General features: G+C 42.0%; 13 protein-coding genes across 39 annotated transcripts; all 13 read right to left on the bottom strand.

Moving 5' to 3' along the window:
* Positions 1 to 32881: 32881 nt before the first annotated feature.
* LOC309692417 (serine/threonine-protein kinase pim-2-like) lies at positions 32882 to 39715 on the bottom strand. Its single transcript, XM_082510868.1, has 10 exons — positions 38932 to 39715; positions 36681 to 36789; positions 36400 to 36579; positions 35967 to 36155; positions 35607 to 35701; positions 35474 to 35521; positions 34283 to 34504; positions 34021 to 34201; positions 33755 to 33931; positions 32882 to 33665 (listed from the first exon to the last, which is right to left on the bottom strand). The coding sequence occupies exons 2-10, from the start codon at positions 36751 to 36753 to the stop codon at positions 33574 to 33576; spliced, it is 1257 nt and encodes a 418-aa protein (XP_082366994.1). The 5' UTR covers positions 36754 to 36789; positions 38932 to 39715; the 3' UTR covers positions 32882 to 33573.
* A 400-nt stretch (positions 39716 to 40115) lies between these two features.
* On the bottom strand, positions 40116 to 46299 carry LOC309692405 (serine/threonine-protein kinase pim-2-like). 4 transcript variants are annotated; one of them, XR_014272303.1, is made up of 11 exons: positions 45801 to 46299; positions 43548 to 43656; positions 43267 to 43446; positions 42834 to 43022; positions 42474 to 42568; positions 42341 to 42388; positions 41811 to 42032; positions 41549 to 41729; positions 41283 to 41459; positions 40756 to 41193; positions 40116 to 40246 (listed from the first exon to the last, which is right to left on the bottom strand). XR_014272303.1 is itself a non-coding variant. In XM_082510837.1 (10 exons), exons 2-10 carry the CDS (start codon positions 43618 to 43620, stop codon positions 41102 to 41104), a joined length of 1257 nt encoding a protein of 418 aa, XP_082366963.1. In that variant the 5' UTR covers positions 43621 to 43656; positions 45234 to 45742; the 3' UTR covers positions 41098 to 41101. The 4 variants fall into 4 exon arrangements, 3 of the variants coding, with proteins under 3 accessions (XP_082366963.1, XP_082366964.1, XP_082366962.1); XM_082510837.1 differs by lacking the exons at positions 40116 to 40246; positions 45801 to 46299 and adding an exon at positions 45234 to 45742 and having other exon boundaries at positions 41098 to 41193; XM_082510838.1 differs by lacking the exons at positions 40116 to 40246; positions 45801 to 46299 and adding an exon at positions 45520 to 45742 and having other exon boundaries at positions 41098 to 41193.
* Positions 46300 to 46413: 114 nt separating this feature from the next.
* On the bottom strand, positions 46414 to 53163 carry LOC309692404 (serine/threonine-protein kinase pim-2-like). Of its 5 annotated transcripts, XR_014272302.1 has the most exons (11): positions 52671 to 53163; positions 50418 to 50526; positions 50137 to 50316; positions 49704 to 49892; positions 49344 to 49438; positions 49211 to 49258; positions 48681 to 48902; positions 48419 to 48599; positions 48153 to 48329; positions 47626 to 48063; positions 46414 to 47116 (listed from the first exon to the last, which is right to left on the bottom strand). XR_014272302.1 is itself a non-coding variant. In XM_082510832.1 (10 exons), the coding sequence occupies exons 2-10, from the start codon at positions 50488 to 50490 to the stop codon at positions 47972 to 47974; spliced, it is 1257 nt and encodes a 418-aa protein (XP_082366958.1). In that variant the 5' UTR covers positions 50491 to 50526; positions 52671 to 53163; the 3' UTR covers positions 47280 to 47971. The 5 variants fall into 5 exon arrangements, 4 of the variants coding, with proteins under 4 accessions (XP_082366958.1, XP_082366960.1, XP_082366961.1 ...); XM_082510832.1 differs by lacking the exon at positions 46414 to 47116 and having other exon boundaries at positions 47280 to 48063; XM_082510834.1 differs by lacking the exons at positions 46414 to 47116; positions 52671 to 53163 and adding an exon at positions 52104 to 52612 and having other exon boundaries at positions 47280 to 48063.
* A 986-nt stretch (positions 53164 to 54149) lies between these two features.
* Positions 54150 to 61975, bottom strand: LOC309692406 (serine/threonine-protein kinase pim-2-like). Of its 7 annotated transcripts, XM_082510840.1 has the most exons (13): positions 61894 to 61975; positions 60214 to 60415; positions 59541 to 59574; positions 59260 to 59331; positions 57288 to 57396; positions 57007 to 57186; positions 56574 to 56762; positions 56214 to 56308; positions 56081 to 56128; positions 55551 to 55772; positions 55289 to 55469; positions 55023 to 55199; positions 54150 to 54933 (listed from the first exon to the last, which is right to left on the bottom strand). In XM_082510840.1, exons 5-13 carry the CDS (start codon positions 57358 to 57360, stop codon positions 54842 to 54844), a joined length of 1257 nt encoding a protein of 418 aa, XP_082366966.1. In that variant the 5' UTR covers positions 57361 to 57396; positions 59260 to 59331; positions 59541 to 59574; positions 60214 to 60415; positions 61894 to 61975; the 3' UTR covers positions 54150 to 54841. The 7 variants fall into 7 exon arrangements, with proteins under 7 accessions (XP_082366966.1, XP_082366965.1, XP_082366968.1 ...); XM_082510839.1 differs by lacking the exon at positions 59260 to 59331; XM_082510842.1 differs by lacking the exons at positions 59260 to 59331; positions 59541 to 59574.
* LOC309692416 (serine/threonine-protein kinase pim-2-like) lies at positions 60759 to 66132 on the bottom strand. Its single transcript, XM_082510867.1, has 9 exons — positions 65712 to 66132; positions 65431 to 65610; positions 64998 to 65186; positions 64638 to 64732; positions 64505 to 64552; positions 62949 to 63170; positions 62687 to 62867; positions 62421 to 62597; positions 60759 to 62331 (listed from the first exon to the last, which is right to left on the bottom strand). Exons 1-9 carry the CDS (start codon positions 65782 to 65784, stop codon positions 62240 to 62242), a joined length of 1257 nt encoding a protein of 418 aa, XP_082366993.1. The 5' UTR covers positions 65785 to 66132; the 3' UTR covers positions 60759 to 62239.
* A 2912-nt stretch (positions 66133 to 69044) lies between these two features.
* Positions 69045 to 77275, bottom strand: LOC309692409 (serine/threonine-protein kinase pim-2-like). Of its 8 annotated transcripts, none has more exons than XR_014272304.1 (13): positions 77194 to 77275; positions 75514 to 75715; positions 74841 to 74874; positions 72588 to 72696; positions 72307 to 72486; positions 71874 to 72062; positions 71514 to 71608; positions 71381 to 71428; positions 70851 to 71072; positions 70589 to 70769; positions 70323 to 70499; positions 69796 to 70233; positions 69045 to 69286 (listed from the first exon to the last, which is right to left on the bottom strand). XR_014272304.1 is itself a non-coding variant. In XM_082510854.1 (13 exons), the coding sequence occupies exons 5-13, from the start codon at positions 72658 to 72660 to the stop codon at positions 70142 to 70144; spliced, it is 1257 nt and encodes a 418-aa protein (XP_082366980.1). In that variant the 5' UTR covers positions 72661 to 72696; positions 74560 to 74631; positions 74841 to 74874; positions 75514 to 75715; positions 77194 to 77275; the 3' UTR covers positions 69450 to 70141. The 8 variants fall into 8 exon arrangements, 7 of the variants coding, with proteins under 7 accessions (XP_082366980.1, XP_082366979.1, XP_082366982.1 ...); XM_082510854.1 differs by lacking the exon at positions 69045 to 69286 and adding an exon at positions 74560 to 74631 and having other exon boundaries at positions 69450 to 70233; XM_082510853.1 differs by lacking the exon at positions 69045 to 69286 and having other exon boundaries at positions 69450 to 70233.
* Positions 76059 to 84629, bottom strand: LOC309692415 (serine/threonine-protein kinase pim-2-like). The gene is made up of 10 exons (XM_082510866.1): positions 83265 to 84629; positions 81012 to 81120; positions 80731 to 80910; positions 80298 to 80486; positions 79938 to 80032; positions 79805 to 79852; positions 78249 to 78470; positions 77987 to 78167; positions 77721 to 77897; positions 76059 to 77631 (listed from the first exon to the last, which is right to left on the bottom strand). Exons 2-10 carry the CDS (start codon positions 81082 to 81084, stop codon positions 77540 to 77542), a joined length of 1257 nt encoding a protein of 418 aa, XP_082366992.1. The 5' UTR covers positions 81085 to 81120; positions 83265 to 84629; the 3' UTR covers positions 76059 to 77539.
* A 120-nt stretch (positions 84630 to 84749) lies between these two features.
* On the bottom strand, positions 84750 to 90656 carry LOC309692408 (serine/threonine-protein kinase pim-2-like). Of its 5 annotated transcripts, none has more exons than XM_082510848.1 (10): positions 90143 to 90656; positions 87890 to 87998; positions 87609 to 87788; positions 87174 to 87362; positions 86814 to 86908; positions 86681 to 86728; positions 86151 to 86372; positions 85889 to 86069; positions 85623 to 85799; positions 84750 to 85533 (listed from the first exon to the last, which is right to left on the bottom strand). In XM_082510848.1, the coding sequence occupies exons 2-10, from the start codon at positions 87960 to 87962 to the stop codon at positions 85442 to 85444; spliced, it is 1257 nt and encodes a 418-aa protein (XP_082366974.1). In that variant the 5' UTR covers positions 87963 to 87998; positions 90143 to 90656; the 3' UTR covers positions 84750 to 85441. The 5 variants fall into 5 exon arrangements, with proteins under 5 accessions (XP_082366974.1, XP_082366976.1, XP_082366977.1 ...); XM_082510850.1 differs by lacking the exon at positions 90143 to 90656 and adding an exon at positions 89576 to 90108; XM_082510851.1 differs by lacking the exon at positions 90143 to 90656 and adding an exon at positions 89862 to 90108.
* Positions 90657 to 91622: 966 nt separating this feature from the next.
* LOC309692410 (serine/threonine-protein kinase pim-2-like) lies at positions 91623 to 99455 on the bottom strand. Of its 3 annotated transcripts, XM_082510860.1 has the most exons (12): positions 99371 to 99455; positions 97686 to 97887; positions 97014 to 97047; positions 94761 to 94869; positions 94480 to 94659; positions 94047 to 94235; positions 93687 to 93781; positions 93554 to 93601; positions 93024 to 93245; positions 92762 to 92942; positions 92496 to 92672; positions 91623 to 92406 (listed from the first exon to the last, which is right to left on the bottom strand). In XM_082510860.1, the coding sequence occupies exons 4-12, from the start codon at positions 94831 to 94833 to the stop codon at positions 92315 to 92317; spliced, it is 1257 nt and encodes a 418-aa protein (XP_082366986.1). In that variant the 5' UTR covers positions 94834 to 94869; positions 97014 to 97047; positions 97686 to 97887; positions 99371 to 99455; the 3' UTR covers positions 91623 to 92314. The 3 variants fall into 3 exon arrangements, with proteins under 3 accessions (XP_082366986.1, XP_082366988.1, XP_082366987.1); XM_082510862.1 differs by lacking the exons at positions 97686 to 97887; positions 99371 to 99455 and having other exon boundaries at positions 94761 to 96804; positions 97014 to 97529; XM_082510861.1 differs by lacking the exons at positions 97014 to 97047; positions 97686 to 97887; positions 99371 to 99455 and having other exon boundaries at positions 94761 to 96967.
* On the bottom strand, positions 99025 to 107549 carry LOC309692413 (serine/threonine-protein kinase pim-2-like). The gene is made up of 11 exons (XM_082510865.1): positions 107259 to 107549; positions 105437 to 106749; positions 103184 to 103292; positions 102903 to 103082; positions 102470 to 102658; positions 102110 to 102204; positions 101977 to 102024; positions 100426 to 100647; positions 100164 to 100344; positions 99898 to 100074; positions 99025 to 99808 (listed from the first exon to the last, which is right to left on the bottom strand). The coding sequence occupies exons 3-11, from the start codon at positions 103254 to 103256 to the stop codon at positions 99717 to 99719; spliced, it is 1257 nt and encodes a 418-aa protein (XP_082366991.1). The 5' UTR covers positions 103257 to 103292; positions 105437 to 106749; positions 107259 to 107549; the 3' UTR covers positions 99025 to 99716.
* LOC309692418 (serine/threonine-protein kinase pim-2-like) lies at positions 106913 to 115186 on the bottom strand. Its single transcript, XM_082510869.1, has 11 exons — positions 115102 to 115186; positions 113271 to 114592; positions 110048 to 110156; positions 109772 to 109951; positions 109337 to 109525; positions 108977 to 109071; positions 108844 to 108891; positions 108314 to 108535; positions 108052 to 108232; positions 107786 to 107962; positions 106913 to 107696 (listed from the first exon to the last, which is right to left on the bottom strand). The coding sequence occupies exons 3-11, from the start codon at positions 110118 to 110120 to the stop codon at positions 107605 to 107607; spliced, it is 1257 nt and encodes a 418-aa protein (XP_082366995.1). The 5' UTR covers positions 110121 to 110156; positions 113271 to 114592; positions 115102 to 115186; the 3' UTR covers positions 106913 to 107604.
* Positions 114756 to 118848, bottom strand: LOC309692411 (serine/threonine-protein kinase pim-2-like). Its single transcript, XM_082510863.1, has 9 exons — positions 117894 to 118848; positions 117613 to 117792; positions 117180 to 117368; positions 116820 to 116914; positions 116687 to 116734; positions 116157 to 116378; positions 115895 to 116075; positions 115629 to 115805; positions 114756 to 115539 (listed from the first exon to the last, which is right to left on the bottom strand). Exons 1-9 carry the CDS (start codon positions 117964 to 117966, stop codon positions 115448 to 115450), a joined length of 1257 nt encoding a protein of 418 aa, XP_082366989.1. The 5' UTR covers positions 117967 to 118848; the 3' UTR covers positions 114756 to 115447.
* Positions 118849 to 121629: 2781 nt separating this feature from the next.
* Positions 121630 to 125399, bottom strand: LOC309692412 (serine/threonine-protein kinase pim-2-like). The gene is made up of 9 exons (XM_082510864.1): positions 124770 to 125399; positions 124489 to 124668; positions 124054 to 124242; positions 123694 to 123788; positions 123561 to 123608; positions 123031 to 123252; positions 122769 to 122949; positions 122503 to 122679; positions 121630 to 122413 (listed from the first exon to the last, which is right to left on the bottom strand). The coding sequence occupies exons 1-9, from the start codon at positions 124840 to 124842 to the stop codon at positions 122322 to 122324; spliced, it is 1257 nt and encodes a 418-aa protein (XP_082366990.1). The 5' UTR covers positions 124843 to 125399; the 3' UTR covers positions 121630 to 122321.
* Between the last annotated feature and the right edge of the window lie 12156 nt (positions 125400 to 137555).

The following is a 137555-nucleotide window of genomic DNA, read 5'->3' as shown; positions in this document are numbered from 1 at the left end:
GAATCCATATTCCTTAAAATTGTGTCTTCCTTTCTTTTAAATCTGGAAAACAACATCTTCTGCTTCGTCTTGTTCTGCTAATACTACTTCACCACAGTTAGTTTTATTTTCCATCCCATTCAGCAGTCTTTACCTTACCTCTCTCTCTCTCTGTCACTCACTCACTCACTCACTCACTCACTCACTCACTCACTCACTCACATCTTTATCTATCTGTTAATGAAGTTTTCTCACATTTTTTCTTCTTCTTGGGAACTACAGCAGCTGTACCTTTTGTATACCTCCTTTTACACGTACCTTGCTAGCTAGATGCTGTTGCACCTGCACCAAAAACTCCATTGCAGTTCATGCTGGCCCACTTTAACCCCTAAGTAGAGTGCTGTAATATATGTAACTTATATATGTATAAATGATATGGTTATACCCTCATATAAAGTCTTTGAACTGTATTTGAGAAAACCTTGCAAAACTATTTTTGTTATCAGCATCCTTTGTTTTATATTTTGTTACAAATGTTTATTTGCATTTGTTAACTAACCTGGAGGCACAATACATTTTAGATAAATAATACAGTCAGATTTAAACAGGGGAACATCATACACCACTGCAGTGGATTAGAAAACGCATTAACCAACAGCCGGTTGTTATTTTATTTTTCTTCTTTCCTTAAAAGCAAAGATATATTGGACGTGGATGAAACAGCCACCTTGTCATTTTTTATATGTTTTCTCACATAAATCAGTTTTTACAGTAGAGAACTGGAAGAAGTTTCTATGTGCTGTAGGAAGAGAAGTTGCGCTCATTTGTCAAAATTACTCTGAATACTTTTTCTTTGAGATGTGTGAGATATGAGATATGTGGAAAATGAACCAAGAAAGGCTTCACACATGCAAGCAGAGCTCCAGGATCAAAGTGCAGCTGTGTCTCCCATACCTACACTGCTTCCTGAATGAAAGTGGGCTCCATAGAAGAAAACTCAACAGAAGCCCATAAAAGCGAGATGCCAATTGGAAGTCACCGTGCTTCTGGGAGAATGATCTCTGGACACATGGAGAAATAAAGGCAAGTAAGTTACATCTACTTTATGTTCATAGAAGCAACAGCTTAAAAAATAGCAACAGCTTAAAAAAAAGGACACCATGACTACGATGAAACATCCCATGTAGCAAGCAGGTCTGGCCTGGATCTGGTATCAAGCCGGCACTGCTGGCTGAATTCTGGCACGATAAGATGTATGTCATCCAGATATGGGCCAGGCCTGGCGTAGATGGGACTGTTTATGTGATGGTGTGCCACATCTGGCTGGATTGTGGTTTGGTTTATGTGGCCCAGGCCCATAGAAAACAGGTCTTCCCTGGCTCCGGCATCAAGCTGGCACTTCTGACTGACTGGTGTCATGGCAGGGTGTATGTCAACCAGATGTGGGCCAGGTCTGGCAATGATGGCACTATTTATGTTCCTATTTTCCTATTTTAGTTAGAAGACCCAAATGCCATGTTTCAATACTATACAGCTATGGTAGCCAATGTTTCAAATGCAGGTTTGCAGGTTTGTGAGTGTACACTTTATCCAAAACCTAGTGACGGGTTACTCACTGGGTGGCTGTAGCTCAGGAGGTAGAGCAGGTCACTTTTCAGTTCTCAAAAACTTAAGCGAGTATGCTCATTTTAAATGCTTTGGTGCACCAATACAGCACAAGCCACGGTCGGATAAGCTAGACTCGAGACTTGACTTGGACTCGCAAAAAATGACTTGTAAACATCTCTGAAATACTCAGATGATGGTGATGACACATCTTGTAGCATAAAAAACATCAATATGTTTAACAAAAGGAGGCTTTAATACTCATCAGGCACAGCAGTAAAAATAATAACATTATTTGAAATTGGCTCCACATCGAAAGGAGTCAGCTGAGGTGGTTCGGGCATCTGACAGGGATGCCTCCTGGGCGCCTCCTGGGTGAGGTGTTCCAGGCATGTCCCACTGGGAGGAGGCCCCGGGGCAGACCCAGGACACGCTGGAGAGATTATAACTCTCGGCTGGCCTGGGAACGGGAGAGGGAGGTCTGGGCCTCTCTGCTTAGGCTGCTGCCCCCGCGACCCAGCCTCGGATAAAGTGGATGCAGATGGATGGATGGATATTTGAAATTAATAACACCACTGATCATGGCATTTATGTAGATGTTACAATAAACTGATATTTTTTAAGTTACTGTTTATGTGAAGTGGTGTATAAATGGAACCTCTCAGTCACAGACCATAAGTTAGCTTTGCATATCGCATATCCAGTCTTGATACATTACTTCCCAGCAAAGAATACTTAAAGGGTGAGCCTCTTTTGTCCTATAGTTGTCACGGTTTGAGAGGCAAACCATGTGGAGATGAGAGAGCGTAGACCCAAGTGCAGACAAACGGAGGTGTAGGCGGAGATTAAACGAGTGTTTATTTATTAGGCAGAACAAAAACACTACAAAGCAACAACAACGGGGGAACTGAAAACACTAACAAAACCTAGACTAGGAGAAACTAAACTAAAGAACACGAGGAGCGTAGAAAACATTACAAAAACCTGAAACAGGGAATGAGGAACCTGAGACGTAGAAACATCGACAGAGGAAACGTGAAGACAAGCAGAGTTACACAGATGAAACACCGGGGATGACAAACAGACAACGAGGGACAGAGGGAAACACACACTATATACACACACACACACACACACACACACACACACACACACACACACACACACAGGGTAATGAGGACATTTTTGACAGGGAGTGGCCTTTTTGTGATTTCTCATTGAATGCCTTTCATTTGCATAAAGTAACTGCGTTTCATGGGTGACTAGAAAACCAATAAATGGGAAGCATGGAAATTTTTTTATATGATCATTGTGTGTTGCATGATGAGCTTATTTGCACGAGATGCTGGACAGTCAAAAAGCATGTGATATTGCACGTGCTAGGGCGGCATGGTGATGGGGTGATTAGTTCTGCTTCACCAGAAAAAGGTTCTGACTTTGAATTTGCTGGTCATCTGAAGAGTTCATAGAGGTGCTGAGGAAGAAACTCATTCTGACTGAAATCATGATACTTGGACCCACTGCCATGTGTGGCTGGCAGTTAGAGGACCCAAACAGAGACTCAGAGACAGATTCTAAACTCACAAAGCTTTATTGCTGGAGCTCAGAAACCTAAACACAAAACAACAGAACATGCTGTCTAAACCTAGAATTTAAAATTTACTAGTTACATGACTGAGCACACACATGAGGAGGGAATGCTTAAATACACAGGATAACAAGAGGATGGGAAGCAGGTGGAAACAGCACAGAAACGAGCTTTCGACGAGCTGGTTTTGTGATCCCGCAAATGTAGTACGCATGATGTAAACGCCTGTCGAATGCTGACTGGTTGACAAGTGTGTGTGTATGTATAGAATATACCAAAAATATAGCAGGGGTCGATAGCAGAGCTCACCGGTAATGGGAGAACAGTGAAAGAATGCTCAAAGATAAAAAACAAAACAAAAAACCAAACATATACTTTCACTGTTTCTTTAAATCAGCTCTTAGGTGTATCATATACCTTCAGTCCTCTCTCTGGCTGGTTACCTGATCAACAACAGCACAAACAAGAAAAGCCCACAGACTGGATGTACCAAAATGTTTGCTGCCACACTAAAGAAACTGTTCATTTATAGGTTGAGAAACAAAAAAACAGGACCAGATCCAATCCATGGAGCCCCTCTCTGAAACCCAACATCCTGGTTCCAGTCATCACATCACTAAGTTCAATGTCATTCCCCCATCAGAGCTTTAGCTTACCCGTACGTATAACAGTGGAGGCCTCTTTTGAAAGTTTCAGCTGCTTTAGAGAAAAGCTGTTAGAAAAAAAATCCCAGGCAGAGACACAACAATAAGAAAGTGTGCCAAGTGCTGGTATAGTAATTTATTAATATATTCATTAAAAGATTTATCCTTCCGAGGACTGAACCACTTTTGACTTGCAGAAAGGCAAACAGAAAGACGTGAACCTTTTAGTACTCTAGCTCTGTGATGTGATGTCTGAACTTGACTGAGTTAGAACTGCACATGGAAATTTAATTTAACTGTCATAAAGGAGGCTAAAGGTTATTAATGTGATTAAACTCATATTCCAAACAGATATCTCTAAATGTTGCCGAGCACATTTGTCACCCACTTTTCTGTGTAATGCATGAAGGATGAGTCCTTGCTTTCCACACTTGATACTGTCTGTGTTGTGACAGCAGCCTTGTATTTACTGAAGCACGACACACGCCTGATTGCTCAAGCAGACAGAAGAACAGCTCAATACTGAAAGTTGGAGGGAGCTTTTTTTCTGACCTTTCCTAACAGCTATCGCCTGTTAAACTCAACTACACATAGCTAAAGAACATCCCAAAGGATAACACGCTTCAGATAATCATTAATCATTCTCACTTTGTTCCACACACTGTGCATGCTGTACATAAAATGAGAAAATAAAGGTCTGTTCAAATGATCAGGGAAACCTAATGTGGGGGGATTTATTGAGGATTTTTTCATCTATTGTTTTTTATATTTTTTTCTTACATATAGTCATAATAAAGCTGTCTATTTTTCCATGTTGATGGACAAATTGTTATGATCACCAAAGAATCATTGTATCATTGTAAGGATGTATTTCAATATCGACTTTATTTCCTGTCAGAAGCACACATTTAGAGAAAACTGGGAGGTATCACCGTGGAAACCATGAAAAGAACGTTTTAAAAGATATGGCTGTTATGTCCAGCCGGCTCGGAGGCACGTGGACTCCAGCGCTAAACCCAAGCCAGAGCATCAGGAGAGTGGAATAGTCTTAAACTGTCTTTATTTGAGTATTGTGGCAAATAAAGGATTGTGGCAGCGAGGGGACATCTGGGGACAGTACAGGTCTAAGGAGGACATGCTCTGAGGAGGGAGAGAGAAAGGTTAGTCCGGCCAGAGTTTTCCAGAAGTTTTCACAAAGAATTTTTCCATAAGTGATCGGTGAACAGAGGTAGGATGCCTACTCGTGAACTCTGTGTTATCCCGTCACTGAGCATGGTTGGTCACCACTGGTCTGTGTTCACGGGAGACAAGGAGCCATTGGAGGATGAGCAGTGAACAGTATTGCAATCTTTGCACTCATGTAAATAACCGAAACAGACAATAACGTCTGCATTTTACTTGCTGTCATAATGAAGGAAATGTTTGTATGGATTCCTGTTTTTTTTATAGCTTTTTTAAACTGTTATTTTTAAAGTTCCTTTTATTGCTCCTGTGCTTTTGTCTTTATTTTAAATCTATTTCTATCACTTATCATTGGTTGAAAGAAAGTGCATCCATCCATCCATCTTCTTCCACTTATCCGGGGCGAGGTCGTGGGGGCAGCAGCCTAAGCAGAGAAGCCCAGACCTTCCTCTCCCCAGCCACCTCCTCCAGCTTGTCCAGGGGAACTCCAAGGTGTTCCCAGGCCAGCCGAGAGATATAATCTTTCCAATGTGTCCTGGATCTGCCCAGGGGCCTTCCCCAAGAGAGTCACCAAACACAATTTTGTGGTCTGTTTCTACAAGGACAAATAAAGAATCTTAATCCTAATCTAATGTGGATTTTGTTCTGAGATGTGAATCATGCATTGATAGAGCATGCCATTTTCAAGCCTGAAGGTATTGTTTTAGGCTATGAGCATCCTGCATGTTTTAATTCATAGTACATAGCATCCATAGTACATTTATAGTAAATGCTATTATGTGCCTGCTCAGCACATTAAATCTACGGGCCACACAAACCTATGAGCAGGTGTGAGCTCTGCCTACCCAAACATGTATGTTGCCCATCAAATCAAAAGTTTAAAAACTTCTGAATATCGTCTGTAGCTTCTGTTTAAGGTGGCAGTCTCTTTACCACTATTCATGCCCTCCTCTTGCTGTATCACGAAATTCACAGCTGCATGTGACACTATCCACTCTGCCATAGCTCGGCTACAGACTCAGCACCCGAGTGCCTTTATTGTGATCTCGGGTGACTTCAACCATGTATCACTGGACAATACACTACCAACATTCAAACAATATGTGGACTGTCCCACCAGGGGAGAGAAAACTTTAGACTTACTGTATGCTAACGTCAAGGATGCATACAGCTCCTCCTCCCTCCCCCCACTTGGTAGGTCAGATCATAACCTGATTCACCTCACCCCCCGCTATGTGCCAATTGTGAGGAGGGAACCTGTGACCACCAGGACTGTTAGGAGGTGGTCAGAGGAGGCAATAGCGGAACTACAGGGCTGTTTCGAGGTGACCGACTGGGAAACACTCTGTGAGCCTCACGCCGAGGACATCAATGGGCTTACTGAGTGTATCACAGACTACATAACTTTCTGCACCGACTCCATTGTTCCAGCTCAGACTGTTCATTGTTACCCAAATAACAAGCCGTGGGTGACTAAGGACATCAAAGCCCTCCTCAACAACAAGAAGAGGGCTTTCAGAGGGGGCAACAAAGAGGAGGTGAGGAAGGTCCAGGTGTTACTAAAGGACAAGATCAGAGAGGCTAAGGACAATTACAGGAGGAAGCTGGAGTGGAAACTCCAGCAGAACAGCATGAGAGAGGTGTGGAGGGGCATGAAGACCATCACTGGATTCAGGCCAACCAACAGCAGGGGAGCTGAGGGAGGTGAGAATAGAGCCAACGAGTTGAATCTGTTTTTCAATAGATTCGACACCACAGTGTCTGCTCCCACCCCCACAACCTCACCTGCAGTCAGCCTGGAATCCAGAGCCACACCACTGTGCCAGCCTCTCTCTTCACATGTTGCCTCCTGTGAGATTCCTGACACCCCTCCCCCACCCATCACCTTCACTCAATACCAGGTTGAGATGCAAATGAGGAGACTTCACTCAGGCAAGGCTGCTGGACCAGACGGAGTGAGTCCCCTTGTCCTCAAGGCCTGTGCCCCCCAGCTGTGTGGAGTCTTTCATAAACTGTTTATGCTGAGTCTGAGTCTGCAGAGGGTCCCGGTGATGTGGAAGACATCATGCCTCGTCCCTGTACCAAAGACGCCTCGTCCCAGTGGCCCCCAGGATTACAGGCCCGTGGCACTGACCTCCCACATCATGAAGACCCTGGAAAGGCTCATCCTGGACCAGCTGCGACCCATAGTAAGACCACATCTGGATCCCCTTCAGTTCGCTTATCAGCCTCGTCTCGGAACAGAGGACGCCATCATCTACCTGCTCAATCGTGTCTACACCCATCTGGACCAGCCGGCGAGCACTGTGAGGGTCATGTTTTTTGACTTTTCCAGTGCTTTCAACACCATCAGGCCGACCCTCCTGGGTGATAAGTTAGCAGCGATGCAGGTGGATGCTTCTCTGGTGTCCTGGATTGTTGATTACCTGACAGGAAGACCACAATATGTACGTCTCCCACAGTGTGTGTCTGACAAGGTGATTAGCAACACAGGGGCACCACAGGGGACTGTCCTCTCCCCCTTCCTCTTCACCCTCTACACCACAGACTTCAGCCACTGCACAGAGACCTGCCATCTTCAGAAGTTTTCTGATGACTCTGCGGTGGTTGGATGCATCAGCAGGGATGATGAGACAGAGTACCGGGCTGTGGTCGACTCCTTTGTCACGTGGTGTGAGCAGAATCATCTGCAGCTCAACGTGGCAAAGACCAAGGAACTGATCGTGGACTTCAGGAAGACCAGGAAACACTTGACCCCTGTTTCAATCCAGGGGGTCAGTGTTGACATTGTGGAGGACTATAAATACCTTGGAGTACACATTGACAATAAACTGGACTGGGCTAAAAACACCACAGCACTTTACAGGAAGGGCCAGAGTCGTCTCTATTTTTTGAGGCGACTGAGGTCCTTCAACATCTGCCAGAAAATGCTGAGGATTTTCTATGAGTCTGTGGTGGCCAGTGCGATCCTCTATGCTGTTGCATGCTGGGGGAGCAGGCTGAGGGTCGCAGATGCCAACAGACTTAATAAACTGATCCGTAAGGCCAGCAATGTTGTGGGGATGGAGCTGGACTCCCTCAAGGTGGTGTCGGAGAGGCGGATGCTGTCCAAGATAAAGACAATGTTGGATAACACCTCCCACCCACTCCATGACATGCTGGTCAGTTACAGGAGCTCGTTCAGTGAGAGACTGAGATTACCGAAAAGCACCACTGAACGACACAGGAAATCATTCCTGCCTGTGGCCATCTCCCTGTACAACGCATCCACTTAACACACTGTTTGCTGCTACAACTACACATGTTTCTTTTCCAACTATTTATTTATGAGTGACTTATGTATGTATGTATGTATATATATGTATATATTGTACTATTCTTAGTTAGTGTATTGTCTGTCTTGTCTTAATGTTGGTTTAAAATGGAGCACTGTAACAAAAAATAATTTCCCCCAGGGATCAATAAAGTATTCTGATTCTGATTCTGATTCTGATTCTGATAAGCAGCTCTAAAATGGGCAGAACTAATGAAACCTGACAGCTCACACTGAGCACACACTCCTGCTGCACATTAAAAATCACACTCAAATGAGTAACCTGTTCCAACTTCTATAAGAAATGGGACAAATCAGGCTTCTAATTATTTTTTGATTTAATCTTATGCATATTTCTGGATTTATTGGACAAACTGAAACCAGTGACATTCAAACTACAACTTCGCTGTCCAGACCTCTCATCTGCAATTACACCTACCCCTCAGTTTTCTCACCTATTTTTTGTACAAGCGCAGGCTATTACAGCTGGCTAAAATTGGCCCTGAAATGATTTCCATGCAAGATTCTGCTGGGTTGCTATGGGAATGAGAGGTGAAAAATTCATGGTGCGGCCACCATCATCCCCTGACCTCAACAATGCGAGAGCCAGTGGAGGCTCATTATAAGGAATATCAATGAAGGTGGGCGGCAGCGTTTTTCTCAAATTGTCATTAACCTTCAGCTAATTGTTTGTGAAAAAGGAAACAATAATGGCATCTGATGGGATAACAGTTTAGTATACAGCACACAGAGCTTGTTGGTTATGAGGAAGCAAATACAGAATATAGTCTTGGCCTTTATCATCTCAGAAGTGCATCTGTGTTTAAAGAGACCTGATGCTTTATGACCGATAAAAGGATTTGTGCTTTTTGTAGTTTAGACATAAGCAGAAGAGGATAAATGGTAAACAGACTGGTTCTTGTACAGCGCTTCTCTACCTGAGCACTTAAAGCGCTCTATACAACATGCCTCATTCATCTAAACACTGTCTTCTGTATACAAATACTTTTATCTAACATCAATGTTCTCATGATTGCATCAGGGTTCAGTATCAATTCAATGCACCTTTATATAATAAATAAGCAAACAAAGATTCTAAGCTGTGATTTTTTGGTGGGGTTTTTGCTCTTAATGAGAGGTTTTGTGATTGGTTTCTGGGTCAGGGTAACTTGCCCTTTGCATGCTAAACATACACAGCTGCTATGTCTGCAAGGACACACTAAATGACTGGCCACTGCAAACACCCATATGTGACCACTGTATTTATATAGATGAAAGCACAGGCAAGCTGGTATCCATGGGTTAGAGGTGAAAATATCATGCAAAAAAGTAAATACCCCTTTGGGCTTCAGAGAAGGCCAGTGTGGAAGGCGATCCATTGCTATGCACAAAGCGCCTCTTGGTTTTTAATTAACTGAAACTGCACTGGAACGCGCTGTGCATTAAAACCCTGGCCTAACCTCCCCCCTCGCCTCCCCCACCATCATCAGGGAAGAATGATGCAATTCCTGCAATTTTATGATCCACTGAATGCAATTACTGGACCTGTCAGTGTTTTGGGAGGGTTTTTCCTGTGATGTATGCACCACGCAGACTCAGCCTCTGATAGGCTGTCTCTCTGCCACAGATTGCCACCCTGCCTATGGTAAATGTCAGCAAAATGTGGAAATGCATAATGAGCACTATGTGTGCTTATGTGTGAATCAATACACCTTTTTGTACGGTAGCTCCAGATTGTATTTCTGTGCTAGTGATGTTAGCAGGAAACACTGATGTGAAAAAATCCTTTTTTGTAGTGACTCTCAATTCTCTTGAGACATAATTCACCCGGGAGGGTGTGATGGACTAGCTGACTCGTATGGTATCGGTACTGGACTGGATTGTTTTGATTAATCAAACCAACCTCCAGTTCAACCATTGTCTAAGGTTATGAGCTTTTGGTAAAGTCTGGAAGAATGAAGCAGCTGAAATAAATACGTTTTCTCTGTAGGGTGGCAGAGATCAGCGATAGGGTGAAGAGGATTTTTTAAACCATTTTACAAGACTGCTACTGTACATTCAGTGGTGTGAAAAGGTGTTTGGTCTTTTCCTGGTTTCCTATTTTTGTATGTTTTTCATACTTAAATGTTTCAGATCATTAAACAAATGTGAATATTAGGCAAAGATAACCATCAGCCCTTCCTTGTTTGTCAGTGTTAGCGAGTGATAACTTGAATCAAATGATTTAGGTACAACATCGGTCACCAATCACAAAACTGCCTTTTCAAAATCAGGACAGGCACCAAACCATGAGATGTAAACAAAGGGCTGTTATTCAAGTGCCCAGAAATTTTTATTGAGCTCACTCAAATAAGAAAGATTGAAGAAGTGTAATACATTTACATGGATTCCCATTGTCTACCACAGAGGAAAACAATGTTAACTTCATGTAAGACAATTTGCCTGTAGTTGACACAGCGGTCTAACAATTTTTTATATAAATGTTTTAAAATACATTTTTAAGAATTTTAATTTGAAGTTCTCTGGTAGAGTTGGACTTCCACATGTCCTACAAAATAAAACATTTTTTTTTTAGGTTTGTTAGAATTCTATTATGAAAGAAAACAAGATTCTCTGCTAAATGGATGACACATCCTACATGCAGTTTATTATTTAACATTACATTTGCCGTTTAAAGATCAAAGGGAACAGCAGCAGCAAATCCTTCTAGCATTGGGATGCCAGGTTCTTCTATATTTGTCATTCACAAAATGCAGCAGCAAGCTTCTTCAATCACGTTGCCAGTTTCTCTCCGTTCATCACTGCAAAAGCAGCAACAAATCCCACTAGCAGTGGGATGGCAGGTTCTTTGGCCGTCAGTATAAAAGAAAAAAACCCAAAAAACAAAAATCAGTACTAAACCATTCTGGCACCGAGATGCCAGGTTCTCTCTTTATCCCTGACGCAAATGCAGCAGCAAGCTTCTATCAACAAGTTGCCAGTTTCTCTACATTTGCATCACAAAAGCAGCAGTGATTCTTAGCACTGGGACGCTAGGTTCCCTATTTCCATCATTTGCAATTGCAAATTGGGTTCCTGTTTCTGGCACAAAGTGGGCGATAAACAAACAAGAGAGACGGAACTTGCGTCAGAAAAGCTTATCAGCTGATCATTGATCAGTTTCATGATTTAAGTAGCAACAGGAGAGGGAGGGAGAGAGAATGAGAGAAGAAGAAGCAGCTGTGCAGCGTAAACACACAGAATAAATCCAGCTTTGTGTCTTTTTCCATTCTAGCTGAAGTACGGGACAAACTGTGTTCCTCACCAAACTGACCTCTCCAAAGGTTCCTTTTCAGTGGGACTCGCCTGTGCAGGAGGCCTTTTCCCTGATGAAGGAGAAGTTTGCCACAGCTCCCATCCTCCGTCAGCCTAACCTCAAGCAGCATTTCGTGGTGGAAGTGGACACATCAGACACGGGGGCGGGAGCGGTACTATCCCAGCAATTTGAAGATAAACTTCACCCGTGTGCCTTTTTTTCTCGTCGCCTCTTGACAGGGGATTTCTAAAAATCACCCCGCAGTTCTTCAGCTGAGACACCTGAGTTATAAAACACAAACACTGCAGTTGTCTTTTACTTGCAAGGACGGTCATAGAGCACTCGTACTCCAGACTCGCGCTGTATCACTGTCTGCGTTCTTTATTTATACAAGCTTATGTCTGTGTGTACAAAGATAACAGACTCTCGGCCTGGTGAACTGGGAGGGCTACAGGCCAGAGGAACGTTCCTGGGTGCCCCGGTCAGCTGTTCTGGCTGCAGGACTGGTCCGTGACTTACACCGTCTGCATCCAGGTAAGCCAGGTGGGTTGCCGGGAGGCTCCCGTTGAAGGGGGGGGGGGGGGGGGGGTACTGTCATGGTCCCTGTGCCCGTTCGGTTGACTCAGAATGGCTACAAGTGTTTTTGTTTATTTTGTCCCTTCTCGCTCCCCTCTCGTGCCCTGCGCTCTACCAGGGCGGAGTTCATTGTGACTCCCGCCACTGGCTCCCGCACCTGCAAACAATCATCTGATCAACACTCTCACGGGCTCACTACTTAAGTCAGATGCTGGGAATGCCTCGTCGCTGGATTATTGTGTAACCCTCGTCAGTGTTTCCTGTAGTCATTAGCTTTCTTCAAGTTTCTCTTTGAAGCGCTACTCTAATACCCATCTCCTCTTTTCGTGCCAGACTCTGCATGCCCTGCCTGAGGACCTGCTGCTGACCTGTTGTGAGTGTATTGTGTTGGTGCGGTGTGAGCGCGAAGAGGAATCCCCGGGGGGAGAAGTCCTGTGTGTGACTTACCCGTGCGTGTTTTCCCCTCACTGCCCTTGTGACCCCTGGAGACCCCAAATCCCATTCCATCACCTGTACATAGTGGCACTCGGTGTGAAGAAAATAAACTAACTGATTTCTGTGATTCTAGTCTGCGTCTGAGTCCCTCCTGTGCTTGTGACAATAGCTTTATTTTGTTTTCTGGGCCAACTTTGCTAGCGAGAGACAGAGAGAGGCGTTGAAAGGCTGCTCCAACGGAACTTATTGTTTTTGGAGGAAAACACGAACACGGTGTACAGTCGAGTTTTAATAGCTTACTTACAGCTGGGCTCGTCAGGCACTCTTTTTGGCTGCAGTGGTTATTATTATATTTACATGCTTCCATCTCCTGTTTCTGCTCGGTGACAACTCGCACTTTTCGACTCTTTTTCTCCCTCCCTCAAGCTCACAGACACGTAACGGGTATGGCAGTCCATTCTGCAGCACGCACTACACTGCCCATCAGGCTACATTCTTTAGGGCTATGCCTGTAACACTCTGCCTATTGCCTTCTTATTAAATCATTTTTGAATAATAATCTTTACAAATATTTCTTCACGTCATTATGCGAGCCGCACATAGGGGTGACATGGGCCGCGAGACTGAGACACAGGCATTAGAGCCTCTTAATGCATGTTTTGTTTGAGTTTCCACCGACGTGGAATTACCATAAATAGAGAGGGCATAGCTTAACACAGACCTTCCCAAAGTGTGGAGCCCGCAGAGCCATTGCAGGGGGGGGGGGGGCGGTATGAAAAGGGGGGGGGGGAAAACAACAACACTTGGACAAACGCAAAGCAGGAGATGAAGCATGACTGAATATGTGTTATGGTCCTGGGTCCTTTTGACCCAGCGTTTTGTGTTTTTATTAGTGTGATTGTTGGTTCTGTTCTTCCTCTGTTTAGTGTTTACTCTGTTCTGCCCGTGTGTTCCTGTATCAAGTCTGCGTTTCTTAGTCTGTGTCCTTGCATGTGTAAGTTCCTGTTTTATTGTAAAGGTCTGCGTCTTATGTGAGTGTTTTCAGTTCGCCTCCCTAGTCTCGTCACGTTAATCACTCCCAGCTGTGTCCCCCACCTGTGTGTAATCTCCCTGTGTTCTCTGAGTGTTTTTAAGTCGTGTCTTCTGTCTTAGTCGTGGCTGGTTCATCTGTGTTATTTACCTCGGTCTCCCTGCATCTCTCCATCCGTCCTCCCTGCATCTACGTTTCTGGTTTGTTTTGTTAGCTCTGCCCAGTTTAGGTTCCAGTTTCATGTTCCCGCGCCATTGCTGTTTGTATTTTCTTTTGTTTAATAAATACTCACCTGCACCAGAGCTGCCGCATTTTGGGTCCTATCTTCAACCCCACACGTCTGCCACACCGGACGTGACAGTACGAACCAGCCAACATGGACCCTGCGGCATTTAATCAGTCCGAGGAGCTCCAAGACGACATCGGTTATAATGTGGAGATCCTCCTCGGGCTGTGGCTAGAGAACCCTTCAGGGGAGCTTTGCCGCGCCGTTGAAAGTTGATTACAACGGCTCTTTTCTGGCCTGCCATGGCTTCTGAAATCAATTCCTCTGACCATGCAGGCGTTTCTCCCGCACACCCTTCACCTTCTCTCAGCCACTCCTGCCTCGCTGCCCGACTCGCCGGTTGTGATCTTGCCCGGCCTGTCGGAGCCGTCTGCGGGGAGGAAACGTCGATCGCGTCACCGGCGCGCCACCCCACAGCCGGACGTTTGGACTTCTAAATCGCCGGCTGTGGTGAGTGAGGACTCTGTTTCTTTTTTGGACTTTGTGACTGTTCATTCAGGGGCTGTGTTTTGTGTGGCAGACACTAAAATGAACAGCTATTCACCTCCGGCTTCCACGCCGCCGCCTGCAGCACCTCCGTCTCCGGCTTTCACGCCGTTGCCTCCTGCAGCCTCCGAGTCTTCAGCCTCGCCTGCAGCAGCCTCCGTGCCTTCACCCTCGCCTGGTCCAGCTTCTGCCTCTGCGTCGCCTGGTCCAGCCTCTATGTCTGGGTCTGCAGTTAACCGGCCACGTTCCAGGCTATTGGTCGGGCGCCATGGCCATCGTGGGCAGCCCCCAGACCCCCTTCGCCTGAGTCGCCGCCATTGCGGTCGGCTCCCTGAACTGCTTCCACATCACCACCGTTGCCGCCCGCACGGTTGGCCCCCTGAACTGTCTGTCCTTCGCCACTGTTGCCGTCCGCACGGTCGGCACCCTGAACTGTCTGCTCGTCGCCGCCGTTGCCGTCCGCACAGTCGGCCCCCTGAGCTGTTCTGTTTTGGACTTTGTTTTCTTGAGCTCTGGTGTGTTTCTTTGTTGTCTTTTTCTGGTTTTGGACTCATGTTTTGTTTATTGCCTTCTAGTGCGTCTGTTTTGTTTTGCTCCACCACCAAACCTGCAGCGGCATCGCAGAACACGCCCTGCCACATACCCCCCATCGCCCACTTCACCCCACCCCGCGAGCAGGCGAGGGAATCGGCCTGGACCATCGGCGCCCCATGCCCCGGCCCAGCGACGGGGAAGTGTCCACTCTGGCGGTTGCCCGCGCCTCCAGCGGAAGCCCGGGAGCTGGCCTGATGGCCACCCATATGGCAAGCAGCGGCGGCGCAGCAGGAGTGGAAGTGAGGAAGGGCTCAGAGGCAGCTGGGCAGACAGCCGGCACGCAGGACCATGCAGCCTGCATGCCGAAGCGGACAGCATGCCGCCCTCAGGCAGGACCCCCGCGCACCTCGACCTCCATCTACGGCTTGGCAGGTCCTGCTGATGCGCCAGCCTCGAGCCGCGCTGTCCACCCTTATGTGGCGAGACGAGGATGGGATATAAAGTAATTACTCTTCACAGTTTTAAAGAATGACAACGCCACCCTGGGAATTTCACCCAGAGAATACTGTAAGTAACACTAAATCACCGAAAAGGCACTTAAGTTCGCTATACTCAGTCCAGAGACGAGGTTCAATGATCAACAAATTGACAATTTATTAATAATTATTTAAAATACCATATAAAAGCACAATCATAAATATTCAAGTACAAATATGCTTAAAAAGGTATCCAGAGCTGAGGCTTACCAGTGGAGGGGCAGGGATGCCACACACAAACTAAAGAAAGAAAACACACCAACACACAGGTGCAACACACTATCATACTAATAAACTAAACAAGGCAGGTGTGTACACTCAAGGGATCCCACCACCAAGGCACCCTAGTCTCCTCCACGTCGGCACTCCGCATCTGAATAAAAGAAACAAAGAAAATTTTAATATATTACAACAAACTAATGTGTAGCACCGGGGGATAACCCAACTGCAAGACCACACTGGTGATCTACAGCTAGAAAAAGGGCCTCCCACCAGTGGTGTAACAGAAAATCCAAACTACAAATCAAAAGCAATAAAACAACATACAATCTGGATAAAACTCTAAAATCTGGAGCAAACGGAATCGCCGTACTGCTCCAACTTGCCGTCACACGACGACAAGTTAACAGTCAATCAATATGCACGCCAGCTGACTCCGATAACCGGCATGCATATGGCCGTTGTCCACGCCGACGTCCACTGTAAAAGCTGACAGCAGCAGGGAAAGAAATCTCACAACGGGAACAGACGATAAAAGCACAGCAAGGCAAAACAGCAGCACTTCAGTTCACGTAGCTTGGCACAAAAGGCCCACACTTCCTGCGAAACATAATAAATAATTACTATAAAAGAACAGTAGAAGGCAGAGAGCGTAACAAAAGTTGATTACGTACCAAGTAAGCCGTGTCATAGAACATAAGCAGAATAGCTCAGAGGAGGCTTCTATAGCTACGACCAGCCGCGATGGAGGCTTCAGAAGAGTAACCCGCAAATTATCTCTACCACAGCGAGAGGAAGTCAGGTGACCAAAAAGGAGATCACAGGCAAGCGACGCAGAGACACTCAAATGACCACTATTTATACCAGCGCCCCCTAATGGGCCAGGCTGAAAGTGGGTTGGACCGAGGGATAACATTCATCCTGCCACACTTACAGTGATCACCCGGTTGCTGTAACAGTAGCCTACATTCAACAGCTGCAGCCCTCCTGCTGCCAGCTGTACACATCACCACCAAAAACAACAACAGCACAAGCAGCGCACTATTAAGATTTCCGTTGTTCACAATTTTGATCTCTTCTCCTGCCATTCCTTCCTAATTATCCGAGCTCATCCACTCCACACTATGGAATCCTCGACCACCTTATTGAGCGCTGTTCATCTTCGCTAGTCTGCCACCAGTTATTTTCCTCTCCTTTGGGTGGCGATGTCATCTGGCATTTGCTCTCTCTGCTCTTGTCTTTGTCCTGTTCTCCTTCTCTCGCCCCAACTGGTCGCGGCAGATGGCCCCACCCCTCCCTGAGCCTGGTTCTGCTGGAGGTTTCTTCCTGTTATAAGGGAGTTTTTCCTTCCCACTGTCGCCAAAGTGATTGCTCACAGGGGGTCATATGATTGTTGGGTTTTTCCTCTAGACATTATTGTAGGGTCTTGAGATGTCTGTCACTGTGATTTGGTCCTGTATGAATAAGTTTAAATGATAATTGAATTGTTACCGTTGAGGTCTTGGACTTTCGTAAATCACAGTTAATACTGCTTCTAGGGGATGTCTTCTTTGGGGATCTGCCAGGCCCGGGAGCCGTTGCCAGTCCCCTTCAAGGCCTTCCCCAAACTGCAGCCCAGTTCATGTCCAAGCATTCACCTTTACCTACTAAAACACTGTCAAACCTAAAATGAGGACGTGGGCCCAGCTAGTGAATGTTTTGTCCTGCTCACTTTATTTGGTTGAAATGAAAGATACTATATGTAGTTATTTATTAAGGCCTTCAGTAAATACATTTTTGTATTATTTTGTTGCTGGAAAACTGTAGTTCAAAAAATAGGGAGTGATGTCACAGTGTCCATGTCCATCTTTTATATATGTCACACTAAAACGGGGCCCCTCGACATGAAATACATGCGTTTCATTAATGTAATAACTGTTTTATAAAATCAAACATAAAATTTCAGTTGTAACCTGTGCACGTGCTCTCTACTTTACACTCCAAATGTTTCTGAAATTATCCCAGGCTTAAACATTATTTAAAATATATGAGAGCCTTTTTTATCCATCCTTCCTGTCTGCCACTCATCTAACATTGCAGTGTGTCAATTGCTTTCCCTGAAAGCCATTCTGCTAGCACACCATGACAGTCCTCCATTAAACCTCCACCTGTCTCATTAAAGTCACCCAGCTTTGGACAGTTTACTCTGGGGTCAAGGGGTGATGACTCCTCTGAGCTTTAAGTGTCCTTGTGCCTAAACTTTTCTTAGAGGTTGCTATGGAAACTGTTTGATAGGCATGAGTGTTGGAGGCTGCCCTTCTGACACACACACACACACACACACAATCCCAGCAGGGGAGAATCAGAAGAAAACTTTCTGTACTGAATTCAATATCTTCAGGCAGAGAGGATGGAGGAGGGGCAGAAGGGTGGGAGGAGTGGGTGCTTTTTCTGTCTTTTTTCTTTCTCTCATTTTCACACAATCTGAAGTGTGAACACACTTGGAAGCAGAGCAGACTGGAGCAGCTGCCAAAGCTGCCCGTCACATCAACGCTTCCTTCTCGTTCTTCCTCTCTGTTGGGAAAGTGGAAATAGACCAGTGTGACAGAGTTAAGGGGATAAGGAGGAGGTGGGAAGTGGAAATAACTTGTTACTATCCATTCGGAAAACTGCAACAGAGTGACATTAATATTACACACAATGCTTTTTGTTGAGTTTATCCTCTTCAGCATGCCGTCTTACTTCCTCTCTGTTTCTGACACTTCATCTCTGCCAAGTATGTCACTATCTTGTCTGTCTCTTTGATTTGTATGTTTCCTTGTACTCTGCAAATGGAAACCTGACAAATCACTTTGCAGCTGCTGAGCCTTTGCTGAGATAGAGCTGTGCTGCCCGCCTCATCTGCCGTAACTGTGGCACAGAGATTTTTCAACAGTCACTAAATACACCAAAGGGTTTTATTGTTGTGCAGTTTCCTCCCTCCTCTTAATGGTTTCCCACCAGTATAAAATTTCAGTCCCCAGCTACATGTGTGGGGGTGGAGGTATTAAGTAACAAGGTAATGGATTGTGTGGTGGATACAGAAGCATAGGTGACTTCACCTGCAATCATTATTGTCTATCACTGTGTACATGCAGATGACACAGCTGTTTGGAGCACTTTGTAGGACTGACCTCAGAGTCAGGATTTACAATTTAGAAAAGTAAAGGCCTTCTACCATCATCTGGGCAATCAGGGCAGCCGCTCCCAGCTGTGAGGATCACGCCACCAAATGGCTTTTAGCTCTTTAGAGGGAAAAAAAAACCAATAGATGCAAATTCTTTGAAATCATTGAAATTTCAAAATGCCTCTCAGGCACATCTTATAGAATCAAGAAATTGTGTTAAACTGCAGCAAAAACATGAATGAAGGTCATCATTATAATATCCCATTTGGGTATTTGTGTTAAAGAAGAGAAGGGAATGAATAACCAGTAAAGGATGGCTGCTGAAGAACTTTAAAATAAGGGGCTATCAGGTAGCAGGTTGTAAAAGACTGTGGTCTGCAGCTGTCAGCTTTCTGCCCCCCCCCCCCCCCCCCCCCCCGGGAACCTTGTGTGAAGGAGGAGACAAAGAAAGGCTGTTGTTCACAGGAAAGCCACTTGGTTGCAGAAGGAAACATAATAATGTCTGCTGCTGTTTCTTGACTTTGAATGAACTTGGCTCATTTACATCAACACTTGAATTACCAATGTTTACTGTGGACATATGAACCTCCTGTGTTAAACAACTGCTCAGGGATCCTCAGCATCTCATCAGTAGCTCTTCAGTAAAGAGATAACAAGCACAGAAACAAACTGTAACACGACAATATTGTGTATGTTGTTAACCACGTTCACCTAGCATGTTCATATGCAAACAATATTAATTTAGCACTCATTCTAAAATTCTGTTGAGCTGATGAAATAACATTGGGTCATTTGTCATGAAGTGTGAACTGCTGCTTTATTACAAATTGCTCCCATGAAGGTCTCCACAAATTTTCATTCGATCCCTCTTTGCTGTATCTGAAGGTGGAACTATCACAGCCTATCCATCTGTTTGTCGTATGTGATATCTCGGGAATGTTTCAAGGGAATGTCATTTAGATCAAATGTTCACTTACACTTTGGGATAATCAGGTTAGATTTTTGTGGTTGAAAGTGATAGATGACATTTCATGGTATTATGGAAAAAATCTTCCCTAAATGTGACATAATCTCACACATACGTTGTTATATATAGGATCAAATCTAAATCTGTAACAATTTCTAACTGTCATAGTCAGCTGATTTAGAAAATAAAATATCTTCGGTATATTTAATGAGGGCATGCACTGGGGCAGGCTGACAGAAGCGAGGCTGCCATATTGCGCCATCGGCCCCTCTGGCCAACACCAGTAGGCGGTAGGTGAAGTGTCTTGCCCAAGGACACAACGACCAAGACTGTCCGGTCATTTTGACCCAGCATTTTGAGTTTCTTATGTTTTGGTATTCTTTTGTATTATGATTTATGTTCTGATTCTTTAGTTACCCTGTTTTGAATATTAGGGTTTTGTTCTCAGGTTTTGTGTTCTTGTGTTTAACGTAGTGTAGCGTCCCTCCGGCACAAGACAGAGACGATCGGTGCTCCGGTTACCGGTGTTTATTAAGAATAGTAATACAGGCTACTGTGGGCCGTAGTCAACGCCAAAACAACAAGGAAAAGCGCACTCTCTTTTTTTCACACACACCCACAACAACATTCTCTAACACCCGCCCCCCCAAACACTCTCAGCCAACCACACACATGCTCTCCTCCAGACTCTCTGTCATTGGTTGTTGATCTGATTGACAGGCCTCTAGACTACTACACATTCAAGGACAATCACCATGCTGCCAGTGTGGTCCAACTATGCCATAAGTGAGTGGCAATTCTGAACAGAAAACACTGATAACCAGTGATGGGAATAATGGCGTTACAGGTAACGGCGTTACAGGTAACGGCGTTACAACTAATTACTATTCCTATCGTTACAACGCCGTTACTGTTACTAACAAGAAAATGCGGTGCGGTCGCGTTACTATTTTTCAACAAACAGACGGTTGAAGCTGTGTTCAGGTTACCACAGCTTATATCAGTTGCACGGAAGTAACTGTAAGTAATCTGGACACTACAGCTTTAAGCAGCTGCGCGCTCCTGCGGACGGCAGTCACTTTCTGGTAGACAAATCACTTTTTGGCACAACCCCCTTGAGCTAGAGGGAAAACAATTGCATGAGTGCTGCTGTTTGACTGAGGAAGAATAAAGTAGTCGTGGTAAGCGAATCACATGACCACTTCAAAATGACAAAGCAACAAGGTGATATATATCAGTTTTTAAATTGTGTTGATAGGCCACGTAAAACCAGAGTCATGATAAACAATATATACGCCTGTTTTTTCCTCAATAGTTTCGTCACGTTTACTGTCTAAGGACAGTGCTAGCAAGCACTCTCTGCTTATGACCAAAAAGTAAAAAAAACAAAAACAAAAAAACGCCCGTTCGTGTTGGTGGAAAAATGCACCATGTCGACCAATCAAAAAATGATATGGCGACATGACATTTGGTTGTTTAGGGAAGAGGGGGAAGTTTTAGGAGTTACGGAGAGAGAGAGAGAGAGAGAGACAGCAGAAAATGAGAGAGAGCGAGTTTTGAGATGTTGAGAGATTTGTGACGTTTAGCGTCTTTTGAGTGTGTAGTTCATGTGTTGTCTTGTGTAGTTAGTGTGTAGTGTTGTGGATAGTTTTGTGTTGTGTGTCAGAACAATGAGGTGATGGCTGTCTCCAGGTAGAAACAGGAGTGATACACCTGCTGCTGTCAGACCTGCAGGTATCAGGCTGTGATGTTCTCCTTTATAGTGGACAGAAATTATTGTTTTGGAGTGGCACAAATAATTTGTGGCATCTTATTGAATGCAGAACACCTGATTGTTGTGTAAATAGTGTGAAATGGTTATAATAAAAAAAAAGAGTAAAAGGTAAATGGCTGCAAATAACTTGTTTGCAACACTTGTGCATATTATTTTAAAATTCACAATTTATATTTGCATTTAAGGTTATGAAATATGATTCAATGAACATGTTTGTGGTTGTTACAGTGAAAATATCACTTTTTCTACTCGGATTTGATGTTTTTTGTCTGATTTTAGATCAATTGTGTTAATACAGTACAGGGTGGGCCATTTACAGTGGGGCAAAAAAGTATTTAGTCAGCCACCGATTGTGCAAGTTCCCCCACCTAAAATGATGACAGAGGTCAGTAATTTGCACCAGAGGTACACTTCAACTGTGAGAGACAGAATGTGAAAAAAAAATCCATGAATCCACATGGTAGGATTTGTAAAGAATTTATTCGTAAATCAGGGTGGAAAATAAGTATTTGGTCAATAACAAAAATACAACTCAATACTTTGTAACATAACCTTTGTTGGCAATAACAGAGGTCAAACGTTTACTATAGGTCTTTACCAGGGGCCCGTTCTTCGTACCTCGCTACGTAAGTTAGCCGGATTTGACTGTTGACGATTTCGCGTGATCCTGGATCGTTCGGTTCTTCGAAGCCCATCCGGGACTTGCTGTCATAGCAACAGAGCCGTAAGCGTAAACCTGCTCAGGAGCAGGCTTACTTTATGTAAACAGGATTAGATCGCGGCCACTCAGGTATGTCCGCTTCATTTATACGAAAGCAACAGCGATATTCCATCACTGTTTCACCATAAATAAATAACATCAATGTAACTAAAGACAATGCAGCACTTGATCCATTTATTGATGTCACACAGATACATACAGGTCATTTCCTAAAAAAGGGAAATGTACTATTAACATTCTATTACATGTATGTGATTATTACAGATGTAATTCATATTTCAGAGTAGTAATTGCAAATTACTTCGTGTAATCAAGATGGAAGACCACGGCTATAAAAGCGAAGGTGGATTTGGGAAGCCTGTCGCAGCCATGTCCTGTCCGTATACGCGAGCCACCCATTGCGGAAGGTGCAAGATTGATAAGGAGAGTCCTCAGAATTCAGCGTATATTGCGGGACAGACAGGATCCTTTAGCTCAGCGCGACAGTGTGCTCATAGAGAGATATCGATTTTCCCGTGAGGATATTATTTACTTAACCAACTTGTTAAGTAGCGCCATCGGCCCCAGAGGGGCCGATGGCGCAATATGGCAGCCTGGCTTCTGTCAGTCTGCCCCAGGGCAGCTGTGGCTAAAACCGTAGCTGCCTCCACCAGTGTGTGAATGTGAGAGTGAATGAATAGTGGCATTGTAAAACGCTTTGGGTGCCTTGAAAAGCGCTATATAGATCCACTCCATTATTATTATTATTATTAAATTACTTACGAGTTTAATTTGTCAGCAACTTTCTGCCAGCCCTCTCTCCTTGCTTTTGCAGCCTTTGCAGTGTTCCCTTGCGTTTTAATTAGACTCTGAAACTCCTAAAATCCCTCACTCAAAAGAGTTCTTGCTCTGCTGCCGAAAAATACCGAGCGCGCTCCTTCGACATTTTCGCCGACCAATCAAAGGGTTGCCGATCAATGTTTCTACTATCGATGTGTAGCCCCTGTTGGGCCACCCAGTGATCTCACATTACTTCATCTAGCTATACTAATCGTCAACAACAGGTGTGTTCGGGGAACCGGAATAGCGAGCTCAGAGTTAGCGCGATGATTTGATCTTGGATGTGTCATTTGATCTTGGATGTAGTAAGCGAGGTACGAAGAACGGGCCCCAGGTTTGCACACACAGTAGCTGGTATTTTGGCCCATTCCTCCATGCAGATCTTCTCGAGAGCAGTGATGTTTTGGGGCTGTCGCCGAGCAACACGGACTTTCAACTCCCGCCACAGATTTTCTATGGGGTTGAGGTCTGGAGACTGGCTAGGCCACTCCAGGACTTTCAAATGCTTCTTACGGAGCCACTCCTTTGTTGCCCGGGCGGTGTGTTTTGGATCATTGTCATGTTGGAAGACCCAGCCTCGTTTCATCTTCAAAGTTCTCACTGATGGAAGGAGGTTTTGGCTCAAAATCTCACGATACATGGCTCCATTCATTCTGTCCTTAACACGGATCAGTCGTCCTGTCCCCTTGGCAGAAAAACAGCTCCATAGCATGATGTTTCCACCCCCATGCTTCACAGTGGGTATGGTGTTCTTGGGATGCAACTCAGTATTCTTCTTCCTCCAAACACGACGAGTTGAGTTTATACCAAAAAGTTCTACTTTGGTTTCATCTGACCACATGACATTCTCCCAATCCTCTGCTGTATCATCCATGTGCTCTCTGGCAAACTTCAGACGGGCCTGGACATGCACTGGCTTCAGCAGCGGAACACGTCTGGCACTGCGGGATTTGATTCCCTGCCGTTGTAGTGTGTTACTGATGGTGACCTTTGTTACTTTGGTCCCAGCTCTCTGCAGGTCATTCACCAGGTCCCCCCGTGTGGTTCTGGGATCTTTGCTCACCGTTCTCATGATCATTTTGACCCCACGGGATGAGATCTTGCGTGGAGCCCCAGATCGAGGGAGATTATCAGTGGTCTTGTATGTCTTCCATTTTCTGATGATTGCTCCCACAGTTGATTTTTTCACACCAAGCTGCTTGCCTATTGTAGATTCACTCTTCCCAGTCTGGTGCAGGTCTACAATACTTTTCCTGGTGTCCTTCGAAAGCTCTTTGGTCTTGGCCATGGCGGAGTTTGGAGTCTGACTGTTTGAGGCTGTGGACAGGTGTCTTTTATACAGATGATGAGTTCAAACAGGTGCCATTCATACAGGTAACGAGTGGGGGACAGAAAAGCTTCTTACAGAAGACGTTACAGGTCTCTGAGAGCCAGAGATTTTCCTTGTTTGAGGTGACCAAATACTTATTTTCCACCCTGATTTACGAATAAATTCTTTACAAAAATCCTACCATGTGGATTCATGGATTTTTTTTTCACATTCTGTCTCTCACAGTTGAAGTGTACCTCTGGTGCAAATTACTGACTTCTGTCATCATTTTAAGTGGGGGAACTTGCACAATCGGTGGCTGACTAAATACTTTTTTGCCCCACTGTATATGGATACAACGTAATAACATGGGAATGGTTGGTGATATTAAAGTCCTGTTTGTGGCACAAACCAAACCAGCACAAACATAGCACAACTGATTGACACCAATTTTGTTTGATTCCATTAATATGGGGGGGCTGGTTGACCTCTGATGACCTCTTGAAATTTCTATTAATATCTTTAAAATGATAGTAGCACAAACGAAAATTTTTGCAGCACAAACGTAGCACAAACGTTTGACATCAATTTTGTTGGATTTGAAGAAGGTGGGGGGGCCAACTTCCCTCACATTGGACAAACTTATTTTTTACTGGCACACATCATTTGTGGGGCATCTTATTGTGACACGTGATTGTTCTCTCATTTTAGTTTTAGCAATATTTTTTAATTCTTATACAAATGAAAAAAAGACGGCAGGTGTATTGTCTGCATTTTTAGATAAATAGTTGTATATGTTTACAAAATGTACATTTTATATTTGCATTTCAAGTTGTAAAAATTTACCCAACATGTCTGGGTTTTTTACAGTAAAAAAATACTACTACGATTTTAAGTTATTTGCGTGATTTCAGGTCAGTAATACTAATGCAGTATGTCAGTCAAAACAACTAAATTCAGTTAAGCTGAAAGGATACCAAAAAAGGCAAGAGGGGGGGGGGGGGGGGGGGGATTAAACAATTTGAGGGTGAAATACAAACGTAAACTCAAAAGGAGTCAAAAATGACCAGTTGTATTTCAGACCTCAGTGGGTTAATCCAACAAATCATGAAAAATTAGGTTTAAATTTTTGTTCATGACAGTGCAGATTTCTGACATTTTGTGTAATTTAAGTTGTAACAATGTGACTGTTTTCTGACAAAAAACAGTGAAACATGTTGTGTAGCTTTCTGGATTTTATACTTATTGGGCTACATATTTATTTATTATACAGGCTGTACAGTACATAACATCAAAACTCACATGTTTTATGTAACTAAAGTGTTTAATTATGTGGGCTACAGACAATAATTTAGTTATAGACTTTATCTATATGAAAAACGTGTATACTTACTGCATTTGAACTATTTTAACCGTATATAACCACCTGCATATGTGTATGAAAAAAAGGGCTTCGATTTTGCCACCCCATTTGATTTCTTTGCCACCCTCATGCCACCCTAAGGAAATTTCTCTAGATCTGCCCTGCACACACATACAGTGACACTCGTGATTTCCATGGTAAGGGCACTGCAACAAACAGCATCAGACTCCAGAGCGAGCATTGACACAGGCAAATGTAATGTGTTTTGATAGAAGCTCAGGGCTAAACAGGAAGGAAGGGCGAGCAGTGTGTGAAAAACACTGCAGCCACACTCACATAGTTGGCTAGTTTCGGAGAACAGTCATCTGTTTGGCTTTCTGTCAAGTGAGTGAGCTTACATGTGCCCCAGCTGCCCATTTTCAGGGAGCAGAGAACTAAATGACACCATAACTAAGTTATATACTGACCCGTAATATACTGCATATGCAGTAGGGTGACAGGATTAATAATAATAATTAAGAGTGTGATAATGAATGGTTTCTGCTGCCTACCTTCAAAGTCCAATGCTTTGAAAAGAAAAACAAATTTATATCCTTTCACAGTACAGTGGTCCCTCACTATATCGCGGTTCACCTTTCGCAATCTTGCAGATTTTTGTTTTTTTGTGTGTGTGTGTGTAATTTTGCATGCTTTTTTTTTTTTTTTTTTTTACACAGCGTATTTTGCTCTGCGTCCTGATTGGCTGCAGACCACTGTCAGTCTTGTGCCGTGTCTCCTGTACAGTACAGAACGCGTTCAGCTTGTCTAATTTACATAAATCTTCAATCCTAGCAGTGTGACTCTGAAGTGCTGTACTGTATGTTTGTAAGTTTTCTCCCAAACAAACGTCAGTGTCGACGAAACGTCGTCACCTGCGGGTTCCTTTGGTTTCTTTCCATAATACTGAACTTATTTTTCTAACAGGATCTGGCCTCTTTAACTGACTCATTATATAAGTGAAGAAGTTCTTTGAAGTGTTCCCGATGGACAACCAGCCCAGTGGACTTTTTTGTATTGTATTGTATTGTATTGTATCTTTATTTGTTTCAGACATATAAAACAAAAAACAATATATACACACTACATATATTTTCATTTACAGATACGAATATATATGTAGATATACACACTAGGGCTGCCACAAACGATTATTTTGATAGTCGACTAGTCACCGATTATTTTTGCGATTAGTCGACTAATCAGATCATCATCCATTGGACGTACAGCGTACAGCTTATTGCACCAGCAGCATCTGGTCTTATATAACTATCATTAGCTTACAGCTTGAAGTGTTTGTGCTAACTAAAAATAAAGACAAGATGGTAGTTTATTAATTTTTAATGAAATTTGCAGATTGTTTCGGTGAAGTTTAATAAACTCCTTGCTTTCTAAAATATAACAGGACACCGGAGTATATTCTCCAGCGTCTCACACTTCTGATAATCAGCTGTCTGCTTGACGTTTATTCAGCTGTGTAAAAACTATAACTTTAATCTCAGCCAAACCGATTTACTCAGGAACAAATAAAATACTAAAGAAAGCCAAACAATAACATTTTTAAGTTATCTAAGTGACTTATATATATGTTTAACCTGACTAACGAAAGACGGCGGTGGGTTTGAAAACGATTTGCCGGGAGTCCGGTGTTCTCACCGTGCTAGTGACCTAGCCCCCGGCTAGCTATCGAGCTAGTGGGTAACAGACGTCTCTGAAAACGTCGGAGCACTTTTGAAAATATGTGGTGTCCTGATAAACTGAGCAGATATTTGAGGTTTACACAGCTACATTCTCGCCTGAAAATATGTTAAAGGTTTATTTTGTGACCCAGAAAGAATAATAAGAGTAAAGTTAAAACTAACTAGCTGCCGCCATTGTTGACAACTGCGCTGGGCTGCGCTATGAATTCTGGGACACAGCTTCTTCTTCTTCGGGGTTTAACGGCAGCTGGCATCCTTGTACATGCAGTGCTGCCATCTTCTGTTTCAGTCCGTTATTACACTCTTAAATCCTACTACGCATTCCTGCGTCCTTTGTGATCTTACAAAGCTTCAAACGATGCGTCGACTATTAAATTAGTCGTCGACGATTTTAATAGTCGACATAATCGTGACTAGTCGACTAATCGTGGCAGCCCTAATACACACACACACGTATGTGTTCAGATAAACAAAAAATATATAATGAAATAAAACAAAATCGTCTGACATAATGTAACAATGTTTGGTCTGAAAAGGAGTAGGAAGAAGTATGAACATACTTATTAATTCCTACCCCTGCTCAACATCTTATTGATCCCACATAATTCACCTAATTCCCATCATCACATACTCCACACGATACACGAGGAGAACCTATATAAACTTGGCTACCGTGATTGATATAATTTGGATATAATTTGATATTTTTATACATACAATGGGTGATCATCTTTATCGGTATCATATTCTTCCAAAATCAGTTTTCGAAGTATTTTCATGAACTTACTAATTCCTGAGCATTGCTGTAGATCTATAGTAAAACTATTCCACAGTTTTACCCCATAAATAGTGACACAAAAGGTTTTAACCTTTGACCGTGCTTTAAGAATCCTTAGATTCAATTTCCCCCTCAATTCATAGTCTCCTTCTCTGTCATAGAACATCCTCTGTATATTTCCTGGTAACATATTGTATCTGGCCTTGTACACAATTTTTGCAGTTTTATATTTTATAAGATCCATAAACTTCAGTATTTTTAATTTCAAAAACATGATGTTAGTATGGTCTCTAAATCCTGCTTTATTAATCATCCTGATTGCTTTTTTTTAAATTTTACATATTGGTTGAAGTGCAGTTTTATATGTGTTTCCCCAAATTTCCACACAGTATTCCAAATATGGCAATATAAGTGAACAATAAAGTACCCGGAGTGATTTGGAAGGCAAAAAATATTTAACTTTACTTAGTACGGAGATGCTTCTTGACAGTTTGGCTTGTATATGCTTTATGTGAGGTTTCCAGCAGATTTTGTTATCTATTATCACACCCAGAAATTTTGTATCCGAAACTTGCTCTATTTCAACATTGTTTACTAATAATTTTGCTCCTGCATCTTTTTTACAATTTCCGAATAACATAAATGTAGTTTTTTCCAAATTTAATGATAGCTTATTTCTATCAAACCATGTTTTCAGTTTAATCATTTCTTGTGTGACAATTTCCAAAAGCTGCTGTAAGTTCTCTCCAGTACAAAAAATATTTGTATCATCTGCAAATAGAATAAACTGTAGTATATCTGATGTTCTGCATATATCATTGATATAGAGGATAAACAGCTTTGGTCCCAATACTGACCCCTGCGGAACTCCACAAACAATGTCCACACACTCTGATTGATATTCCCCAATTTTCACAAATTGCTGCCTGTCTCTCAAATAACTCTTTACCCATTCTAACACCACTCCTCTAATGCCGTAGTACTCCAGTTTATCAAGTAATATGTCATGATTAATTGTGTCAAAAGCTTTTTTTAGGTCAATGAATACACTAACTATACATTGTCTTTTATCTATATTGTTGGTGATATTTTCGATCAGTTCCATTAATGCCAATGATGTTGATCTATTTGATCTGAAACCATACTGACTATCCATTATTATTTTGTGTTTATCTATAAATTTGTCAAGTCTATTACTAAAGACTTTTTCCAGTATTTTTGAAAATTGAGAAAGTAGAGAGACAGGCCTATAATTTGTGAATTGGTGTCTGTCACCATTTTTAAACAGTGGTGTTACTTTAGCTGTTTTCATTTGTTTTGGGAATGTACCAGTTTGTAAGGACAAATTGCAAATGTGTGTTAAGGGTTTGGAAATGCCCTCTATCACTCTCTTAACGATTTCCATATCAATGTCGTCAGAGTCTGTAGAGTTTTTTGTTTGTGATTTCCCAACAATATCAATGATTTCCATTTCTTCCACCACCTTTAAGAACATTGAATGAGGATTGCGGTCAATGAGTCTAGTTTCTTTCTCTACAGAATCTGTTATATCAGGAATTGTTTCAGCCAAGTCTGGCCCAACACTTACAAAGAATTTATTGAACTCATTTACCACATCTCTCATATTAGTAATATTTCTATCATTATTTGCGAAATACGAAGGATAGTCTGCCTGCCCCGAGCCCTTTTTGATGATGGTATTTAATGTTTTCCAGATCCCTTTAATATTATTTTTATTCATAATCAGTAATTTTTCATAGTATTCCTTTTTACATGACCTTAAAATACTCGTTAATTTATTTTTATATTTCTTGTATTTATTTTCAGCTTCTGTACTTCTGTTCATTATAAATTCTCTGTATAAGGTATTTTTCTTCTTACATGCATTTTGCAATCCTTTTGTAATCCATGGGCACTCTGCATATTTTTGTTTTTTACTATATTTCTTTACTGGGCAATGACTATTATATAACAGTTTAAATTTTCCTAAAAAAATCTCATAAGCTTTATCAATATTTTTTTCCTTATACAGCATCTCCCATTCTTGCTTGAGTAAATCACTTTTGAATGCGTTTATTGACTCTTCTGTTCTCACTCGTTTGTATTTTATTGTGTTTTGCTGTTTAACCTTCCTGTAATTGCTGTTATACACTATAAAAACAGGTAGATGATCACTGATGTCATTAATTAGGAGACCACTTATGGTTCTATTTTCTATTTCATTAGTAAATATATTGTCTATTAGGGTTGCCGACTGTGCTGTAATCCTGCTGGGCTTAGTGATCACTGGAAAAAGTCCCAAGCTATACATTGTATTAATAAATTCCTCTGTCGCTCTCTGCTTGTTTGGATTTAGTAGATCTATGTTAAAATCCCCACAAATGAACATGACTTTTTGATTTGTCCTAATGAATGTTTTATCTACCCACTCCTTAAAAATTTCAATATTAGAACCTGGTGTTCTATATATACAGCTTACAATGACAGTGAGTAGGACTTCCAGAGACGCTCTGCTTTTCGACAGGAGCGTCGAAGACCACGGGTTTGATTATTTAACCATGGTGTGCAGGAACTAACAGTGCAATGACTAGTTTTGAAAGGAGCAACCTGATTAAGAATGTCAAGACAGTGTTCATTAAAAGAATTAATAAGGATGTCAACCTCGTCAGAAGAAGGTTTAAAATTAAAAAGAGAAGAAAACTTTAAAATGACAGAGTCATCAATAATGCGCCTGCGCCTAATAAAACTTTGGGGAAGAGACTCTGAATTGAACAATACATTAAAAAAGACTGACTTATGATCGCTAAAAGAAACATCATTTAAGTTCATGTGGTCAAGGGAAACACCACAGGTGTAGACAAAGTCCAGAGTATGCCCAGCTGTGTGAGTAGGACCTGATACATGTTGAACAAAATTAAAAGAGTCCATAATGCTCAGGAACTCCTTAGTGGTACTATTTGATGAGTCCTCTGCATGAATGTTGAAGTCACCAACAATGATGACCTCGCCCAGTTTAATCGTGGAAGTTAAAAATTCTTGTAGGTCTGACAGAAAAGCTGCAGCAGACCCAGGTGAACGATAAATTAAAATGCCGTATATGGGCTGTTCTCGTCCAATTTTTATCATAATCATCTCAAAAGAGTTGTAACAGCTTGAGGAGATCATCTGGCATAAGAATGTCTTTTTGAAAATTACCGCTGTTCCACCCCCTCGTCCAGATATCCGAGGCACACAGAGAAATGAACAGTCAGTGGGACACAGCTCTAAAAGATGTGAGACTTCATTCTCACGCTGCCACGTCTCAAAGATAAACATAAAATCAAGCTTCTCCGCACAGAGCAAGTCATTTAAGATATAAGACTTGTTGGCAATTGAGCGCGCATTAATTAACATCCATTTAACGCTGCGACCCACCGGGACAGGGGTAAAGTTTCCAGGAACAGAGTTCGTACTATGCGGTAAGCTGCGCAGCAAAACAGGGTTCCTGCCGCGATGAGGCATTGCTTTCCATAATTTTAGGTGGAAGCTTGGGTGGTAAACACAGTGGGTTGTGGGGATTAATCCAGCTCCGACAAGTCTCAGGCGGATCTTACCGCTAGCAGCCCAGGAATAAAGCCCCTCGAAGATCTGCCTCTTTCTGAAGACGACGGAGCAGGACAACAAAGCCGGCTCTCTTCCCCCGCTTCCTCCGACGAGGCCTCTGAAGCAAAATTGACCAAGAGTGGAGGTGAACCGGGTGCTGCGTCGCGCTCAAGCGGCGGTGGGAAAACAACGTCGTATCGTTGACTCTGAAAGTTATCCATAGCAGATTTGATCGGCAGTAACGCATGGCGATCATAAATCCGAAGGGAGATGACATCGGACAAAGCTGTAGCAAGAACACTTGCATAACATATAAAGTAAACAAACACACGGACGGAGGCAGCGGCACAGCCAAACACAGGCGCCATCTTGCTTCTTGGGACAACAACAGTAATGAAAAAATCACACAAAATATGACTCTTTTTTTTTTGTTTTTAATAGTTGTTAACTTAAAATGGCACCAAATAGTATACCCCCAAAGCAAACCTTTCGGTATGCCAACTTTTCTTCAGCTATTTTCAGGGCAGGGTCGGATGATGATGAGCTACAATAAAATGCATCATGGCCTCAATTCAATTCAATTCAATTGTATTTATATAGCGCCAAATCACAACAAAAGTCGCCTCAAGGCGCTTCATAGATACAGAGAAAAACCCAACAATCATATGACCCCCTTTGAGCAAGCACTTTGGCGACAGTGGGAAGGAAAAACTCCCTTTTAACAGGAAGAAACCTCCGGCAGAACCAGGCTCAGGGAGGGGCGGCCATCTGCTGCGACCGGTTGGGGTGAGAGAAGGAAGACAGGATAAAGACATGCTGTGGAAGAGAGACAGAGGTTAATAACAGATATACACTACATTTTCATCAATGACATTTTTCATAAAGCAAGCCTACAAAAGCCTATATGTCATGGTCCTGGGTCATTTTGACCCAGTGTTCTTAGTTTTCCTGTAGTTTTGTATTTTGTTCCTTATGTCCATTGGATTGGTTGGTTTGGTATTTGGATTCCCCCTGTGTCCATGTTTTTATTGTGGTGTTTGTTCTGGTACCGTGTTCCCATCCTTTGTGTTCTGTGTTCTCCTCATCCCCCCATATTCATCCTTCTTCTCTGCCTCTCTCTCTCTGTGCTCATCTCTGTGTACTGTGTTGTGTTTAAGGTCCACATCTTGGTGTCAGTATTTTCAGTTTCGTGTCCTCCCTGCTCGCTAATTGTCTTCAGCTGTGTTCCCCGTGTGTTCCCACTTCTCTCATTACCTTCTGTGTATTTATGTCAGAGTGTCCCTTTGTTCTGTGTTGCGTCGTCCCTCTAGGTTGTGTGCATTTACCGTGTCTTCCCAGCGCCTCAGCTTTAGTTGCTCCCAGGTTAGTTATTGTATGGCTTCTTACGTTCCTGTTAATAAAGACCTGCCTTTGAGGTCATCACCGTGTGTCTAGAGCTGTGCATTTGGGTCCTCTCTTGCCTTCACACAGCCGCCGCTTGACACTATATTTAGATGAAGGTCAGATGGAGGTCTCAGACTGCTTGCTGCTGGATTGGAAAAGAAAACACCAAAAAAGAGCCACGTGACAGCAACTGCAACATTGCTACTAAATTTGAAAAGTGACTTGTTGATGACTTGTGATGTGTTGGAGCTTTTGCTCCATAACCTTTTAGTTCATGGTGCGCAGAAATCATTTGAGCCACATGTGATTCCGAAGATCCTCCAGGGTGAAGCGGTCCTTGTAGTGCTTCCTCAGACACCCCGTCAAAAAATCCCTGCATTCTTTACAGAAATGAAATACTCTTGTTAAAGTTATCCACAAAGTTATTTCACCTTTCTTATATCAACAGCCCTTTTGGCAGAAATCTTACTGTTTGAAATGTCAGCTAAAATCGGTGGGTTTTGGTTGATGATCTTGTAGTCGCAGTCAAATGGTAACTTGTTGTGTAACAGCTGGTACATCACAACACCCAGCTGCCAGGCTGTAGTATATTCTGCAGAGCAGAAGCCGTACATGAACCACTCTGGACTATAGTAGATCCTGGTTCCTAAAACACAAAGATAAGAAGAATTAATGGGGAGGGAACATGATGTGGAGACAGTTCATGACAGCACAACGCTGTGGCTGAAAACATACCTGCGTTCCTCCTGAACCTTTGTCCCGGAGTAAATGTGACTCCACAGCCAAAATCGATGTATCGCACTCGGGGTTCCTCCGAAGATGTTTCAATTAGAATGTTGTGTGGTTTAATATCTCGGTGGAAAACCCCCTTGTTATCCATCGTAATGGCTGCGTCAACTAGTTGCTTCATTATGACCTAAAAGAAAGGAAGCCATATTTGGAGCACAGGACATTCTCTATGAAAAACTGCTGTAAGCTCCAAATGCTCGTCACTTACCTTAACATGTGTCTCTGACAGAGGTTTATCTGTAGTTTTGAGGTAATTGTCTAAGTCCATGCAATTTTCTGGTTTCTCAAAAACCATAATAAGCTCATCTTCCAGATCAAACCAGTCAAGTAGAAGTGGGGTTATACTGCTTTCCGTATCGTGTGGTCCAGCCCCAACTTGTATCAGTAGCGCCACCTCCAGGGGAACATCAGTACTTTTCCCATTCCAATCCTTCAGAAGGAAAGTTACTTCAGGTCAGTATTCAGAATTTCAACAAAAGTAGCTATCAGCGTACAGACAGTTTTGAAATAGTCACAAAATGACCTGATCTTTAAAAAGCATTCTTTCCACTGAAACATGTCAGTTTAAACAATAAGGTGACCCACTGTTCATAGAATTCGACCATATTTCCTGACGATTTCACACACAACTGTGAGACCAGTCTGGTTCATGCACGGAGGAAATACGTGCCTTATGCTTGATGCCTGAGAAGGCCTGAAATAATATAAATACTAGGGCTGCCACAAACGATCATTTTGATAGTCGACTAGTCACCGATTATTTTTGCCAAACAATAACATTTTAAGTTATCTAAGTGACTCATATATATTTAACCTGAGTAGCGAAAGACGGCGGTGGGTTTGAAAACGATTTGCGGGGAGTCCGGTGTTCTCACGGCGCTAGTGAGCCTAGCCCCCGGCTCGCTAACGAGCTAGTGGGTAACAGATGTCTCCGAAAACGTCGGAGCGCTTTTGAAAATATGTGGTGTCCTGATAAACTGAGCAGATATTTGAGGTTTACACAGCTACATTCCTGCCTGAAAATATGTTAAACGTTTATTTTGTGACCCAGAAAGAATAATAAGAGTAACATTAAAACTAACTAGCTGCCGCCATTGTTGGAAACTGCGCTGGGCCGCGCTATGAATTCTGGGACACAGCTGCTTCTTCTTCTTCTTCGGGGTTTAACGGTAGCTGACATCCTTGTACATGCAATGCTGCCATCTTCTGTTTCAGTCCGTTATTACACTCTTAAATCCTGCCACTTACTCCTGCGTCTTTTGTGATCTTACAAAGCTTCAAACGACGCGTTGACTATTAAATCAGTCGTCGACGATTTTGATAGTCGACGTAATCGTGACTAGTCGACAAATCGTGGCAGCCCTAATAAATACCTGCTGGAATAAGAAAAGACGCTTACCATTGTTGTGCGCGCAAGTCTGCGCTGTTGAACATGTTTGATTGCCACCTGCATTAAAGACATTTTCTGGGTTAGAGAAGTACAAACAGGAATAAACTGAAGATCTGTGAAATGCAAATGTAAGAAGCCATACTGGAAAACTGTCTTTTATGCGTATTCCAGAAAACACGGTGGCAAAGCCTCCATGACCCAGCACCTCCAGCTCTTGATATTTTTCCAGGAAGTCTTCTGCAGACACACAGGAAAAACATACAGGTTATGACTTGTTACACAGAAAACAGCTGGCACAGTCCTATAGAGCTTTGTTATAACATTTCTATTAATTGGTAAATAGCAGCTACATTTTAGCAGATTAGTAGGTAGGTAACGTCACTACTGCCCAGAGTGTCTCTTATTGTCGATTGGTCCCACAGGAATCAAACCCAATCTCAAACCCCAGGACAAATTCTAAAGGATCTTGTGATCCAGCTCAGAAATATTGCCATTATCTTACCTTTTCTGTCAGTGCCGGATATCCTCGGTGAGTCACATGTTTCAGAGGGTTCCTGGGTGGGACTCTCCTCTGGGCTTGTTGTCCTGCTTTTTTTGCTGGATGGTCCCTCAGATTCGTCACTAGTGCTCTTCCGTTTGTTGCTCCTCTTAATTATACTAGAGTCGCTTGAAGGCACTATGAGAAGGCCAACTAAAATGGAAAAAGTAGTTTGACTTTAAGCATTTTCAGTCCAACTCTGTGTCAACTGCTTTCTACTGACTTTATAAGGTCTGGCAATCGTGCATTAAAGCAATAACTGCACACTGAAAATCAACACAAAGAAGGCTAAATGAACCAATTACAAAGTTAAAGACCGTTAAGTACACAGTTAAAGTCACAAAATAAACTACATAGCCAAGATAATGTCACAGCTAAAACAGGTCTTATCACTTACATTTCAAACTGGATTCCCCAGAAACAAAGTGGCTGGGACCCGGTTTTGGACCTCCACTGCTTTTGCTTTTTTTGGGGGATTTGTCCAGTCTTTCAGGTAAGTCCCTTCTCTTTCTTCCCTCTATTCTTCCATCTGGAGTCATCTTCACCAGTGTGGAGATGCAAGGCTCTGTTTGGTGTCCTGAAATCAACAAAAGATGATTTTGTTTAAGTCAAATTCAGTTGCCTCAAATAAAAACCCAGAAGCATGCATAATTACCATATGAATCCCATTTGACTTACCTAGAGGGTTATTCAGATCCACAGGACGTGGTGCAGTATAAGTTGGCCAAGACTTTGACATTGTGTGATTCATTTAGGTTAATTTAGTTTCAGGATTTCACTCTTCACTCTGCAAAGATGCAATGAGCTGTGTGTGAGAACTATGATCTTTAGTGTCTTATAACAATGTCTTATAACAACGAGGTGATGACATCACAAGATTTTGGAATTCTTGGTTTCCATAGCTACAGAACATCAGCCTGGGCTAGGCAGTAGTTTCTGGTGAAGGCAAAGTTCTGTAAAGATTTATTTAGGGGTGCAATATTGCAAAAACTGTAGCGCAGCTGCATAAATGCATGTTTATAGAGGGCTGCTTCAAGGTGGGAACTGTGCTTCTACAACAAAGGCCATAAAACTAGTTAGGAACAAGCAATGGATATTATAGATAATATTGTAGCTATTATACCAACAAGAAGGACTCTCTTTGGGCAGCATTTACTTGTAAGGCAGTAGTGAAGGCTAATGGATAGCTTTGCAGGCTAAAAGCTAGCAGCACAGGTTAAGTCAAAATTCACTTGATTTCAGTTTTATTTACAGCACCAAATCACAAAAACAGTTGCCTAAAGGTGCTGGAATGTGTTGACTGATCTATAAATCGTATCTGTGCGCATTATTGTGACTAGTTACTCACTAAATGTATGAGCAGTATTGGATGTAATGCATAATAAAATTATGCGTTACTGTGATGAGGTTATATTTTTCAAGGTTCAAAGGCTATAGAAAGAAAGCACGTGTAGCCCAGTGAATTTGAACTTCCACAGTTATTCTTTTTCCTTTCCTGCCTAATGTATTTTCTTATAATTTCTCAATAATTTATTTGCTCTGTTTTACCTAACCTCCGACTGTCTTGGTGAGTGTTGTGGAAGTTAGTATTGTTAGCTGATGTAACAAGCATGGTACCTGCTTCCCAACTCTATCGGTGTGGGGTTTTTTCTTTTTTTCTTTAACCGCTGGTTGTTCATATTTATGTTCCACTTGTATACCTCATCTGTTTGTATGTTGTATACTCACTGATTGTTCAATAAAGTTCTTGTTAAAATTACACACATATATATATATATTAGGGGTGCAACAATACACAAAATTCACGGTTCGGTTCGATACTTTGGTGTCACGGTTCGATATTTTTTCGATACAAAAAAAATGTTCATGCCTTTTTAATTTGTCATTTATTAAAATTATAAATATATATTTTAACTCAAAAGTACAGTTTTTAAATTTAACCCTAACCCTTGTGCGTGTTTTTTATTTTGACAGCGAATGCGCACCTGCGGACCACTTATGTGCAGCCCTGGTTATTTAGCTCATCATATCGCAGCCACAGAAATTCTTTTGTCCATGAAACCATAAAGCTGCACTTTCTTTTTGCCTTATAGTCTGATTTGTCATAACTTCTCCGTTTTGTGGTAAGCTTTTCTTTGGCTGTCACTTCTTCACCCTGACCTGTCTTATTTGGCTCAGCAGAACTAAAATATATATCCTGCTGCTTTTACACACGCACTCACATAACGCTCAGCGATTCTCTGCGCGATCAACCTCTCACATGTTTAAGCTGCAGGAGATTTCACTTGTCATGTTTGCGTAGTAAGCTAACGATTGATAAGACGATGTCAGAGGAATTGGTGCACAAATTATCATCACTCACCAATCAGTGCTGTCGCTCTCTATACACAGTTCGTGCGATTGCAAAGTGAAAGCAAAAAACAAGCGCAAATTCAAACGCGATTTCAATATGTCACATATTGACAGTATATAAGTATTGTCTTGAGCACTGTTAGTGCCAACATATATAAATGGCAAAATAAAATAAAAATACTTCATGAATATCTCATAATTGTATATATTTGTGCATTTGAGCTGAGCATTGAGCGGGGACTTTTCACTATCGATCGATTATGATCAATGACAGTGAACCTGAGCACCTCCCCTACCTTTGGTGTGCGCTCACGCAGCTTGTAGAAAAAGTTTAGTGTGGAAGAAGTGGAGAAGGTGGAGCTGAAAAGCTGACATAAAACAATTAAAACTAAAAATGGGTGCAGCAAAATGTGTCGATTTAACCGCCATGTTAGCTGTCAGTGCTGCTGCACCAGCAGCAAGCGGTAACAACTAGTGACAACCAGTGAGAACCAGCAACAACCGGTAACCAAGCCTCACAGTCAAATATTGTTTGAAACAGATACTTGGATTTCAAATAATTTAGAACTGATACTACCATTTATGTGATGCTCCTCTTCTATCCAAATCACCTGAAAGGCAACAAAAAAGATTCTCTATCCCTGGTGATTGCTGCAACCAGCAGCACAGCAGTGAAAAAAAAGCAGTGATCATTTGTATGTAAACAACACATGAGTTATTGGATGTGATCGCTACAGGTTATCACATCCAATATGGCAACAGCTCTTGAGCAATGTGTGCATGACATGACAAAGGTTAATAAGAGGCCTAACATTGTAGAGGGAAGCCAAAGTGTTTGAGGAGAACTCGGAAAGACACAGGCCATCACCATGGACTCAACCAAAAAGGATGAATGCATGTTGTGTGCATGCTGCATACCTATGTGTTCAAAGTAAAACGTGTGTACTGAACAGAGCATTTGCCATCCAGAAGCATTTATTGTATTTGTAATCATGCTTTTGTATCATATTTTATGAAGAAGACTAGTCAGTTGGCAATATGGCGCCACCTGTTGTCATCTTCTCTCTGCTCTGATTCCCAAATGTGGTCAAACATTAATATAGTATATACAACAGTAATGAAAAAATCACACAAAATATGACTCTTTTTTTTTTTTTTTAATAGTTGTTAACTTAAAATGGCACCAAATAGTACCCCCAAAGCAAACCTTTCGGTATGCCAACATTTCTTCAGCTACTTTCAGGGCAGGGTCGGATGATGATGAGCTACAATAAAATGCATCATGGCCTCAATTCAATTCAAGGGTCGCGGGGGGCGCTGGAGCCTATCCCAGCTGTCATAGGGCGAGAGGCGGGGTACACCCTGGACAGGTCGCCAGTCTGTCGCAGGGCCAACACAGGGACAGACAACCATTCACACTCACGTTCACACCTAATGGCAATTTGGATTATCCAATTAACCTATCCCCACAAGCTGCATGTCTTTGGACGGTGGGAGGAAGCCGGAGTACCCGGAGGGAACCCACGCAAACACGGGGAGAACATGCAAACTCCACACAGAAAGACCCCGGCCTGATGTTGGAATTGAACTCAGGACCTTCTTGCTGTGCGGCAACAGTGCTAACCACCGTGCCACCGTGCTGCCCAATTCAATTCAATTCAATTGTATTTATATAGCGCCAAATCACAACAAAAGTCACCTCAAGGCACTTCATAGATACAGAGAAAAACCCAACAATCATATGACCCCCTATGAGCAAGCACTTTGGCGACAGTGGGAAGGAAAAACTCCCTTTTAACAGGAAGAAACCTCCGGCAGAACCAGGCTCAGGGAGGGGCGGCCATCTGCTGCGACCGGTTGGGGTGAGAGAAGGAAGACAGGATAAAGACATGCTGTGGAAGAGAGACAGAGGTTAATAACAGATATACACTACATTTTCATCAATGACATTTTTCATAAAGCAAGCCTACAAAAGCCTATATGTCATGGTCCTGGGTCATTTTGACCCAGTGTTCTTAGTTTTCCTGTAGTTTTGTATTTTGTTCCTTATGTCCATTGGATTGGTTGGTTTGGTATTTGGATTCCCCCTGTGTCCATGTTTTTATTGTGGTGTTTGTTCTGGTACCGTGTTCCCATCCTTTGTGTTCTGTGTTCTCCTCATCCCCCCATATTCATCCTTCTTCTCTGCCTCTCTCTCTCTGTGCTCATCTCTGTGTACTGTGTTGTGTTTAAGGTCCACATCTTGGTGTCAGTATTTTCAGTTTCGTGTCCTCCCTGCTCGCTAATTGTCTTCAGCTGTGTTCCCCGTGTGTTCCCACTTCTCTCATTACCTTCTGTGTATTTATGTCAGAGTGTCCCTTTGTTCTGTGTTGCGTCGTCCCTCTAGGTTGTGTGCATTTACCGTGTCTTCCCAGCGCCTCAGCTTTAGTTGCTCCCAGGTTAGTTATTGTATGGCTTCTTACGTTCCTGTTAATAAAGACCTGCCTTTGAGGTCATCACCGTGTGTCTAGAGCTGTGCATTTGGGTCCTCTCTTGCCTTCACACAGCCGCCGCTTGACACTATATTTAGATGAAGGTCAGATGGAGGTCTCAGACTGCTTGCTGCTGGATTGGAAAAGAAAACACCAAAAAAGAGCCACGTGACAGCAACTGCAACATTGCTACTAAATTTGAAAAGTGACTTGTTGATGACTTGTGATGTGTTGGAGCTTTTGCTCCATAACCTTTTAGTTCATGGTGCGCAGAAATCATTTGAGCCACATGTGATTCCGAAGATCCTCCAGGGTGAAGCGGTCCTTGTAGTGCTTCCTCAGACACCCCGTCAAAAAATCCCTGCATTCTTTACAGAAATGAAATACTCTTGTTAAAGTTATCCACAAAGTTATTTCACCTTTCTTATATCAACAGCCCTTTTGGCAGAAATCTTACTGTTTGAAATGTCAGCTAAAATCGGTGGGTTTTGGTTGATGATCTTGTAGTCGCAGTCAAATGGTAACTTGTTGTGTAACAGCTGGTACATCACAACACCCAGCTGCCAGGCTGTAGTATATTCTGCAGAGCAGAAGCCGTACATGAACCACTCTGGACTATTGTAGATCCTGGTTCCTAAAACACAAAGATAAGAAGAATTAATGGGGAGGGAACATGATGTGGAGACAGTTCATGACAGCACAACGCTGTGGCTGAAAACATACCTGCGTTCCTCCTGAACCTTTGTCCCGGAGTAAACGTGACTCCACAGCCAAAATCGATGTATCGCACTCGGGGTTCCTCCGAAGATGTTTCAATTAGAATGTTGTGTGGTTTAATATCTCGGTGGAAAACCCCCTTGTTATCCATCGTAATGGCTGCGTCAACTAGTTGCTTCATTATGACCTAAAAGAAAGGAAGCCATATTTGGAGCACAGGACATTCTCTATGAAAAACTGCTGTAAGCTCCAAATGCTCGTCACTTACCTTAACATGTGTCTCTGACAGAGGTTTATCTGTAGTTTTGAGGTAATTGTCTAAGTCCATGCAATTTTCTGGTTTCTCAAAAACCATAATAAGCTCATCTTCCAGATCAAACCAGTCAAGTAGAAGTGGGGTTATACTGCTTTCCGTATCGTGTGGTCCAGCCCCAACTTGTATCAGTAGCGCCACCTCCAGGGGAACATCAGTACTTTTCCCATTCCAATCCTTCAGAAGGAAAGTTACTTCAGGTCAGTATTCAGAATTTCAACAAAAGTAGCTATCAGCGTACAGACAGTTTTGAAATAGTCACAAAATGACCTGATCTTTAAAAAGCATTCTTTCCACTGAAACATGTCAGTTTAAACAATAAGGTGACCCACTGTTCATAGAATTCGACCATATTTCCTGACGATTTCACACACAACTGTGAGACCAGTCTGGTTCATGCACGGAGGAAATACGTGCCTTATGCTTGATGCCTGAGAAGGCCTGAAATAATATAAATACCTGCTGGAATAAGAAAAGACGCTTACCATTGTTGTGCGCGCAAGTCTGCGCTGTTGAACATGTTTGATTGCCACCTGCATTAAAGACATTTTCTGGGTTAGAGAAGTACAAACAGGAATAAACTGAAGATCTGTGAAATGCAAATGTAAGAAGCCATACTGGAAAACTGTCTTTTATGCGTATTCCAGAAAACACGGTGGCAAAGCCTCCATGACCCAGCACCTCCAGCTCTTGATATTTTTCCAGGAAGTCTTCTGCAGACACACAGGAAAAACATACAGGTTATGACTTGTTACACAGAAAACAGCTGGCACAGTCCTATAGAGCTTTGCTATAACATTTCTATTAATTGGTAAATAGCAGCTACATTTTAGCAGATTAGTAGGTAGGTAACGTCACTACTGCCCAGAGTGTCTCTTATTGTCGATTGGTCCCACAGGAATCAAACCCAATCTCAAACCCCAGGACAAATTCTAAAGGATCTTGTGATCCAGCTCAGAAATATTGCCATTATCTTACCTTTTCTGTCAGTGCCGGATATCCTCGGTGAGTCACATGTTTCAGAGGGTTCCTGGGTGGGACTCTCCTCTGGGCTCGTTGTCCTGCTTTTTTTGCTGGATGGTCCCTCAGATTCGTCACTAGTGCTCTTCCGTTTGTTGCTCCTCTTAATTATACTAGAGTCGCTTGAAGGCACTATGAGAAGGCCAACTAAAATGGAAAAAGTAGTTTGACTTTAAGCATTTTCAGTCCAACTCTGTGTCAACTGCTTTCTACTGACTTTCTAAGGTCTGGCAATCGTGCATTAAAGCAATAACTGCACACTGAAAATCAACACAAAGAAGGCTAAATGAACCAACTACAAAGTTAAAGACCGTTAAGTACACAGTTAAAGTCACAAAATAAACTACATAGCCAAGATAATGTCACAGCTAAAACAGGTCTTATCACTTACATTTCAAACTGGATTCCCCAGAAACAAAGTGGCTGGGACCCGGTTTTGGACCTCCACTGCTTTTGCTTTTTTTGGGGGATTTGTCCAGTCTTTCAGGTAAGTCCCTTCTCTTTCTTCCCTCTATTCTTCCATCTGGAGTCATCTTCACCAGTGTGGAGATGCAAGGCTCTGTTTGGTGTCCTGAAATCAACAAAAGATGATTTTGTTTAAGTCAAATTCAGTTGCCTCAAATAAAAACCCAGAAGCATGCATAATTACCATATGAATCCCATTTGACTTACCTAGAGGGTTATTCAGATCCACAGGACGTGGTGCAGTATAAGTTGGCCAAGACTTTGACATTGTGTGATTCATTTAGGTTAATTTAGTTTCAGGATTTCACTCTTCACTCTGCAAAGATGCAATGAGCTGTGTGTGAGAACTATGATCTTTAGTGTCTTATAACAATGTCTTATAACAACGAGGTGATGACATCACAAGATTTTGGAATTCTTGGTTTCCATAGCTACAGAACATCAGCCTGGGCTAGGCAGTAGTTTCTGGTGAAGGCAAAGTTCTGTAAAGATTTATTTAGGGGTGCAATATTGCAAAAACTGTAGCGCAGCTGCATAAATGCATGTTTATAGAGGGCTGCTTCAAGGTGGGAACTGTGCTTCTACAACAAAGGCCATAAACCTAGTTAGGAACAAGCAATGGATATTATAGATAATATTGTAGCTATTATACCAACAAGAAGGACTCTCTTTGGGCAGCATTTACTTGTAAGGCAGTAGTGAAGGCTAATGGATAGCTTTGCAGGCTAAAAGCTAGCAGCACAGGTTAAGTCAAAATTCACTTGATTTCAGTTTTATTTACAGCACCAAATCACAAAAACAGTTGCCTAAAGGTGCTGGAATGTGTTGACTGATCTATAAATCGTATCTGTGCGCATTATTGTGACTAGTTACTCACTAAATGTATGAGCAGTATTGGATGTAATGCATAATAAAATTATGCGTTACTGTGATGAGGTTATATTTTTCAAGGTTCAAAGGCTATAGAAAGAAAGCACGTGTAGCCCAGTGAATTTGAACTTCCACAGTTATTCTTTTTCCTTTCCTGCCTAATGTATTTTCTTATAATTTCTCAATAATTTATTTGCTCTGTTTTACCTAACCTCCGACTGTCTTGGTGAGTGTTGTGGAAGTTAGTATTGTTAGCTGATGTAACAAGCATGGTACCTGCTTCCCAACTCTATCGGTGTGGGTTTTTTTTTCTTTTTTTCTTTAACCGCTGGTTGTTCATATTTATGTTCCACTTGTATACCTCATCTGTTTGTATGTTGTATACTCACTGATTGTTCAATAAAGTTCTTGTTAAAATTACACACATATATATATATATTAGGGGTGCAACAATACACAAAATTCACGGTTCGGTTCGATACTTTGGTGTCACGGTTCGATATTTTTTCGATACAAAAAAAATGTTCATGCCTTTTTAATTTGTCATTTATTAAAATTATGAATATATATTTTAACTCAAAAGTACAGTTTTTAAATTTAACCCTAACCCTTGTGCGTGTTTTTTATTTTGACAGCGAATGCGCACCTGCGGACCACTTATGTGCAGCCCTGGTTATTTAGCTCATCATATCGCAGCCACAGAAATTCTTTTGTCCATGAAACCATAAAGCTGCACTTTCTTTTTGCCTTATAGTCTGATTTGTCATAACTTCTCCGTTTTGTGGTAAGCTTTTCTTTGGCTGTCACTTCTTCACCCTGACCGGTCTTATTTGGCTCAGCAGAACTAAAATATATATCCTGCTGCTTTTACACACGCACTCACATAACGCTCAGCGATTCTCTGCGCGATCAACCTCTCACATGTTTAAGCTGCAGGAGATTTCACTTGTCATGTTTGCATAGTAAGCTAACGATTGATAAGACGATGTCAGAGGAATTGGTGCACAAATTATCATCACTCACCAATCAGTGCTGTCGCTCTCTATACACAGTTCGTGCGATTGCAAAGTGAAAGCAAAAAACAAGCGCAAATTCAAACGCGATTTCAATATGTCACATATTGACAGTATATAAGTATTGTCTTGAGCACTGTTAGTGCCAACATATATAAATGGCAAAATAAAATAAAAATACTTCATGAATATCTCATAATTGTATATATTTGTGCATTTGAGCTGAGCATTGAGCGGGGACTTTTCACTATCGATCGATTATGATCAATGACAGTGAACCTGAGCACCTCCCCTACCTTTGGTGTGCGCTCACGCAGCTTGTAGAAAAAGTTTAGTGTGGAAGAAGTGGAGAAGGTGGAGCTGAAAAGCTGACATAAAACAATTAAAACTAAAAATGGGTGCAGCAAAATGTGTCGATTTAACCGCCATGTTAGCTGTCAGTGCTGCTGCACCAGCAGCAAGCGGTAACAACTAGTGACAACCAGTGAGAACCAGCAACAACCGGTAACCAAGCCTCACAGTCAAATATTGTTTGAAACAGATACTTGGATTTCAAATAATTTAGAACTGATACTACCATTTATGTGATGCTCCTCTTCTATCCAAATCACCTGAAAGGCAACAAAAAAGATTCTCTATCCCTGGTGATTGCTGCAACCAGCAGCACAGCAGTGAAAAAAAAGCAGTGATCATTTGTATGTAAACAACACATGAGTTATTGGATGTGATCGCTACAGGTTATCACATCCAATATGGCAACAGCTCTTGAGCAATGTGTGCATGACATGACAAAGGTTAATAAGAGGCCTAACATTGTAGAGGGAAGCCAAAGTGTTTGAGGAGAACTCGGAAAGACACAGGCCATCACCATGGACTCAACCAAAAAGGATGAATGCATGTTGTGTGCATGCTGCATACCTATGTGTTCAAAGTAAAACGTGTGTACTGAACAGAGCATTTGCCATCCAGAAGCATTTATTGTATTTGTAATCATGCTTTTGTATCATATTTTATGAAGAAGACTAGTCAGTTGGCAATATGGCGCCACCTGTTGTCATCTTCTCTCTGCTCTGATTCCCAAATGTGGTCAAACATTAATATAGTATATACAACAGTAATGAAAAAATCACACAAAATATGACTCTTTTTTTTTTTTTTAATAGTTGTTAACTTAAAATGGCACCAAATAGTACCCCCAAAGCAAACCTTTCGGTATGCCAACATTTCTTCAGCTACTTTCAGGGCAGGGTCGGATGATGATGAGCTACAATAAAATGCATCATGGCCTCAATTCAATTCAAGGGTCGCGGGGGGCGCTGGAGCCTATCCCAGCTGTCATAGGGCGAGAGGCAGGGTACACCCTGGACAGGTCGCCAGTCTGTCGCAGGGCCAACACACAGGGACAGACAACCATTCACACTCACGTTCACACCTAATGGCAATTTGGATTATCCAATTAACCTATCCCCACAAGCTGCATGTCTTTGGACGGTGGGAGGAAGCCGGAGTACCCGGAGGGAACCCACGCAAACACGGGGAGAACATGCAAACTCCACACAGAAAGACCCCAGCCTGATGTTGGAATTGAACTCAGGACCTTCTTGCTGTGCGGCAACAGTGCTAACCACCGTGCCACCGTGCTGCCCAATTCAATTCAATTCAATTGTATTTATATAGCGCCAAATCACAACAAAAGTCGCCTCAAGGCGCTTCATAGATACAGAGAAAAACCCAACAATCATATGACCCCCTTTGAGCAAGCACTTTGGCGACAGTGGGAAGGAAAAACTCCCTTTTAACAGGAAGAAACCTCCGGCAGAACCAGGCTCAGGGAGGGGCGGCCATCTGCTGCGACCGGTTGGGGTGAGAGAAGGAAGACAGGATAAAGACATGCTGTGGAAGAGAGACAGAGGTTAATAACAGATATACACTACATTTTCATCAATGACATTTTTCATAAAGCAAGCCTACAAAAGCCTATATGTCATGGTCCTGGGTCATTTTGACCCAGTGTTCTTAGTTTTCCTGTAGTTTTGTATTTTGTTCCTTATGTCCATTGGATTGGTTGGTTTGGTATTTGGATTCCCCCTGTGTCCATGTTTTTATTGTGGTGTTTGTTCTGGTACCGTGTTCCCATCCTTTGTGTTCTGTGTTCTCCTCATCCCCCCATATTCATCCTTCTTCTCTGCCTCTCTCTCTCTGTGCTCATCTCTGTGTACTGTGTTGTGTTTAAGGTCCACATCTTGGTGTCAGTATTTTCAGTTTCGTGTCCTCCCTGCTCGCTAATTGTCTTCAGCTGTGTTCCCCGTGTGTTCCCACTTCTCTCATTACCTTCTGTGTATTTATGTCAGAGTGTCCCTTTGTTCTGTGTTGCGTCGTCCCTCTAGGTTGTGTGCATTTACCGTGTCTTCCCAGCGCCTCAGCTTTAGTTGCTCCCAGGTTAGTTATTGTATGGCTTCTTACGTTCCTGTTAATAAAGACCTGCCTTTGAGGTCATCACCGTGTGTCTAGAGCTGTGCATTTGGGTCCTCTCTTGCCTTCACACAGCCGCCGCTTGACACTATATTTAGATGAAGGTCAGATGGAGGTCTCAGACTGCTTGCTGCTGGATTGGAAAAGAAAACACCAAAAAAGAGCCACGTGACAGCAACTGCAACATTGCTACTAAATTTGAAAAGTGACTTGTTGATGACTTGTGATGTGTTGGAGCTTTTGCTCCATAACCTTTTAGTTCATGGTGCGCAGAAATCATTTGAGCCACATGTGATTCCGAAGATCCTCCAGGGTGAAGCGGTCCTTGTAGTGCTTCCTCAGACACCCCGTCAAAAAATCCCTGCATTCTTTACAGAAATGAAATACTCTTGTTAAAGTTATCCACAAAGTTATTTCACCTTTCTTATATCAACAGCCCTTTTGGCAGAAATCTTACTGTTTGAAATGTCAGCTAAAATCGGTGGGTTTTGGTTGATGATCTTGTAGTCGCAGTCAAATGGTAACTTGTTGTGTAACAGCTGGTACATCACAACACCCAGCTGCCAGGCTGTAGTATATTCTGCAGAGCAGAAGCCGTACATGAACCACTCTGGACTATTGTAGATCCTGGTTCCTAAAACACAAAGATAAGAAGAATTAATGGGGAGGGAACATGATGTGGAGACAGTTCATGACAGCACAACGCTGTGGCTGAAAACATACCTGCGTTCCTCCTGAACCTTTGTCCCGGAGTAAACGTGACTCCACAGCCAAAATCGATGTATCGCACTCGGGGTTCCTCCGAAGATGTTTCAATTAGAATGTTGTGTGGTTTAATATCTCGGTGGAAAACCCCCTTGTTATCCATCGTAATGGCTGCGTCAACTAGTTGCTTCATTATGACCTAAAAGAAAGGAAGCCATATTTGGAGCACAGGACATTCTCTATGAAAAACTGCTGTAAGCTCCAAATGCTCGTCACTTACCTTAACATGTGTCTCTGACAGAGGTTTATCTGTAGTTTTGAGGTAATTGTCTAAGTCCATGCAATTTTCTGGTTTCTCAAAAACCATAATAAGCTCATCTTCCAGATCAAACCAGTCAAGTAGAAGTGGGGTTATACTGCTTTCCGTATCGTGTGGTCCAGCCCCAACTTGTATCAGTAGCGCCACCTCCAGGGGAACATCAGTACTTTTCCCATTCCAATCCTTCAGAAGGAAAGTTACTTCAGGTCAGTATTCAGAATTTCAACAAAAGTAGCTATCAGCGTACAGACAGTTTTGAAATAGTCACAAAATGACCTGATCTTTAAAAAGCATTCTTTCCACTGAAACATGTCAGTTTAAACAATAAGGTGACCCACTGTTCATAGAATTCGACCATATTTCCTGACGATTTCACACACAACTGTGAGACCAGTCTGGTTCATGCACGGAGGAAATACGTGCCTTATGCTTGATGCCTGAGAAGGCCTGAAATAATATAAATACCTGCTGGAATAAGAAAAGACGCTTACCATTGTTGTGCGCGCAAGTCTGCGCTGTTGAACATGTTTGATTGCCACCTGCATTAAAGACATTTTCTGGGTTAGAGAAGTACAAACAGGAATAAACTGAAGATCTGTGAAATGCAAATGTAAGAAGCCATACTGGAAAACTGTCTTTTATGCGTATTCCAGAAAACACGGTGGCAAAGCCTCCATGACCCAGCACCTCCAGCTCTTGATATTTTTCCAGGAAGTCTTCTGCAGACACACAGGAAAAACATACAGGTTATGACTTGTTACACAGAAAACAGCTGGCACAGTCCTATAGAGCTTTGCTATAACATTTCTATTAATTGGTAAATAGCAGCTACATTTTAGCAGATTAGTAGGTAGGTAACGTCACTACTGCCCAGAGTGTCTCTTATTGTCGATTGGTCCCACAGGAATCAAACCCAATCTCAAACCCCAGGACAAATTCTAAAGGATCTTGTGATCCAGCTCAGAAATATTGCCATTATCTTACCTTTTCTGTCAGTGCCGGATATCCTCGGTGAGTCACATGTTTCAGAGGGTTCCTGGGTGGGACTCTCCTCTGGGCTCGTTGTCCTGCTTTTTTTGCTGGATGGTCCCTCAGATTCGTCACTAGTGCTCTTCCGTTTGTTGCTCCTCTTAATTATACTAGAGTCGCTTGAAGGCACTATGAGAAGGCCAACTAAAATGGAAAAAGTAGTTTGACTTTAAGCATTTTCAGTCCAACTCTGTGTCAACTGCTTTCTACTGACTTTCTAAGGTCTGGCAATCGTGCATTAAAGCAATAACTGCACACTGAAAATCAACACAAAGAAGGCTAAATGAACCAACTACAAAGTTAAAGACCGTTAAGTACACAGTTAAAGTCACAAAATAAACTACATAGCCAAGATAATGTCACAGCTAAAACAGGTCTTATCACTTACATTTCAAACTGGATTCCCCAGAAACAAAGTGGCTGGGACCCGGTTTTGGACCTCCACTGCTTTTGCTTTTTTTGGGGGATTTGTCCAGTCTTTCAGGTAAGTCCCTTCTCTTTCTTCCCTCTATTCTTCCATCTGGAGTCATCTTCACCAGTGTGGAGATGCAAGGCTCTGTTTGGTGTCCTGAAATCAACAAAAGATGATTTTGTTTAAGTCAAATTCAGTTGCCTCAAATAAAAACCCAGAAGCATGCATAATTACCATATGAATCCCATTTGACTTACCTAGAGGGTTATTCAGATCCACAGGACGTGGTGCAGTATAAGTTGGCCAAGACTTTGACATTGTGTGATTCATTTAGGTTAATTTAGTTTCAGGATTTCACTCTTCACTCTGCAAAGATGCAATGAGCTGTGTGTGAGAACTATGATCTTTAGTGTCTTATAACAATGTCTTATAACAACGAGGTGATGACATCACAAGATTTTGGAATTCTTGGTTTCCATAGCTACAGAACATCAGCCTGGGCTAGGCAGTAGTTTCTGGTGAAGGCAAAGTTCTGTAAAGATTTATTTAGGGGTGCAATATTGCAAAAACTGTAGCGCAGCTGCATAAATGCATGTTTATAGAGGGCTGCTTCAAGGTGGGAACTGTGCTTCTACAACAAAGGCCATAAACCTAGTTAGGAACAAGCAATGGATATTATAGATAATATTGTAGCTATTATACCAACAAGAAGGACTCTCTTTGGGCAGCATTTACTTGTAAGGCAGTAGTGAAGGCTAATGGATAGCTTTGCAGGCTAAAAGCTAGCAGCACAGGTTAAGTCAAAATTCACTTGATTTCAGTTTTATTTACAGCACCAAATCACAAAAACAGTTGCCTAAAGGTGCTGGAATGTGTTGACTGATCTATAAATCGTATCTGTGCGCATTATTGTGACTAGTTACTCACTAAATGTATGAGCAGTATTGGATGTAATGCATAATAAAATTATGCGTTACTGTGATGAGGTTATATTTTTCAAGGTTCAAAGGCTATAGAAAGAAAGCACGTGTAGCCCAGTGAATTTGAACTTCCACAGTTATTCTTTTTCCTTTCCTGCCTAATGTATTTTCTTATAATTTCTCAATAATTTATTTGCTCTGTTTTACCTAACCTCCGACTGTCTTGGTGAGTGTTGTGGAAGTTAGTATTGTTAGCTGATGTAACAAGCATGGTACCTGCTTCCCAACTCTATCGGTGTGGGTTTTTTTTTCTTTTTTTCTTTAACCGCTGGTTGTTCATATTTATGTTCCACTTGTATACCTCATCTGTTTGTATGTTGTATACTCACTGATTGTTCAATAAAGTTCTTGTTAAAATTACACACATATATATATATATTAGGGGTGCAACAATACACAAAATTCACGGTTCGGTTCGATACTTTGGTGTCACGGTTCGATATTTTTTCGATACAAAAAAAATGTTCATGCCTTTTTAATTTGTCATTTATTAAAATTATGAATATATATTTTAACTCAAAAGTACAGTTTTTAAATTTAACCCTAACCCTTGTGCGTGTTTTTTATTTTGACAGCGAATGCGCACCTGCGGACCACTTATGTGCAGCCCTGGTTATTTAGCTCATCATATCGCAGCCACAGAAATTCTTTTGTCCATGAAACCATAAAGCTGCACTTTCTTTTTGCCTTATAGTCTGATTTGTCATAACTTCTCCGTTTTGTGGTAAGCTTTTCTTTGGCTGTCACTTCTTCACCCTGACCGGTCTTATTTGGCTCAGCAGAACTAAAATATATATCCTGCTGCTTTTACACACGCACTCACATAACGCTCAGCGATTCTCTGCGCGATCAACCTCTCACATGTTTAAGCTGCAGGAGATTTCACTTGTCATGTTTGCATAGTAAGCTAACGATTGATAAGACGATGTCAGAGGAATTGGTGCACAAATTATCATCACTCACCAATCAGTGCTGTCGCTCTCTATACACAGTTCGTGCGATTGCAAAGTGAAAGCAAAAAACAAGCGCAAATTCAAACGCGATTTCAATATGTCACATATTGACAGTATATAAGTATTGTCTTGAGCACTGTTAGTGCCAACATATATAAATGGCAAAATAAAATAAAAATACTTCATGAATATCTCATAATTGTATATATTTGTGCATTTGAGCTGAGCATTGAGCGGGGACTTTTCACTATCGATCGATTATGATCAATGACAGTGAACCTGAGCACCTCCCCTACCTTTGGTGTGCGCTCACGCAGCTTGTAGAAAAAGTTTAGTGTGGAAGAAGTGGAGAAGGTGGAGCTGAAAAGCTGACATAAAACAATTAAAACTAAAAATGGGTGCAGCAAAATGTGTCGATTTAACCGCCATGTTAGCTGTCAGTGCTGCTGCACCAGCAGCAAGCGGTAACAACTAGTGACAACCAGTGAGAACCAGCAACAACCGGTAACCAAGCCTCACAGTCAAATATTGTTTGAAACAGATACTTGGATTTCAAATAATTTAGAACTGATACTACCATTTATGTGATGCTCCTCTTCTATCCAAATCACCTGAAAGGCAACAAAAAAGATTCTCTATCCCTGGTGATTGCTGCAACCAGCAGCACAGCAGTGAAAAAAAAGCAGTGATCATTTGTATGTAAACAACACATGAGTTATTGGATGTGATCGCTACAGGTTATCACATCCAATATGGCAACAGCTCTTGAGCAATGTGTGCATGACATGACAAAGGTTAATAAGAGGCCTAACATTGTAGAGGGAAGCCAAAGTGTTTGAGGAGAACTCGGAAAGACACAGGCCATCACCATGGACTCAACCAAAAAGGATGAATGCATGTTGTGTGCATGCTGCATACCTATGTGTTCAAAGTAAAACGTGTGTACTGAACAGAGCATTTGCCATCCAGAAGCATTTATTGTATTTGTAATCATGCTTTTGTATCATATTTTATGAAGAAGACTAGTCAGTTGGCAATATGGCGCCACCTGTTGTCATCTTCTCTCTGCTCTGATTCCCAAATGTGGTCAAACATTAATATAGTATATACAACAGTAATGAAAAAATCACACAAAATATGACTCTTTTTTTTTTTTTTAATAGTTGTTAACTTAAAATGGCACCAAATAGTACCCCCAAAGCAAACCTTTCGGTATGCCAACATTTCTTCAGCTACTTTCAGGGCAGGGTCGGATGATGATGAGCTACAATAAAATGCATCATGGCCTCAATTCAATTCAAGGGTCGCGGGGGGCGCTGGAGCCTATCCCAGCTGTCATAGGGCGAGAGGCAGGGTACACCCTGGACAGGTCGCCAGTCTGTCGCAGGGCCAACACACAGGGACAGACAACCATTCACACTCACGTTCACACCTAATGGCAATTTGGATTATCCAATTAACCTATCCCCACAAGCTGCATGTCTTTGGACGGTGGGAGGAAGCCGGAGTACCCGGAGGGAACCCACGCAAACACGGGGAGAACATGCAAACTCCACACAGAAAGACCCCAGCCTGATGTTGGAATTGAACTCAGGACCTTCTTGCTGTGCGGCAACAGTGCTAACCACCGTGCCACCGTGCTGCCCAATTCAATTCAATTCAATTGTATTTATATAGCGCCAAATCACAACAAAAGTCGCCTCAAGGCGCTTCATAGATACAGAGAAAAACCCAACAATCATATGACCCCCTTTGAGCAAGCACTTTGGCGACAGTGGGAAGGAAAAACTCCCTTTTAACAGGAAGAAACCTCCGGCAGAACCAGGCTCAGGGAGGGGCGGCCATCTGCTGCGACCGGTTGGGGTGAGAGAAGGAAGACAGGATAAAGACATGCTGTGGAAGAGAGACAGAGGTTAATAACAGATATACACTACATTTTCATCAATGACATTTTTCATAAAGCAAGCCTACAAAAGCCTATATGTCATGGTCCTGGGTCATTTTGACCCAGTGTTCTTAGTTTTCCTGTAGTTTTGTATTTTGTTCCTTATGTCCATTGGATTGGTTGGTTTGGTATTTGGATTCCCCCTGTGTCCATGTTTTTATTGTGGTGTTTGTTCTGGTACCGTGTTCCCATCCTTTGTGTTCTGTGTTCTCCTCATCCCCCCATATTCATCCTTCTTCTCTGCCTCTCTCTCTCTGTGCTCATCTCTGTGTACTGTGTTGTGTTTAAGGTCCACATCTTGGTGTCAGTATTTTCAGTTTCGTGTCCTCCCTGCTCGCTAATTGTCTTCAGCTGTGTTCCCCGTGTGTTCCCACTTCTCTCATTACCTTCTGTGTATTTATGTCAGAGTGTCCCTTTGTTCTGTGTTGCGTCGTCCCTCTAGGTTGTGTGCATTTACCGTGTCTTCCCAGCGCCTCAGCTTTAGTTGCTCCCAGGTTAGTTATTGTATGGCTTCTTACGTTCCTGTTAATAAAGACCTGCCTTTGAGGTCATCACCGTGTGTCTAGAGCTGTGCATTTGGGTCCTCTCTTGCCTTCACACAGCCGCCGCTTGACACTATATTTAGATGAAGGTCAGATGGAGGTCTCAGACTGCTTGCTGCTGGATTGGAAAAGAAAACACCAAAAAAGAGCCACGTGACAGCAACTGCAACATTGCTACTAAATTTGAAAAGTGACTTGTTGATGACTTGTGATGTGTTGGAGCTTTTGCTCCATAACCTTTTAGTTCATGGTGCGCAGAAATCATTTGAGCCACATGTGATTCCGAAGATCCTCCAGGGTGAAGCGGTCCTTGTAGTGCTTCCTCAGACACCCCGTCAAAAAATCCCTGCATTCTTTACAGAAATGAAATACTCTTGTTAAAGTTATCCACAAAGTTATTTCACCTTTCTTATATCAACAGCCCTTTTGGCAGAAATCTTACTGTTTGAAATGTCAGCTAAAATCGGTGGGTTTTGGTTGATGATCTTGTAGTCGCAGTCAAATGGTAACTTGTTGTGTAACAGCTGGTACATCACAACACCCAGCTGCCAGGCTGTAGTATATTCTGCAGAGCAGAAGCCGTACATGAACCACTCTGGACTATTGTAGATCCTGGTTCCTAAAACACAAAGATAAGAAGAATTAATGGGGAGGGAACATGATGTGGAGACAGTTCATGACAGCACAACGCTGTGGCTGAAAACATACCTGCGTTCCTCCTGAACCTTTGTCCCGGAGTAAACGTGACTCCACAGCCAAAATCGATGTATCGCACTCGGGGTTCCTCCGAAGATGTTTCAATTAGAATGTTGTGTGGTTTAATATCTCGGTGGAAAACCCCCTTGTTATCCATCGTAATGGCTGCGTCAACTAGTTGCTTCATTATGACCTAAAAGAAAGGAAGCCATATTTGGAGCACAGGACATTCTCTATGAAAAACTGCTGTAAGCTCCAAATGCTCGTCACTTACCTTAACATGTGTCTCTGACAGAGGTTTATCTGTAGTTTTGAGGTAATTGTCTAAGTCCATGCAATTTTCTGGTTTCTCAAAAACCATAATAAGCTCATCTTCCAGATCAAACCAGTCAAGTAGAAGTGGGGTTATACTGCTTTCCGTATCGTGTGGTCCAGCCCCAACTTGTATCAGTAGCGCCACCTCCAGGGGAACATCAGTACTTTTCCCATTCCAATCCTTCAGAAGGAAAGTTACTTCAGGTCAGTATTCAGAATTTCAACAAAAGTAGCTATCAGCGTACAGACAGTTTTGAAATAGTCACAAAATGACCTGATCTTTAAAAAGCATTCTTTCCACTGAAACATGTCAGTTTAAACAATAAGGTGACCCACTGTTCATAGAATTCGACCATATTTCCTGACGATTTCACACACAACTGTGAGACCAGTCTGGTTCATGCACGGAGGAAATACGTGCCTTATGCTTGATGCCTGAGAAGGCCTGAAATAATATAAATACCTGCTGGAATAAGAAAAGACGCTTACCATTGTTGTGCGCGCAAGTCTGCGCTGTTGAACATGTTTGATTGCCACCTGCATTAAAGACATTTTCTGGGTTAGAGAAGTACAAACAGGAATAAACTGAAGATCTGTGAAATGCAAATGTAAGAAGCCATACTGGAAAACTGTCTTTTATGCGTATTCCAGAAAACACGGTGGCAAAGCCTCCATGACCCAGCACCTCCAGCTCTTGATATTTTTCCAGGAAGTCTTCTGCAGACACACAGGAAAAACATACAGGTTATGACTTGTTACACAGAAAACAGCTGGCACAGTCCTATAGAGCTTTGCTATAACATTTCTATTAATTGGTAAATAGCAGCTACATTTTAGCAGATTAGTAGGTAGGTAACGTCACTACTGCCCAGAGTGTCTCTTATTGTCGATTGGTCCCACAGGAATCAAACCCAATCTCAAACCCCAGGACAAATTCTAAAGGATCTTGTGATCCAGCTCAGAAATATTGCCATTATCTTACCTTTTCTGTCAGTGCCGGATATCCTCGGTGAGTCACATGTTTCAGAGGGTTCCTGGGTGGGACTCTCCTCTGGGCTCGTTGTCCTGCTTTTTTTGCTGGATGGTCCCTCAGATTTGTCACTAGTGCTCTTCCGTTTGTTGCTCCTCTTAATTATACTAGAGTCGCTTGAAGGCACTATGAGAAGGCCAACTAAAATGGAAAAAGTAGTTTGACTTTAAGCATTTTCAGTCCAACTCTGTGTCACCTGCTTTCTACTGACTTTCTAAGGTCTGGCAATCGTGCATTAAAGCAATAACTGCACACTGAAAATCAACACAAAGAAGGCTAAATGAACCAACTACAAAGTTAAAGACCGTTAAGTACACAGTTAAAGTCACAAAATAAACTACATAGCCAAGATAATGTCACAGCTAAAACAGGTCTTATCACTTACATTTCAAACTGGATTCCCCAGAAACAAAGTGGCTGGGACCCGGTTTTGGACCTCCACTGCTTTTGCTTTTTTTGGGGGATTTGTCCAGTCTTTCAGGTAAGTCCCTTCTCTTTCTTCCCTCTATTCTTCCATCTGGAGTCATCTTCACCAGTGTGGAGATGCAAGGCTCTGTTTGGTGTCCTGAAATCAACAAAAGATGATTTTGTTTAAGTCAAATTCAGTTGCCTCAAATAAAAACCCAGAAGCATGCATAATTACCATATGAATCCCATTTGACTTACCTAGAGGGTTATTCAGATCCACAGGACGTGGTGCAGTATAAGTTGGCCAAGACTTTGACATTGTGTGATTCATTTAGGTTAATTTAGTTTCAGGATTTCACTCTTCACTCTGCAAAGATGCAATGAGCTGTGTGTGAGAACTATGATCTTTAGTGTCTTATAACAATGTCTTATAACAACGAGGTGATGACATCACAAGATTTTGGAATTCTTGGTTTCCATAGCTACAGAACATCAGCCTGGGCTAGGCAGTAGTTTCTGGTGAAGGCAAAGTTCTGTAAAGATTTATTTAGGGGTGCAATATTGCAAAAACTGTAGCGCAGCTGCATAAATGCATGTTTATAGAGGGCTGCTTCAAGGTGGGAACTGTGCTTCTACAACAAAGGCCATAAACCTAGTTAGGAACAAGCAATGGATATTATAGATAATATTGTAGCTATTATACCAACAAGAAGGACTCTCTTTGGGCAGCATTTACTTGTAAGGCAGTAGTGAAGGCTAATGGATAGCTTTGCAGGCTAAAAGCTAGCAGCACAGGTTAAGTCAAAATTCACTTGATTTCAGTTTTATTTACAGCACCAAATCACAAAAACAGTTGCCTAAAGGTGCTGGAATGTGTTGACTGATCTATAAATCGTATCTGTGCGCATTATTGTGACTAGTTACTCACTAAATGTATGAGCAGTATTGGATGTAATGCATAATAAAATTATGCGTTACTGTGATGAGGTTATATTTTTCAAGGTTCAAAGGCTATAGAAAGAAAGCACGTGTAGCCCAGTGAATTTGAACTTCCACAGTTATTCTTTTTCCTTTCCTGCCTAATGTATTTTCTTATAATTTCTCAATAATTTATTTGCTCTGTTTTACCTAACCTCCGACTGTCTTGGTGAGTGTTGTGGAAGTTAGTATTGTTAGCTGATGTAACAAGCATGGTACCTGCTTCCCAACTCTATCGGTGTGGGTTTTTTTTTCTTTTTTTCTTTAACCGCTGGTTGTTCATATTTATGTTCCACTTGTATACCTCATCTGTTTGTATGTTGTATACTCACTGATTGTTCAATAAAGTTCTTGTTAAAATTACACACATATATATATATATTAGGGGTGCAACAATACACAAAATTCACGGTTCGGTTCGATACTTTGGTGTCACGGTTCGATATTTTTTCGATACAAAAAAAATGTTCATGCCTTTTTAATTTGTCATTTATTAAAATTATGAATATATATTTTAACTCAAAAGTACAGTTTTTAAATTTAACCCTAACCCTTGTGCGTGTTTTTTATTTTGACAGCGAATGCGCACCTGCGGACCACTTATGTGCAGCCCTGGTTATTTAGCTCATCATATCGCAGCCACAGAAATTCTTTTGTCCATGAAACCATAAAGCTGCACTTTCTTTTTGCCTTATAGTCTGATTTGTCATAACTTCTCCGTTTTGTGGTAAGCTTTTCTTTGGCTGTCACTTCTTCACCCTGACCGGTCTTATTTGGCTCAGCAGAACTAAAATATATATCCTGCTGCTTTTACACACGCACTCACATAACGCTCAGCGATTCTCTGCGCGATCAACCTCTCACATGTTTAAGCTGCAGGAGATTTCACTTGTCATGTTTGCATAGTAAGCTAACGATTGATAAGACGATGTCAGAGGAATTGGTGCACAAATTATCATCACTCACCAATCAGTGCTGTCGCTCTCTATACACAGTTCGTGCGATTGCAAAGTGAAAGCAAAAAACAAGCGCAAATTCAAACGCGATTTCAATATGTCACATATTGACAGTATATAAGTATTGTCTTGAGCACTGTTAGTGCCAACATATATAAATGGCAAAATAAAATAAAAATACTTCATGAATATCTCATAATTGTATATATTTGTGCATTTGAGCTGAGCATTGAGCGGGGACTTTTCACTATCGATCGATTATGATCAATGACAGTGAACCTGAGCACCTCCCCTACCTTTGGTGTGCGCTCACGCAGCTTGTAGAAAAAGTTTAGTGTGGAAGAAGTGGAGAAGGTGGAGCTGAAAAGCTGACATAAAACAATTAAAACTAAAAATGGGTGCAGCAAAATGTGTCGATTTAACCGCCATGTTAGCTGTCAGTGCTGCTGCACCAGCAGCAAGCGGTAACAACTAGTGACAACCAGTGAGAACCAGCAACAACCGGTAACCAAGCCTCACAGTCAAATATTGTTTGAAACAGATACTTGGATTTCAAATAATTTAGAACTGATACTACCTTTTATGTGATGCTCCTCTTCTATCCAAATCACCTGAAAGGCAACAAAAAAGATTCTCTATCCCTGGTGATTGCTGCAACCAGCAGCACAGCAGTGAAAAAAAAAGCAGTGATCATTTGTATGTAAACAACACATGAGTTATTGGATGTGATCGCTACAGGTTATCACATCCAATATGGCAACAGCTCTTGAGCAATGTGTGCATGACATGACAAAGGTTAATAAGAGGCCTAACATTGTAGAGGGAAGCCAAAGTGTTTGAGGAGAACTCGGAAAGACACAGGCCATCACCATGGACTCAACCAAAAAGGATGAATGCATGTTGTGTGCATGCTGCATACCTATGTGTTCAAAGTAAAACGTGTGTACTGAACAGAGCATTTGCCATCCAGAAGCATTTATTGTATTTGTAATCATGCTTTTGTATCATATTTTATGAAGAAGACTAGTCAGTTGGCAATATGGCGCCACCTGTTGTCATCTTCTCTCTGCTCTGATTCCCAAATGTGGTCAAACATTAATATATAGTTTTTTATACACAAGTACTTGGAGAAACAAAGGTTTCTGGGGCAATGTGCTCATTTAAAGGCACATATAGGGCTAAGGGCTCAGTTCAAACACAGTGGGTTGTGGGGATTAATCCAGCTCTGACAAGTCTCAGGCGGATCTTACCGCTAGCAGCCCAGGAATAAAGCCCCCGAAGATCTGCCTCTTTCCGAAGACGACGGAGCAGGACAACAAAGCCGGCTCTCTTCCCCCGCTTCCTCCGACGAGGCCTCTGAAGCAAAATTGAGCTGACCGGCAAGAGTGGAGGTGAACCGGGTGCTGCGTCGCGCTCAAGCGGCGGTGGGAAAACAACGTCGTATCGTTGACTCTGAAAGTTATCCATAGCAGATTTGATCGCCAGTAACGCATGGCGATCATAAATCCGAAGGGAGATGACATCGGACAAAGCTGTAGCAAGAACACTTGCATAACATATAAAGTAAACAAACACACGGACGGAGGCAGCGGCACAGCCAAACACAGGCGCCATCTTGCTTCTTGGGACAACAACAGTAATGAAAAAATCACACAAAATATGACTCTTTTTTTTTTTTTTTAATAGTTTTTAACTTAAAATGGCACCAAATAGTACCCCCAAAGCAAACCTTTCGGTATGCCAACATTTCTTCAGCTATTTTCAGGGCAGGGTCGGATGATGATGAGCTACAATAAAATGCATCATGGCCTCACTTCAATTCAATTCAAGGGTCGCGGGGGGCGCTGGAGCCTATCCCAGCTGTCATAGGGCGAGAGGCAGGGTACACCCTGGACAGGTCGCCAGTCTGTCGCAGGGCCAACACACAGGGACAGACAACCATTCACACTCACATTCACACCTAATGGCAATTTGGATTATCCAATTAACCTATCCCCACAAGCTGCATGTCTTTGGACGGTGGGAGGAAGCCGGAGTACCCGGAGGGAACCCACGCAAACACGGGGAGAACATGCAAACTCCACACAGAAAGACCCCGGCCTGATGTTGGAATTGAACTCAGGACCTTCTTGCTGTGCGGCAACAGTGCTAACCACTGTGCCACCGTGCTGCCCAATTCAATTCAATTCAATTGTATTTATATAGCGCCAAATCACAACAAAAGTCGCCTCAAGGCGCTTCATAGATACAGAGAAAAACCCAACAATCATATGACCCCCTTTGAGCAAGCACTTTGGCGACAGTGGGAAGGAAAAACTCCCTTTTAACAGGAAGAAACCTCCGGCAGAACCAGGCTCAGGGAGGGGCGGCCATCTGCTGCGACCGGTTGGGGTGAGAGAAGGAAGACAGGATAAAGACATGCTGTGGAAGAGAGACAGAGGTTAATAACAGATATACACTACATTTTCATCAATGACATTTTTCATAAAGCAAGCCTACAAAAGCCTATATGTCATGGTCCTGGGTCATTTTGACCCAGTGTTCTTAGTTTTCCTGTAGTTTTGTATTTTGTTCCTTATGTCCATTGGATTGGTTGGTTTGGTATTTGGATTCCCCCTGTGTCCATGTTTTTATTGTGGTGTTTGTTCTGGTACCGTGTTCCCATCCTTTGTGTTCTGTGTTCTCCTCATCCCCCCATATTCATCCTTCTTCTCTGCCTCTCTCTCTCTGTGCTCATCTCTGTGTACTGTGTTGTGTTTAAGGTCCACATCTTGGTGTCAGTATTTTCAGTTTCGTGTCCTCCCTGCTCGCTAATTGTCTTCAGCTGTGTTCCCCGTGTGTTCCCACTTCTCTCATTACCTTCTGTGTATTTATGTCAGAGTGTCCCTTTGTTCTGTGTTGCGTCGTCCCTCTAGGTTGTGTGCATTTACCGTGTCTTCCCAGCGCCTCAGCTTTAGTTGCTCCCAGGTTAGTTATTGTATGGCTTCTTACGTTCCTGTTAATAAAGACCTGCCTTTGAGGTCATCACCGTGTGTCTAGAGCTGTGCATTTGGGTCCTCTCTTGCCTTTACACAGCCGCCGCTTGACACTATATTTAGATGAAGGTCAGATGGAGGTCTCAGACTGCTTGCTGCTGGATTGGAAAAGAAAACACCAAAAAAGAGCCACGTGACAGCAACTGCAACATTGCTACTAAATTTGAAAAGTGACTTGTTGATGACTTGTGATGTGTTGGAGCTTTTGCTCCATAACCTTTTAGTTCATGGTGCGCAGAAATCATTTGAGCCACATGTGATTCCGAAGATCCTCCAGGGTGAAGCGGTCCTTGTAGTGCTTCCTCAGACACCCCGTCAAAAAATCCCTGCATTCTTTACAGAAATGAAATACTCTTGTTAAAGTTATCCACAAAGTTATTTCACCTTTCTTATATCAACAGCCCTTTTGGCAGAAATCTTACTGTTTGAAATGTCAGCTAAAATCGGTGGGTTTTGGTTGATGATCTTGTAGTCGCAGTCAAATGGTAACTTGTTGTGTAACAGCTGGTACATCACAACACCCAGCTGCCAGGCTGTAGTATATTCTGCAGAGCAGAAGCCGTACATGAACCACTCTGGACTATTGTAGATTCTGGTTCCTAAAACACAAAGATAAGAAGAATTAATGGGGAGGGAACATGATGTGGAGACAGTTCATGACAGCACAACGCTGTGGCTGAAAACATACCTGCGTTCCTCCTGAACCTTTGTCCCGGAGTAAACGTGACTCCACAGCCAAAATCGATGTATCGCACTCGGGGTTCCTCCGAAGATGTTTCAATTAGAATGTTGTGTGGTTTAATATCTCGGTGGAAAACCCCCTTGTTATCCATCGTAATGGCTGCGTCAACTAGTTGCTTCATTATGACCTAAAAGAAAGGAAGCCATATTTGGAGCACAGGACATTCTCTATGAAAAACTGCTGTAAGCTCCAAATGCTCGTCACTTACCTTAACATGTGTCTCTGACAGAGGTTTATCTGTAGTTTTGAGGTAATTGTCTAAGTCCATGCAATTTTCTGGTTTCTCAAAAACCATAATAAGCTCATCTTCCAGATCAAACCAGTCAAGTAGAAGTGGGGTTATACTGCTTTCCGTATCGTGTGGTCCAGCCCCAACTTGTATCAGTAGCGCCACCTCCAGGGGAACATCAGTACTTTTCCCATTCCAATCCTTCAGAAGGAAAGTTACTTCAGGTCAGTATTCAGAATTTCAACAAAAGTAGCTATCAGCGTACAGACAGTTTTGAAATAGTCACAAAATGACCTGATCTTTAAAAAGCATTCTTTCCACTGAAACATGTCAGTTTAAACAATAAGGTGACCCACTGTTCATAGAATTCGACCATATTTCCTGACGATTTCACACACAACTGTGAGACCAGTCTGGTTCATGCACGGAGGAAATACGTGCCTTATGCTTGATGCCTGAGAAGGCCTGAAATAATATAAATACTAGGGCTGCCACAAACGATCGTTTTGATAGTCGACTAGTCACCGATTATTTTTGCGATTAGTCGACTAATCAGGTCATCATCCATTGGACGTAAAACTACAGCTTATTGCACCAGCAGTATCTGCTCTTATATAACTATCATTAGCTTACAGCTTTAAGTGTTTAAGGTCTGTGCTAACTAAAAATAAAGACAAGATGATAGTTTATTACATTTTAATGAAATTTGCAGATTGTTTCGGTGAAGTTTAATAAACTCCTTGCTATCTAAAATATAACAGGACACTGGAGTATATTCTGGAGCATCTCACACTTTTGATAATCAGTTGTCTGCTTGATGTTTATTCAGCTGTGTAAAAACTATAACTTTAATCTCAGACAAACTGATTTACTCAGGAACAAATAAAATACTAAAAAAAAAGCCAAACAATAACATTTTAAGTTATCTAAGTGACTTATATATATTTAACCTGAGCAGCGAAAGACGGCGGTGGGTTTGAAAACGATTTGCGGGGAGTCCGGTGTTCTCACGGCGCTAGTGAGCCTTGCCCCCGGCTCGCTAACGAGCTAGTGGGTAACAGATGTCTCCGAAAACGTCGGAGCGCTTTTGAAAATATGTGGTGTCCTGATAAACTGAGCAGATATTTGAGGTTTACACAGCTACATTCCTGCCTGAAAATATGTTAAACGTTTATTTTGTGACCCAGAAAGAATAATAAGAGTAACATTAAAACTAACTAGCTGCCGCCATTGTTGGAAACTGCGCTGGGCCGCGCTATGAATTCTGGGACACAGCTGCTTCTTCTTCTTCTTCGGGGTTTAACGGTAGCTGACATCCTTGTACATGCAATGCTGCCATCTTCTGTTTCAGTCCGTTATTACACTCTTAAATCCTGCCACTTACTCCTGCGTCTTTTGTGATCTTACAAAGCTTCAAACGACGCGTCGACTATTAAATCAGTCGTCGACGATTTTGATAGTCGACGTAATCGTGACTAGTCGACAAATCGTGGCAGCCCTAATAAATACCTGCTGGAATAAGAAAAGACGCTTACCATTGTTGTGCGCGCAAGTCTGCGCTGTTGAACATGTTTGATTGCCACCTGCATTAAAGACATTTTCTGGGTTAGAGAAGTACAAACAGGAATAAACTGAAGATCTGTGAAATGCAAATGTAAGAAGCCATACTGGAAAACTGTCTTTTATGCGTATTCCAGAAAACACGGTGGCAAAGCCTCCATGACCCAGCACCTCCAGCTCTTGATATTTTTCCAGGAAGTCTTCTGCAGACACACAGGAAAAACATACAGGTTATGACTTGTTACACAGAAAACAGCTGGCACAGTCCTATAGAGCTTTGCTATAACATTTCTATTAATTGGTAAATAGCAGCTACATTTTAGCAGATTAGTAGGTAGGTAACGTCATTACTGCCCAGAGTGTCTCTTATTGTCGATTGGTCCCACAGGAATCAAACCCAATCTCAAACCCCAGGACAAATTCTAAAGGATCTTGTGATCCAGCTCAGAAATATTGCCATTATCTTACCTTTTCTGTCAGTGCCGGATATCCTCGGTGAGTCACATGTTTCAGAGGGTTCCTGGGTGGGACTCTCCTCTGGGCTCGTTGTCCTGCTTTTTTTGCTGGATGGTCCCTCAGATTCGTCACTAGTGCTCTTCCGTTTGTTGCTCCTCTTAATTATACTAGAGTCGCTTGAAGGCACTATGAGAAGGCCAACTAAAATGGAAAAAGTAGTTTGACTTTAAGCATTTTCAGTCCAACTCTGTGTCAACTGCTTTCTACTGACTTTCTAAGGTCTGGCAATCGTGCATTAAAGCAATAACTGCACACTGAAAATCAACACAAAGAAGGCTAAATGAACCAACTACAAAGTTAAAGACCGTTAAGTACACAGTTAAAGTCACAAAATAAACTACATAGCCAAGATAATGTCACAGCTAAAACAGGTCTTATCACTTACATTTCAAACTGGATTCCCCAGAAACAAAGTGGCTGGGACCCGGTTTTGGACCTCCACTGCTTTTGCTTTTTTTGGGGGATTTGTCCAGTCTTTCAGGTAAGTCCCTTCTCTTTCTTCCCTCTATTCTTCCATCTGGAGTCATCTTCACCAGTGTGGAGATGCAAGGCTCTGTTTGGTGTCCTGAAATCAACAAAAGATGATTTTGTTTAAGTCAAATTCAGTTGCCTCAAATAAAAACCCAGAAGCATGCATAATTACCATATGAATCCCATTTGACTTACCTAGAGGGTTATTCAGATCCACAGGACGTGGTGCAGTATAAGTTGGCCAAGACTTTGACATTGTGTGATTCATTTAGGTTAATTTAGTTTCAGGATTTCACTCTTCACTCTGCAAAGATGCAATGAGCTGTGTGTGAGAACTATGATCTTTAGTGTCTTATAACAATGTCTTATAACAACGAGGTGATGACATCACAAGATTTTGGAATTCTTGGTTTCCATAGCTACAGAACATCAGCCTGGGCTAGGCAGTAGTTTCTGGTGAAGGCAAAGTTCTGTAAAGATTTATTTAGGGGTGCAATATTGCAAAAACTGTAGCGCAGCTGCATAAATGCATGTTTATAGAGGGCTGCTTCAAGGTGGGAACTGTGCTTCTACAACAAAGGCCATAAACCTAGTTAGGAACAAGCAATGGATATTATAGATAATATTGTAGCTATTATACCAACAAGAAGGACTCTCTTTGGGCAGCATTTACTTGTAAGGCAGTAGTGAAGGCTAATGGATAGCTTTGCAGGCTAAAAGCTAGCAGCACAGGTTAAGTCAAAATTCACTTGATTTCAGTTTTATTTACAGCACCAAATCACAAAAACAGTTGCCTAAAGGTGCTGGAATGTGTTGACTGATCTATAAATCGTATCTGTGCGCATTATTGTGACTAGTTACTCACTAAATGTATGAGCAGTATTGGATGTAATGCATAATAAAATTATGCGTTACTGTGATGAGGTTATATTTTTCAAGGTTCAAAGGCTATAGAAAGAAAGCACGTGTAGCCCAGTGAATTTGAACTTCCACAGTTATTCTTTTTCCTTTCCTGCCTAATGTATTTTCTTATAATTTCTCAATAATTTATTTGCTCTGTTTTACCTAACCTCCGACTGTCTTGGTGAGTGTTGTGGAAGTTAGTATTGTTAGCTGATGTAACAAGCATGGTACCTGCTTCCCAACTCTATCGGTGTGGGTTTTTTTTTCTTTTTTTCTTTAACCGCTGGTTGTTCATATTTATGTTCCACTTGTATACCTCATCTGTTTGTATGTTGTATACTCACTGATTGTTCAATAAAGTTCTTGTTAAAATTACACACATATATATATATATTAGGGGTGCAACAATACACAAAATTCACGGTTCGGTTCGATACTTTGGTGTCACGGTTCGATATTTTTTCGATACAAAAAAAATGTTCATGCCTTTTTAATTTGTCATTTATTAAAATTATGAATATATATTTTAACTCAAAAGTACAGTTTTTAAATTTAACCCTAACCCTTGTGCGTGTTTTTTATTTTGACAGCGAATGCGCACCTGCGGACCACTTATGTGCAGCCCTGGTTATTTAGCTCATCATATCGCAGCCACAGAAATTCTTTTGTCCATGAAACCATAAAGCTGCACTTTCTTTTTGCCTTATAGTCTGATTTGTCATAACTTCTCCGTTTTGTGGTAAGCTTTTCTTTGGCTGTCACTTCTTCACCCTGACCGGTCTTATTTGGCTCAGCAGAACTAAAATATATATCCTGCTGCTTTTACACACGCACTCACATAACGCTCAGCGATTCTCTGCGCGATCAACCTCTCACATGTTTAAGCTGCAGGAGATTTCACTTGTCATGTTTGCATAGTAAGCTAACGATTGATAAGACGATGTCAGAGGAATTGGTGCACAAATTATCATCACTCACCAATCAGTGCTGTCGCTCTCTATACACAGTTCGTGCGATTGCAAAGTGAAAGCAAAAAACAAGCGCAAATTCAAACGCGATTTCAATATGTCACATATTGACAGTATATAAGTATTGTCTTGAGCACTGTTAGTGCCAACATATATAAATGGCAAAATAAAATAAAAATACTTCATGAATATCTCATAATTGTATATATTTGTGCATTTGAGCTGAGCATTGAGCGGGGACTTTTCACTATCGATCGATTATGATCAATGACAGTGAACCTGAGCACCTCCCCTACCTTTGGTGTGCGCTCACGCAGCTTGTAGAAAAAGTTTAGTGTGGAAGAAGTGGAGAAGGTGGAGCTGAAAAGCTGACATAAAACAATTAAAACTAAAAATGGGTGCAGCAAAATGTGTCGATTTAACCGCCATGTTAGCTGTCAGTGCTGCTGCACCAGCAGCAAGCGGTAACAACTAGTGACAACCAGTGAGAACCAGCAACAACCGGTAACCAAGCCTCACAGTCAAATATTGTTTGAAACAGATACTTGGATTTCAAATAATTTAGAACTGATACTACCATTTATGTGATGCTCCTCTTCTATCCAAATCACCTGAAAGGCAACAAAAAAGATTCTCTATCCCTGGTGATTGCTGCAACCAGCAGCACAGCAGTGAAAAAAAAGCAGTGATCATTTGTATGTAAACAACACATGAGTTATTGGATGTGATCGCTACAGGTTATCACATCCAATATGGCAACAGCTCTTGAGCAATGTGTGCATGACATGACAAAGGTTAATAAGAGGCCTAACATTGTAGAGGGAAGCCAAAGTGTTTGAGGAGAACTCGGAAAGACACAGGCCATCACCATGGACTCAACCAAAAAGGATGAATGCATGTTGTGTGCATGCTGCATACCTATGTGTTCAAAGTAAAACGTGTGTACTGAACAGAGCATTTGCCATCCAGAAGCATTTATTGTATTTGTAATCATGCTTTTGTATCATATTTTATGAAGAAGACTAGTCAGTTGGCAATATGGCGCCACCTGTTGTCATCTTCTCTCTGCTCTGATTCCCAAATGTGGTCAAACATTAATATAGTATATACAACAGTAATGAAAAAATCACACAAAATATGACTCTTTTTTTTTTTTTTTAATAGTTGTTAACTTAAAATGGCACCAAATAGTACCCCCAAAGCAAACCTTTCGGTATGCCAACATTTCTTCAGCTACTTTCAGGGCAGGGTCGGATGATGATGAGCTACAATAAAATGCATCATGGCCTCAATTCAATTCAAGGGTCGCGGGGGGCGCTGGAGCCTATCCCAGCTGTCATAGGGCGAGAGGCAGGGTACACCCTGGACAGGTCGCCAGTCTGTCGCAGGGCCAACACACAGGGACAGACAACCATTCACACTCACGTTCACACCTAATGGCAATTTGGATTATCCAATTAACCTATCCCCACAAGCTGCATGTCTTTGGACGGTGGGAGGAAGCCGGAGTACCCGGAGGGAACCCACGCAAACACGGGGAGAACATGCAAACTCCACACAGAAAGACCCCAGCCTGATGTTGGAATTGAACTCAGGACCTTCTTGCTGTGCGGCAACAGTGCTAACCACCGTGCCACCGTGCTGCCCAATTCAATTCAATTCAATTCAATTGTATTTATATAGCGCCAAATCACAACAAAAGTCGCCTCAAGGCGCTTCATAGATACAGAGAAAAACCCAACAATCATATGACCCCCTTTGAGCAAGCACTTTGGCGACAGTGGGAAGGAAAAACTCCCTTTTAACAGGAAGAAACCTCCGGCAGAACCAGGCTCAGGGAGGGGCGGCCATCTGCTGCGACCGGTTGGGGTGAGAGAAGGAAGACAGGATAAAGACATGCTGTGGAAGAGAGACAGAGGTTAATAACAGATATACACTACATTTTCATCAATGACATTTTTCATAAAGCAAGCCTACAAAAGCCTATATGTCATGGTCCTGGGTCATTTTGACCCAGTGTTCTTAGTTTTCCTGTAGTTTTGTATTTTGTTCCTTATGTCCATTGGATTGGTTGGTTTGGTATTTGGATTCCCCCTGTGTCCATGTTTTTATTGTGGTGTTTGTTCTGGTACCGTGTTCCCATCCTTTGTGTTCTGTGTTCTCCTCATCCCCCCATATTCATCCTTCTTCTCTGCCTCTCTCTCTCTGTGCTCATCTCTGTGTACTGTGTTGTGTTTAAGGTCCACATCTTGGTGTCAGTATTTTCAGTTTCGTGTCCTCCCTGCTCGCTAATTGTCTTCAGCTGTGTTCCCCGTGTGTTCCCACTTCTCTCATTACCTTCTGTGTATTTATGTCAGAGTGTCCCTTTGTTCTGTGTTGCGTCGTCCCTCTAGGTTGTGTGCATTTACCGTGTCTTCCCAGCGCCTCAGCTTTAGTTGCTCCCAGGTTAGTTATTGTATGGCTTCTTACGTTCCTGTTAATAAAGACCTGCCTTTGAGGTCATCACCGTGTGTCTAGAGCTGTGCATTTGGGTCCTCTCTTGCCTTCACACAGCCGCCGCTTGACACTATATTTAGATGAAGGTCAGATGGAGGTCTCAGACTGCTTGCTGCTGGATTGGAAAAGAAAACACCAAAAAAGAGCCACGTGACAGCAACTGCAACATTGCTACTAAATTTGAAAAGTGACTTGTTGATGACTTGTGATGTGTTGGAGCTTTTGCTCCATAACCTTTTAGTTCATGGTGCGCAGAAATCATTTGAGCCACATGTGATTCCGAAGATCCTCCAGGGTGAAGCGGTCCTTGTAGTGCTTCCTCAGACACCCCGTCAAAAAATCCCTGCATTCTTTACAGAAATGAAATACTCTTGTTAAAGTTATCCACAAAGTTATTTCACCTTTCTTATATCAACAGCCCTTTTGGCAGAAATCTTACTGTTTGAAATGTCAGCTAAAATCGGTGGGTTTTGGTTGATGATCTTGTAGTCGCAGTCAAATGGTAACTTGTTGTGTAACAGCTGGTACATCACAACACCCAGCTGCCAGGCTGTAGTATATTCTGCAGAGCAGAAGCCGTACATGAACCACTCTGGACTATTGTAGATCCTGGTTCCTAAAACACAAAGATAAGAAGAATTAATGGGGAGGGAACATGATGTGGAGACAGTTCATGACAGCACAACGCTGTGGCTGAAAACATACCTGCGTTCCTCCTGAACCTTTGTCCCGGAGTAAACGTGACTCCACAGCCAAAATCGATGTATCGCACTCGGGGTTCCTCCGAAGATGTTTCAATTAGAATGTTGTGTGGTTTAATATCTCGGTGGAAAACCCCCTTGTTATCCATCGTAATGGCTGCGTCAACTAGTTGCTTCATTATGACCTAAAAGAAAGGAAGCCATATTTGGAGCACAGGACATTCTCTATGAAAAACTGCTGTAAGCTCCAAATGCTCGTCACTTACCTTAACATGTGTCTCTGACAGAGGTTTATCTGTAGTTTTGAGGTAATTGTCTAAGTCCATGCAATTTTCTGGTTTCTCAAAAACCATAATAAGCTCATCTTCCAGATCAAACCAGTCAAGTAGAAGTGGGGTTATACTGCTTTCCGTATCGTGTGGTCCAGCCCCAACTTGTATCAGTAGCGCCACCTCCAGGGGAACATCAGTACTTTTCCCATTCCAATCCTTCAGAAGGAAAGTTACTTCAGGTCAGTATTCAGAATTTCAACAAAAGTAGCTATCAGCGTACAGACAGTTTTGAAATAGTCACAAAATGACCTGATCTTTAAAAAGCATTCTTTCCACTGAAACATGTCAGTTTAAACAATAAGGTGACCCACTGTTCATAGAATTCGACCATATTTCCTGACGATTTCACACACAACTGTGAGACCAGTCTGGTTCATGCACGGAGGAAATACGTGCCTTATGCTTGATGCCTGAGAAGGCCTGAAATAATATAAATACCTGCTGGAATAAGAAAAGACGCTTACCATTGTTGTGCGCGCAAGTCTGCGCTGTTGAACATGTTTGATTGCCACCTGCATTAAAGACATTTTCTGGGTTAGAGAAGTACAAACAGGAATAAACTGAAGATCTGTGAAATGCAAATGTAAGAAGCCATACTGGAAAACTGTCTTTTATGCGTATTCCAGAAAACACGGTGGCAAAGCCTCCATGACCCAGCACCTCCAGCTCTTGATATTTTTCCAGGAAGTCTTCTGCAGACACACAGGAAAAACATACAGGTTATGACTTGTTACACAGAAAACAGCTGGCACAGTCCTATAGAGCTTTGCTATAACATTTCTATTAATTGGTAAATAGCAGCTACATTTTAGCAGATTAGTAGGTAGGTAACGTCACTACTGCCCAGAGTGTCTCTTATTGTCGATTGGTCCCACAGGAATCAAACCCAATCTCAAACCCCAGGACAAATTCTAAAGGATCTTGTGATCCAGCTCAGAAATATTGCCATTATCTTACCTTTTCTGTCAGTGCCGGATATCCTCGGTGAGTCACATGTTTCAGAGGGTTCCTGGGTGGGACTCTCCTCTGGGCTCGTTGTCCTGCTTTTTTTGCTGGATGGTCCCTCAGATTTGTCACTAGTGCTCTTCCGTTTGTTGCTCCTCTTAATTATACTAGAGTCGCTTGAAGGCACTATGAGAAGGCCAACTAAAATGGAAAAAGTAGTTTGACTTTAAGCATTTTCAGTCCAACTCTGTGTCACCTGCTTTCTACTGACTTTCTAAGGTCTGGCAATCGTGCATTAAAGCAATAACTGCACACTGAAAATCAACACAAAGAAGGCTAAATGAACCAACTACAAAGTTAAAGACCGTTAAGTACACAGTTAAAGTCACAAAATAAACTACATAGCCAAGATAATGTCACAGCTAAAACAGGTCTTATCACTTACATTTCAAACTGGATTCCCCAGAAACAAAGTGGCTGGGACCCGGTTTTGGACCTCCACTGCTTTTGCTTTTTTTGGGGGATTTGTCCAGTCTTTCAGGTAAGTCCCTTCTCTTTCTTCCCTCTATTCTTCCATCTGGAGTCATCTTCACCAGTGTGGAGATGCAAGGCTCTGTTTGGTGTCCTGAAATCAACAAAAGATGATTTTGTTTAAGTCAAATTCAGTTGCCTCAAATAAAAACCCAGAAGCATGCATAATTACCATATGAATCCCATTTGACTTACCTAGAGGGTTATTCAGATCCACAGGACGTGGTGCAGTATAAGTTGGCCAAGACTTTGACATTGTGTGATTCATTTAGGTTAATTTAGTTTCAGGATTTCACTCTTCACTCTGCAAAGATGCAATGAGCTGTGTGTGAGAACTATGATCTTTAGTGTCTTATAACAATGTCTTATAACAACGAGGTGATGACATCACAAGATTTTGGAATTCTTGGTTTCCATAGCTACAGAACATCAGCCTGGGCTAGGCAGTAGTTTCTGGTGAAGGCAAAGTTCTGTAAAGATTTATTTAGGGGTGCAATATTGCAAAAACTGTAGCGCAGCTGCATAAATGCATGTTTATAGAGGGCTGCTTCAAGGTGGGAACTGTGCTTCTACAACAAAGGCCATAAACCTAGTTAGGAACAAGCAATGGATATTATAGATAATATTGTAGCTATTATACCAACAAGAAGGACTCTCTTTGGGCAGCATTTACTTGTAAGGCAGTAGTGAAGGCTAATGGATAGCTTTGCAGGCTAAAAGCTAGCAGCACAGGTTAAGTCAAAATTCACTTGATTTCAGTTTTATTTACAGCACCAAATCACAAAAACAGTTGCCTAAAGGTGCTGGAATGTGTTGACTGATCTATAAATCGTATCTGTGCGCATTATTGTGACTAGTTACTCACTAAATGTATGAGCAGTATTGGATGTAATGCATAATAAAATTATGCGTTACTGTGATGAGGTTATATTTTTCAAGGTTCAAAGGCTATAGAAAGAAAGCACGTGTAGCCCAGTGAATTTGAACTTCCACAGTTATTCTTTTTCCTTTCCTGCCTAATGTATTTTCTTATAATTTCTCAATAATTTATTTGCTCTGTTTTACCTAACCTCCGACTGTCTTGGTGAGTGTTGTGGAAGTTAGTATTGTTAGCTGATGTAACAAGCATGGTACCTGCTTCCCAACTCTATCGGTGTGGGTTTTTTTTTCTTTTTTTCTTTAACCGCTGGTTGTTCATATTTATGTTCCACTTGTATACCTCATCTGTTTGTATGTTGTATACTCACTGATTGTTCAATAAAGTTCTTGTTAAAATTACACACATATATATATATATTAGGGGTGCAACAATACACAAAATTCACGGTTCGGTTCGATACTTTGGTGTCACGGTTCGATATTTTTTCGATACAAAAAAAATGTTCATGCCTTTTTAATTTGTCATTTATTAAAATTATGAATATATATTTTAACTCAAAAGTACAGTTTTTAAATTTAACCCTAACCCTTGTGCGTGTTTTTTATTTTGACAGCGAATGCGCACCTGCGGACCACTTATGTGCAGCCCTGGTTATTTAGCTCATCATATCGCAGCCACAGAAATTCTTTTGTCCATGAAACCATAAAGCTGCACTTTCTTTTTGCCTTATAGTCTGATTTGTCATAACTTCTCCGTTTTGTGGTAAGCTTTTCTTTGGCTGTCACTTCTTCACCCTGACCGGTCTTATTTGGCTCAGCAGAACTAAAATATATATCCTGCTGCTTTTACACACGCACTCACATAACGCTCAGCGATTCTCTGCGCGATCAACCTCTCACATGTTTAAGCTGCAGGAGATTTCACTTGTCATGTTTGCATAGTAAGCTAACGATTGATAAGACGATGTCAGAGGAATTGGTGCACAAATTATCATCACTCACCAATCAGTGCTGTCGCTCTCTATACACAGTTCGTGCGATTGCAAAGTGAAAGCAAAAAACAAGCGCAAATTCAAACGCGATTTCAATATGTCACATATTGACAGTATATAAGTATTGTCTTGAGCACTGTTAGTGCCAACATATATAAATGGCAAAATAAAATAAAAATACTTCATGAATATCTCATAATTGTATATATTTGTGCATTTGAGCTGAGCATTGAGCGGGGACTTTTCACTATCGATCGATTATGATCAATGACAGTGAACCTGAGCACCTCCCCTACCTTTGGTGTGCGCTCACGCAGCTTGTAGAAAAAGTTTAGTGTGGAAGAAGTGGAGAAGGTGGAGCTGAAAAGCTGACATAAAACAATTAAAACTAAAAATGGGTGCAGCAAAATGTGTCGATTTAACCGCCATGTTAGCTGTCAGTGCTGCTGCACCAGCAGCAAGCGGTAACAACTAGTGACAACCAGTGAGAACCAGCAACAACCGGTAACCAAGCCTCACAGTCAAATATTGTTTGAAACAGATACTTGGATTTCAAATAATTTAGAACTGATACTACCTTTTATGTGATGCTCCTCTTCTATCCAAATCACCTGAAAGGCAACAAAAAAGATTCTCTATCCCTGGTGATTGCTGCAACCAGCAGCACAGCAGTGAAAAAAAAAGCAGTGATCATTTGTATGTAAACAACACATGAGTTATTGGATGTGATCGCTACAGGTTATCACATCCAATATGGCAACAGCTCTTGAGCAATGTGTGCATGACATGACAAAGGTTAATAAGAGGCCTAACATTGTAGAGGGAAGCCAAAGTGTTTGAGGAGAACTCGGAAAGACACAGGCCATCACCATGGACTCAACCAAAAAGGATGAATGCATGTTGTGTGCATGCTGCATACCTATGTGTTCAAAGTAAAACGTGTGTACTGAACAGAGCATTTGCCATCCAGAAGCATTTATTGTATTTGTAATCATGCTTTTGTATCATATTTTATGAAGAAGACTAGTCAGTTGGCAATATGGCGCCACCTGTTGTCATCTTCTCTCTGCTCTGATTCCCAAATGTGGTCAAACATTAATATATAGTTTTTTATACACAAGTACTTGGAGAAACAAAGGTTTCTGGGGCAATGTGCTCATTTAAAGGCACATATAGGGCTAAGGGCTCAGTTCAAACACAGTGGGTTGTGGGGATTAATCCAGCTCTGACAAGTCTCAGGCGGATCTTACCGCTAGCAGCCCAGGAATAAAGCCCCCGAAGATCTGCCTCTTTCCGAAGACGACGGAGCAGGACAACAAAGCCGGCTCTCTTCCCCCGCTTCCTCCGACGAGGCCTCTGAAGCAAAATTGAGCTGACCGGCAAGAGTGGAGGTGAACCGGGTGCTGCGTCGCGCTCAAGCGGCGGTGGGAAAACAACGTCGTATCGTTGACTCTGAAAGTTATCCATAGCAGATTTGATCGCCAGTAACGCATGGCGATCATAAATCCGAAGGGAGATGACATCGGACAAAGCTGTAGCAAGAACACTTGCATAACATATAAAGTAAACAAACACACGGACGGAGGCAGCGGCACAGCCAAACACAGGCGCCATCTTGCTTCTTGGGACAACAACAGTAATGAAAAAATCACACAAAATATGACTCTTTTTTTTTTTTTTTAATAGTTTTTAACTTAAAATGGCACCAAATAGTACCCCCAAAGCAAACCTTTCGGTATGCCAACATTTCTTCAGCTATTTTCAGGGCAGGGTCGGATGATGATGAGCTACAATAAAATGCATCATGGCCTCACTTCAATTCAATTCAAGGGTCGCGGGGGGCGCTGGAGCCTATCCCAGCTGTCATAGGGCGAGAGGCAGGGTACACCCTGGACAGGTCGCCAGTCTGTCGCAGGGCCAACACACAGGGACAGACAACCATTCACACTCACATTCACACCTAATGGCAATTTGGATTATCCAATTAACCTATCCCCACAAGCTGCATGTCTTTGGACGGTGGGAGGAAGCCGGAGTACCCGGAGGGAACCCACGCAAACACGGGGAGAACATGCAAACTCCACACAGAAAGACCCCGGCCTGATGTTGGAATTGAACTCAGGACCTTCTTGCTGTGCGGCAACAGTGCTAACCACTGTGCCACCGTGCTGCCCAATTCAATTCAATTCAATTGTATTTATATAGCGCCAAATCACAACAAAAGTCGCCTCAAGGCGCTTCATAGATACAGAGAAAAACCCAACAATCATATGACCCCCTTTGAGCAAGCACTTTGGCGACAGTGGGAAGGAAAAACTCCCTTTTAACAGGAAGAAACCTCCGGCAGAACCAGGCTCAGGGAGGGGCGGCCATCTGCTGCGACCGGTTGGGGTGAGAGAAGGAAGACAGGATAAAGACATGCTGTGGAAGAGAGACAGAGGTTAATAACAGATATACACTACATTTTCATCAATGACATTTTTCATAAAGCAAGCCTACAAAAGCCTATATGTCATGGTCCTGGGTCATTTTGACCCAGTGTTCTTAGTTTTCCTGTAGTTTTGTATTTTGTTCCTTATGTCCATTGGATTGGTTGGTTTGGTATTTGGATTCCCCCTGTGTCCATGTTTTTATTGTGGTGTTTGTTCTGGTACCGTGTTCCCATCCTTTGTGTTCTGTGTTCTCCTCATCCCCCCATATTCATCCTTCTTCTCTGCCTCTCTCTCTCTGTGCTCATCTCTGTGTACTGTGTTGTGTTTAAGGTCCACATCTTGGTGTCAGTATTTTCAGTTTCGTGTCCTCCCTGCTCGCTAATTGTCTTCAGCTGTGTTCCCCGTGTGTTCCCACTTCTCTCATTACCTTCTGTGTATTTATGTCAGAGTGTCCCTTTGTTCTGTGTTGCGTCGTCCCTCTAGGTTGTGTGCATTTACCGTGTCTTCCCAGCGCCTCAGCTTTAGTTGCTCCCAGGTTAGTTATTGTATGGCTTCTTACGTTCCTGTTAATAAAGACCTGCCTTTGAGGTCATCACCGTGTGTCTAGAGCTGTGCATTTGGGTCCTCTCTTGCCTTTACACAGCCGCCGCTTGACACTATATTTAGATGAAGGTCAGATGGAGGTCTCAGACTGCTTGCTGCTGGATTGGAAAAGAAAACACCAAAAAAGAGCCACGTGACAGCAACTGCAACATTGCTACTAAATTTGAAAAGTGACTTGTTGATGACTTGTGATGTGTTGGAGCTTTTGCTCCATAACCTTTTAGTTCATGGTGCGCAGAAATCATTTGAGCCACATGTGATTCCGAAGATCCTCCAGGGTGAAGCGGTCCTTGTAGTGCTTCCTCAGACACCCCGTCAAAAAATCCCTGCATTCTTTACAGAAATGAAATACTCTTGTTAAAGTTATCCACAAAGTTATTTCACCTTTCTTATATCAACAGCCCTTTTGGCAGAAATCTTACTGTTTGAAATGTCAGCTAAAATCGGTGGGTTTTGGTTGATGATCTTGTAGTCGCAGTCAAATGGTAACTTGTTGTGTAACAGCTGGTACATCACAACACCCAGCTGCCAGGCTGTAGTATATTCTGCAGAGCAGAAGCCGTACATGAACCACTCTGGACTATTGTAGATTCTGGTTCCTAAAACACAAAGATAAGAAGAATTAATGGGGAGGGAACATGATGTGGAGACAGTTCATGACAGCACAACGCTGTGGCTGAAAACATACCTGCGTTCCTCCTGAACCTTTGTCCCGGAGTAAACGTGACTCCACAGCCAAAATCGATGTATCGCACTCGGGGTTCCTCCGAAGATGTTTCAATTAGAATGTTGTGTGGTTTAATATCTCGGTGGAAAACCCCCTTGTTATCCATCGTAATGGCTGCGTCAACTAGTTGCTTCATTATGACCTAAAAGAAAGGAAGCCATATTTGGAGCACAGGACATTCTCTATGAAAAACTGCTGTAAGCTCCAAATGCTCGTCACTTACCTTAACATGTGTCTCTGACAGAGGTTTATCTGTAGTTTTGAGGTAATTGTCTAAGTCCATGCAATTTTCTGGTTTCTCAAAAACCATAATAAGCTCATCTTCCAGATCAAACCAGTCAAGTAGAAGTGGGGTTATACTGCTTTCCGTATCGTGTGGTCCAGCCCCAACTTGTATCAGTAGCGCCACCTCCAGGGGAACATCAGTACTTTTCCCATTCCAATCCTTCAGAAGGAAAGTTACTTCAGGTCAGTATTCAGAATTTCAACAAAAGTAGCTATCAGCGTACAGACAGTTTTGAAATAGTCACAAAATGACCTGATCTTTAAAAAGCATTCTTTCCACTGAAACATGTCAGTTTAAACAATAAGGTGACCCACTGTTCATAGAATTCGACCATATTTCCTGACGATTTCACACACAACTGTGAGACCAGTCTGGTTCATGCACGGAGGAAATACGTGCCTTATGCTTGATGCCTGAGAAGGCCTGAAATAATATAAATACTAGGGCTGCCACAAACGATCGTTTTGATAGTCGACTAGTCACCGATTATTTTTGCGATTAGTCGACTAATCAGGTCATCATCCATTGGACGTAAAACTACAGCTTATTGCACCAGCAGTATCTGCTCTTATATAACTATCATTAGCTTACAGCTTTAAGTGTTTAAGGTCTGTGCTAACTAAAAATAAAGACAAGATGATAGTTTATTACATTTTAATGAAATTTGCAGATTGTTTCGGTGAAGTTTAATAAACTCCTTGCTATCTAAAATATAACAGGACACTGGAGTATATTCTGGAGCATCTCACACTTTTGATAATCAGTTGTCTGCTTGATGTTTATTCAGCTGTGTAAAAACTATAACTTTAATCTCAGACAAACTGATTTACTCAGGAACAAATAAAATACTAAAAAAAAAGCCAAACAATAACATTTTAAGTTATCTAAGTGACTTATATATATTTAACCTGAGCAGCGAAAGACGGCGGTGGGTTTGAAAACGATTTGCGGGGAGTCCGGTGTTCTCACGGCGCTAGTGAGCCTTGCCCCCGGCTCGCTAACGAGCTAGTGGGTAACAGATGTCTCCGAAAACGTCGGAGCGCTTTTGAAAATATGTGGTGTCCTGATAAACTGAGCAGATATTTGAGGTTTACACAGCTACATTCCTGCCTGAAAATATGTTAAACGTTTATTTTGTGACCCAGAAAGAATAATAAGAGTAACATTAAAACTAACTAGCTGCCGCCATTGTTGGAAACTGCGCTGGGCCGCGCTATGAATTCTGGGACACAGCTGCTTCTTCTTCTTCTTCGGGGTTTAACGGTAGCTGACATCCTTGTACATGCAATGCTGCCATCTTCTGTTTCAGTCCGTTATTACACTCTTAAATCCTGCCACTTACTCCTGCGTCTTTTGTGATCTTACAAAGCTTCAAACGACGCGTCGACTATTAAATCAGTCGTCGACGATTTTGATAGTCGACGTAATCGTGACTAGTCGACAAATCGTGGCAGCCCTAATAAATACCTGCTGGAATAAGAAAAGACGCTTACCATTGTTGTGCGCGCAAGTCTGCGCTGTTGAACATGTTTGATTGCCACCTGCATTAAAGACATTTTCTGGGTTAGAGAAGTACAAACAGGAATAAACTGAAGATCTGTGAAATGCAAATGTAAGAAGCCATACTGGAAAACTGTCTTTTATGCGTATTCCAGAAAACACGGTGGCAAAGCCTCCATGACCCAGCACCTCCAGCTCTTGATATTTTTCCAGGAAGTCTTCTGCAGACACACAGGAAAAACATACAGGTTATGACTTGTTACACAGAAAACAGCTGGCACAGTCCTATAGAGCTTTGCTATAACATTTCTATTAATTGGTAAATAGCAGCTACATTTTAGCAGATTAGTAGGTAGGTAACGTCATTACTGCCCAGAGTGTCTCTTATTGTCGATTGGTCCCACAGGAATCAAACCCAATCTCAAACCCCAGGACAAATTCTAAAGGATCTTGTGATCCAGCTCAGAAATATTGCCATTATCTTACCTTTTCTGTCAGTGCCGGATATCCTCGGTGAGTCACATGTTTCAGAGGGTTCCTGGGTGGGACTCTCCTCTGGGCTCGTTGTCCTGCTTTTTTTGCTGGATGGTCCCTCAGATTCGTCACTAGTGCTCTTCCGTTTGTTGCTCCTCTTAATTATACTAGAGTCGCTTGAAGGCACTATGAGAAGGCCAACTAAAATGGAAAAAGTAGTTTGACTTTAAGCATTTTCAGTCCAACTCTGTGTCAACTGCTTTCTACTGACTTTCTAAGGTCTGGCAATCGTGCATTAAAGCAATAACTGCACACTGAAAATCAACACAAAGAAGGCTAAATGAACCAACTACAAAGTTAAAGACCGTTAAGTACACAGTTAAAGTCACAAAATAAACTACATAGCCAAGATAATGTCACAGCTAAAACAGGTCTTATCACTTACATTTCAAACTGGATTCCCCAGAAACAAAGTGGCTGGGACCCGGTTTTGGACCTCCACTGCTTTTGCTTTTTTTGGGGGATTTGTCCAGTCTTTCAGGTAAGTCCCTTCTCTTTCTTCCCTCTATTCTTCCATCTGGAGTCATCTTCACCAGTGTGGAGATGCAAGGCTCTGTTTGGTGTCCTGAAATCAACAAAAGATGATTTTGTTTAAGTCAAATTCAGTTGCCTCAAATAAAAACCCAGAAGCATGCATAATTACCATATGAATCCCATTTGACTTACCTAGAGGGTTATTCAGATCCACAGGACGTGGTGCAGTATAAGTTGGCCAAGACTTTGACATTGTGTGATTCATTTAGGTTAATTTAGTTTCAGGATTTCACTCTTCACTCTGCAAAGATGCAATGAGCTGTGTGTGAGAACTATGATCTTTAGTGTCTTATAACAATGTCTTATAACAACGAGGTGATGACATCACAAGATTTTGGAATTCTTGGTTTCCATAGCTACAGAACATCAGCCTGGGCTAGGCAGTAGTTTCTGGTGAAGGCAAAGTTCTGTAAAGATTTATTTAGGGGTGCAATATTGCAAAAACTGTAGCGCAGCTGCATAAATGCATGTTTATAGAGGGCTGCTTCAAGGTGGGAACTGTGCTTCTACAACAAAGGCCATAAACCTAGTTAGGAACAAGCAATGGATATTATAGATAATATTGTAGCTATTATACCAACAAGAAGGACTCTCTTTGGGCAGCATTTACTTGTAAGGCAGTAGTGAAGGCTAATGGATAGCTTTGCAGGCTAAAAGCTAGCAGCACAGGTTAAGTCAAAATTCACTTGATTTCAGTTTTATTTACAGCACCAAATCACAAAAACAGTTGCCTAAAGGTGCTGGAATGTGTTGACTGATCTATAAATCGTATCTGTGCGCATTATTGTGACTAGTTACTCACTAAATGTATGAGCAGTATTGGATGTAATGCATAATAAAATTATGCGTTACTGTGATGAGGTTATATTTTTCAAGGTTCAAAGGCTATAGAAAGAAAGCACGTGTAGCCCAGTGAATTTGAACTTCCACAGTTATTCTTTTTCCTTTCCTGCCTAATGTATTTTCTTATAATTTCTCAATAATTTATTTGCTCTGTTTTACCTAACCTCCGACTGTCTTGGTGAGTGTTGTGGAAGTTAGTATTGTTAGCTGATGTAACAAGCATGGTACCTGCTTCCCAACTCTATCGGTGTGGGTTTTTTTTTCTTTTTTTCTTTAACCGCTGGTTGTTCATATTTATGTTCCACTTGTATACCTCATCTGTTTGTATGTTGTATACTCACTGATTGTTCAATAAAGTTCTTGTTAAAATTACACACATATATATATATATTAGGGGTGCAACAATACACAAAATTCACGGTTCGGTTCGATACTTTGGTGTCACGGTTCGATATTTTTTCGATACAAAAAAAATGTTCATGCCTTTTTAATTTGTCATTTATTAAAATTATGAATATATATTTTAACTCAAAAGTACAGTTTTTAAATTTAACCCTAACCCTTGTGCGTGTTTTTTATTTTGACAGCGAATGCGCACCTGCGGACCACTTATGTGCAGCCCTGGTTATTTAGCTCATCATATCGCAGCCACAGAAATTCTTTTGTCCATGAAACCATAAAGCTGCACTTTCTTTTTGCCTTATAGTCTGATTTGTCATAACTTCTCCGTTTTGTGGTAAGCTTTTCTTTGGCTGTCACTTCTTCACCCTGACCTGTCTTATTTGGCTCAGCAGAACTAAAATATATATCCTGCTGCTTTTACACGCGCACTCACATAACGCTCAGCGATTCTCTGCGCGATCAACCTCTCACATGTTTAAGCTGCGGGAGATTTCACTTGTCATGTTTGCATAGTAAGCTAACGATTGATAAGACGATGTCAGAGGAATTGGTGCACAAATTATCATCACTCACCAATCAGTGCTGTCGCTCTCTATACACAGTTCGTGCGATTGCAAAGTGAAAGCAAAAAACAAGCGCAAATTCAAACGCGATTTCAATATGTCACATATTGACAGTATATAAGTATTGTCTTGAGCACTGTTAGTGCCAACATATATAAATGGCAAAATAAAATAAAAATACTTCATGAATATCTCATAATTGTATATATTTGTGCATTTGAGCTGAGCATTGAGCGGGGACTTTTCACTATCGATCGATTATGATCAATGACAGTGAACCTGAGCACCTCCCCTACCTTTGGTGTGCGCTCACGCAGCTTGTAGAAAAAGTTTAGTGTGGAAGAAGTGGAGAAGGTGGAGCTGAAAAGCTGACATAAAACAATTAAAACTAAAAATGGGTGCAGCAAAATGTGTCGATTTAACCGCCATGTTAGCTGTCAGTGCTGCTGCACCAGCAGCAAGCGGTAACAACTAGTGACAACCAGTGAGAACCAGCAACAACCGGTAACCAAGCCTCACAGTCAAATATTGTTTGAAACAGATACTTGGATTTCAAATAATTTAGAACTGATACTACCATTTATGTGATGCTCCTCTTCTATCCAAATCACCTGAAAGGCAACAAAAAAGATTCTCTATCCCTGGTGATTGCTGCAACCAGCAGCACAGCAGTGAAAAAAAAGCAGTGATCATTTGTATGTAAACAACACATGAGTTATTGGATGTGATCGCTACAGGTTATCACATCCAATATGGCAACAGCTCTTGAGCAATGTGTGCATGACATGACAAAGGTTAATAAGAGGCCTAACATTGTAGAGGGAAGCCAAAGTGTTTGAGGAGAACTCGGAAAGACACAGGCCATCACCATGGACTCAACCAAAAAGGATGAATGCATGTTGTGTGCATGCTGCATACCTATGTGTTCAAAGTAAAACGTGTGTACTGAACAGAGCATTTGCCATCCAGAAGCATTTATTGTATTTGTAATCATGCTTTTGTATCATATTTTATGAAGAAGACTAGTCAGTTGGCAATATGGCGCCACCTGTTGTCATCTTCTCTCTGCTCTGATTCCCAAATGTGGTCAAACATTAATATAGTATATACAACAGTAATGAAAAAATCACACAAAATATGACTCTTTTTTTTTTTTTTTAATAGTTGTTAACTTAAAATGGCACCAAATAGTACCCCCAAAGCAAACCTTTCGGTATGCCAACATTTCTTCAGCTACTTTCAGGGCAGGGTCGGATGATGATGAGCTACAATAAAATGCATCATGGCCTCACTTCAATTCAATTCAATTCAAGGGTCGCGGGGGGCGCTGGAGCCTATCCCAGCTGTCATAGGGCGAGAGGCAGGGTACACCCTGGACAGGTCGCCAGTCTGTCGCAGGGCCAACACACAGGGACAGACAACCATTCACACTCACGTTCACACCTAATGGCAATTTGGATTATCCAATTAACCTATCCCCACAAGCTGCATGTCTTTGGACGGTGGGAGGAAGCCGGAGTACCCGGAGGGAACCCACGCAAACACGGGGAGAACATGCAAACTCCACACAGAAAGACCCCGGCCTGATGTTGGAATTGAACTCAGGACCTTCTTGCTGTGCGGCAACAGTGCTAACCACCGTGCCACCGTGCTGCCCAATTCAATTCAATTGTATTTATATAGCGCCAAATCACAACAAAAGTCGCCTCAAGGCGCTTCATAGATACAGAGAAAAACCCAACAATCATATGACCCCCTTTGAGCAAGCACTTTGGCGACAGTGGGAAGGAAAAACTCCCTTTTAACAGGAAGAAACCTCCGGCAGAACCAGGCTCAGGGAGGGGCGGCCATCTGCTGCGACCGGTTGGGGTGAGAGAAGGAAGACAGGATAAAGACATGCTGTGGAAGAGAGACAGAGGTTAATAACAGATATACACTACATTTTCATCAATGACATTTTTCATAAAGCAAGCCTACAAAAGCCTATATGTCATGGTCCTGGGTCATTTTGACCCAGTGTTCTTAGTTTTCCTGTAGTTTTGTATTTTGTTCCTTATGTCCATTGGATTGGTTGGTTTGGTATTTGGATTCCCCCTGTGTCCATGTTTTTATTGTGGTGTTTGTTCTGGTACCGTGTTCCCATCCTTTGTGTTCTGTGTTCTCCTCATCCCCCCATATTCATCCTTCTTCTCTGCCTCTCTCTCTCTGTGCTCATCTCTGTGTACTGTGTTGTGTTTAAGGTCCACATCTTGGTGTCAGTATTTTCAGTTTCGTGTCCTCCCTGCTCGCTAATTGTCTTCAGCTGTGTTCCCCGTGTGTTCCCACTTCTCTCATTACCTTCTGTGTATTTATGTCAGAGTGTCCCTTTGTTCTGTGTTGCGTCGTCCCTCTAGGTTGTGTGCATTTACCGTGTCTTCCCAGCGCCTCAGCTTTAGTTGCTCCCAGGTTAGTTATTGTATGGCTTCTTACGTTCCTGTTAATAAAGACCTGCCTTTGAGGTCATCACCGTGTGTCTAGAGCTGTGCATTTGGGTCCTCTCTTGCCTTCACACAGCCGCCGCTTGACACTATATTTAGATGAAGGTCAGATGGAGGTCTCAGACTGCTTGCTGCTGGATTGGAAAAGAAAACACCAAAAAAGAGCCACGTGACAGCAACTGCAACATTGCTACTAAATTTGAAAAGTGACTTGTTGATGACTTGTGATGTGTTGGAGCTTTTGCTCCATAACCTTTTAGTTCATGGTGCGCAGAAATCATTTGAGCCACATGTGATTCCGAAGATCCTCCAGGGTGAAGCGGTCCTTGTAGTGCTTCCTCAGACACCCCGTCAAAAAATCCCTGCATTCTTTACAGAAATGAAATACTCTTGTTAAAGTTATCCACAAAGTTATTTCACCTTTCTTATATCAACAGCCCTTTTGGCAGAAATCTTACTGTTTGAAATGTCAGCTAAAATCGGTGGGTTTTGGTTGATGATCTTGTAGTCGCAGTCAAATGGTAACTTGTTGTGTAACAGCTGGTACATCACAACACCCAGCTGCCAGGCTGTAGTATATTCTGCAGAGCAGAAGCCGTACATGAACCACTCTGGACTATAGTAGATCCTGGTTCCTAAAACACAAAGATAAGAAGAATTAATGGGGAGGGAACATGATGTGGAGACAGTTCATGACAGCACAACGCTGTGGCTGAAAACATACCTGCGTTCCTCCTGAACCTTTGTCCCGGAGTAAACGTGACTCCACAGCCAAAATCGATGTATCGCACTCGGGGTTCCTCCGAAGATGTTTCAATTAGAATGTTGTGTGGTTTAATATCTCGGTGGAAAACCCCCTTGTTATCCATCGTAATGGCTGCGTCAACTAGTTGCTTCATTATGACCTAAAAGAAAGGAAGCCATATTTGGAGCACAGGACATTCTCTATGAAAAACTGCTGTAAGCTCCAAATGCTCGTCACTTACCTTAACATGTGTCTCTGACAGAGGTTTATCTGTAGTTTTGAGGTAATTGTCTAAGTCCATGCAATTTTCTGGTTTCTCAAAAACCATAATAAGTTCATCTTCCAGATCAAACCAGTCAAGTAGAAGTGGGGTTATACTGCTTTCCGTATCGTGTGGTCCAGCCCCAACTTGTATCAGTAGCGCCACCTCCAGGGGAACATCAGTACTTTTCCCATTCCAATCCTTCAGAAGGAAAGTTACTTCAGGTCAGTATTCAGAATTTCAACAAAAGTAGCTATCAGCGTACAGACAGTTTTGAAATAGTCACAAAATGACCTGATCTTTAAAAAGCATTCTTTCCACTGAAACATGTCAGTTTAAACAATAAGGTGACCCACTGTTCATAGAATTCGACCATATTTCCTGACGATTTCACACACAACTGTGAGACCAGTCTGGTTCATGCACGGAGGAAATACGTGCCTTATGCTTGATGCCTGAGAAGGCCTGAAATAATATAAATACCTGCTGGAATAAGAAAAGACGCTTACCATTGTTGTGCGCGCAAGTCTGCGCTGTTGAACATGTTTGATTGCCACCTGCATTAAAGACATTTTCTGGGTTAGAGAAGTACAAACAGGAATAAACTGAAGATCTGTGAAATGCAAATGTAAGAAGCCATACTGGAAAACTGTCTTTTATGCGTATTCCAGAAAACACGGTGGCAAAGCCTCCATGACCCAGCACCTCCAGCTCTTGATATTTTTCCAGGAAGTCTTCTGCAGACACACAGGAAAAACATACAGGTTATGACTTGTTACACAGAAAACAGCTGGCACAGTCCTATAGAGCTTTGTTATAACATTTCTATTAATTGGTAAATAGCAGCTACATTTTAGCAGATTAGTAGGTAGGTAACGTCACTACTGCCCAGAGTGTCTCTTATTGTCGATTGGTCCCACAGGAATCAAACCCAATCTCAAATCCCAGGACAAATTCTAAAGGATCTTGTGATCCAGCTCAGAAATATTGCCATTATCTTACCTTTTCTGTCAGTGCCGGATATCCTCGGTGAGTCACATGTTTCAGAGGGTTCCTGGGTGGGACTCTCCTCTGGGCTCGTTGTCCTGCTTTTTTTGCTGGATGGTCCCTCAGATTCGTCACTAGTGCTCTTCCGTTTGTTGCTCCTCTTAATTATACTAGAGTCGCTTGAAGGCACTATGAGAAGGCCAACTAAAATGGAAAAAGTAGTTTGACTTTAAGCATTTTCAGTCCAACTCTGTGTGTCAACTGCTTTCTACTGACTTTCTAAGGTCTGGCAATCGTGCATTAAAGCAATAACTGCACACTGAAAATCAACACAAAGAAGGCTAAATGAACCAACTACAAAGTTAAAGACCGTTAAGTACACGGTTAAAGTCACAAAATAAACTACATAGCCAAGATAATGTCACAGCTAAAACAGGTCTTATCACTTACATTTCAAACTGGATTCCCCAGAAACAAAGTGGCTGGGACCCGGTTTTGGACCTCCACTGCTTTTGCTTTTTTTGGGGGATTTGTCCAGTCTTTCAGGTAAGTCCCTTCTCTTTCTTCCCTCTATTCTTCCATCTGGAGTCATCTTCACCAGTGTGGAGATGCAAGGCTCTGTTTGGTGTCCTGAAATCAACAAAAGATGATTTTGTTTAAGTCAAATTCAGTTGCCTCAAATAAAAACCCAGAAGCATGCATAATTACCATATGAATCCCATTTGACTTACCTAGAGGGTTATTCAGATCCACAGGACGTGGTGCAGTATAAGTTGGCCAAGACTTTGACATTGTGTGATTCATTTAGGTTAATTTAGTTTCAGGATTTCACTCTTCACTCTGCAAAGATGCAATGAGCTGTGTGTGAGAACTATGATCTTTAGTGTCTTATAACAATGTCTTATAACAACGAGGTGATGACATCACAAGATTTTGGAATTCTTGGTTTCCATAGCTACAGAACATCAGCCTGGGCTAGGCAGTAGTTTCTGGTGAAGGCAAAGTTCTGTAAAGATTTATTTAGGGGTGCAATATTGCAAAAACTGTAGCGCAGCTGCATAAATGCATGTTTATAGAGGGCTGCTTCAAGGTGGGAACTGTGCTTCTACAACAAAGGCCATAAACCTAGTTAGGAACAAGCAATGGATATTATAGATAATATTGTAGCTATTATACCAACAAGAAGGACTCTCTTTGGGCAGCATTTACTTGTAAGGCAGTAGTGAAGGCTAATGGATAGCTTCGCAGGCTAAAAGCTAGCAGCACAGGTTAAGTCAAAATTCACTTGATTTCAGTTTTATTTACAGCACCAAATCACAAAAACAGTTGCCTAAAGGTGCTGGAATGTGTTGACTGATCTATAAATCGTATCTGTGCGCATTATTGTGACTAGTTACTCACTAAATGTATGAGCAGTATTGGATGTAATGCATAATAAAATTATGCGTTACTGTGATGAGGTTATATTTTTCAAGGTTCAAAGGCTATAGAAAGAAAGCACGTGTAGCCCAGTGAATTTGAACTTCCACAGTTATTCTTTTTCCTTTCCTGCCTAATGTATTTTCTTATAATTTCTCAATAATTTATTTGCTCTGTTTTACCTAACCTCCGACTGTCTTGGTGAGTGTTGTGGAAGTTAGTATTGTTAGCTGATGTAACAAGCATGGTACCTGCTTCCCAACTCTATCGGTGTGGGTTTTTTTTTCTTTTTTTCTTTAACCGCTGGTTGTTCATATTTATGTTCCACTTGTATACCTCATCTGTTTGTATGTTGTATACTCACTGATTGTTCAATAAAGTTCTTGTTAAAATTACACACATATATATATATATTAGGGGTGCAACAATACACAAAATTCACGGTTCGGTTCGATACTTTGGTGTCACGGTTCGATATTTTTTCGATACAAAAAAAATGTTCATGCCTTTTTAATTTGTCATTTATTAAAATTATGAATATATATTTTAACTCAAAAGTACAGTTTTTAAATTTAACCCTAACCCTTGTGCGTGTTTTTTATTTTGACAGCGAATGCGCACCTGCGGACCACTTATGTGCAGCCCTGGTTATTTAGCTCATCATATCGCAGCCACAGAAATTCTTTTGTCCATGAAACCATAAAGCTGCACTTTCTTTTTGCCTTATAGTCTGATTTGTCATAACTTCTCCGTTTTGTGGTAAGCTTTTCTTTGGCTGTCACTTCTTCACCCTGACCGGTCTTATTTGGCTCAGCAGAACTAAAATATATATCCTGCTGCTTTTACACACGCACTCACATAACGCTCAGCGATTCTCTGCGCGATCAACCTCTCACATGTTTAAGCTGCAGGAGATTTCACTTGTCATGTTTGCATAGTAAGCTAACGATTGATAAGACGATGTCAGAGGAATTGGTGCACAAATTATCATCACTCACCAATCAGTGCTGTCGCTCTCTATACACAGTTCGTGCGATTGCAAAGTGAAAGCAAAAAACAAGCGCAAATTCAAACGCGATTTCAATATGTCACATATTGACAGTATATAAGTATTGTCTTGAGCACTGTTAGTGCCAACATATATAAATGGCAAAATAAAATAAAAATACTTCATGAATATCTCATAATTGTATATATTTGTGCATTTGAGCTGAGCATTGAGCGGGGACTTTTCACTATCGATCGATTATGATCAATGACAGTGAACCTGAGCACCTCCCCTACCTTTGGTGTGCGCTCACGCAGCTTGTAGAAAAAGTTTAGTGTGGAAGAAGTGGAGAAGGTGGAGCTGAAAAGCTGACATAAAACAATTAAAACTAAAAATGGGTGCAGCAAAATGTGTCGATTTAACCGCCATGTTAGCTGTCAGTGCTGCTGCACCAGCAGCAAGCGGTAACAACTAGTGACAACCAGTGAGAACCAGCAACAACCGGTAACCAAGCCTCACAGTCAAATATTGTTTGAAACAGATACTTGGATTTCAAATAATTTAGAACTGATACTACCTTTTATGTGATGCTCCTCTTCTATCCAAATCACCTGAAAGGCAACAAAAAAGATTCTCTATCCCTGGTGATTGCTGCAACCAGCAGCACAGCAGTGAAAAAAAAAGCAGTGATCATTTGTATGTAAACAACACATGAGTTATTGGATGTGATCGCTACAGGTTATCACATCCAATATGGCAACAGCTCTTGAGCAATGTGTGCATGACATGACAAAGGTTAATAAGAGGCCTAACATTGTAGAGGGAAGCCAAAGTGTTTGAGGAGAACTCGGAAAGACACAGGCCATCACCATGGACTCAACCAAAAAGGATGAATGCATGTTGTGTGCATGCTGCATACCTATGTGTTCAAAGTAAAACGTGTGTACTGAACAGAGCATTTGCCATCCAGAAGCATTTATTGTATTTGTAATCATGCTTTTGTATCATATTTTATGAAGAAGACTAGTCAGTTGGCAATATGGCGCCACCTGTTGTCATCTTCTCTCTGCTCTGATTCCCAAATGTGGTCAAACATTAATATAGTATATACAACAGTAATGAAAAAATCACACAAAATATGACTCTTTTTTTTTTTTTTAATAGTTGTTAACTTAAAATGGCACCAAATAGTACCCCCAAAGCAAACCTTTCGGTATGCCAACATTTCTTCAGCTACTTTCAGGGCAGGGTCGGATGATGATGAGCTACAATAAAATGCATCATGGCCTCAATTCAATTCAAGGGTCGCGGGGGGCGCTGGAGCCTATCCCAGCTGTCATAGGGCGAGAGGCAGGGTACACCCTGGACAGGTCGCCAGTCTGTCGCAGGGCCAACACACAGGGACAGACAACCATTCACACTCACGTTCACACCTAATGGCAATTTGGATTATCCAATTAACCTATCCCCACAAGCTGCATGTCTTTGGACGGTGGGAGGAAGCCGGAGTACCCGGAGGGAACCCACGCAAACACGGGGAGAACATGCAAACTCCACACAGAAAGACCCCAGCCTGATGTTGGAATTGAACTCAGGACCTTCTTGCTGTGCGGCAACAGTGCTAACCACCGTGCCACCGTGCTGCCCAATTCAATTCAATTCAATTGTATTTATATAGCGCCAAATCACAACAAAAGTCGCCTCAAGGCGCTTCATAGATACAGAGAAAAACCCAACAATCATATGACCCCCTTTGAGCAAGCACTTTGGCGACAGTGGGAAGGAAAAACTCCCTTTTAACAGGAAGAAACCTCCGGCAGAACCAGGCTCAGGGAGGGGCGGCCATCTGCTGCGACCGGTTGGGGTGAGAGAAGGAAGACAGGATAAAGACATGCTGTGGAAGAGAGACAGAGGTTAATAACAGATATACACTACATTTTCATCAATGACATTTTTCATAAAGCAAGCCTACAAAAGCCTATATGTCATGGTCCTGGGTCATTTTGACCCAGTGTTCTTAGTTTTCCTGTAGTTTTGTATTTTGTTCCTTATGTCCATTGGATTGGTTGGTTTGGTATTTGGATTCCCCCTGTGTCCATGTTTTTATTGTGGTGTTTGTTCTGGTACCGTGTTCCCATCCTTTGTGTTCTGTGTTCTCCTCATCCCCCCATATTCATCCTTCTTCTCTGCCTCTCTCTCTCTGTGCTCATCTCTGTGTACTGTGTTGTGTTTAAGGTCCACATCTTGGTGTCAGTATTTTCAGTTTCGTGTCCTCCCTGCTCGCTAATTGTCTTCAGCTGTGTTCCCCGTGTGTTCCCACTTCCCTCATTACCTTCTGTGTATTTATGTCAGAGTGTCCCTTTGTTCTGTGTTGCGTCGTCCCTCTAGGTTGTGTGCATTTACCGTGTCTTCCCAGCGCCTCAGCTTTAGTTGCTCCCAGGTTAGTTATTGTATGGCTTCTTATGTTCCTGTTAATAAAGACCTGCCTTTGAGGTCATCACCGTGTGTCTAGAGCTGTGCATTTGGGTCCTCTCTTGCCTTCACACAGCCGCCGCTTGACACTATATTTAGATGAAGGTCAGATGGAGGTCTCAGACTGCTTGCTGCTGGATTGGAAAAGAAAACACCAAAAAAGAGCCACGTGACAGCAACTGCAACATTGCTACTAAATTTGAAAAGTGACTTGTTGATGACTTGTGATGTGTTGGAGCTTTTGCTCCATAACCTTTTAGTTCATGGTGCGCAGAAATCATTTGAGCCACATGTGATTCCGAAGATCCTCCAGGGTGAAGCGGTCCTTGTAGTGCTTCCTCAGACACCCCGTCAAAAAATCCCTGCATTCTTTACAGAAATGAAATACTCTTGTTAAAGTTATCCACAAAGTTATTTCACCTTTCTTATATCAACAGCCCTTTTGGCAGAAATCTTACTGTTTGAAATGTCAGCTAAAATCGGTGGGTTTTGGTTGATGATCTTGTAGTCGCAGTCAAATGGTAACTTGTTGTGTAACAGCTGGTACATCACAACACCCAGCTGCCAGGCTGTAGTATATTCTGCAGAGCAGAAGCCGTACATGAACCACTCTGGACTATTGTAGATCCTGGTTCCTAAAACACAAAGATAAGAAGAATTAATGGGGAGGGAACATGATGTGGAGACAGTTCATGACAGCACAACGCTGTGGCTGAAAACATACCTGCGTTCCTCCTGAACCTTTGTCCCGGAGTAAACGTGACTCCACAGCCAAAATCGATGTATCGCACTCGGGGTTCCTCCGAAGATGTTTCAATTAGAATGTTGTGTGGTTTAATATCTCGGTGGAAAACCCCCTTGTTATCCATCGTAATGGCTGCGTCAACTAGTTGCTTCATTATGACCTAAAAGAAAGGAAGCCATATTTGGAGCACAGGACATTCTCTATGAAAAACTGCTGTAAGCTCCAAATGCTCGTCACTTACCTTAACATGTGTCTCTGACAGAGGTTTATCTGTAGTTTTGAGGTAATTGTCTAAGTCCATGCAATTTTCTGGTTTCTCAAAAACCATAATAAGCTCATCTTCCAGATCAAACCAGTCAAGTAGAAGTGGGGTTATACTGCTTTCCGTATCGTGTGGTCCAGCCCCAACTTGTATCAGTAGCGCCACCTCCAGGGGAACATCAGTACTTTTCCCATTCCAATCCTTCAGAAGGAAAGTTACTTCAGGTCAGTATTCAGAATTTCAACAAAAGTAGCTATCAGCGTACAGACAGTTTTGAAATAGTCACAAAATGACCTGATCTTTAAAAAGCATTCTTTCCACTGAAACATGTCAGTTTAAACAATAAGGTGACCCACTGTTCATAGAATTCGACCATATTTCCTGACGATTTCACACACAACTGTGAGACCAGTCTGGTTCATGCACGGAGGAAATACGTGCCTTATGCTTGATGCCTGAGAAGGCCTGAAATAATATAAATACCTGCTGGAATAAGAAAAGACGCTTACCATTGTTGTGCGCGCAAGTCTGCGCTGTTGAACATGTTTGATTGCCACCTGCATTAAAGACATTTTCTGGGTTAGAGAAGTACAAACAGGAATAAACTGAAGATCTGTGAAATGCAAATGTAAGAAGCCATACTGGAAAACTGTCTTTTATGCGTATTCCAGAAAACACGGTGGCAAAGCCTCCATGACCCAGCACCTCCAGCTCTTGATATTTTTCCAGGAAGTCTTCTGCAGACACACAGGAAAAACATACAGGTTATGACTTGTTACACAGAAAACAGCTGGCACAGTCCTATAGAGCTTTGCTATAACATTTCTATTAATTGGTAAATAGCAGCTACATTTTAGCAGATTAGTAGGTAGGTAACGTCACTACTGCCCAGAGTGTCTCTTATTGTCGATTGGTCCCACAGGAATCAAACCCAATCTCAAACCCCAGGACAAATTCTAAAGGATCTTGTGATCCAGCTCAGAAATATTGCCATTATCTTACCTTTTCTGTCAGTGCCGGATATCCTCGGTGAGTCACATGTTTCAGAGGGTTCCTGGGTGGGACTCTCCTCTGGGCTCGTTGTCCTGCTTTTTTTGCTGGATGGTCCCTCAGATTTGTCACTAGTGCTCTTCCGTTTGTTGCTCCTCTTAATTATACTAGAGTCGCTTGAAGGCACTATGAGAAGGCCAACTAAAATGGAAAAAGTAGTTTGACTTTAAGCATTTTCAGTCCAACTCTGTGTCACCTGCTTTCTACTGACTTTCTAAGGTCTGGCAATCGTGCATTAAAGCAATAACTGCACACTGAAAATCAACACAAAGAAGGCTAAATGAACCAACTACAAAGTTAAAGACCGTTAAGTACACAGTTAAAGTCACAAAATAAACTACATAGCCAAGATAATGTCACAGCTAAAACAGGTCTTATCACTTACATTTCAAACTGGATTCCCCAGAAACAAAGTGGCTGGGACCCGGTTTTGGACCTCCACTGCTTTTGCTTTTTTTGGGGGATTTGTCCAGTCTTTCAGGTAAGTCCCTTCTCTTTCTTCCCTCTATTCTTCCATCTGGAGTCATCTTCACCAGTGTGGAGATGCAAGGCTCTGTTTGGTGTCCTGAAATCAACAAAAGATGATTTTGTTTAAGTCAAATTCAGTTGCCTCAAATAAAAACCCAGAAGCATGCATAATTACCATATGAATCCCATTTGACTTACCTAGAGGGTTATTCAGATCCACAGGACGTGGTGCAGTATAAGTTGGCCAAGACTTTGACATTGTGTGATACATTTAGGTTAATTTAGTTTCAGGATTTCACTCTTCACTCTGCAAAGATGCAATGAGCTGTGTGTGAGAACTATGATCTTTAGTGTCTTATAACAATGTCTTATAACAACGAGGTGATGACATCACAAGATTTTGGAATTCTTGGTTTCCATAGCTACAGAACATCAGCCTGGGCTAGGCAGTAGTTTCTGGTGAAGGCAAAGTTCTGTAAAGATTTATTTAGGGGTGCAATATTGCAAAAACTGTAGCGCAGCTGCATAAATGCATGTTTATAGAGGGCTGCTTCAAGGTGGGAACTGTGCTTCTACAACAAAGGCCATAAAACTAGTTAGGAACAAGCAATGGATATTATAGATAATATTGTAGCTATTATACCAACAAGAAGGACTCTCTTTGGGCAGCATTTACTTGTAAGGCAGTAGTGAAGGCTAATGGATAGCTTTGCAGGCTAAAAGCTAGCAGCACAGGTTAAGTCAAAATTCACTTGATTTCAGTTTTATTTACAGCACCAAATCACAAAAACAGTTGCCTAAAGGTGCTGGAATGTGTTGACTGATCTATAAATCGTATCTGTGCGCATTATTGTGACTAGTTACTCACTAAATGTATGAGCAGTATTGGATGTAATGCATAATAAAATTATGCGTTACTGTGATGAGGTTATATTTTTCAAGGTTCAAAGGCTATAGAAAGAAAGCACGTGTAGCCCAGTGAATTTGAACTTCCACAGTTATTCTTTTTCCTTTCCTGCCTAATGTATTTTCTTATAATTTCTCAATAATTTATTTGCTCTGTTTTACCTAACCTCCGACTGTCTTGGTGAGTGTTGTGGAAGTTAGTATTGTTAGCTGATGTAACAAGCATGGTACCTGCTTCCCAACTCTATCGGTGTGGGTTTTTTTTTCTTTTTTTCTTTAACCGCTGGTTGTTCATATTTATGTTCCACTTGTATACCTCATCTGTTTGTATGTTGTATACTCACTGATTGTTCAATAAAGTTCTTGTTAAAATTACACACATATATATATATATTAGGGGTGCAACAATACACAAAATTCACGGTTCGGTTCGATACTTTGGTGTCACGGTTCGATATTTTTTCGATACAAAAAAAATGTTCATGCCTTTTTAATTTGTCATTTATTAAAATTATAAATATATATTTTAACTCAAAAGTACAGTTTTTAAATTTAACCCTAACCCTTGTGCGTGTTTTTTATTTTGACAGCGAATGCGCACCTGCGGACCACTTATGTGCAGCCCTGGTTATTTAGCTCATCATATCGCAGCCACAGAAATTCTTTTGTCCATGAAACCATAAAGCTGCACTTTCTTTTTGCCTTATAGTCTGATTTGTCATAACTTCTCCGTTTTATGGTAAGCTTTTCTTTGGCTGTCACTTCTTCACCCTGACCTGTCTTATTTGGCTCAGCAGAACTAAAATATATATCCTGCTGCTTTTACACACGCACTCACATAACGCTCAGCGATTCTCTGCGCGATCAACCTCTCACATGTTTAAGCTGCAGGAGATTTCACTTGTCATGTTTGCATAGTAAGCTAACGATTGATAAGACGATGTCAGAGGAATTGGTGCACAAATTATCATCACTCACCAATCAGTGCTGTCGCTCTCTATACACAGTTCGTGCGATTGCAAAGTGAAAGCAAAAAACAAGCGCAAATTCAAACGCGATTTCAATATGTCACATATTGACAGTATATAAGTATTGTCTTGAGCACTGTTAGTGCCAACATATATAAATGGCAAAATAAAATAAAAATACTTCATGAATATCTCATAATTGTATATATTTGTGCATTTGAGCTGAGCATTGAGCGGGGACTTTTCACTATCGATCGATTATGATCAATGACAGTGAACCTGAGCACCTCCCCTACCTTTGGTGTGCGCTCACGCAGCTTGTAGAAAAAGTTTAGTGTGGAAGAAGTGGAGAAGGTGGAGCTGAAAAGCTGACATAAAACAATTAAAACTAAAAATGGGTGCAGCAAAATGTGTCGATTTAACCGCCATGTTAGCTGTCAGTGCTGCTGCACCAGCAGCAAGCGGTAACAACTAGTGACAACCAGTGAGAACCAGCAACAACCGGTAACCAAGCCTCACAGTCAAATATTGTTTGAAACAGATACTTGGATTTCAAATAATTTAGAACTGATACTACCTTTTATGTGATGCTCCTCTTCTATCCAAATCACCTGAAAGGCAACAAAAAAGATTCTCTATCCCTGGTGATTGCTGCAACCAGCAGCACAGCAGTGAAAAAAAAGCAGTGATCATTTGTATGTAAACAACACATGAGTTATTGGATGTGATCGCTACAGGTTATCACATCCAATATGGCAACAGCTCTTGAGCAATGTGTGCATGACATGACAAAGGTTAATAAGAGGCCTAACATTGTAGAGGGAAGCCAAAGTGTTTGAGGAGAACTCGGAAAGACACAGGCCATCACCATGGACTCAACCAAAAAGGATGAATGCATGTTGTGTGCATGCTGCATACCTATGTGTTCAAAGTAAAACGTGTGTACTGAACAGAGCATTTGCCATCCAGAAGCATTTATTGTATTTGTAATCATGCTTTTGTATCATATTTTATGAAGAAGACTAGTCAGTTGGCAATATGGCGCCACCTGTTGTCATCTTCTCTCTGCTCTGATTCCCAAATGTGGTCAAACATTAATATATAGTTTTTTATACACAAGTACTTGGAGAAACAAAGGTTTCTGGGGCAATGTGCTCATTTAAAGGCACATATAGGGCTAAGGGCTCAGTTCAAACACAGTGGGTTGTGGGGATTAATCCAGCTCCGACAAGTCTCAGGCGGATCTTACCGCTAGCAGCCCAGGAATAAAGCCCCCGAAGATCTGCCTCTTTCTGAAGACGACGGAGCAGGACAACAAAGCCGGCTCTCTTCCCCCGCTTCCTCCGACGAGGCCTCTGAAGCAAAATTGAGCTGACCGGCAAGAGTGGAGGTGAACCGGGTGCTGCGTCGCGCTCAAGCGGCGGTGGGAAAACAACGTCGTATCGTTGACTCTGAAAGTTATCCATAGCAGATTTGATCGGCAGTAACGCATGGCGATCATAAATCCGAAGGGAGATGACATCGGACAAAGCTGTAGCAAGAACACTTGCATAACATATGAAGTAAACAAACACACGGACGGAGGCAGCGGCACAGCCAAACACAGGCGCCATCTTGCTTCTTGGGACAACAACAGTAATGAAAAAATCACACAAAATATGACTCTTTTTTTTTTTTTTTAATAGTTTTTAACTTAAAATGGCACCAAATAGTACCCCCAAAGCAAACCTTTCGGTATGCCAACATTTCTTCAGCTATTTTCAGGGCAGGGTCGGATGATGATGAGCTACAATAAAATGCATCATGGCCTCACTTCAATTCAATTCAATTCAAGGGTCGCGGGGGGCGCTGGAGCCTATCCCAGCTGTCATAGGGCGAGAGGCGGGGTACACCCTGGACAGGTCGCCAGTCTGTCGCAGGGCCAACACACAGGGACAGACAACCATTCGCACTCACATTCACACCTAATGGCAATTTGGATTATCCAATTAACCTATCCCCACAAGCTGCATGTCTTTGGACGGTGGGAGGAAGCCGGAGTACCCGGAGGGAACCCACGCAAACACGGGGAGAACATGCAAACTCCACACAGAAAGACCCCAGCCTGATGTTGGAATTGAACTCAGGACCTTCTTGCTGTGCGGCAACAGTGCTAACCACTGTGCCACCGTGCTGCCCAATTCAATTCAATTCAATTGTATTTATATAGCGCCAAATCACAACAAAAGTCGCCTCAAGGCACTTCATAGATACAGAGAAAAACCCAACAATCATATGACCCCCTTTGAGCAAGCACTTTGGCGACAGTGGGAAGGAAAAACTCCCTTTTAACAGGAAGAAACCTCCGGCAGAACCAGGCTCAGGGAGGGGCGGCCATCTGCTGCGACCGGTTGGGGTGAGAGAAGGAAGACAGGATAAAGACATGCTGTGGAAGAGAGACAGAGGTTAATAACAGATATACACTACATTTTCATCAATGACATTTTTCATAAAGCAAGCCTACAAAAGCCTATATGTCATGGTCCTGGGTCATTTTGACCCAGTGTTCTTAGTTTTCCTGTAGTTTTGTATTTTGTTCCTTATGTCCATTGGATTGGTTGGTTTGGTATTTGGATTCCCCCTGTGTCCATGTTTTTATTGTGGTGTTTGTTCTGGTACCGTGTTCCCATCCTTTGTGTTCTGTGTTCTCCTCATCCCCCCATATTCATCCTTCTTCTCTGCCTCTCTCTCTCTGTGCTCATCTCTGTGTACTGTGTTGTGTTTAAGGTCCACATCTTGGTGTCAGTATTTTCAGTTTCGTGTCCTCCCTGCTCGCTAATTGTCTTCAGCTGTGTTCCCCGTGTGTTCCCACTTCTCTCATTACCTTCTGTGTATTTATGTCAGAGTGTCCCTTTGTTCTGTGTTGCGTCGTCCCTCTAGGTTGTGTGCATTTACCGTGTCTTCCCAGCGCCTCAGCTTTAGTTGCTCCCAGGTTAGTTATTGTATGGCTTCTTACGTTCCTGTTAATAAAGACCTGCCTTTGAGGTCATCACCGTGTGTCTAGAGCTGTGCATTTGGGTCCTCTCTTGCCTTCACACAGCCGCCGCTTGACACTATATTTAGATGAAGGTCAGATGGAGGTCTCAGACTGCTTGCTGCTGGATTGGAAAAGAAAACACCAAAAAAGAGCCACGTGACAGCAACTGCAACATTGCTACTAAATTTGAAAAGTGACTTGTTGATGACTTGTGATGTGTTGGAGCTTTTGCTCCATAACCTTTTAGTTCATGGTGCGCAGAAATCATTTGAGCCACATGTGATTCCGAAGATCCTCCAGGGTGAAGCGGTCCTTGTAGTGCTTCCTCAGACACCCCGTCAAAAAATCCCTGCATTCTTTACAGAAATGAAATACTCTTGTTAAAGTTATCCACAAAGTTATTTCACCTTTCTTATATCAACAGCCCTTTTGGCAGAAATCTTACTGTTTGAAATGTCAGCTAAAATCGGTGGGTTTTGGTTGATGATCTTGTAGTCGCAGTCAAATGGTAACTTGTTGTGTAACAGCTGGTACATCACAACACCCAGCTGCCAGGCTGTAGTATATTCTGCAGAGCAGAAGCCGTACATGAACCACTCTGGACTATTGTAGATCCTGGTTCCTAAAACACAAAGATAAGAAGAATTAATGGGGAGGGAACATGATGTGGAGACAGTTCATGACAGCACAACGCTGTGGCTGAAAACATACCTGCGTTCCTCCTGAACCTTTGTCCCGGAGTAAACGTGACTCCACAGCCAAAATCGATGTATCGCACTCGGGGTTCCTCCGAAGATGTTTCAATTAGAATGTTGTGTGGTTTAATATCTCGGTGGAAAACCCCCTTGTTATCCATCGTAATGGCTGCGTCAACTAGTTGCTTCATTATGACCTAAAAGAAAGGAAGCCATATTTGGAGCACAGGACATTCTCTATGAAAAACTGCTGTAAGCTCCAAATGCTCGTCACTTACCTTAACATGTGTCTCTGACAGAGGTTTATCTGTAGTTTTGAGGTAATTGTCTAAGTCCATGCAATTTTCTGGTTTCTCAAAAACCATAATAAGCTCATCTTCCAGATCAAACCAGTCAAGTAGAAGTGGGGTTATACTGCTTTCCGTATCGTGTGGTCCAGCCCCAACTTGTATCAGTAGCGCCACCTCCAGGGGAACATCAGTACTTTTCCCATTCCAATCCTTCAGAAGGAAAGTTACTTCAGGTCAGTATTCAGAATTTCAACAAAAGTAGCTATCAGCGTACAGACAGTTTTGAAATAGTCACAAAATGACCTGATCTTTAAAAAGCATTCTTTCCACTGAAACATGTCAGTTTAAACAATAAGGTGACCCACTGTTCATAGAATTCGACCATATTTCCTGACGATTTCACACACAACTGTGAGACCAGTCTGGTTCATGCACGGAGGAAATACGTGCCTTATGCTTGATGCCTGAGAAGGCCTGAAATAATATAAATACTAGGGCTGCCACAAACGATCATTTTGATAGTCGACTAGTCACCGATTATTTTTGCGATTAGTCGACTAATCAGATCATCCATTGGACGTAAAACTACAGCTTATTGCACCAGCAGTATCTGCTCTTATATAACTATCATTAGCTTACAGCTTTAAGTGTTTAAGGTCTGTGCTAACTAAAAATAAAGACAAGATGATAGTTTATTACATTTTAATGAAATTTGCAGATTGTTTCGGTGAAGTTTAATAAACTCCTTGCTATCTAAAATATAACAGGACACTGGAGTATATTCTGGAGCATCTCACACTTCTGATAATCAGTTGTCTGCTTGATGTTTATTCAGCTGTGTAAAAACTATAACTTTAATCTCAGACAAACTGATTTACTCAGGAACAAATAAAATACTAAAAAAAGCCAAACAATAACATTTTAAGTTATCTAAGTGACTTATATATATTTAACCTGAGTAGCGAAAGACGGCGGTGGGTTTGAAAACGATTTGCGGGGAGTCCGGTGTTCTCACGGCGCTAGTGAGCCTAGCCCCCGGCTCGCTAACGAGCTAGTGGGTAACAGATGTCTCCGAAAACGTCGGAGCGCTTTTGAAAATATGTGGTGTCCTGATAAACTGAGCAGATATTTGAGGTTTACACAGCTACATTCCCGCCTGAAAATATGTTAAACGTTTATTTTGTGACCCAGAAAGAATAATAAGAGTAACATTAAAACTAACTAGCTGCCGCCATTGTTGGAAACTGCGCTGGGCCGCGCTATGAATTCTGGGACACAGCTGCTTCTTCTTCTTCTTCGGGGTTTAACGGTAGCTGACATCCTTGTACATGCAATGCTGCCATCTTCTGTTTCAGTCCGTTATTACACTCTTAAATCCTGCCACTTACTCCTGCGTCTTTTGTGATCTTACAAAGCTTCAAACGACGCGTCGACTATTAAATCAGTCGTCGACGATTTTGATAGTCGACGTAATCGTGACTAGTCGACAAATCGTGGCAGCCCTAATAAATACCTGCTGGAATAAGAAAAGACGCTTACCATTGTTGTGCGCGCAAGTCTGCGCTGTTGAACATGTTTGATTGCCACCTGCATTAAAGACATTTTCTGGGTTAGAGAAGTACAAACAGGAATAAACTGAAGATCTGTGAAATGCAAATGTAAGAAGCCATACTGGAAAACTGTCTTTTATGCGTATTCCAGAAAACACGGTGGCAAAGCCTCCATGACCCAGCACCTCCAGCTCTTGATATTTTTCCAGGAAGTCTTCTGCAGACACACAGGAAAAACATACAGGTTATGACTTGTTACACAGAAAACAGCTGGCACAGTCCTATAGAGCTTTGCTATAACATTTCTATTAATTGGTAAATAGCAGCTACATTTTAGCAGATTAGTAGGTAGGTAACGTCACTACTGCCCAGAGTGTCTCTTATTGTCGATTGGTCCCACAGGAATCAAACCCAATCTCAAACCCCAGGACAAATTCTAAAGGATCTTGTGATCCAGCTCAGAAATATTGCCATTATCTTACCTTTTCTGTCAGTGCCGGATATCCTCGGTGAGTCACATGTTTCAGAGGGTTCCTGGGTGGGACTCTCCTCTGGGCTCGTTGTCCTGCTTTTTTTGCTGGATGGTCCCTCAGATTCGTCACTAGTGCTCTTCCGTTTGTTGCTCCTCTTAATTATACTAGAGTCGCTTGAAGGCACTATGAGAAGGCCAACTAAAATGGAAAAAGTAGTTTGACTTTAAGCATTTTCAGTCCAACTCTGTGTCACCTGCTTTCTACTGACTTTCTAAGGTCTGGCAATCGTGCATTAAAGCAATAACTGCACACTGAAAATCAACACAAAGAAGGCTAAATGAACCAACTACAAAGTTAAAGACCGTTAAGTACACAGTTAAAGTCACAAAATAAACTACATAGCCAAGATAATGTCACAGCTAAAACAGGTCTTATCACTTACATTTCAAACTGGATTCCCCAGAAACAAAGTGGCTGGGACCCGGTTTTGGACCTCCACTGCTTTTGCTTTTTTTGGGGGATTTGTCCAGTCTTTCAGGTAAGTCCCTTCTCTTTCTTCCCTCTATTCTTCCATCTGGAGTCATCTTCACCAGTGTGGAGATGCAAGGCTCTGTTTGGTGTCCTGAAATCAACAAAAGATGATTTTGTTTAAGTCAAATTCAGTTGCCTCAAATAAAAACCCAGAAGCATGCATAATTACCATATGAATCCCATTTGACTTACCTAGAGGGTTATTCAGATCCACAGGACGTGGTGCAGTATAAGTTGGCCAAGACTTTGACATTGTGTGATTCATTTAGGTTAATTTAGTTTCAGGATTTCACTCTTCACTCTGCAAAGATGCAATGAGCTGTGTGTGAGAACTATGATCTTTAGTGTCTTATAACAATGTCTTATAACAACGAGGTGATGACATCACAAGATTTTGGAATTCTTGGTTTCCATAGCTACAGAACATCAGCCTGGGCTAGGCAGTAGTTTCTGGTGAAGGCAAAGTTCTGTAAAGATTTATTTAGGGGTGCAATATTGCAAAAACTGTAGCGCAGCTGCATAAATGCATGTTTATAGAGGGCTGCTTCAAGGTGGGAACTGTGCTTCTACAACAAAGGCCATAAAACTAGTTAGGAACAAGCAATGGATATTATAGATAATATTGTAGCTATTATACCAACAAGAAGGACTCTCTTTGGGCAGCATTTACTTGTAAGGCAGTAGTGAAGGCTAACGGATAGCTTTGCAGGCTAAAAGCTAGCAGCACAGGTTAAGTCAAAATTCACTTGATTTCAGTTTTATTTACAGCACCAAATCACAAAAACAGTTGCCTAAAGGTGCTGGAATGTGTTGACTGATCTATAAATCGTATCTGTGCGCATTATTGTGACTAGTTACTCACTAAATGTATGAGCAGTATTGGATGTAATGCATAATAAAATTATGCGTTACTGTGATGAGGTTATATTTTTCAAGGTTCAAAGGCTATAGAAAGAAAGCACGTGTAGCCCAGTGAATTTGAACTTCCACAGTTATTCTTTTTCCTTTCCTGCCTAATGTATTTTCTTATAATTTCTCAATAATTTATTTGCTCTGTTTTACCTAACCTCCGACTGTCTTGGTGAGTGTTGTGGAAGTTAGTATTGTTAGCTGATGTAACAAGCATGGTACCTGCTTCCCAACTCTATCGGTGTGGGGTTTTTTTCTTTTTTTCTTTAACCGCTGGTTGTTCATATTTATGTTCCACTTGTATACCTCATCTGTTTGTATGTTGTATACTCACTGATTGTTCAATAAAGTTCTTGTTAAAATTACACACATATATATATATATTAGGGGTGCAACAATACACAAAATTCACGGTTCGGTTCGATACTTTGGTGTCACGGTTCGATATTTTTTCGATACAAAAAAAATGTTCATGCCTTTTTAATTTGTCATTTATTAAAATTATAAATATATATTTTAACTCAAAAGTACAGTTTTTAAATTTAACCCTAACCCTTGTGCGTGTTTTTTATTTTGACAGCGAATGCGCACCTGCGGACCACTTATGTGCAGCCCTGGTTATTTAGCTCATCATATCGCAGCCACAGAAATTCTTTTGTCCATGAAACCATAAAGCTGCACTTTCTTTTTTGCCTTATAGTCTGATTTGTCATAACTTCTCCGTTTTATGGTAAGCTTTTCTTTGGCTGTCACTTCTTCACCCTGACCTGTCTTATTTGGCTCAGCAGAACTAAAATATATATCCTGCTGCTTTTACACACGCACTCACATAACGCTCAGCGATTCTCTGCGCGATCAACCTCTCACATGTTTAAGCTGCGGGAGATTTCACTTGTCATGTTTGCATAGTAAGCTAACGATTGATAAGACGATGTCAGAGGAATTGGTGCACAAATTATCATCACTCACCAATCAGTGCTGTCGCTCTCTATACACAGTTCGTGCGATTGCAAAGTGAAAGCAAAAAACAAGCGCAAATTCAAACGCGATTTCAATATGTCACATATTGACAGTATATAAGTATTGTCTTGAGCACTGTTAGTGCCAACATATATAAATGGCAAAATAAAATAAAAATACTTCATGAATATCTCATAATTGTATATATTTGTGCATTTGAGCTGAGCATTGAGCGGGGACTTTTCACTATCGATCGATTATGATCAATGACAGTGAACCTGAGCACCTCCCCTACCTTTGGTGTGCGCTCACGCAGCTTGTAGAAAAAGTTTAGTGTGGAAGAAGTGGAGAAGGTGGAGCTGAAAAGCTGACATAAAACAATTAAAACTAAAAATGGCTGCAGCAAAATGTGTCGATTTAACCGCCATGTTAGCTGTCAGTGCTGCTGCACCAGCAGCAAGCGGTAACAACTAGTGACAACCAGTGAGAACCAGCAACAACCGGTAACCAAGCCTCACAGTCAAATATTGTTTGAAACAGATACTTGGATTTCAAATAATTTAGAACTGATACTACCATTTATGTGATGCTCCTCTTCTATCCAAATCACCTGAAAGGCAACAAAAAAGATTCTCTATCCCTGGTGATTGCTGCAACCAGCAGCACAGCAGTGAAAAAAAAAGCAGTGATCATTTGTATGTAAACAACACATGAGTTATTGGATGTGATCGCTACAGGTTATCACATCCAATATGGCAACAGCTCTTGAGCAATGTGTGCATGACATGACAAAGGTTAATAAGAGGCCTAACATTGTAGAGGGAAGCCAAAGTGTTTGAGGAGAACTCGGAAAGACACAGGCCATCACCATGGACTCAACCAAAAAGGATGAATGCATGTTGTGTGCATGCTGCATACCTATGTGTTCAAAGTAAAACGTGTGTACTGAACAGAGCATTTGCCATCCAGAAGCATTTATTGTATTTGTAATCATGCTTTTGTATCATATTTTATGAAGAAGACTAGTCAGTTGGCAATATGGCGCCACCTGTTGTCATCTTCTCTCTGCTCTGATTCCCAAATGTGGTCAAACATTAATATAGTATATACAACAGTAATGAAAAAATCACACAAAATATGACTCTTTTTTTTTTTTTTTAATAGTTGTTAACTTAAAATGGCACCAAATAGTACCCCCAAAGCAAACCTTTCGGTATGCCAACATTTCTTCAGCTACTTTCAGGGCAGGGTCGGATGATGATGAGCTACAATAAAATGCATCATGGCCTCACTTCAATTCAAGGGTCGCGGGGGGCGCTGGAGCCTATCCCAGCTGTCATAGGGCGAGAGGCAGGGTACACCCTGGACAGGTCGCCAGTCTGTCGCAGGGCCAACACACAGGGACAGACAACCATTCACACTCACGTTCACACCTAATGGCAATTTGGATTATCCAATTAACCTATCCCCACAAGCTGCATGTCTTTGGATGGTGGGAGGAAGCCGGAGTACCCGGAGGGAACCCACGCAAACACGGGGAGAACATGCAAACTCCACACAGAAAGACCCCAGCCTGATGTTGGAATTGAACTCAGGACCTTCTTGCTGTGCGGCAACAGTGCTAACCACCGTGCCACCGTGCTGCCCAATTCAATTCAATTGTATTTATATAGCGCCAAATCACAACAAAAGTCGCCTCAAGGCGCTTCATAGATACAGAGAAAAACCCAACAATCATATGACCCCCTTTGAGCAAGCACTTTGGCGACAGTGGGAAGGAAAAACTCCCTTTTAACAGGAAGAAACCTCCGGCAGAACCAGGCTCAGGGAGGGGCGGCCATCTGCTGCGACCGGTTGGGGTGAGAGAAGGAAGACAGGATAAAGACATGCTGTGGAAGAGAGACAGAGGTTAAGAACAGATATACACTACATTTTCATCAATGACATTTTTCATAAAGCAAGCCTACAAAAGCCTATATGTCATGGTCCTGGGTCATTTTGACCCAGTGTTCTTAGTTTTCCTGTAGTTTTGTATTTTGTTCCTTATGTTCATTGGATTGGTTGGTTTGGTATTTGGATTCCCCCTGTGTCCATGTTTTTATTGTGGTGTTTGTTCTGGTACCGTGTTCCCATCCTTTGTGTTCTGTGTTCTCCTCATCCCCCCATATTCATCCTTCTTCTCTGCCTCTCTCTCTCTGTGCTCATCTCTGTGTACTGTGTTGTGTTTAAGGTCCACATCTTGGTGTCAGTATTTTCAGTTTCGTGTCCTCCCTGCTCGCTAATTGTCTTCAGCTGTGTTCCCCGTGTGTTCCCACTTCTCTCATTACCTTCTGTGTATTTATGTCAGAGTGTCCCTTTGTTCTGTGTTGCGTCGTCCCTCTAGGTTGTGTGCATTTACCGTGTCTTCCCAGCGCCTCAGCTTTAGTTGCTCCCAGGTTAGTTATTGTATGGCTTCTTACGTTCCTGTTAATAAAGACCTGCCTTTGAGGTCATCACCGTGTGTCTAGAGCTGTGCATTTGGGTCCTCTCTTGCCTTTACACAGCTGCCACTTGACACTATATTTAGATGAAGGTCAGATGGAGGTCTCAGACTGCTTGCTGCTGGATTGGAAAAGAAAACACCAAAAAAGAGCCACGTGACAGCAACTGCAACATTGCTACTAAATTTGAAAAGTGACTTGTTGATGACTTGTGATGTGTTGGAGCTATTGCTCCATAACCTTTTAGTTCATGGTGCACAGAAATCATTTGAGCCACATGTGATTCCGAAGATCCTCCAGGGTGAAGCGGTCCTTGTAGTGCTTCCTCAGACACCCCGTCAAAAAATCCCTGCATTCTTTACAGAAATGAAATACTCTTGTTAAAGTTATCCACAAAGTTATTTCACCTTTCTTATATCAACAGCCCTTTTGGCAGAAATCTTACTGTTTGAAATGTCAGCTAAAATCGGTGGGTTTTGGTTGATGATCTTGTAGTCGCAGTCAAATGGTAACTTGTTGTGTAACAGCTGGTACATCACAACACCCAGCTGCCAGGCTGTAGTATATTCTGCAGAGCAGAAGCCGTACATGAACCACTCTGGACTATAGTAGATCCTGGTTCCTAAAACACAAAGATAAGAAGAATTAATGGGGAGGGAACATGATGTGGAGACAGTTCATGACAGCACAACGCTGTGGCTGAAAACATACCTGCGTTCCTCCTGAACCTTTGTCCCGGAGTAAACGTGACTCCACAGCCAAAATCGATGTATCGCACTCGGGGTTCCTCCGAAGATGTTTCAATTAGAATGTTGTGTGGTTTAATATCTCGGTGGAAAACCCCCTTGTTATCCATCGTAATGGCTGCGTCAACTAGTTGCTTCATTATGACCTAAAAGAAAGGAAGCCATATTTGGAGCACAGGACATTCTCTATGAAAAACTGCTGTAAGCTCCAAATGCTCGTCACTTACCTTAACATGTGTCTCTGACAGAGGTTTATCTGTAGTTTTGAGGTAATTGTCTAAGTCCATGCAATTTTCTGGTTTCTCAAAAACCATAATAAGTTCATCTTCCAGATCAAACCAGTCAAGTAGAAGTGGGGTTATACTGCTTTCCGTATCGTGTGGTCCAGCCCCAACTTGTATCAGTAGCGCCACCTCCAGGGGAACATCAGTACTTTTCCCATTCCAATCCTTCAGAAGGAAAGTTACTTCAGGTCAGTATTCAGAATTTCAACAAAAGTAGCTATCAGCGTACAGACAGTTTTGAAATAGTCACAAAATGACCTGATCTTTAAAAAGCATTCTTTCCACTGAAACATGTCAGTTTAAACAATAAGGTGACCCACTGTTCATAGAATTCGACCATATTTCCTGACGATTTCACACACAACTGTGAGACCAGTCTGGTTCATGCACGGAGGAAATACGTGCCTTATGCTTGATGCCTGAGAAGGCCTGAAATAATATAAATACCTGCTGGAATAAGAAAAGACGCTTACCATTGTTGTGCGCGCAAGTCTGCGCTGTTGAACATGTTTGATTGCCACCTGCATTAAAGACATTTTCTGGGTTAGAGAAGTACAAACAGGAATAAACTGAAGATCTGTGAAATGCAAATGTAAGAAGCCATACTGGAAAACTGTCTTTTATGCGTATTCCAGAAAACACGGTGGCAAAGCCTCCATGACCCAGCACCTCCAGCTCTTGATATTTTTCCAGGAAGTCTTCTGCAGACACACAGGAAAAACATACAGGTTATGACTTGTTACACAGAAAACAGCTGGCACAGTCCTATAGAGCTTTGCTATAACATTTCTATTAATTGGTAAATAGCAGCTACATTTTAGCAGATTAGTAGGTAGGTAACGTCACTACTGCCCAGAGTGTCTCTTATTGTCGATTGGTCCCACAGGAATCAAACCCAATCTCAAACCCCAGGACAAATTCTAAAGGATCTTGTGATCCAGCTCAGAAATATTGCCATTATCTTACCTTTTCTGTCAGTGCTGGATATCCTCGGTGAGTCACATGTTTCAGAGGGTTCCTGGGTGGGACTCTCCTCTGGGCTCGTTGTCCTGCTTTTTTTGCTGGATGGTCCCTCAGATTCGTCACTAGTGCTCTTCCGTTTGTTGCTCCTCTTAATTATACTAGAGTCGCTTGAAGGCACTATGAGAAGGCCAACTAAAATGGAAAAAGTAGTTTGACTTTAAGCATTTTCAGTCCAACTCTGTGTGTCAACTGCTTTCTACTGACTTTCTAAGGTCTGGCAATCGTGCATTAAAGCAATAACTGCACACTGAAAATCAACACAAAGAAGGCTAAATGAACCAACTACAAAGTTAAAGACCGTTAAGTACACAGTTAAAGTCACAAAATAAACTACATAGCCAAGATAATGTCACAGCTAAAACAGGTCTTATCACTTACATTTCAAACTGGATTCCCCAGAAACAAAGTGGCTGGGACCCGGTTTTGGACCTCCACTGCTTTTGCTTTTTTTGGGGGATTTGTCCAGTCTTTCAGGTAAGTCCCTTCTCTTTCTTCCCTCTATTCTTCCATCTGGAGTCATCTTCACCAGTGTGGAGATGCAAGGCTCTGTTTGGTGTCCTGAAATCAACAAAAGATGATTTAAGTCAAATTCAGTTGCCTCAAATAAAAACCCAGAAGCATGCATAATTACCATATGAATCCCATTTGACTTACCTAGAGGGTTATTCAGATCCACAGGACGTGGTGCAGTATAAGTTGGCCAAGACTTTGACATTGTGTGATTCATTTAGGTTAATTTAGTTTCAGGATTTCACTCTTCACTCTGCAAAGATGCAATGAGCTGTGTGTGAGAACTATGATCTTTAGTGTCTTATAACAATGTCTTATAACAACGAGGTGATGACATCACAAGATTTTGGAATTCTTGGTTTCCATAGCTACAGAACATCAGCCTGGGCTAGGCAGTAGTTTCTGGTGAAGGCAAAGTTCTGTAAAGATTTATTTAGGGGTGCAATATTGCAAAAACTGTAGCGCAGCTGCATAAATGCATGTTTATAGAGGGCTGCTTCAAGGTGGGAACTGTGCTTCTACAACAAAGGCCATAAAACTAGTTAGGAACAAGCAATGGATATTATAGATAATATTGTAGCTATTATACCAACAAGAAGGACTCTCTTTGGGCAGCATTTACTTGTAAGGCAGTAGTGAAGGCTAATGGATAGCTTTGCAGGCTAAAAGCTAGCAGCACAGGTTAAGAGATAAGATAAGATAAGATAAGATAAGATAGAACTTTATTAATCCCTCGGGTGGGTTCCTCTGGGAAATTCGACTTCCAAAAAAAGCACAGCAACGACCAAAGTTACAGTTACAGAACTGTTATATATATATACACACATACACATATATAAATACAGAGACAAATATAAATAAAATATACAAAGGGGATAAATAGAATAAATAGGAATAAAAAAATAAAAATACAAGTGAATTGCACATTTCAAGTATTGAGTCTGTTGACTATTTACAAAAAGTATTGCACAAGGTATTGTACAGTGAGGTGAAGAGGCACTACAGCTTAGTTGTTCCCCCCTCCTTTGTCCTCCTGTTTCCCCTCCCTCTCCCCTCCAGAGAGGAGTTAAACAGTCTGATGGCGTGTGGGACAAAGGAGTTTTTAAGTCTGTTAGTTCTTGTCTTGGGGAGAAGCAACCTGTCACTGAACAGACTCTTCTGGTTGTTTATGGCCGTGTGCAGAGGATGCCCAGCATTGTCCATAATGTCCATCAGTTTCTTTAATGTCCTTTTCTCTGCCACTGTCACCAGAGTGTCCAGCTTCATGCCGACCACAGAGCTAGCCCTCCTGATCAGTTTCTCCAGCCTGGATGAGTCCTTCTTTGCTGTGCTGCTCCCCCAGCACACCACAGCATAGAAAAGTACTCCAGCAACCACCGACTGGTAAAACATCCTCAGGAGCTTCCTGCAGATGTTAAAAGACCTCAGCCTCCTGAGGAAGTACAGTCGGCTTTGGGCTTTTTTATACAGGTGCTCTGTGTTGCATGACCAGTCCAGTTTATTGTCCACCCACAGCCCGAGGTACTTGTACTTGTTGACCACCTCCTCCCCCTCTATCTGAACCGGCAGTGGACCTTCTCTAGACCTCCCGAAGTCCACAACCAGTTCCTTAGTCTTTGAGGTGTTGAGTTGCAGGTGGTTTGTGTGACTCCATAAGTCAAAATTCACTTGATTTCAGTTTTATTTACAGCACCAAATCACAAAAACAGTTGCCTAAAGGTGCTGGAATGTGTTGACTGATCTATAAATCGTATCTGTGCGCATTATTGTGACTAGTTACTCACTAAATGTATGAGCAGTATTGGATGTAATGCATAATAAAATTATGCGTTACTGTGATGAGGTTATATTTTTCAAGGTTCAAAGGCTATAGAAAGAAAGCACGTGTAGCCCAGTGAATTTGAACTTCCACAGTTATTCTTTTTCCTTTCCTGCCTAATGTATTTTCTTATAATTTCTCAATAATTTATTTGCTCTGTTTTACCTAACCTCCGACTGTCTTGGTGAGTGTTGTGGAAGTTAGTATTGTTAGCTGATGTAACAAGCATGGTACCTGCTTCCCAACTCTATCGGTGTGGGGTTTTTTTTCTTTTTTTCTTTAACCGCTGGTTGTTCATATTTATGTTCCACTTGTATACCTCATCTGTTTGTATGTTGTATACTCACTGATTGTTCAATAAAGTTCTTGTTAAAATTACACACATATATATATATATTAGGGGTGCAACAATACACAAAATTCACGGTTCGGTTCGATACTTTGGTGTCACGGTTCGATATTTTTTCGATACAAAAAAAATGTTCATGCCTTTTTAATTTGTCATTTATTAAAATTATGAATATATATTTTAACTCAAAAGTACAGTTTTTAAATTTAACCCTAACCCTTGTGCGTGTTTTTTATTTTGACAGCGAATGCGCACCTGCGGACCACTTATGTGCAGCCCTGGTTATTTAGCTCATCATATCGCAGCCACAGAAATTCTTTTGTCCATGAAACCATAAAGCTGCACTTTCTTTTTGCCTTATAGTCTGATTTGTCATAACTTCTCCGTTTTGTGGTAAGCTTTTCTTTGGCTGTTACTTCTTCACCCTGACCTGTCTTATTTGGCTCAGCAGAACTAAAATATATATCCTGCTGCTTTTACACGCGCACTCACATAACGCTCAGCGATTCTCTGCGCGATCAACCTCTCACATGTTTAAGCTGCAGGAGATTTCACTTGTCATGTTTGCATAGTAAGCTAACGATTGATAAGACGATGTCAGAGGAATTGGTGCACAAATTATCATCACTCACCAATCAGTGCTGTCGCTCTCTATACACAGTTCGTGCGATTGCAAAGTGAAAGCAAAAAACAAGCGCAAATTCAAACGCGATTTCAATATGTCACATATTGACAGTATATAAGTATTGTCTTGAGCACTGTTAGTGCCAACATATATAAATGGCAAAATAAAATAAAAATACTTCATGAATATCTCATAATTGTATATATTTGTGCATTTGAGCTGAGCATTGAGCGGGGACTTTTCACTATCGATCGATTATGATCAATGACAGTGAACCTGAGCACCTCCCCTACCTTTGGTGTGCGCTCACGCAGCTTGTAGAAAAAGTTTAGTGTGGAAGAAGTGGAGAAGGTGGAGCTGAAAAGCTGACATAAAACAATTAAAACTAAAAATGGGTGCAGCAAAATGTGTCGATTTAACCGCCATGTTAGCTGTCAGTGCTGCTGCACCAGCAGCAAGCGGTAACAACTAGTGACAACCAGTGAGAACCAGCAACAACCGGTAACCAAGCCTCACAGTCAAATATTGTTTGAAACAGATACTTGGATTTCAAATAATTTAGAACTGATACTACCTTTTATGTGATGCTCCTCTTCTATCCAAATCACCTGAAAGGCAACAAAAAAGATTCTCTATCCCTGGTGATTGCTGCAACCAGCAGCACAGCAGTGAAAAAAAAGCAGTGATCATTTGTATGTAAACAACACATGAGTTATTGGATGTGATCGCTACAGGTTATCACATCCAATATGGCAACAGCTCTTGAGCAATGTGTGCATGACATGACAAAGGTTAATAAGAGGCCTAACATTGTAGAGGGAAGCCAAAGTGTTTGAGGAGAACTCGGAAAGACACAGGCCATCACCATGGACTCAACCAAAAAGGATGAATGCATGTTGTGTGCATGCTGCATACCTATGTGTTCAAAGTAAAACGTGTGTACTGAACAGAGCATTTGCCATCCAGAAGCATTTATTGTATTTGTAATCATGCTTTTGTATCATATTTTATGAAGAAGACTAGTCAGTTGGCAATATGGCGCCACCTGTTGTCATCTTCTCTCTGCTCTGATTCCCAAATGTGGTCAAACATTAATATAGTATATACAACAGTAATGAAAAAATCACACAAAATATGACTCTTTTTTTTTTTTTTTAATAGTTGTTAACTTAAAATGGCACCAAATAGTACCCCCAAAGCAAACCTTTCGGTATGCCAACATTTCTTCAGCTACTTTCAGGGCAGGGTCGGATGATGATGAGCTACAATAAAATGCATCATGGCCTCACTTCAATTCAATTCAATTCAAGGGTCGCGGGGGGCGCTGGAGCCTATCCCAGCTGTCATAGGGCGAGAGGCAGGGTACACCCTGGACAGGTCGCCAGTCTGTCGCAGGGCCAACACACAGGGACAGACAACCATTCACACTCACGTTCACACCTAATGGCAATTTGGATTATCCAATTAACCTATCCCCACAAGCTGCATGTCTTTGGACGGTGGGAGGAAGCCGGAGTACCCGGAGGGAACCCACGCAAACACGGGGAGAACATGCAAACTCCACACAGAAAGACCCCGGCCTGATGTTGGAATTGAACTCAGGACCTTCTTGCTGTGCGGCAACAGTGCTAACCACCGTGCCACCGTGCTGCCCAATTCAATTCAATTGTATTTATATAGCGCCAAATCACAACAAAAGTCGCCTCAAGGCGCTTCATAGATACAGAGAAAAACCCAACAATCATATGACCCCCTTTGAGCAAGCACTTTGGCGACAGTGGGAAGGAAAAACTCCCTTTTAACAGGAAGAAACCTCCGGCAGAACCAGGCTCAGGGAGGGGCGGCCATCTGCTGCGACCGGTTGGGGTGAGAGAAGGAAGACAGGATAAAGACATGCTGTGGAAGAGAGACAGAGGTTAAGAACAGATATACACTACATTTTCATCAATGACATTTTTCATAAAGCAAGCCTACAAAAGCCTATATGTCATGGTCCTGGGTCATTTTGACCCAGTGTTCTTAGTTTTCCTGTAGTTTTGTATTTTGTTCCTTATGTTCATTGGATTGGTTGGTTTGGTATTTGGATTCCCCCTGTGTCCATGTTTTTATTGTGGTGTTTGTTCTGGTACCGTGTTCCCATCCTTTGTGTTCTGTGTTCTCCTCATCCCCCCATATTCATCCTTCTTCTCTGCCTCTCTCTCTCTGTGCTCATCTCTGTGTACTGTGTTGTGTTTAAGGTCCACATCTTGGTGTCAGTATTTTCAGTTTCGTGTCCTCCCTGCTCGCTAATTGTCTTCAGCTGTGTTCCCCGTGTGTTCCCACTTCTCTCATTACCTTCTGTGTATTTATGTCAGAGTGTCCCTTTGTTCTGTGTTGCGTCGTCCCTCTAGGTTGTGTGCATTTACCGTGTCTTCCCAGCGCCTCAGCTTTAGTTGCTCCCAGGTTAGTTATTGTATGGCTTCTTACGTTCCTGTTAATAAAGACCTGCCTTTGAGGTCATCACCGTGTGTCTAGAGCTGTGCATTTGGGTCCTCTCTTGCCTTCACACAGCCGCCGCTTGACACTATATTTAGATGAAGGTCAGATGGAGGTCTCAGACTGCTTGCTGCTGGATTGGAAAAGAAAACACCAAAAAAGAGCCACGTGACAGCAACTGCAACATTGCTACTAAATTTGAAAAGTGACTTGTTGATGACTTGTGATGTGTTGGAGCTTTTGCTCCATAACCTTTTAGTTCATGGTGCGCAGAAATCATTTGAGCCACATGTGATTCCGAAGATCCTCCAGGGTGAAGCGGTCCTTGTAGTGCTTCCTCAGACACCCCGTCAAAAAATCCCTGCATTCTTTACAGAAATGAAATACTCTTGTTAAAGTTATCCACAAAGTTATTTCACCTTTCTTATATCAACAGCCCTTTTGGCAGAAATCTTACTGTTTGAAATGTCAGCTAAAATCGGTGGGTTTTGGTTGATGATCTTGTAGTCGCAGTCAAATGGTAACTTGTTGTGTAACAGCTGGTACATCACAACACCCAGCTGCCAGGCTGTAGTATATTCTGCAGAGCAGAAGCCGTACATGAACCACTCTGGACTATAGTAGATCCTGGTTCCTAAAACACAAAGATAAGAAGAATTAATGGGGAGGGAACATGATGTGGAGACAGTTCATGACAGCACAACGCTGTGGCTGAAAACATACCTGCGTTCCTCCTGAACCTTTGTCCCGGAGTAAACGTGACTCCACAGCCAAAATCGATGTATCGCACTCGGGGTTCCTCCGAAGATGTTTCAATTAGAATGTTGTGTGGTTTAATATCTCGGTGGAAAACCCCCTTGTTATCCATCGTAATGGCTGCGTCAACTAGTTGCTTCATTATGACCTAAAAGAAAGGAAGCCATATTTGGAGCACAGGACATTCTCTATGAAAAACTGCTGTAAGCTCCAAATGCTCGTCACTTACCTTAACATGTGTCTCTGACAGAGGTTTATCTGTAGTTTTGAGGTAATTGTCTAAGTCCATGCAATTTTCTGGTTTCTCAAAAACCATAATAAGTTCATCTTCCAGATCAAACCAGTCAAGTAGAAGTGGGGTTATACTGCTTTCCGTATCGTGTGGTCCAGCCCCAACTTGTATCAGTAGCGCCACCTCCAGGGGAACATCAGTACTTTTCCCATTCCAATCCTTCAGAAGGAAAGTTACTTCAGGTCAGTATTCAGAATTTCAACAAAAGTAGCTATCAGCGTACAGACAGTTTTGAAATAGTCACAAAATGACCTGATCTTTAAAAAGCATTCTTTCCACTGAAACATGTCAGTTTAAACAATAAGGTGACCCACTGTTCATAGAATTCGACCATATTTCCTGACGATTTCACACACAACTGTGAGACCAGTCTGGTTCATGCACGGAGGAAATACGTGCCTTATGCTTGATGCCTGAGAAGGCCTGAAATAATATAAATACCTGCTGGAATAAGAAAAGACGCTTACCATTGTTGTGCGCGCAAGTCTGCGCTGTTGAACATGTTTGATTGCCACCTGCATTAAAGACATTTTCTGGGTTAGAGAAGTACAAACAGGAATAAACTGAAGATCTGTGAAATGCAAATGTAAGAAGCCATACTGGAAAACTGTCTTTTATGCGTATTCCAGAAAACACGGTGGCAAAGCCTCCATGACCCAGCACCTCCAGCTCTTGATATTTTTCCAGGAAGTCTTCTGCAGACACACAGGAAAAACATACAGGTTATGACTTGTTACACAGAAAACAGCTGGCACAGTCCTATAGAGCTTTGCTATAACATTTCTATTAATTGGTAAATAGCAGCTACATTTTAACAGATTAGTAGGTAGGTAACGTCACTACTGCCCAGAGTGTCTCTTATTGTCGATTGGTCCCACAGGAATCAAACCCAATCTCAAACCCCAGGACAAATTCTAAAGGATCTTGTGATCCAGCTCAGAAATATTGCCATTATCTTACCTTTTCTGTCAGTGCCGGATATCCTCGGTGAGTCACATGTTTCAGAGGGTTCCTGGGTGGGACTCTCCTCTGGGCTCGTTGTCCTGCTTTTTTTGCTGGATGGTCCCTCAGATTCGTCACTAGTGCTCTTCCGTTTGTTGCTCCTCTTAATTATACTAGAGTCGCTTGAAGGCACTATGAGAAGGCCAACTAAAATGGAAAAAGTAGTTTGACTTTAAGCATTTTCAGTCCAACTCTGTGTCAACTGCTTTCTACTGACTTTCTAAGGTCTGGCAATCGTGCATTAAAGCAATAACTGCACACTGAAAATCAACACAAAGAAGGCTAAATGAACCAACTACAAAGTTAAAGACCGTTAAGTACACAGTTAAAGTCACAAAATAAACTACATAGCCAAGATAATGTCACAGCTAAAACAGGTCTTATCACTTACATTTCAAACTGGATTCCCCAGAAACAAAGTGGCTGGGACCCGGTTTTGGACCTCCACTGCTTTTGCTTTTTTTGGGGGATTTGTCCAGTCTTTCAGGTAAGTCCCTTCTCTTTCTTCCCTCTATTCTTCCATCTGGAGTCATCTTCACCAGTGTGGAGATGCAAGGCTCTGTTTGGTGTCCTGAAATCAACAAAAGATGATTTTGTTTAAGTCAAATTCAGTTGCCTCAAATAAAAACCCAGAAGCATGCATAATTACCATATGAATCCCATTTGACTTACCTAGAGGGTTATTCAGATCCACAGGACGTGGTGCAGTATAAGTTGGCCAAGACTTTGACATTGTGTGATACATTTAGGTTAATTTAGTTTCAGGATTTCACTCTTCACTCTGCAAAGATGCAATGAGCTGTGTGTGAGAACTATGATCTTTAGTGTCTTATAACAATGTCTTATAACAACGAGGTGATGACATCACAAGATTTTGGAATTCTTGGTTTCCATAGCTACAGAACATCAGCCTGGGCTAGGCAGTAGTTTCTGGTGAAGGCAAAGTTCTGTAAAGATTTATTTAGGGGTGCAATATTGCAAAAACTGTAGCGCAGCTGCATAAATGCATGTTTATAGAGGGCTGCTTCAAGGTGGGAACTGTGCTTCTACAACAAAGGCCATAAAACTAGTTAGGAACAAGCAATGGATATTATAGATAATATTGTAGCTATTATACCAACAAGAAGGACTCTCTTTGGGCAGCATTTACTTGTAAGGCAGTAGTGAAGGCTAATGGATAGCTTTGCAGGCTAAAAGCTAGCAGCACAGGTTAAGTCAAAATTCACTTGATTTCAGTTTTATTTACAGCACCAAATCACAAAAACAGTTGCCTAAAGGTGCTGGAATGTGTTGACTGATCTATAAATCGTATCTGTGCGCATTATTGTGACTAGTTACTCACTAAATGTATGAGCAGTATTGGATGTAATGCATAATAAAATTATGCGTTACTGTGATGAGGTTATATTTTTCAAGGTTCAAAGGCTATAGAAAGAAAGCACGTGTAGCCCAGTGAATTTGAACTTCCACAGTTATTCTTTTTCCTTTCCTGCCTAATGTATTTTCTTATAATTTCTCAATAATTTATTTGCTCTGTTTTACCTAACCTCCGACTGTCTTGGTGAGTGTTGTGGAAGTTAGTATTGTTAGCTGATGTAACAAGCATGGTACCTGCTTCCCAACTCTATCGGTGTAGGGTTTTTTCTTTTTTTCTTTAACCGCTGGTTGTTCATATTTATGTTCCACTTGTATACCTCATCTGTTTGTATGTTGTATACTCACTGATTGTTCAATAAAGTTCTTGTTAAAATTACACACATATATATATATATTAGGGGTGCAACAATACACAAAATTCACGGTTCGGTTCGATACTTTGGTGTCACGGTTCGATATTTTTTCGATACAAAAAAAATGTTCATGCCTTTTTAATTTGTCATTTATTAAAATTATAAATATATATTTTAACTCAAAAGTACAGTTTTTAAATTTAACCCTAACCCTTGTGCGTGTTTTTTATTTTGACAGCGAATGCGCACCTGCGGACCACTTATGTGCAGCCCTGGTTATTTAGCTCATCATATCGCAGCCACAGAAATTCTTTTGTCCATGAAACCATAAAGCTGCACTTTCTTTTTGCCTTATAGTCTGATTTGTCATAACTTCTCCGTTTTGTGGTAAGCTTTTCTTTGGCTGTCACTTCTTCACCCTGACCTGTCTTATTTGGCTCAGCAGAACTAAAATATATATCCTTCTGCTTTTACACACGCACTCACATAACGCTCAGCGATTCTCTGCGCGATCAACCTCTCACATGTTTAAGCTGCAGGAGATTTCACTTGTCATGTTTGCATAGTAAGCTAACGATTGATAAGACGATGTCAGAGGAATTGGTGCACAAATTATCATCACTCACCAATCAGTGCTGTCGCTCTCTATACACAGTTCGTGCGATTGCAAAGTGAAAGCAAAAAACAAGCGCAAATTCAAACGCGATTTCAATATGTCACATATTGACAGTATATAAGTATTGTCTTGAGCACTGTTAGTGCCAACATATATAAATGGCAAAATAAAATAAAAATACTTCATGAATATCTCATAATTGTATATATTTGTGCATTTGAGCTGAGCATTGAGCGGGGACTTTTCACTATCGATCGATTATGATCAATGACAGTGAACCTGAGCACCTCCCCTACCTTTGGTGTGCGCTCACGCAGCTTGTAGAAAAAGTTTAGTGTGGAAGAAGTGGAGAAGGTGGAGCTGAAAAGCTGACATAAAACAATTAAAACTAAAAATGGGTGCAGCAAAATGTGTCGATTTAACCGCCATGTTAGCTGTCAGTGCTGCTGCACCAGCAGCAAGCGGTAACAACTAGTGACAACCAGTGAGAACCAGCAACAACCGGTAACCAAGCCTCACAGTCAAATATTGTTTGAAACAGATACTTGGATTTCAAATAATTTAGAACTGATACTACCATTTATGTGATGCTCCTCTTCTATCCAAATCACCTGAAAGGCAACAAAAAAGATTCTCTATCCCTGGTGATTGCTGCAACCAGCAGCACAGCAGTGAAAAAAAAGCAGTGATCATTTGTATGTAAACAACACATGAGTTATTGGATGTGATCGCTACAGGTTATCACATCCAATATGGCAACAGCTCTTGAGCAATGTGTGCATGACATGACAAAGGTTAATAAGAGGCCTAACATTGTAGAGGGAAGCCAAAGTGTTTGAGGAGAACTCGGAAAGACACAGGCCATCACCATGGACTCAACCAAAAAGGATGAATGCATGTTGTGTGCATGCTGCATACCTATGTGTTCAAAGTAAAACGTGTGTACTGAACAGAGCATTTGCCATCCAGAAGCATTTATTGTATTTGTAATCATGCTTTTGTATCATATTTTATGAAGAAGACTAGTCAGTTGGCAATATGGCGCCACCTGTTGTCATCTTCTCTCTGCTCTGATTCCCAAATGTGGTCAAACATTAATATAGTATATACAACAGTAATGAAAAAATCACACAAAATATGACTCTTTTTTTTTTTTTTTAATAGTTGTTAACTTAAAATGGCACCAAATAGTACCCCCAAAGCAAACCTTTCGGTATGCCAACATTTCTTCAGCTATTTTCAGGGCAGGGTCGGATGATGATGAGCTACAATAAAATGCATCATGGCCTCACTTCAATTCAATTCAATTCAAGGGTCGCGGGGGGCGCTGGAGCCTATCCCAGCTGTCATAGGGCGAGAGGCAGGGTACACCCTGGACAGGTCGCCAGTCTGTCGCAGGGCCAACACACAGGGACAGACAACCATTCACACTCACGTTCACACCTAATGGCAATTTGGATTATCCAATTAACCTATCCCCACAAGCTGCATGTCTTTGGACGGTGGGAGGAAGCCGGAGTACCCGGAGGGAACCCACGCAAACACGGGGAGAACATGCAAACTCCACACAGAAAGACCCCGGCCTGATGTTGGAATTGAACTCAGGACCTTCTTGCTGTGCGGCAACAGTGCTAACCACCGTGCCACCGTGCTGCCCAATTCAATTCAATTGTATTTATATAGCGCCAAATCACAACAAAAGTCGCCTCAAGGCGCTTCATAGATACAGAGAAAAACCCAACAATCATATGACCCCCTTTGAGCAAGCACTTTGGCGACAGTGGGAAGGAAAAACTCCCTTTTAACAGGAAGAAACCTCCGGCAGAACCAGGCTCAGGGAGGGGCGGCCATCTGCTGCGACCGGTTGGGGTGAGAGAAGGAAGACAGGATAAAGACATGCTGTGGAAGAGAGACAGAGGTTAAGAACAGATATACACTACATTTTCATCAATGACATTTTTCATAAAGCAAGCCTACAAAAGCCTATATGTCATGGTCCTGGGTCATTTTGACCCAGTGTTCTTAGTTTTCCTGTAGTTTTGTATTTTGTTCCTTATGTTCATTGGATTGGTTGGTTTGGTATTTGGATTCCCCCTGTGTCCATGTTTTTATTGTGGTGTTTGTTCTGGTACCGTGTTCCCATCCTTTGTGTTCTGTGTTCTCCTCATCCCCCCATATTCATCCTTCTTCTCTGCCTCTCTCTCTCTGTGCTCATCTCTGTGTACTGTGTTGTGTTTAAGGTCCACATCTTGGTGTCAGTATTTTCAGTTTCGTGTCCTCCCTGCTCGCTAATTGTCTTCAGCTGTGTTCCCCGTGTGTTCCCACTTCTCTCATTACCTTCTGTGTATTTATGTCAGAGTGTCCCTTTGTTCTGTGTTGCGTCGTCCCTCTAGGTTGTGTGCATTTACCGTGTCTTCCCAGCGCCTCAGCTTTAGTTGCTCCCAGGTTAGTTATTGTATGGCTTCTTACGTTCCTGTTAATAAAGACCTGCCTTTGAGGTCATCACCGTGTGTCTAGAGCTGTGCATTTGGGTCCTCTCTTGCCTTTACACAGCTGCCACTTGACACTATATTTAGATGAAGGTCAGATGGAGGTCTCAGACTGCTTGCTGCTGGATTGGAAAAGAAAACACCAAAAAAGAGCCACGTGACAGCAACTGCAACATTGCTACTAAATTTGAAAAGTGACTTGTTGATGACTTGTGATGTGTTGGAGCTTTTGCTCCATAACCTTTTAGTTCATGGTGCGCAGAAATCATTTGAGCCACATGTGATTCCGAAGATCCTCCAGGGTGAAGCGGTCCTTGTAGTGCTTCCTCAGACACCCCGTCAAAAAATCCCTGCATTCTTTACAGAAATGAAATACTCTTGTTAAAGTTATCCACAAAGTTATTTCACCTTTCTTATATCAACAGCCCTTTTGGCAGAAATCTTACTGTTTGAAATGTCAGCTAAAATCGGTGGGTTTTGGTTGATGATCTTGTAGTCGCAGTCAAATGGTAACTTGTTGTGTAACAGCTGGTACATCACAACACCCAGCTGCCAGGCTGTAGTATATTCTGCAGAGCAGAAGCCGTACATGAACCACTCTGGACTATAGTAGATCCTGGTTCCTAAAACACAAAGATAAGAAGAATTAATGGGGAGGGAACATGATGTGGAGACAGTTCATGACAGCACAACGCTGTGGCTGAAAACATACCTGCGTTCCTCCTGAACCTTTGTCCCGGAGTAAACGTGACTCCACAGCCAAAATCGATGTATCGCACTCGGGGTTCCTCCGAAGATGTTTCAATTAGAATGTTGTGTGGTTTAATATCTCGGTGGAAAACCCCCTTGTTATCCATCGTAATGGCTGCGTCAACTAGTTGCTTCATTATGACCTAAAAGAAAGGAAGCCATATTTGGAGCACAGGACATTCTCTATGAAAAACTGCTGTAAGCTCCAAATGCTCGTCACTTACCTTAACATGTGTCTCTGACAGAGGTTTATCTGTAGTTTTGAGGTAATTGTCTAAGTCCATGCAATTTTCTGGTTTCTCAAAAACCATAATAAGTTCATCTTCCAGATCAAACCAGTCAAGTAGAAGTGGGGTTATACTGCTTTCCGTATCGTGTGGTCCAGCCCCAACTTGTATCAGTAGCGCCACCTCCAGGGGAACATCAGTACTTTTCCCATTCCAATCCTTCAGAAGGAAAGTTACTTCAGGTCAGTATTCAGAATTTCAACAAAAGTAGCTATCAGCGTACAGACAGTTTTGAAATAGTCACAAAATGACCTGATCTTTAAAAAGCATTCTTTCCACTGAAACATGTCAGTTTAAACAATAAGGTGACCCACTGTTCATAGAATTCGACCATATTTCCTGACGATTTCACACACAACTGTGAGACCAGTCTGGTTCATGCACGGAGGAAATACGTGCCTTATGCTTGATGCCTGAGAAGGCCTGAAATAATATAAATACCTGCTGGAATAAGAAAAGACGCTTACCATTGTTGTGCGCGCAAGTCTGCGCTGTTGAACATGTTTGATTGCCACCTGCATTAAAGACATTTTCTGGGTTAGAGAAGTACAAACAGGAATAAACTGAAGATCTGTGAAATGCAAATGTAAGAAGCCATACTGGAAAACTGTCTTTTATGCGTATTCCAGAAAACACGGTGGCAAAGCCTCCATGACCCAGCACCTCCAGCTCTTGATATTTTTCCAGGAAGTCTTCTGCAGACACACAGGAAAAACATACAGGTTATGACTTGTTACACAGAAAACAGCTGGCACAGTCCTATAGAGCTTTGCTATAACATTTCTATTAATTGGTAAATAGCAGCTACATTTTAGCAGATTAGTAGGTAGGTAACGTCACTACTGCCCAGAGTGTCTCTTATTGTCGATTGGTCCCACAGGAATCAAACCCAATCTCAAACCCCAGGACAAATTCTAAAGGATCTTGTGATCCAGCTCAGAAATATTGCCATTATCTTACCTTTTCTGTCAGTGCCGGATATCCTCGGTGAGTCACATGTTTCAGAGGGTTCCTGGGTGGGACTCTCCTCTGGGCTCGTTGTCCTGCTTTTTTTGCTGGATGGTCCCTCAGATTCGTCACTAGTGCTCTTCCGTTTGTTGCTCCTCTTAATTATACTAGAGTCGCTTGAAGGCACTATGAGAAGGCCAACTAAAATGGAAAAAGTAGTTTGACTTTAAGCATTTTCAGTCCAACTCTGTGTGTCAACTGCTTTCTACTGACTTTCTAAGGTCTGGCAATCGTGCATTAAAGCAATAACTGCACACTGAAAATCAACACAAAGAAGGCTAAATGAACCAACTACAAAGTTAAAGACCGTTAAGTACACGGTTAAAGTCACAAAATAAACTACATAGCCAAGATAATGTCACAGCTAAAACAGGTCTTATCACTTACATTTCAAACTGGATTCCCCAGAAACAAAGTGGCTGGGACCCGGTTTTGGACCTCCACTGCTTTTGCTTTTTTTGGGGGATTTGTCCAGTCTTTCAGGTAAGTCCCTTCTCTTTCTTCCCTCTATTCTTCCATCTGGAGTCATCTTCACCAGTGTGGAGATGCAAGGCTCTGTTTGGTGTCCTGAAATCAACAAAAGATGATTTTGTTTAAGTCAAATTCAGTTGCCTCAAATAAAAACCCAGAAGCATGCATAATTACCATATGAATCCCATTTGACTTACCTAGAGGGTTATTCAGATCCACAGGACGTGGTGCAGTATAAGTTGGCCAAGACTTTGACATTGTGTGATTCATTTAGGTTAATTTAGTTTCAGGATTTCACTCTTCACTCTGCAAAGATGCAATGAGCTGTGTGTGAGAACTATGATCTTTAGTGTCTTATAACAATGTCTTATAACAACGAGGTGATGACATCACAAGATTTTGGAATTCTTGGTTTCCATAGCTACAGAACATCAGCCTGGGCTAGGCAGTAGTTTCTGGTGAAGGCAAAGTTCTGTAAAGATTTATTTAGGGGTGCAATATTGCAAAAACTGTAGCGCAGCTGCATAAATGCATGTTTATAGAGGGCTGCTTCAAGGTGGGAACTGTGCTTCTACAACAAAGGCCATAAAACTAGTTAGGAACAAGCAATGGATATTATAGATAATATTGTTGTTAGGATGCCTGGGTCGTTGACCCTGGGGTTTTGAGTTTATTATATTATTTATACTTTCTAGTCTTTGGTTTCTTTGAGTTCTGTCTTATAGTTTATGTCTCTGTCTTCTCTAGCTGCTCTGTCTCCCCTGTCAGCTGTATCCCCTTGTCTAGTTCGCGTCTCTGTGTGTCCTTAGTGGCTATATCCCCGTCTCCAGTCAGTGTCTGTGTCTGCCCTGGTCCCACGTCTCTGTTCCCTCTCTTGCAGTGCGTGCGAGTCTGTGTCTTTGTTCAGTCTGTTTTATGTGTTTCCTGTTTTACTTTGAAAGTCCATGTCTGATGTTAATGTGTCTGATTTGCCCCAGCTGTGTTTCCCTCCTGTTACCCATTCCCTGATTGCTCCCTCTGTGTATTTAAGCCCTGTGTTTCTCTGTGTCCGTGTCGCGATCTACCGTTTAGTTTGCTGTGTGTTTTGCCCATCCACCGGTGTTAGTTTATTTTGACTTTTTTTCCAGTTACATTATGTTTGCGTTCAGCATTAAAGCTGTTTTGGTTTAAGTTCTGTCTCCGGAGTCTGCACCTTGGGTCCTATTCCTGTCTGCACACAGCCGTCACCTAACAATTGTAGCTATTATACCAACAAGAAGGACTCTCTTTGGGCAGCATTTACTTGTAAGGCAGTAGTGAATGGATAGCTTTGCAGGCTAAAAGCTAACAGCACAGGTTAAGTGTTAAGTGACTGCATAAATACAGTGGATAAATACAATTTTAAAACATATATATTTATTTTCTAAAAAGTGCATTTTAATGCTTATAGTCATGGTTATATCAAGCTGACATTTTGCTGTAATAAATAAAGTCCTAAAGAGACAATGACTTACATCTAGCTTACCCAGTTGTTTATAGTTGACATTTTGGTAACACCTTTGATAATACATCAGTACTTCAAAAATAATAAACCACCAGGTGCACCAGATAAATGCGCAATATTTTGAGATTTGATGTATAGGTATGCACAAACTCTTCAGATTCAGATTAATTTGTTGTCATTTAGTTATTACATCACATATGTATTGCTGAATGAGATAATGTAGACAGAGAAAAACACAAGAAAAAAGACGATGGTATTGTATGTATGAGAACACTAAAATAAATTTTTGAAAGACAGTATATACCGACATAAAATGTAGGCTGTGGATGCCAATTCAATTCAAACACTACAAATTTAGCATAGAAAACATTGGGCACATCTACCTCGTGCCAATTTACCTAATATAGATGGTATAACATATAAGACGCCACTGCACAGGGCTTGAGTTTATTGAACAAATGGTGAGAAATCTTGAAAAAAAATGTCAAACAGAAGTAAAGAGTACAGTGGTTAATGACATCATTATGATGCAGAGGAAATGTCTATCAGTTGAGTCACGACTGTCCCTGCAACCAGCCAGCTCCACAGAACTGCAGATTACTTCAGCTTGAGGTTTCCATTCAGCACTTGTGCTAGACTGCTTTATAGGATGATGGGTTAGAGCATCCAGCTCCCAGCAGTGTCCCTCCTGCTGTGATGGCAGTAATTAGATGGAAGGTCATCTTTGAAGGTCAGGGTGGTTACATGCAGGATGATAGTGAGAGTGTTGCCACACCAGGCAAGCCACAACAATATAAGGGTTTCTAGGAACAGACTGGGTTCTGTGGGAGCTGTACTAGTTTCCAGTCAGTCTTCATTATTCTCTAAACTAGCGTCTTCTTCTAGCTTCTTTTAGTTCTTCTTTCTCCTCCTCTTTGTGTGACTGACAACGTCTGTCTGCTTTTATGCGCACATCAGTCACTTCATAATGAGCTGGAACTGCACTGAGTGGGTGGGATGTGGAAACTGTCAGTCATTTCAAGCTACAAAACAATCTCTTTATTAAAATATGCAGATGTTCATTTCTAAACAATTTATGGTTTTCCACTCAATAATTTTGTTGCCAGGGGGCAAAAACTACAGTTAATATTCAAATGAAATCTGATTTCTACTCTTTTCGGCTTGTTTCTGTATATTGCCTTACTATTAAGATGGGCTAGATTGTGCCTTAGAGAGACTCTGGATGAATTTAGGAGAGACAATTCCAACAAGTATAATGAAAGCACTATTTATTTTCTTTCAAATCTATACTGAGCTGTCACTGTCTCTCTGTATCTGCCAGTGATTATAAGAGTTTTTGTTGGGAAAACTGGATAATATTCTAATTGTAGCTGAACTAACATACGGTAATTTTACTGCAGAAAACATGTGCCATGATTCTCTACTCAGAGAATATTTCTGTCAGAATATCCTTAGAAAAAATCACAAACCAACAACAAAAAAAGTATAAGAAGGTCAGAAGTGCAGCTCCAACCTTCTGATTAATATAACGTTCCTTGAACAAACCCAGAGCTTATCCAGTTTTTATTTTTGTATTTGCCAGAGTTTTTGCAATTTTTTAAAGCAATTCATTGATGAAAAATGTACTGTGCATGCAATTCTTTATGTTTTTTTTTTAAAGGGGAAAAATCATACTGATGATGTGCAGGTCTCAAAAAATGTATCAAACTTAATGCACTTGGCATTACAGGGCTATACACAGTTAGCTTTAGTGTAGCGCAGTTCTCCTCAGTACCATCCTAATTGATGATGAAGAATAACAACCAACGCAAGTCCAGGTGGGTCAGATGAGAACAGCCGATAAAATTTTGCATTTACATTTTTAATATTGTTTTCTGTCACTTTGGTTAGGTTTGGGTGTCCAAACTAATTGGTTAGCTTTAGTAAAAGATCCTAGTTAAGTTAAAATACAAAATTTCACAGTGTTTTCCCATCTGAAACAAGCTTCTCCAGCATTTAATTTGGTTAACATAATTCCTCATGCCCTCTATCTGTATCAAGACAGTTCAATCAAACTAAATCAAATGATGTTAAAATATGATACCAGCAGGTTGTGACTAGGTGTCAGTTTGTAGGAGAGGTTCGAGGATGGTGTTGAGTAATCTAACAAGCTAACATAATGATGCCTACTTTGTCCCAACCAGAATAAACACGAAGCACTTTGAGAGAACAAACCTCCAAAAAACAAAACTTGTACAGTTACATGTATGCAAACTGTATTTAGGCTCAAGCCTCAATTGTATTTAAATGGTTGTAATATGTAAATAATAAAATGGTGCCTTATTACTTAGTTGATCTCCACAACATGGTGCACCTTGTCCCTGTGTATGAGCCCTGCTGCTGTTCCACCTCTGACACCTCAGATACTTCACACCTCCTCTATTCACCCTGCTCACTCCTCCCCACCCTCAACAACAGCATCCAATACACACTCAACACAAGGCTCCAGCCTGCCTCTCTCAACCACACAGGTTAGGAGGGAACTGAGGGGGAATTAAAGCCAAGAAGGCAGCGGGCCCAGATGGCATCAGCTCAAGGGTCGTCAGGTTCTGCGCGGACCAACTGTGTGGGGTGATGGAGCGCATCTTCAACCTGAGGCTGGGGAGAGTCCCACAGCTCTGGAAAACCTCCTGTGTTGTACCAGTGCCAAAGACATCACACCCCAAGGACCTCAACAGCTACAGCCCGGATGACATCCCACCTGATGAAGACCCTGGAGCGGCTGGTCCTGGCTCAGCTTCGGCGCATGGTGAGGACAGTGACGTCATCAGCAAGAGACCAGTGACCAGCATCGCGGAGCATGACGTCCGAGCGGCACTGAGGAGAGTGAACACAAGGAAAGCGGCGGGGCCAGACGGCATCACCGGCCGTCTGCTGCACTGCTGTGCTGACCAGCTAGCAGGTGTGTTCACTTACATCTTCAACGAGTCCCTGGCGAAGTCTGTGGTCCCCACATGCTTCAAAAGATCCACCATCATCCCTGTGCCCAAGAACAGCAAACCCTCATCCCTGAACGATTACCGGCCAGTTGCACTGACCTCGGTAGTAATGAAGGTGTTTGAGAGGCTGCTGAAGAACATCATCTCCTCCTCCATCCCAGACACCACAGATCCGCTGCAGTTCGCCTACAGATCCAACAGATCCACAGAGGATGCCATCGCCCACGTCCTCCACACCACTCTCAGCCACGTGGACAAGAAACAGGGTAACTATGTGCGAATGCTGTTTGTTGATTACAGTTCAGCGTTTAACACAATAGTGCCCTGCAGACTGTTCACAAAGCTGAGGGATCTGGGACTTAACAGCCGTCTGTGTGCATGGGTGTTGGACTTCCTCACTGGCAGAACTCAGGTGGTGAGGGTGGGCAGGTGCTTCTCCAACAGCATCACCATCAACACAGGAGCACCTCAGGGATGTGTCCTCTCGCCACTGCTCTACTCCCTCTACACTTCAGACTGTGTGGCCACCCATGGCTCCAACACCATTGTGAAGTTTGCTGACGACACAGTGGTGTTGGGTGCCATCTCCAACAACGATGAGGCGGCCTACATGGATGAAGTGAAGAATCTGGCATCGTGGTGCCAGGACAACCACCTCCAGCTGAACGTCAGCAAGACCAAGGAGCTGGTGGTGGACTTCAGAAGGGGTCAGCACAGAGACTACAAGCCCATTATCATCAATGGAGCTCCAGTGGAGAGGGTGCAGTCCTTCAAGTATCTTGGTGTCCACATCTCCTCAGACCTGACATGGGCTGCCCACATTCAGGTCCAGACCAAAAAGGCTAGGCAGCGCCTGTATCACCTACGACAACTGAGGAAGTTCAGGGTCTCTCCAAAGATCCTCAGGATTTTCTATACAGGCGCTGTGGAGAGCATCCTCACACAGAACATGACATCGTGGTTCGGGAACAGCTGTGTGAAGGACCAAAAAGCTCTCCAGAGAGTGATCCGTACAGCAGAACGCTGCTGCAGGATTGCTCTCCCCCCGCTTCAGGACACCTACACCAGGAGATGCCGGACTAGAGCAGTGCAGATACTGAAGGACCCGTCCCATCCAGGCAACAAACTGTTCCAACTTCTGCAATCTGGTAGAAGGTTCCGCATCATCCGGGCAAGGACAGAGAGACTCAAGAGGAGCTTCTATCCCCAAGCCATCCGGGCCCTAAACACACACACCCGCCCTCTCACATCATCTATAATTGACTGAGACAGGACTCTCTTCCAGACACTAAACCAAGGCACAATGTACATTTCAATTCCTTTAATTTTAAATCTGTTTATATTGTCTATCCTGTAAAATAGTCAGATGTCTATTCATATTAATGTACAGAATTCACCTGCTTGCTGCTACTACTGCACATTCACCCAGTGTATATACTATATATATATATATATATATATATATATATATATATATATATATATATATATATATAAGAGAGGGAAGGTAGTCAGAACTGAGGGGATTGAACTACCAGAAGGCAACATTGCAGACATAGAGGACAGTTACAAGTACCTGGGGATCCCGCAGGCAAATGGGAACCATGAAGAGGCCGCTAGAAAGGCTGCAACCACCAAGTACCTGCAGAGGGTCAGGCAAGTCCTGAGGAGTCAGCTGAATGGTAAGAACAAGATCCGGGCCATCAACACGTACGCCCTGCCCGTGATCAGGTACCCTGCTGGGGTAATAGGCTGGCCAAAGGAGGAGATAGAAGCCACTGACATAAAGACAAGAAAGCTCCTTACCATGCATGGAGGGTTTCACCCCAAGTCCAGCACCCTGAGGCTGTACGCTAAGCGGAAGGAAGGGGGCCGGGGACTGGTGAGTGTCAGCACCACAGTCCAGGATGAGACAACGAACATCCAAGAATACATTGGGAAGATGGCCCCAACTGACCAAGTGCTCAGTGAATACCTCAGGCAGCAGAAACCCAAGAAAGAGGAGGGAGACGAGGAACCATCATGGAAGGACAGGCCCCTGCACGGTATGTACCACCGGCAGATAGAGGAGGTGGCTGATATCCAGAAATCCTACCAGTGGCTGGACAAAGCTGGACTGAAAGACAGCACAGAGGCACTAATCATGGCAGCACAAGAACAAGCTCTGAGTACAAGATCCATAGAGGCTGGGGTCTATCACACCAGGCAAGACCCCAGGTGCAGGCTGTGTAAAGATGCCCCAGAGACAATCTAGCACATAACAGCAGGGTGCAAGATGCTAGCAGGCAAGGCATACATGGAACGCCATAACCAAGTGGCCGGCATAGTGTACAGGAACATCTGTGCCGAGTATAACCTGGAAGTCCCGAGGTCAAAATGGGAGATGCCCCCAAGGGTGGTGGAGAATGACCGAGCTAAGATCCTGTGGGACTTCCAGATACAGACGGACAAAATGGTGGTGGCTAACCAACCGGACATAGTGGTGGTAGACAAACAGAAGAAGACGGCCGTAGTGATCGATGTAGCGGTTCCGAATGACAGCAATATCAGGAAGAAGGAACACGAGAAGCTGGAGAAATACCAAGGGCTCAGAGAAGAGCTCGAGAGGATGTGGAGGGTGAAGGTAACGGTGGTCCCCGTGGTAATCGGAGCACTAGGTGCGGTGACCCCCAAGCTAGGCGAGTGGCTCCAGCAGATCCCAGGAATAACATCGGAGATCTCTGTCCAGAAGAGCGCAGTCCTGGGAACAGCTAAGATACTGCGCAGGACCCTCAAGCTCCCAGGCCTCTGGTAGAGGACCCGAGCTTGAAGGATAAACCGCCCGCAGGGGCGTGCTGGGTGTTTTTATATATATATATATAATGTTCTTCCTCTACACCCACCCCCCCCCCCCCCCCCCCCCAATTTTTGAACATGTCGAGGAGCGTGTCAGGCTACATTTCACTGTGTGTTATACTTGTATAACTATGCATGTGACAAATAAAGAACCTTGAACCTTGAACCTCATCACTGGACCCACTTCAGTTTGCCTACCAACCTGGCATTGGAGCGGATGATGCCGTCATTCACCTCCTGCATCGTTCCCTCTCTCACCTGGAGACCGCTGGGAGCACTGTGAGAATCATGTTCTTTGATTTCTCCAGTGCCTTCAACACCATTCTTCCCACAGTCCTGAAGGACAAGCTGGAGAACTCTGGAGTGGACCATCACCTCACTACCTGGATCCTGGACTACCTCACCGACCGACCACAGTATGTGAGGACTCAGGGCTGTGTGTCGGACAGGGTCGTCTGCAGTACGGGGGCCCACAGGGAACGGTTCTGGCTCCGTTCCTCTTCACCATCTACACTGCAGACTTCTCCCACAACTCCACCCAGTGCTTCCTGCAGAAGTTCTCTGATGACTCTGCAATAGTTGGCCTCATCACTGATGGGGACGACAAGGAGTACAGAGCCAAGACTTTGTGGACTGGTGCCAGCTGAACTACCTCCAGATCAATGCCAGTAAAACCAAGGAGCTGGTGGTAGACTTCTGCAGGCACAAACATCCTCCACTGCAACCACTGAACATCCAAGGTATGGACATTGAGGCTGTAGACATCTACAGGTACCTTGGTGTTCATCTGAACAACAAACACCCTCTACAGGAAAGGGCAGAGCAGGCTGTACCTGCTGTGGAGACAGGTCGTTTGGAGTGGAGGGCCCACTCCTGAAGACCTTCTATGACTCTGTGGTGGCCTCTGCTATCTTTTATGGTGTGGTCTGCTGGGGCAGCAGCATCTCTGCTGGGGACAGGATGAGACTGAACAGGCTGATCAGAAGGTCCAGCTCTGTTCTAGGATGCCCTCTGGACTCAGTGGAGGTGGTGAGTGACAGGAGAACGGTGGCTAAGCTGTCATCCCTGTTGGACAACATCTCCCACCCCATGCAGGAGACTCTGACAGCACTGAGCAGCTCCTTCGGTGGCAGCTGCGGCACCCACGGTGTGGGACGGAGAGATTTCACAGGTTTCCCCCATGGTGTCAGACTCCACAACAAAGACTTTTGCAGCTGATCAAACACACACAAACCCACACATGTGAAATAAGACTAAGTGCAATACTCTTTTCTGACAAAGTTGTATTTTTACTCAGTTGTATATAGTATTTGTATTCTATTTTTATCCTGTTGTATATTTTATTCTGTTTTATTCTACTGTATATAGTATTTTATTCTATTCTATTCTGTTCTGTACAGTTGTGTACAATATATTATTCATATTGTATTCAAATTTTTGCTATATAACTTTTGCACTTTCCACTTTCTGCTGTGACAAAACAAATTTCCCACGTGTGGGACTAATAAAGGTTATCTTATCTTATCTGTCTAGCCCTAAATAAGACGTTTTATGAAATTTTGACTACGTGACACTGACGCAGAGGTCAAAGGTTCAAAGTAATGTGATATTTAGAATCCTCCATGTGTAATTTCCTATATGTCTATATGTTGAGCAATGTTTAAATAGCTCTATGTAGTATTAGTGTCACTGTGACCCTCAGATAAATCTGTTGATCTTGAAGATGACGTCAGATTTGACATTTTATTTTTATTCATAAGCATGAAAGTCCTTTTTACATGTGCAAAACTGACATTTCTGAACATAGGTACTTCATAATAAAATACTGTGGCCAGCGACTGTGGCTACTCTGCTCCTGCCTCACTGTTCTGTCTTCAACATTATATCCGTCCTCTGCACATATTCAAACCATTTCAATCTTGACTCTCTAACTTTGTCCCGAAAGCTTTCCCTCTGATGTTCTAATTTCCAATCTTAATGTTAATCTTAACATATTGAGCAATGCTATCTCCAGCTCAGCTTCCAGTCCTCTAATTTCTCAATAGACAAAAATGAGAAAATATAAGTATATTTGCAAGTTTACAGATGAAATACAGCTGTTGCATTTGGGCTAATACACAAAAATGGTGCTCCAGTCAAAATTTGCTGCACTGGTTCATGTCTCAAGAGGACTAGATAAAGAGCATGAATCACTGCAAAAAGAACCTAACATTAATTAATAAAAAATCCAGATCATGGTGTCAGCAACATTGTTTACTCCTAAAACACTTGCATTAGTTTACAACAGTGTGCAGAGGCAGTAGTATGTAACCAGAAGGAGGTTGCAGATGCAGTTGTTTGGGCCCAACCTCCAATAATTTGACAGACACTTAACCCTATATTAAAACACTTGGAGAGAAATGGTGAATACAAATGGAGCAGTTTTGCTCTGACTGCAATTCATTTGACTGAGTGCTCTAGAGAAGAAAGATCTGAGTGGCCAGCAGGTTGAGGCAAGATGAGGAGCTAATACTTGTTGACAGATTGGAGCATTTGCAGGTCATTTTCATTCAACCTCAAGGACAGGGCCACAGCTGTTTAGACTCTGTATTAAAATTCTGTGCTGCTCTGAGTGCTTACTGACACGATTATTCCACATAAAGAGGAAATGGCCTCATAAACTAACTTTATTTCAGGGTCCATAAAACCCACCGGCCTCTGGGACTGTCACTGATGAGCAGTGCAGTTAACTTAAGGAGCAGCCAGGTGCACCTTGAACTGTCTCGCCCGTCAGCAGCGCAGCTCCAGGCTCCTGGACGGGACGATAAATTTACTCAACACAGCCAAACCTTTTGGCTTTGCCGCCTCCCTTGTCCATCACCTGTCTTCTGTTGGCCCTTGTGCTGTTCTTTTATAAACTGCTAATGACAGTTGCATCAACATCCAGGACAGATCTAAACTCTGAACACGTAACTGAACATTCGTCACTGGATTGGTTTTTGGTAGTGCATTTACTCTGTTTTGCCATTTTGTTCTAGACTTTTAGATAGTAACAGGAATAAATGAGTCATAAAGCTCTGTGTTATTTGGAAGGTCTGTGGTGTCATCATCATTGAAATGAATGCCTAATTGTGTTAAAATGCCATTCTTGTTTTGACATGCTGCAACAAAATTAGTACCTGCTACAAAGCAGAAGGAAGCCTCCAAAAATTAATGTAAAAGCTAATTTCATGCTTGGAGATAGAATAATCTCAAATGCTGTCTTTTTTCAGCATGTTCAGTGGGATTTCACAGTTGGTTTGGTTGTTTGTTCGTTTATTTTCTGCTTTAGTAATCCTGATAGAGGATTACAGGATAACAGAAGAAAATAGGAATATTTGTCTCATTCCTGGGAAATTTACAGTGACTGTGAGAGGTTGAATGCACAGCAACATAATAAAAATCACAAGGGTCTTCCTGTTAAAAGATTTTTTCCCTTTCCACTGTTGCCAAGTGCTTACTCATAGGGGTTCATCTGATTGTGCAACTGTACTGAGGTAACTTTTGTGATAAATAAAACTGAATTGAACGAACTGAATTGTGACTTCCACGATTCTGTTCAGTTTTTTTGATACTTTGACTGATGTTATAATTCTATTAATGCTGTGTTTTGCCTGCTTATGAAGTGTTTTTCTAATTACTGGTGTTTTTTTGAAGTTGCAATTCGTTTGACCTCTCGGGTCACCGTGGAAATTAAGTTATAATAATGGTAGTAACAGTAGCTATAACAGTAGCAGCAACAATCATGTTAAAAGCAGTATTAATAATACCAGTAAGTAATATTACTAACATGCATGCACTTGTACTGGGGGAAATGAGGCCAAGAAGTGTTCCCTTGGAATAACTACAGTAAAATGTCTGTCATAGGTGCTACTTTGCTAAATGGACTGACTTAGATAAAAAAAACAAAACACTACATAAGCGCTTAAAGCCCTTTTTATTACAAGCTACATTCATACAGCACTTTATTCTATGCTTTTAAGAAATATGAAAACACTGTAGAAACCAGGGATCAAACAACCGAACTCCCGAGCTGCAGCCGCCCATTTTGTATTTTTCATTAAACTCCCCCCCCAAAAAATAACGACAGCTAATTGTTATAAGCCAGCGGCTTTAATCTTTTTAAATGTACCAGGACATTCCACACTCATAAAGACTAAAATCAAAGACCAGTATTGAGGCTGTGTACGAGGCTCTATATCCTAAGGAAAATCAGATTCTTCAATGTGTACAGCAAAATGTTGGAGATTTTGTAACAGTGCATTTTCCTGTGGTGTGCTGGGAGAGCACAAGGTGACAGCGACAGACTGGATGAACTGATTGGGAAGACTGGCTCTGTGATTTTCTACAAAATTGACTCTTTTGAAGCTGCGGTGGAGAAGAGGTCACCTGATAAGCCTGACCACCCTCTGCACCACTTGCTGGACAGGCAGACAGACTGATTCAGCTCAGCCGCCACAAGGTCGGGTACATGATATCTTTCATACTTCAGACAACAACACTATGTATTTATACACCAATCTCCATTTAATCATTAGCTGTTATTCATCTCTGGCTCTCTGTCTTGTCTTCCTCCACTCACCCCCCTACCAGTCATTGTAGATGGCCCCGCCCATCCCTGAGCCTGGTTCTGCGAGAGTTTCCTTCCTACTAAAAGGGAGTTTTTCCTTCCCACTGTCGCCAAAGTGCATGCTCATAAGGGATCATATAATAATTGGAGTTTTTTCTGTATTATTGTGGGGTCTTTACCTTGCAACATAGAGCAGGCAGCTTTTATTGTGATTTCGTGCTATATAAATAAAATTGAATTGAATTCAACTGAATAATTTTATTTCAGCTCTTACTTTAAACATAACACTCTGTGTATATTGAGCCACTTTATTGCACTGCAGTGTCCACTACACTTCACACTCTGAGTAACTTCAATGCTATTTCACATTTCCTGTGTTCCTTTTTAGGACTACACCTTGTAAGCTGGTATTATTCCGTTTTTTAGAGCTATATTGTTGAACTATTTTACTTTATAGAGACTGTATTGAGTGTTTTTTACATTGCATTCGATTCAGATTTTCATTTATTATTCATTTCTGATTCTGATTCTGATTCTGATTCTTCTTCATTTTACTTAATTAATTAATACTCAATATCCCCAATGTGGGAACTCATATCTGAGCATACTAAGTGCATCTGACAGCTTGAGAGTGAGTCAGTAACTTTAAGCTGGGGAGAGAGGACAAGTGCAGAAGCGTTTTGAGATGCAAGTGTGGAGAAAATTCTGGTGAGACATTTTCTGCATGTCATCTAAACTGTTGTGTATTTGATTTATTAGAAAAAAAGAATTTGCAAGAAAAATTCAAGTTCCATTATTGTTTTTGCTCTATCGGTTCAAAGAACCAAAAATTGTGGGGAAAACATGTGACAGTGTGTGTGTTTGTTTTACTTTTTGAAAGAGATGAAAAATATTTAAGAAGACATTTGTTTTGGTCAACAGTTCTCTCTCTTTGCTCTTGGGGCTCCAGTACTATCTAGGATGGTGAAAATAAGTCTGCAAAATCTGATTTACAGAAGAACCACCCACACTCTTGCACAGTAAATGTGCAACATCTAGAAAGTGTGCAGGTGATGCTTACAGCTTATTGCATTTCTCACAAGTGACTTAAAAAAAAAGG

Source organism: Aulonocara stuartgranti, assembly GCF_965226115.1.
Source record: "Aulonocara stuartgranti genome assembly, chromosome: 17".
In the NCBI taxonomy this organism is placed as follows: domain Eukaryota; kingdom Metazoa; phylum Chordata; class Actinopteri; order Cichliformes; family Cichlidae; genus Aulonocara; species Aulonocara stuartgranti.
This window is presented reverse-complemented; position numbering and strand designations above follow the sequence as displayed.

Bases quoted from the DNA above. Each gene is read 5' to 3' on its own strand.
- LOC309692413 (XM_082510865.1), bottom strand. From the start codon at position 103,256: ATGAATCACACAATGTCAAAGTCTTGGCCAACTTATACTGCACCACGT. The intron at 102,025-102,109 runs GTATGGCTTCTT...TCTTTAATGCAG, and splicing joins GCATAAAAGACAGTTTTCCA to GTGGCAATCAAACATGTTCA. The intron at 100,075-100,163 runs GTATGTTTTCAG...TTTGTGTTTTAG, and splicing joins AAGGTTCAGGAGGAACGCAG to GAACCAGGATCTACAATAGT.
- LOC309692404 (XM_082510832.1), bottom strand. From the start codon at position 50,490: ATGAATCACACAATGTCAAAGTCTTGGCCAACTTATACTGCACCACGT. The intron at 49,439-49,703 runs GTAAGATAATGG...GTGTGTCTGCAG, and splicing joins ATCCGGCACTGACAGAAAAG to AAGACTTCCTGGAAAAATAT. The intron at 48,064-48,152 runs GTAAGATTTCTG...ATTTCTGTAAAG, and splicing joins TTTAGCTGACATTTCAAACA to AATGCAGGGATTTTTTGACG.
- LOC309692405 (XM_082510837.1), bottom strand. From the start codon at position 43,620: ATGAATCACACAATGTCAAAGTCTTGGCCAACTTATACTGCACCACGT. The intron at 42,569-42,833 runs GTAAGATAATGG...GTGTGTCTGCAG, and splicing joins ATCCGGCACTGACAGAAAAG to AAGACTTCCTGGAAAAATAT. The intron at 42,033-42,340 runs GTAAGCGTCTTT...TTCCTTCTGAAG, and splicing joins GACTTGCGCGCACAACAATG to GATTGGAATGGGAAAAGTAC.
- LOC309692417 (XM_082510868.1), bottom strand. From the start codon at position 36,753: ATGAATCACACAATGTCAAAGTCTTGGCCAACTTATACTGCACCACGT. The intron at 35,702-35,966 runs GTAAGATAATGG...GTGTGTCTGCAG, and splicing joins ATCCGGCACTGACAGAAAAG to AAGACTTCCTGGAAAAATAT. The intron at 35,522-35,606 runs GTATGGCTTCTT...TCTTTAATGCAG, and splicing joins GCATAAAAGACAGTTTTCCA to GTGGCAATCAAACATGTTCA.
- LOC309692409 (XM_082510854.1), bottom strand. From the start codon at position 72,660: ATGAATCACACAATGTCAAAGTCTTGGCCAACTTATACTGCACCACGT. The intron at 71,429-71,513 runs GTATGGCTTCTT...TCTTTAATGCAG, and splicing joins GCATAAAAGACAGTTTTCCA to GTGGCAATCAAACATGTTCA. The intron at 70,234-70,322 runs GTAAGATTTCTG...ATTTCTGTAAAG, and splicing joins TTTAGCTGACATTTCAAACA to AATGCAGGGATTTTTTGACG.
- LOC309692412 (XM_082510864.1), bottom strand. From the start codon at position 124,842: ATGAATCACACAATGTCAAAGTCTTGGCCAACTTATACTGCACCACGT. The intron at 124,243-124,488 runs GTAAGTGATAAG...TTTCCATTTTAG, and splicing joins TGGGGAATCCAGTTTGAAAT to TTGGCCTTCTCATAGTGCCT. The intron at 122,950-123,030 runs GTAAGTGACGAG...CCTTTCTTTTAG, and splicing joins TGTCAGAGACACATGTTAAG to GTCATAATGAAGCAACTAGT.
- LOC309692408 (XM_082510848.1), bottom strand. From the start codon at position 87,962: ATGAATCACACAATGTCAAAGTCTTGGCCAACTTATACTGCACCACGT. The intron at 87,363-87,608 runs GTAAGTGATAAG...TTTCCATTTTAG, and splicing joins TGGGGAATCCAGTTTGAAAT to TTGGCCTTCTCATAGTGCCT. The intron at 86,070-86,150 runs GTAAGTGACGAG...CCTTTCTTTTAG, and splicing joins TGTCAGAGACACATGTTAAG to GTCATAATGAAGCAACTAGT.
- LOC309692411 (XM_082510863.1), bottom strand. From the start codon at position 117,966: ATGTATCACACAATGTCAAAGTCTTGGCCAACTTATACTGCACCACGT. The intron at 116,076-116,156 runs GTAAGTGACGAG...CCTTTCTTTTAG, and splicing joins TGTCAGAGACACATGTTAAG to GTCATAATGAAGCAACTAGT. The intron at 115,540-115,628 runs GTAAGATTTCTG...ATTTCTGTAAAG, and splicing joins TTTAGCTGACATTTCAAACA to AATGCAGGGATTTTTTGACG.
- LOC309692416 (XM_082510867.1), bottom strand. From the start codon at position 65,784: ATGAATCACACAATGTCAAAGTCTTGGCCAACTTATACTGCACCACGT. The intron at 65,611-65,711 runs GTAAGTCAAATG...TGTTGATTTCAG, and splicing joins GGATCTGAATAACCCTCTAG to GACACCAAACAGAGCCTTGC. The intron at 65,187-65,430 runs GTAAGTGATAAG...TTTCCATTTTAG, and splicing joins TGGGGAATCCAGTTTGAAAT to TTGGCCTTCTCATAGTGCCT.
- LOC309692410 (XM_082510860.1), bottom strand. From the start codon at position 94,833: ATGTATCACACAATGTCAAAGTCTTGGCCAACTTATACTGCACCACGT. The intron at 94,236-94,479 runs GTAAGTGATAAG...TTTCCATTTTAG, and splicing joins TGGGGAATCCAGTTTGAAAT to TTGGCCTTCTCATAGTGCCT. The intron at 92,407-92,495 runs GTAAGATTTCTG...ATTTCTGTAAAG, and splicing joins TTTAGCTGACATTTCAAACA to AATGCAGGGATTTTTTGACG.
- LOC309692406 (XM_082510840.1), bottom strand. From the start codon at position 57,360: ATGAATCACACAATGTCAAAGTCTTGGCCAACTTATACTGCACCACGT. The intron at 56,129-56,213 runs GTATGGCTTCTT...TCTTTAATGCAG, and splicing joins GCATAAAAGACAGTTTTCCA to GTGGCAATCAAACATGTTCA. The intron at 55,470-55,550 runs GTAAGTGACGAG...CCTTTCTTTTAG, and splicing joins TGTCAGAGACACATGTTAAG to GTCATAATGAAGCAACTAGT.
- LOC309692418 (XM_082510869.1), bottom strand. From the start codon at position 110,120: ATGAATCACACAATGTCAAAGTCTTGGCCAACTTATACTGCACCACGT. The intron at 109,952-110,047 runs GTAAGTCAAATG...TGTTGATTTCAG, and splicing joins GGATCTGAATAACCCTCTAG to GACACCAAACAGAGCCTTGC. The intron at 108,536-108,843 runs GTAAGCGTCTTT...TTCCTTCTGAAG, and splicing joins GACTTGCGCGCACAACAATG to GATTGGAATGGGAAAAGTAC.
- LOC309692415 (XM_082510866.1), bottom strand. From the start codon at position 81,084: ATGAATCACACAATGTCAAAGTCTTGGCCAACTTATACTGCACCACGT. The intron at 80,911-81,011 runs GTAAGTCAAATG...TGTTGATTTCAG, and splicing joins GGATCTGAATAACCCTCTAG to GACACCAAACAGAGCCTTGC. The intron at 80,487-80,730 runs GTAAGTGATAAG...TTTCCATTTTAG, and splicing joins TGGGGAATCCAGTTTGAAAT to TTGGCCTTCTCATAGTGCCT.